This window comes from Pipistrellus kuhlii, unplaced genomic scaffold (assembly GCF_014108245.1).
Source record: "Pipistrellus kuhlii isolate mPipKuh1 unplaced genomic scaffold, mPipKuh1.p scaffold_m20_p_14, whole genome shotgun sequence".
In the NCBI taxonomy this organism is placed as follows: Eukaryota; Metazoa; Chordata; class Mammalia; order Chiroptera; family Vespertilionidae; genus Pipistrellus; species Pipistrellus kuhlii.
In genome coordinates, this window is record NW_023425449.1 from 47,170,058 (window position 1) to 47,311,940 (window position 141,883).

General features: G+C 51.9%; 2 protein-coding genes and 2 pseudogenes across 4 annotated transcripts in view; 2 read left to right on the forward strand and 2 right to left on the reverse strand.

Moving 5' to 3' along the window:
- The first annotated feature begins 30,809 nt into the window (after positions 1 to 30,809).
- On the forward strand, positions 30,810 to 83,558 carry CNGB3 (cyclic nucleotide gated channel subunit beta 3). The gene is made up of 13 exons (XM_045581599.1): positions 30,810 to 30,825; positions 31,054 to 31,373; positions 35,662 to 35,712; positions 38,205 to 38,291; positions 41,292 to 41,356; positions 42,117 to 42,239; positions 47,289 to 47,430; positions 51,063 to 51,222; positions 52,975 to 53,072; positions 65,939 to 66,022; positions 76,386 to 76,504; positions 83,111 to 83,254; positions 83,392 to 83,558. Exons 1-13 carry the CDS (start codon positions 30,810 to 30,812, stop codon positions 83,480 to 83,482), a joined length of 1,500 nt encoding a protein of 499 aa, XP_045437555.1. The 3' UTR covers positions 83,483 to 83,558.
- On the forward strand, positions 58,156 to 58,253 carry LOC118718718 (annotated as a pseudogene).
- A 29,451-nt stretch (positions 83,559 to 113,009) lies between the features above and the next one.
- Positions 113,010 to 113,886, reverse strand: LOC118718597 (annotated as a pseudogene).
- A 4,478-nt stretch (positions 113,887 to 118,364) lies between these two features.
- Positions 118,365 to 141,883, reverse strand: part of CPNE3 (copine 3) — a 47,605-nt gene continuing 24,086 nt past the window's right edge. For all 3 annotated transcript variants that reach the window (XM_045581567.1, XM_045581568.1, XM_036437343.2), the window contains 9 exons: positions 137,927 to 138,025; positions 136,083 to 136,169; positions 134,618 to 134,677; positions 132,737 to 132,870; positions 128,538 to 128,592; positions 128,413 to 128,464; positions 122,825 to 122,958; positions 121,823 to 122,059; positions 118,365 to 119,332 (listed from right to left, as the gene is read on the reverse strand). In XM_045581567.1, the coding sequence (XP_045437523.1) occupies positions 119,219 to 119,332; positions 121,823 to 122,059; positions 122,825 to 122,958; positions 128,413 to 128,464; positions 128,538 to 128,592; positions 132,737 to 132,870; positions 134,618 to 134,677; positions 136,083 to 136,169; positions 137,927 to 138,025 (972 nt within the window). In that variant the 3' untranslated portion in view covers positions 118,365 to 119,218. The remainder of the gene's footprint in view (positions 119,333 to 121,822; positions 122,060 to 122,824; positions 122,959 to 128,412; positions 128,465 to 128,537; positions 128,593 to 132,736; positions 132,871 to 134,617; positions 134,678 to 136,082; positions 136,170 to 137,926; positions 138,026 to 141,883) is intronic.

Sequence of the window (141,883 nt, forward strand, 5' to 3'; positions counted from 1 at the left end):
GTGGATGACATGTTGATGTGGGCTTATAAGGAACAGTACTGTTTCCGATGAGGGTTATAAACGGTAACACAGACGGACTGCACCTGTGTGAAGGCTGTGCTCACACCTCTTCTCTCCTGCCTGTAAATGCTCTCATCGGAAACTGCATCCACTCTCGTGTCTACATTGTGACTCCTGGTCAGTCCCAGCCAGTCCCTTTTAAAGGCCCTGCCCAGTGGTGTCCATGTGGCACTGACACACACCTGTGTCCTGCATCACAGGAAGTGTGTCTGAAGCTGGACGTGCTGCATCGCTTCAAAAATCTCCCTCTCCTGAGGGTTGCTGTTCCTGCTCCTGCCACTTCCTCAGCGTTCCAAGCTTGCACCCTCATTCCTGGTCTCCTCCTCTCCTTCGGTTACCCTGTGAAGGAGATCAGTCCCCAAACCTTTAGTCCTGGCCTCCAGCCCACTCCATTCCTGTCCTGCACCACCTGTGCTGCCTGCCAGGAGCTCAGCCGGCCTGCTCCCACTCCCTCTGCATGGTTTTTACAGGAGATTCTGTTCACCCGTCCCTCCCCTTTTCATGCAGCCCAGATGCTGAGCAGGTGCCTAACCACCACAGTGATCTCAGTCTCTGCTCAGCCCAAGGGCCTCCATGCTGCTTTGGACAAAACCTAACTGCCCTGGCCTGTCTGCAGGCCCCATGCAGTCCCTGCAGCCCTAGGATGAACACTGCTCCGTGGCCAGGAAAATGCTGAAAAGACAGAGCGTCACTGGGATAAAATCTACTGTTGTTAAATATAAAGCAGATTAGTGTCAAAAAGCCAAAGTAAATGGCTGTACATCTCACCTGTCAGACAAAATCTGCACACAATGATTTTTAAGGGCTTTCTGTTTTTATCAGTACAAACTTTCAAACTGAAGCAAACTGCGTTTTACTAGCCAAAACTTCTCTAAGAATAAAACTAAGAAATACAAGCAGCATCCTATCTAATAAAAGAGTAATTTGCAAAGTAACCATCACTCCAACACACAAGATGGCTGCCCCTATGTGGTCAAAGATGGCTGCCCCCATGTGATCAAAGATGGCTTCCCCCATGTGGACACAAGATGCCTCCACAAGATGGCCAGCAGGGGAGGGAAGTAGAGAGGGACCAGGCCTGCAAGGAAGGGCAGTTGTGGGGGACCCAGGCCTGCTGGGGAGGGCAGTTAGGGGCAAACAGGCTGGCAGGGGAGCAGTTAGGCATCAATTAGGCTGGCAGGGGAGTGGTTAGGGGGTGATCAGGCTGGCAGGCAGAAGTGGTTAGGGGCAATCAGGAAGTCAGGTAGGCGAGCAGTTGGGAGCCAACAATCCTGGATTTCAGAGGGATGTCTGACTGCCTGTTCAGGCCTGATCCTACCAGGATCATGCCAATCGGGCAGTTGGACATCCCTCAAGGTGTCCCAGATTGCAGAGGGTGAAGGCTTGGCTGAGAAACATACACCCCCTGTGCAGGAATTTCGTGCACCGGGCCTCTAGTCCTATAAAATAAAAGTGTAATGTGCAAATTGTTCCCTCCACTGGGAGTTGTCTGGGAGCTTGACCAGGGGGCAGGGCCCGTGAGGGGAAGGGAGGGAATACCTGGCTGGCAGCTAGCAGTCGAGAGGGACCCTACCAGTATGCAAATTTCATGCACTGGCCTCTAGTTATAAATAAAGAAGCAAGTCACACGAATAATTGTGAGTAAACAAATTCCTCGCAGTTCGCTCAATCACACACTGAGGAATGGCCCCCTCTCGCCATGCTTCACCCGTTTCTGCGGGAAGGAAAGGCCATGGGAGAAAACGCCTCATGAGCAGGAGGAGGTTCCACCACCCGGAGCAGCTCAGGACAGCCCTGCACCCTCCCCGCCTGCCACTGAGAGGGCAGCGTGGGAAAGACCTGCTGTCTTCCTAAATTATTTGTTTCTATTTGTTCATCTCTCTGCCCACTTCCAACAATGTTCGATTTGTGGGTTTTCTGCACTTGCTTCTTCTGAAGACCACGCCTACTCTTCCTGCGGGTGGGACACCAGCATCTGCTCTGTCTCTCACTGCTCCACCTCGCCCTGGGCCGCTCATTCTCCCCGGGCCAGCCGCGACCGGGGAGGAACAGCGCCCGCACCACGGCTGTCACAGAAAGCGTCCAGTGCCCGTCCCGCTGCTGAGCAAGGCGTGGCTGCGACTCTGATTCCGGATATTTAGGGCGACATGTCACTGAAAGAGAAAACATTTAATGATCCTAAGGCTGGTTCCTGATAGACGTTCACTCATGTAAAACTTCCCCCAACGGTGAGATTCCTACACCAAGAGGACATAACACAATGCGGCCCTGCCCTGGCTGGTTGCTCAGTGGTTAGCGCGTCGGAGGCCTGAAGGGTGGCAGGCCGGTTTAGCTGGAGCTCCGTCTTCCCACCCCTATCAAATGGCTCCATGCGAAAGGGCACTTCCACGGGAGAGGGTGTGTGGCAGCGATGGGGAACTAAGCTTCCAAAACACACTGCGAAAACAGCGTGACAAGGAGAAGAATAAACACGGCCCGCAGAGCAGGCTGTGGCTGGCGTGCCTGGGGCTCTGTGGTCTCCGCCGTGGCTCTGCCGCTTCCCGGGGCTGTGGGGTGCCCGCCGGCGCTTCCCTGCCCTCCGTGCCGCCTTCATCAGCATTTCCTGTACACAGTGCGGATCCTCACAGCGTCTCAGAAGGACCCTCTCCTTCCAAAAAACATCTGAAGATTAAATGATGTTTTTCAATTGCCGATAAAAAAAATGGCAGGATCACTTTTTTTTTAATCACCTGAGGATAATTTATTTTTTCCCATTGACTTTTAGAGAGAGTAAAGGTAGAGGAGAGAGAGAGGGAGAGAGAGAGAGAGAGAGAGAGAGAGAGAGAGAGAGAGAGAGAGAGAGAGAGAGAGAGAGGCATCGATGTGAGAGAGACACATTGATTGGTTGCCTCCTGCATGCACCCTTACTTACAGCAGAATCAGACCCATGACCCTTGGGTCTGTGAGCTGAATGGCCCCTCAAAGACATCCCGCCTCACCCCCAAAGGCAGGGGTTGGTGCGCGGGGAAATCGCTGATGCTGTTCGGGATAAACATGATGTGCTTTATAGCTTGAAGTGATGACAATAATCTGTCAACACGCTGGTTTGGCAGGGGACAGAGACCTCCGGGCACCGCCCGCGGCCAGGACTCAGCATCAGGAGCCGTGTCCCTGAGCTGAAACACTGGGGCTGCAGGCTGCTCTTCCTCTCTGCCTCTCCCTGCGTCCACAGGCTTCCTCTCAGGCTTCTGCACATCCGCTCCGACTGCTCTCCTGCCTCCGTCCAAACCCTGAGCTGCTGACTGGATGGCAGCCCTGTTCCCATAGGCAGGCCCCTCCCACCACCATAGGCACCAGTTTGGTAATCAAAAAACGAAAACAAATTATGAAGGCGCCTTGTTTTGAAGAACCACTTCATAAATGCAACAGAAGTTGAGTCTAAAGTTGTCATATTGCTTTTGAAAATCAAATTATAAAACAATGACACCATTTATGCTTATCTTATTTTTCTGAATTTTATGATGCATTGGATTCAGCCATAAAAATATGAGTACTTTAGCAGAACTGAGAATGACAATGTCTCAGCTTACTAATTTTACAAAGAAAATATGCTCTGTGGACATCTGTGACATAACCCAGCAACTTTCCCATCAGCCCAAAGGTGCTGTGTGTGTGCAGGTCGGCTCCTCCTGCGTAGGCCCCGCTTCCTTTACGGGGGCTGGGGAGGCGGTGCTGCGCAGCTGCTTCTGGGAAAACAAGCACATCTTTGTAGCGTGTGTCCTCGGACACAGCCATGACAAGGCTGGCACAGATTCCATGTCTATATTGTTTCCTTCCACAGATAACCTCTCCGGGGAGAACTGGCTCAGAGATCGGACCACAAACCCTCACTCTCCAAACGCAGCAGAATCGCCCCGAAGCACGGCAGAGCAGAAGGGCCCGGGGGCTGAGCAGGAAGGCCTGGACCGGTGAGCAGTCCTGAGGCACTAGCCCGAGTTGGGGTGGGTCAGGGTGGGGGAGCAGCAGTCAGCAAACCGCCAGGGACTGGCCAGAACCAAAAGGGGCTTCTGTCCAGCTCCTTGTCCCTCACCAGCTACTCGTGGCCACTAACCAGGGCCTGGGCAGCCAGCTGACTGTCACCAGACCTCAGCCACAAACGAGCCTGTTGTGCTCTGTGTCTGGTCACTGGGGTCACTGGTTGCTAGGCAAGCTTCTGAAAAGAAGGAACTGAAGAGGCTGCAGAAGTAGCTGTTCCAGTTCTGTAAAAGCTTTCTATAACCGAAGATCGGCCATCACTTCCTTTCACAGCCACCCAGTGTAATGACGGGAGTGGCAATCTCCATGCCCTGAGGGTACAGCTCTATGACACTTCCCCCAAATTAATGGACGGTCACAGGAGACGGCAGTTCCCACGTGAGTCACTGAGCTCACAGCACAGCGCCCAGGAGTCCGGGGTTTCCACTGCCCCTGCTCTTCCTGCTCCAGGTGTAACTGCTCAGTGGCAGCTCCTCTCTCACAGGGCAATGAAAGGATGGAACAAGGGGCGTGGCACCTCCCACCTCATGGCAGGGAGGGGGACTGTCATTTAAAAAGAAGTTGGAAGCACAGGTTCCACCCCCCCACCCACCCCTGCTCCTGCCGGCTTCTCTGTGTTGAGCCGTGCTGTGGGGTCCCCTGGAGCTGGCCTCGGGGTGCCGTTGGGAACCTGGCCGGGCTGTGCAGACTGAACAGGGTCAGAGAGCACGCATTCGCAGTGAGCACGGGCTGACCGTGTGAGAACAAGCACACACACTCTGCCACACACCACACACACACACAAGCTGCCCAGCAGAAGTTAACTCAGCAGAGAGAAAGCAGCCACGGGCCTCACAGCGGGGTGGGTACTGACTTCTATCGTTTCTGTCACTGTCGGTGTTTGCAGAATGGTTTGCAGCCCTGTTGGTGGCCATTGCTGTCTCTCAGGTCAGCAGCTGTGGCACAGAGGTCAATAGTTTGCCTGTAGGAACAGGGTCACTAGGTCAAGGTCAGATGCCAAGGACTCAAATTCCAGAGCGGGCTTATTCCTCTCCCACCAACACACGCACCTTTAATGTGTACCTGCTCTTCTGAGCCAGTTTCTCTTGCTAGGATTTGTTCACTACATTTACTTCTGTTATGGCCACTGTTTCCAAAGCCTGGAGTGGAGGCATGCCAACAGTTTGGGATGAGGCCCTCCTCGCTCGGGCCCACTCCCAGGATGGCACTTCCACTCTCCTGAAAGTGCCAACGGGAGCCTGCCCAGGAGAGCGGGTCATCAGCTCATCTCAGACCAAAGCCAGAGAGCAGTCGGCAGCTGGTCTCAGACACGCAGGACCCTAGCACGGCCGGGGAGGCCCGCCTGGTCCTGTTTACTCACCCGCCCCCAGCACCGCTCCTCTGCCCACCCCATCCTCTGCTCCACACCCGGTCTCCTCAGGCCACCCGCTCCTGAGCTGGGTCTTCACTGGAATAATGACTCTTCTGCAGGGCAGGCAGCCAAGTGGCCTGAGAGCTGTTGACGAGCTGAGTAGATCCACATTAGCTTGAAGCTCCGGCTCTCGTGAGAGAGGGCTGGCATGTCTCCTCGGGACAGGGTGCAGGCCCGCTGGGCCGAAGGAGTGACCTGACCGGCATGGCACTGGGTCCTCGGGTCCCAGTACCAGAGCCTTGCCATTTTCACTTCATGGGCATCAGGGGGCCATAGCTGGAGTCCTAGGGGCAGAGCTTAATGTGTCACTAGAAAACAGCAAAGATGAAGTAACTTCCCATCAGAAGTGTCAGCTCCTCTGCACGGAGTAAAGATCGTGTGGGATTTGTAGTCACTGCAAGTAGCACCTCCCCTTGGGCAAGGCCAGTGTTAAAATGCTCGTTCTCTGAGAAGCACATTGAGGATGTGATGGATTGCAGGCACTTGGTATAGCTGCTATGTGAGTGACTGATGCTCACCTCAATCTTGTGAATTTTGAAAGCGTTAGATTATTCATACGTAAAATTTTAAGATAGGTTTCTCATTCTCAATGCATTTACCTCATGCTCTGGCCTAAGCCCTCTGCCGAATAGGGGTTGTGTGTCAGCCTGACCAATTCGCAGGGGGAGAGTGCTTGTCCTGGGTTTTGCTGTCTGTGTGTGAAGTGCCGTGTACTATTTTTGATCACACCTTGAGTTTTTGGCACACTCAGAGGTGGTCAGAGGTATGTACCAGAAAACCAATAGGATGGATGGATCCTGGCAGATGATAGATGAGAGGTAGATGTCAGATAGAATGAGATTTAGTATAAGCACCTGGCTCCATGGTTACGGAGGCTGAGAAGTGCCAACGTCTGCAGTGGGGAGCTGAGGCGGGAGATCCCGGGGCAGCTCAGCGGAACCCGGCCCTGAGCGCGGGAGGAAGGACGGTGCAGAGGCTGGCAGGTGCAGACCCGAGAACAGCCGTGTTCCAGCTCGTGAGAGGGCGGGAGAGGCCCGTCCCAGCTCCCACAGGCGGCCCCCAGACTTGCCTCTCACTCGGGAGAGGTCGGCCTTCCTGTGCGGTCACACCTTCGGCTGGCTAGAGAGGCCACCTCCACCGGGGAGGGCAGTCTGCTTTGTTCCCTGGTAATTCACCCCAGAACCCTTCCCTGACACCAGTACTGTTCACCCGCAGCCACGAGCTGACACACACACCACGCACTCTCTCCGTGGCCCGCGCCCTCTCCGTGGCCCGCACCCTCTCCTTGGCCCTCGCCTTCTCCTTGGCCCAAGCCTTCTCAGTGGCCCGCGCCCTCTCCATAGCCCATGCCCTCTCCATGTGGCCCGCGCCCTCTCCGTGGCCCGCACAGGAGAAGTGGCACTGCCAGCGTTTTCTGACGCTGCAGCATAGTCTTCCTTATGCCCTCCCACCTCACTGAGGGGACTTATGCTCTCCCTGGGCCTCCTAGGTTGAAGCTACCCCCAATGTGATGGTGTCAGGAGGTGGGGCCGCAGGGGGGTGAGTGGTTCCGGGTAGTGGGCCCTTCCCGAATGGGATTAGTGGCTACAGTGCATGAATTTTCTAGTCTACCTATAGCAACCGGTCGTTCGGGTTGCTGGCTTTTTACATATATAAACTAGAGGCATCATGCACGAAATTCATGAAGGGAGAAGGTCCCCTCAGCCCAGCCTGCACCCTCTCTTTTCTGGGACCCCTTGGGAGATGTCCAACTGCCAATTCAAGCCCAATCCTGGGAACTACTGGCTCCTAACTATTCACATGCCTGATTGCCCCTAAATAGCCCCCATACTGGCCTGATCACCCCTTACTGCCCCCCTGCCAGCCTGGTCACCCCCAACTGCCCCCTCCTCCCCCTCTGGCCTGGTTGCCCCTAACTACCCCCCATGCTAGCCTGGTCGCCCCACACAGCATGTTTGGTCATCTGTTCAGTTGCAATGGTCACTTAGGCTTTTATATAGATACACTAGAGGTCCAGTGCGTGAAAATTCATGCACTGGAGGAAAGTCCCTCAGCCCAGCCTGCCTCCTCTCACAGTTCAGGAGCCCACAGGGACAGGAGGTGACCCAGCGATCAGGGGAAGATGATGCTCCATCACACCTCTGCTACTGCCACTGCCAACAGCACAAGCCTCAGCCAGCCCTGGTTACCTGAGCCTCGGATAGCCCTTGGAGGCTGGCAGCCTCCATCCGAGGTTTGCCTGTGCCTGGGACCAGCCCTGGGGGGCTGAGAGGACTGGGGGACTCCAGAGGCAGGCACGTGGAGCGGGGACAGGCCTGGCTGTGCCACACGTCTGCTGCCCTGGCAGAGCTGAGGGGACTGGGCACTACCATCCTGTGGCTGTGGGCATCGTCATCTTTGAGGGCATGGAATCAATTAGCATATTCCCTCCTTATTGGCTGTGGGCATCACCATCTTTGTGAGGGTGTGACAGTCAATTAGCATATTCCCTCTTTATCAGATAGGTTTTTTAGGCCTACTCTTGTCCACTCCTGTATATATATGAGTGCTATATATAACACAATATTCGTATATTATGCACCTCTCATTGATATATGTGTGCATTTGGTGTAAATTACCTGCTAGAGCCTCCACCGGTGCCTCTGTTCATACCCGCCAGAAGTTAGGGGTGCGAGCAGGATGAGCTGGGGTTGGGCACAGCCAGAGTGTCCTCCGGTGGGTGGCTGGACATGAGTCAGCAGATGAGCAGGCACATGGTCCTGAAAGGAGCCATCCTGCAGACTCCATTTGGGGTCCCCTGTAATCTCTTCGCTGTTCATCATAGAGAGAAGACAGATCCGTTGCCTGTTACCATAGAAACTGGAGCAGACACACTTGTGTCTACTTCCTTTCTTCTGGCACAGAAAGAAGAAAATTAGGCAACTTTTGTATCACTTTGCAGCACCTAAATGATGACATGCAAATCTGGGTCTTCCCATGTCCTAGAAAGCAGTGGTACCACAGGCTGCGGGTGGGTGATTGGCTGAAAGGGTATCTCTGAGGCCGCAGGTAACACTGAGCATGGAGCACACTGCGGACGGACGAGCTGGCCAGGAGAGGCGGCGCTGGGTGAGCCAGTGCACAGGAGCTTGTTCCCCATGGACAGCCCTCTGCCTGAGAGCTACCTGTGGAATTTGGGTCCAGTGATGCCAATATCATCCATTTTTTAAGAAAACCCGAAATCTAAAAGTCCATATTTTGAATACTACCAGAATACACTGAAATTCTTTTAAATAGAGGCCACATAAACAGCTCTGGACCACAAGTTTCCAATCTCTGTGAGGTCACTGTCACATGCTGAGATGCAGCCCTCAGAAAAGCCTTTGTGTGAGCTGGGCCTGGCAGCGTGTCTGCAGGGCAGACTCAGAAGTGTAAGGATAGTCTTGTGACTGTAAGTAATAATTTTGCTGCATTCCCTTAAAGTATAATTTTGTTGTTAGTATTTGTGTTTATAGTGTAGGGTGGTTTTACATATTGTATTTTCAGTGTATGAGAGATCTTCTGCTGTTATTTAATAAGCAGCTTTCCATGTTCTTGCAGCCAGTCAAGTTACAGCATTCATGAGAGTCACAGACACATCAGAAAAGAGTCTAGAAACGAGGTTGGTTGAGTCCATTTGAGTTAATTGACTGTTGGGATTGTGAAAATCTATACTAATAAAATCCTTGGGGGTGAACAAGCCAGCAGGGGAGGGTAGTTGGAGGCAATCAGGCAGGCAGAGGAGCAGTTAGGTGTCAATCAAGCCAGCAAGGGAGCAGTTAGGAGGCAATCAGGCAGGCAAGCAAGCAGTTAGGAGCCAGGAGCCAGCAGTCCCGGATTGTGAGAGGGATGTCCACCTGCCGTTGGACATCCCCTGAGGGTGCAGGCTGGGCTGAGACAACACCCTCCCCCAGTGCATGAACTTCATGCACCGAACCTCTAGTCTAGTTAATAACAGTGGTGAAAGAGGGAGTCACTGTCTTGGTCCTGTTCTTAGGGAAAATGGTTTTAGAATTGCTCATTGAGTATGATGGTGACTGTAGGTTTGTCATATATGACCTTTTTCATGTTGAGATATGTTTCCTCTATTCCCAGTTTGTGAGAGTTTTTATAAAAAATGAGTGTTGTATTTTGTTTAATGCCTTTTCTGCATCTATTGATATGATCGTGTAATTTTTGTCTTTCAATTTGTTTATGTGATGTATCATGTTTATTGATTTGCAAATATTGTATCAGCCTTGCATCCCTGGAATAAATCCCACTTGATCATGGTGTATAATCTTTTTAATATATTGCTGAATCCAATTTGCTAATACTATTGAGGATTTTAACATCTGTGTTCATCAGGTATATTGGCCTGTAATTCTCTATGTGGTGTGTGTATCTGGTTTTAGAATTGGGATAATGCCGGCCTGGTTAAAAGAGCTGGGAAGTGTTCCTTCCACTCGGATTTTTTTTTAAATTGTTTGAGTATAGGTGTTAGGTCTTCTTTGAATGTTTAGTAAAACTCACCTGTGAAGCCGTCAAGATCTTGGCTTGTGTTTGCTGGGAGTTTTTATATTACTGCTTCTATTTCATCAGTAGATATTGGCCTATTCAGGTTTTCTGACTCTTCCTGATTGAGTTTACGAAGATTGTATGTTTCTAGGAATTTGTCCATTTTGTCCAGTTGTACAGTTTGTTGGCATATAGTTGTTCATAGTATTTTTTTACAATCTTGTATTCCATTTTGTCCAGTTGTACAGTTTGTTGGCATATAGTTGTTCATAGTATTTTTTTACAATCTTGTATTTCTGTGGTTTCGGTGGTTACTTCTCTGCTTTCATTTCTGATTTTATTTATTTGTGTCCTCTCTCTTTGTTTCTTGATGAGTCTGGTTATCCCAATCTTGTTTATCCCTTCAAAGAACCAGCTCTTTGTTTCATTGATGTTTTTGTATTGTTTTCTTAGTCTCTATGTCATTTATTTCTGCTCTAATCATTTTTACTTCTTCCTCCTATTTACTCTGGCTTTTCTTGTTGTTGTTCTCTTTCTAGTTCTTTAATTTTTAGGGTTAATGGGTTTATTATTAATTTGTCTTGCTTTTTGAAGTAGACCGGTAGCCGAAACCGGTTTGGCTCAGTGGATAAAGCATCAGCCTGAGGATTGAAGTAGACCTGTAGTGCTATGAACTTCCCCCTCAGGACTTCTTTGCTGTGTCCCATAAATTTGGGGTTGTTGTATGTTTATTTTCATTTGTTCCAGAACATTTTTTATTTTTTTCTTGATCTCCTTGGTAACTTATTCATTGTTTAGTAACATGCTATTTAGCCTCCATGTGTTTAAATGTTTTGAGGTGTTTTTACTGTAGTTTATTTTTTATTTCATTCCACTGTGATCTGAGAAAATACTTGATATGATTTCAATTTTCTTAAAGTTGTAGAGAATTGTTTTGTGTCCTAACATGTGATCTATCTTTGTGAATGATCCATATGCACTTGAGAAGAATGTATATTCTACATTTCTGGGGTGAAATGTTCTATAAATGTCAATTAATCCATCTAATCCAATGTGTCCTTTAGACACATTGGTAATTTTTTGGTAATTTTTTATCTAGAAGATCTATCCAGTGAAGTCAGCATTATGTTAAAGTCCCTACTATGACTGTATTGTTGTTTATCTCTCCCTTAAAGTCCTCTAGAAGCTTTTATATATTGAGATGCTCCTATATTGGGTGAATATATGTTTACCAGGGTTATAACCTCTTATTTGTCTTACTCCTTTATTATTTCAATATTATGTAGTGACCTTTGTTATCTCTTGTAATGGCCTTCATTTTGAAGTCTATTTTTAAAATAAATCTTTATTGTTCAGATTATTACAATTATTTCTCCTCCTCTCCCCTCCCCCGATAGCTCCCCTCCACCTGGTCCCCATCTCTGCCCTTAACTCCCCACATCCCCCCCCCGGTGTCCTCATCCATAGGTATATGATTTTTGTCCAGTCTCTTCCCGTACCCCACACACAGACACTCCTTTCCCCCTGAGAATTATCAATCTCCTCCCATTCTATGCCCCTGATTCTATTATATTCACCAGTTTATTTTGTTCCTCAGATTTTTAATTCACTTGACTTTTAGATTCACTTGTTGATAGATATGTATTTGTTATTCATTTTTGTCTTTACTTTTTTCTTCTTTTTTCTCTTTTTAAAGAACACCTTTTAGCATTTCTTATAATACTGATTTGGTGTTGATGTACTCCTTTAGCTTTTTCTGATCTGTGAAGCTCTTTATCTGCCCTTCAATTCTGAATGATAACTTCGTTGGGTAGAGTAATCTTGGTTATAGGTTCTTGCTATTCATTACTTTGAATATTTATTGCCACTCCCATCTGGCCTTCATAGTTTCTGTTAAGAAATCAGCTGATTGCCAAAACCGGTTTGGCTCAGTGGTAGAGAGTCGGTCTGTGGACTGAAAGGTCCCTGGTTCAATTCCAGTCAAGGGCATGTACCTTGGTTGCGGGCACATCCCCGGTAGGGGTGTGCAAGAGGCAGCTGGTCGATGTTTCTCTCTCATCGACGTTTCTAGCTCTCTATCTCTCTCCCTTCCTCTCTGTAAAAAATCAATAAAATATTAAAAAAAAAAAAAAAAAAAAAAAAGAAATCAGCTGATAATCGTATGGGTGTTCCCTTGTAGGTAACTAACTTTTTTTCTCTTGCTGCTTGTAAGATTCTCTCTTTGTCTTTTGCCCTTGGCATTTTTAATTATAATGTATCTTGGTGTAGTCCTCTTTCGATTCCTTTTGTTTGGGGTTCTGTGCACTTCCTGGACTTGTAAGTCTATTTCTTTCACCAGGTGGAGGAAGTTTTCTGTCATTATTTCTTCAAATGTGTTTTCAATGTCTTGCTCTCTCTCTTCTTCTGGCATCCCCATCATTCTGATGATATGCCTAAAGTTGTCCCAGAGGCTTCTTACAGTATCTTCAACTTTCTAGATTCTCTTCTCTTCTTGCTTCTCTGGAAGAGTGTCCTTTGCCTATTTGTATTCCAAATCTTTGACTTGATTCTTGCATTCTTCTAGTCTGCTGTTGGGTCTCTGTATATTTTTTATTTCAGTCAGTGTATGTTTAATTTCTAATTGGTCCTTTTTCATATCCTCAAGGGTCTCATTAAATTTATAGGCCTTTTCTAGGAAATTCTTGAAAAACCTTATACCATGGTTTTGAACTCCATATCCAGTCATTTGTTCTCCTCTATTTCTTTTGTTTGAGATCTCCTTCCTTTTCTCAACATTTTTGGTGCTTCCCTGTGTTGGTAGGGTAGCTTTGTGGGCCTGGGTGTCCTATATGGTTCAATGGGTTAGCCTGCCAGTTGTCTGATGTAGACACTTTTGGTTCAACCCTTTGTGGACTGTGTGTACATCCTTGTTGTAGTTAAGTCTTGATTGTTGTTGGTGTCACTGGGAGGAATTGAGCTCCAGGACAATTAGCTGTGAGTACTTGCTGTGTCTATAACAGAAGAGTTGCTGTGCTGGAGACACGTTTATGGGGGAGGACTTGTTCCCATAGGGCCTTGGTGTCCTTTATGAGAGTAGTTGAAATCTGGTGTTGTCTCACATCGACTACTAGATACACTAGTTTCTGATCTCCAATGGGGTGCAGTTCAGCTACTGTCTGAGGCCACCCAGCGGGAGATACCACAAGAACTACAGTTTTATCCTCTTTGCTTGGGACTTGGTGGTTTTGGAGCTGGAGCTGCAGTTTAATTTGTTAAGCTGCCACAATACAGGCCATTTACATGCAAAAGCAGCTGTGTGGAGCCTAGGTGGGTTTGTAGAATGGGTGGGGCGGGGCCTCAGGGCGAGGCGGGGTCCCAGGACTTCACTAGGCTGGGGCGTGGCAAATAGCAATGGCTGCAGTCAGCCATCTCTGCCTTTCTGCATTTCCACGTCCTCGCGTTTCCAAGTTCCCACATCCCCGAGCTCCAGCACAGTAAATAATGATTGCTGCGTACACCTCTGCAAAAAAGTCATCCTCACTTTCCGACCCAATGGCCGACAGACCAGCTTCTCCCCGTAGGCGTCTGGGTCCCCCTTGTGACCCCAGAACTGGATTTCAAAGTGATCGGGAGCTTGTTTCCCTTCGGGTTGAAAAAAAGCCGTGTGCCCAGTCGCCCACCACCAGCCCGATTCACGTGCCTCCATACCTAGGCTTTTCAGCTTTTCAGTGCTTGTACTTTCTCTTTCAGCCAGCTTTCCCGTGGTTCTGGGTGATAGATGTCTTGACTTTTAGTTGTAGTTTTGAAATTGTTGTGCAAGGCCGCAGATTAGTTGCTTACCTATGCTGCCATCTTGGTTTTCTCCCAATTTTGAAGTCTATTTTATCAGATACGAGTATTGCTACTCCAGCTTCTTTTTATTTTCCTTCCCTTCATTCTCATCTTGTGTGTGTCTTTTGTTCTGAGGTATATTAAATAGCATATAATTGGGTCATGTTTTTGTATTCATTCAGCTGCCCTATATCTTTTGATTGGAGCATTTAATCCATTTACATTTAAAGTTATTAATGATAGATACTTATGTATTGCCTCTTTAATTATGTATTTCTAGGTTTCTCTCTTTCTCTTTCTTCTTATTATTACAGCAGTCCCTTTAGCATTTCTTCTAATGCTGGCTTGGTAGTGATGAACACCTTTAACCTTTTGTTGTCTGGGAAGTTCTTTATTTCACCATCTATTTTAAATGATAGCCTTGCTGGATATAGTAATCTTGGTTTCAGATCCTTGCTTTCCATCACCTTGAGTACTTCATGCCATTCCCTTCTGGCCTGTAGATTTTCTGATGAAAAATCAGGTGACAGCGTTATGGGAGCTTCTTTGTAAGAAACATTTTGTTTTTCTCTTGCTACCTTTAAGATTCTCTCTTTGTCTTTAATTTTTGCCATTTTAATTATGAAATGTCTTGGCTTGGGCCTTGTTCTTGTTTGGGGTTCTCTGTGCTTTCTGAACTTGTGTGACTTTTTCCTTTACCAGGTTAGGAAAGTTTTCTGCCATTACTTCTTTAAACACCTTCTCTAAGCCTTTCTCCCTTTCTGCCTCTTCTGGCACACCTGCTATTCTAATATTATTACCTTTCATGTTGTCCCACTCCTCCCTTAAGCTGTCCTCCTGGTTTTTAATTGGTTTTTCTTTTTTGTTCTCTGATTGAGTGATTTTTTTCAACCCTTCCTTCTAATTTGCTGATTTGATCCTCAGCTTCCCCTAATCCTTCCATTGTGTTCTTTATTTGTACTATGTCCTTCTTCATTTCTGTTTTCATAGTTACTGTATTTTTTCTCTTGCTGTTGAGCATCTTTGCCATCATTATTCTGAACTCTTTGTCAGGTAATTTTTTTATCTCCATTTCATTTATCTCTTCTTCTGGAGATTCCTTTTGTTCTTTCATTTGGGGGATTGTTTCTTTGTCTCCTCATTTTTGCATACCTGTTTGGGTTTGTGACTCTGTATTAGGTAGATCTGCTACACCTCTCAATCTCTAATGCAAGACAGTGTCAATTGCTGGTTTCTGTCTAATTAGATCAAGCAAAGACTTAAAGCCGATAGAGACTGCATCTGCTTGCAGACTGATTTGATTTAGTCTTGAATAGCCCACAGGCAACCATCCAAAGGTGTGGTGAGAGGTTTTCCTAGTAGAGTGGGACAATTGCTTTTGCCTATAGTCCAATTGTTAGTCGACTCTGCTAGCAGTTCTCAACCTGTGGGTCACAACCCACAGGTTGAGAACCACTGCTGTAAAGCCTAAGACCATTGGAAAACACAGATATTTACATTATGATTCATAACAGTAGCAAAATTACAGTTATGAAGTAGCAATGAAAATAATTTTATGGTTGGGGCTCACCACTACATGAGGAGCTGTATTAAAGGGTCGAGGCATTAGAAAGGTTGAGAACCACTGCCCTAGGAGATGTATCCACAAACATAGTCATTAGATGACTGAGTTTTTACTGCCTATCTTCTCTAAGATTTTTATGGTTTTATGCCTTACATTTAAGTATTTTATCCATCTTAAGTTTATTGCTGTATAGGGTGTAAGTTGATGGTCTAGTTTCATCTTTGTGCATGTGTCTGTCCAGTTTTCCCAGCACCATTTGTTGAAGAGACTGTCTCCATTCCATTGTATGTTCTTGCCTCCTTTGTCAAATATTGATTGACTGTAATGGTCTCCGTTATGATCTATTGGTCTATTTGCCTGTTCTTGTACCAGGCAGTTGGTTATAATGGCTTTGTAGTATAGTTTGATATCCAGTATTGTGATCCTTCCTATTTCATTCTTCTTTCTCAAGATTTCTGCCACTGTTTGGGATCTTTTATGGTTCCATATAAATTTTTGAAGTATTTGTTCTAGCTCTGTGAAGTATACCATTGGTATTTTAATATAGATTGCATTAAATTTATAGATTGCTTTGGGTAGTATAGACATGTTAATTTTTCCAATCCATGAACATGATATACACTCCCATTTGTTTACATCTTCCTCTATTTCTTTTTCCAATCTCCTATAGTTTTCCAAGTACAAATCTTTTACCTCCTTGGTTAAGTTTATTCCTAGGTATATATTTTTTTGCAATAATAAATGGAATTGTTTTTTAATTTCTCTTTTTGAGAGCTCATTATTGGTGTATAAAAAATGCCATCAATTTCTGGATGTAGATTTTGTATCTTGCTGTCTTGCCAAATTCATTTATTAAGTCTAATAGTTTTTTTGGTGGAATCTTTAGGGTTTTCTATGTACAATGTCATGTCATCTTCAAATAATGACCATTTTACTCTCTCCTTTCTAATTGGATGCCTTTTATCTCTTCTTGTTTGATTGCTGTGGCTAGTACTTCCAGTACTATGTTCAATAAGAGTGGGGAAAGTGGACGTCCTTGTTTTGATCCTGCTTCTGAGGGAAATGCTTTTAGCTGGCATTGAGTATGATGTTGGCTATAGGTTTGTCACATATGTCCTTTATCATGTTGAAGTATGATCCCTCTATTCTCACTTTACTGAGAGTTTTTATCAAAAAAGAGTGTTGGATTTTTCTGCATCTATTCATATGATCATGTGATTTTTATCTTCCAATTTGTTTATGTGATGTTATGTTTATTGATTTGTAAATATTGCACTAGCCTTGCATCCCCAAAATAAACCCACTTGATCATGGTGTATGATCTTTTTAATATATTGCTGAATCCAAATCGCTAATATTTTGTTGAGGATTTTAGCATCTGTGTTGCTAAAATTGGGGATATTGGCCTGTAATTATCTTTCTATGTAATGTCTGTATCTGGTTTTAGAATTGGGATAATGCTGGCCTGGTGAAAAGAGCTGGGAAGTGTTCCTTCCTCTTGGATTTTTTTTTAATTGTTTGAGTATAGGTGTTAGGTCTTCTTTGAATGTTTAGTAAAATTCACCTGGGAAGCCGTCTAGATCTTGGCTTGTGTTTGCTGGGAGTTTTTTGTATTACTGCTTCTATTTAATCAGAAGGTATTGGCCTATTCAGGTTTTCTGATTCTTCCTGATTCAGTTTTTGGAGATTGTATGTTTCTAGGAATTTGTCCATTTTGCCCAGTTGTCCAGTTTGTTGGCATATAGTTGTTCATGGAATTTTCTTACAATCCTTTGTATTTCTGTGGTGGTGGTGGTGGTTAGTTTTCTGCTTTTTATTTATTTGTGTTCTCTCTCTTTGTTTCTTGATAAGTCTGACTAGGGATTCATCAAGTTTTTTTTTTTTTTTTTTTTTGTTTTTTTTTAATATATTTTATTGATTTCAGAGTGGGAGAGGAAGAGAGAGATAGAAACATCAATAATGGGAGAAAATCATTGATTGGCTGCCTCTTGCATGCCCCCTATTGGGGATCAAGCCCACAACCTAGGCGTGTTCCATGACCAGGAATCAAACCATGACCTCCTGGTTCATAGGTCGATGCTCAATTACTGAACCATGCCAACTGAGCTCATCAATCTTGTTTATCTTTTCAAAGAACCAGCTCTTGGACTTATTGATCTTTTGTACTTTTTTGTTTTGTTTTGTTTTGTGTGTGTGTGTGTGTGTGTGTGTGTGTGTATCTTTGTGTCATTCTTTTCTGCTCTAATCTTTATTATTTCCTTTCTCCTACTTACTCTGGGCTTTTCTTGTTGTTCCCTTTCTAGTTCTTTAAGTCATAGGGTTAAATGGTTGATTATTAATTTTTCTTGTTTTTTGAAGTATTCCTGAAGTGCTATGAACTTCCCTCCCAGGACTACTCAATCTTCTTGAATTTGTATGGACTTGTTGTGTACCCTAACATGTAGTCTATGTTTGAAAATGTTCCATGTGCACTTGAGAAGAATGTATATTCTGTTGTTTTGGGGTGAAATGTTCTGTAAATAACAGTTAGCTCCATCAAGTGTGTCATTTAAGGCCTCTGTTTCCTTGTTAATTTTTTCTAAAAGATCTACCCAGTGATGTCGGCAGGGTATTAAAGTCCCCCACTGTGACTGTATTGCTGTCAGTCTCTTCCTTAAAATCTATCAAGAGGTTATTTATGTACTTGGGTACTCCTATATTGGGTACATATACTATATTTACAAGGGTTATATTTTCTTTTTTAATCATTTCTTTTAGTATTATGTAGTGACCTTTCTTTGTCTCTTATTATGACCTCTGTTTTGAAGTCCATTTTGTCAGGTATGAGTATTGCTACCCCAGCTTTTTTTTTTTCCTTTCCATTTGCATGGAATAAATTTTTCCATCCCTTCACTCTCATCCTGTGTGTGTCTTTTGTTCTGAGTAGTCCTGGGAGGCAAGTACATAGTTGGGTTATGGTTTCATATCCATTCATTCACCCTATGTATTTTGACTGGAGTACTTAATCCATTTACATTTAAAGTTATTATTGATAGGTATTTATTTATTGCCAATTTTAGTTTCTCAATGCCTATGATCCTCTCCCTCTCCTTTTCTTCTTCCTAAGCAGCCCTTTAACATTGCTCGCGTTGCTGGGGTGTTTTCAGCAGAGCAGCCCTTTCTCCTCCCAGTTCTCCACTGGCTTCCTGCTCATGCTGAGCCAAAGCTGAGGTCCTCCAGAGGGCACTATGGTCCTCCTTATCTGCCCCCACCTCCCCACTGCCTCTCTGTCCTCGGTTCCCTCCACACTCAGCCTCATGCTGGACAGCCCTCAGGTGTCCGCCCACCTTCCTCCCTCGCAGCTTCCAGCATCTCTGCTCAGGGGCCCTTTATTGCAGGGCCATCCCCTCCCTCCCCATCTCTTACCCTGATTTGTTTTTCTCAGTCCAGTGCGTCCTCACCTGGCACACCTGCCTTCCCTCCTGGGTACTTGAAGGTGGAACTTCATTGTTTGCTTCTAAACTTCCATATAAATGCTGAGCGGAGGAAGAGGGTCTGAGTTGTATAATTTTAGAGGAAAGGTAATGCTTTTCCCACAAATGTGAGGTTCCTTCCTTAAATTCAGCCTCTCGCCACGGTCCTTTCTCTTCATTACCTGAGTGTACATCTCCTCCCATGACTATGGGTGACCAAGCGCCATGTCTAATTTTACAATTTTTATCAAAAATACCACCCAGTCTGCCGAGTGGCTTAGAGCAGCTTCACAGTTCAATGTGGTTTTCAGCTACTTGGGGTCAAGAACAACGCTGGACCCTCCGCTCTGCCTGGTTAGCCAGTGTGGGCACAGGCTCCAAACCCCGAGAGGCACACAGTCATTGCAGCGGGTGACAGCCAGGCTGTGGGAGCCTCATCAGGAGGCGCTGCACCGCCCAGCTGCTCCCCTCCCGGCCCGGGACAGGATTTAGACTCAGAGGAAAGGAGGACAGTGCCAAGTGTGGCTGAGCAGGATGGCCTGGTAACCAGGCACTGGCTGGTACCTCAGGGAGCCTCCGCTGGGGCAGAGCTCCTGGGAGAAGAGCCGCTCCCAGGATGGGAGCTCCGGGACGGAGGATGGGCACTCAGAGGGGGAGGATGGGGACTTAGAGGGGGAGGATGGGCACTCAGAGGGAGAGAATGGGGACTCAGAGGGGAGGATGGGGACTCAGAGGGGAAGGATGGGGACCCAGAGGGGAAGGATGAGGACTCAGAGGGGGAGGATGGGGACTCAGAGGGGGAGGATGGGCACTCAGAGGGGGAGGATGAGCACTCAGAGGGGGAGGATGGGGACTCAGAGGGGAAGGATGAGGACTCAGAGGGGGAGGATGGGCACTCAGAGGGGGAGGATGGGCACTCAGAGGGGATGATGGGGACTCAGAGGGGGAGGATGGGCACTCAGAAGGGGAGGATGGGCACTCAGAGGGGATGATGGGGATTCAGAGAGGGAGGATGGGCACTCAGAGGGGGAGGATGGGCACTCAGAGGGGATGATGGGGACTCAGAGGGGGAGGATGAGCACTCAGAGGGGGAGGATGGGGACTCAGAGGGGAAGGATGAAGACTCAGAGGGGGAGGATGGGCACTCAGAGGGGGAGGATGGGCACTCAGAGGGGATGATGGGACTCAGAGGGGAGGATGGCACTCAGAGGGGAGGATGGGCACTCAGAGGGGAGATGGGGACTCAGAGGGGAGATGGGCACTCAGAGGGGAATGAGAATGGGGACTCAGAGGGGGAAGATGAGCACCTCAGAGGGGGGAGTGAGGACTCAGAGGGGGAGGATGGGGACTCAGAGGGGAAGGAATGAGACCTCAGAGGGGAGAGAATGGGGACCTCGAGGGGAGGATGAGGGCACTATAGGGGAAGTGATTGGGGTTGACCTCAGAGGGGGAAGGATGAGGACCCAGAGGGGGAGGAGGGGGACTCAGAGGGGGAGGATGGGCACTCAGAGGGAGGATGAGCACTCAGAGGGAGAGAATGGGGACTCAGAGGGGGAGGATGGGGACTCAGAGGGGATGATGAGGACTCAGAGGGGATGATGGGGACTCAGAGGAGGCCATGTGAAGAGCGCTCACACCCGGAATTCAGCCACCGGGCACCAGTGAGCCATGTGTTCAGTGACATGCTTTTAAAACTGGAATCAGGAATAAAGTAATAACTGTTTGTTAAACATGCCAGCCTGTGTTTGAAAGAAACCGGGGATGTGCCATGCGCTCACCTGGACTCAGAGAGGCCTGGTCAGACCTTCATCGGAGGGCAGAGGCTGCTGGCTGGCCGCCCCTTAAGGCAGCAAGCTGCTCAGCCTCAGTCCACCTGCCTTAGCCACAGGAACTGCAGGCACTCGCCCTGTTTGTAAGACAGTCACTGAGGAGCAGAAGCCAGTGTGACGGGCTTCAGAGTCGTTATTAGCGTTGATGCGCAGAAGCAGCTGCACTCAGCCCGGGGGGCCCGGCAGCCCCAGGAGAGTGAGAGCTGAGGCTCCTCCAGGCCGGGCTGTGACAGCAGCAGGAGCGCCTGGCCCGGCCCCACGGCCACCGCCCGCTCCCGCGCTGCGTCCGGTGTCCACCGCTGGGACCCGGCGAAGACGAGCCTGAGGCCCCGCAGCTGACCGTCCCGGCGCTGGGGACGGAGCCTTGGTGCCCCAGGCTCAGGGCACAGCCTCTGAGCCCACGCCCTGTGCTGCAGGTGTCCGGGCGCCCGGCTGGGCGTTCACGTTGGACAGCTCCTCCAGGCCCTTTCTGCCTGCGCCCAGGGTGTGCATGATGCCTCAGGCCCCCAGTCCTCTCCTCATTTTAGCTCCGTCCCTTTGCCATTGAGGGGGCACACGTGGGGAGGGGGGTCTGGGCGGCTCTCATGCAGTCACAGCTGAGGCCTTTGCACTCGGGGACCTCCTGCTCACTGACCCGAAGGTCAACTTTAGCAGCTAAATTCAATAAAAGACTGAACAGAACAACAGAAATGAAAACCCTCTCAATACCGGAGTTTCAACTGGCCTAGTAAAAAGCTCCTCCCTCTCTCTCTCTCTTTCTCATTCTCTAAAAATTAATAAAAGTATTTCTTTTGTAAAAGTAAAAATCATTCAAAATTTCAACACTTGGCTATAGCACAGCAGCTACTCACTATGTTTGAAAAGTACTGATGGATGGATGGACGGACGGACAGATAGACAGGGTCATGCTGTCCGTGGCCACATGGCCCCCTGGCGGGGCAGCAACCGCCCAGCGCGGGCCCCTGCCTGCAGCAAACGCTGAGCAGAAGCTGCTTTTCATCTGGGATTCTAGGAACCAAAAGCCCTGGAGCAGCCTGGCAAGCGCCACACATGTGCTGACACTGCCCTCTGGTGTCCACCGGGAGTAATGCGGACACCAACTAAAAAAATTACAAAGCTGGGTTGCGACCAAAAGAGAACAATGAGGAATGGAAGGAAAAGGTTGGAAAAGAATTCAAGTTGTGTGCACTCAGTGAATTCCTAGTGTGGAAAGTAAATTACCAAACTCATTTTTTTCTCCTTCCCCCCACCTCAGTCTGTCTCTACCAGCGCCATACCACACACTCGATTCTGACAGGGCCTGTGAGGAGGAGAGGTCCTGTATTAAACCTATGAACAAAGAAATAGATGCTAATTTGGGAATATGAGATGGATTAATTGGCCTTGTTTGAAATAAGAAGTTGATTAACATAGAAAGAATAATACACTAAAAGAAAATAAAGATGGCATCAAAAATCACAAGCACATCAAAGATTATTCAAATACTAGAGGCCTGGTGCATGAAAATTGTGCACAGGTGGGGGTGATCAAGCCAGGAGGGGAGCAGATAGGCATCAATCAGGCCAGCAGGGGAGCAGTCAGGGGGCAAACAGGCTGACATGCAGAAGTGGTTAGGGTAAGGTGACCAGATTTTAACATTGATAAAGCGGGACATCATTGACAGGGGGGGGGGGGGGGGGGGGGCTCCTTGATTAAAAATTTGGTCTATATGAAGCAACAAAAATTTTAATAGAACGCAAAAATAGTATTGTAATATATTTTTTTTTAATTTCAACATAAGAACAATTTACAAATTTTAAAAATTGTGTACAGTATTATTTTATTCTTTGGCATATTTCTCATTTGAGTGAATTTTTTAGTAGATTGCTGTCATTGTTTAAAAGATCATGAAATTTTTCACAAGAATTGGTTAAATTATATTTCACACATAAAATGGCTTTCAAAGTCTCAACAATTAATTGTGATTTTTCTGATGTCCACACTTTATTTACTGTAGAAAAAACGCATTCAGTCGCAGCATTAGTTCCTGGTAAGGACAGCGCATATTCCACAATTCTAACAACTAATCAACAATGCGAACTTTGATAAGCAGTTCTCGATAATCAGTTCTCAACAATTATTTGTTATTATTAAAGTTTAACATTATAAAATTAACAAAATAATATAAAACTCATATCCTGGCTAAATAGCCACATGGCCGCTGAAAACCATATATTCCCTTCCTGTTCTCCCGCTTTTCCCTAGCGTGTCATGCATTCTTTCCAAAAATCGGGACTTTTTTAAAACGCTGAGGGACAGGGGACAAATAGTTAAAAATCGGGACTGTCCTGTCAAAAGTGGGACATCTGGTCACCTTAGGCAAGGGCAGGTGGAAAGCTTGGCTTTCTCTGTTGCCTGGGAAACCCAAGCCTCCCTCCTGCTCTCTGTGGCAGTAGCCATCTTGGTTGGGTTTATTTGCATACTTGCTCTCATTGGCTGGTGGGCGTGGTCAGTGGGTGTGGCTTGTGGTTGTAGAAGAGCAATGGTTAATTTGCATATTACTCTTCTTTTAGGTAGGATGAGCTCCTAGCACATAGTTCCTCCCCTCTCCTCCTTTAGTCCCCGACAGGCCTAGGCTGCAGAAAATCCCTTTGGAGGCAGAAGGAAAGAGTATGGACTAGAACTTCAACTTTTTAAGTTTAAAATTGCAAAAGATGTCAACATTGGCAATATTACTGAGTTGAGGAGATTACATTTCTTTCCGTGTTGAAGTGGTTCCTGAAACACCTGTGGGGCTCTAACTATTGATATTAATAGCAATAACCCACGCTTCTCGTGAAAGTGGTGCCGACGGCACCTGGAGGCCTCCAGTCCCACCCCGAGCACCGCACCTCAGGCCCGGCAGGCAGCACCGGCTCCAGGCAGGTGCTGGGGGCTCCGGAGGTGTTTCACAGTGAGACAGAGAGGCCGCAGGGCAGCCACAGCCCCTGAGCACAGCTCTGTACGGACAGCCACTGCCACGCCACCTCACAGAGACTGTGCCACTACAGGCTTTACAATTATTCTTTAATTATGAAAAATGAGTAGTCACTAATGAGGACTTGGAAACTACATAAAGGTGAAGGAAGAGAACACAAACGAGTTTCAGTGATTATTCAAAACATCATTATTAACATCTGGTGCATATTATTCAAGTCTGTGTTCTCCGTATGGGTTTGAAACATATTTGATATTACACGACAGGCACAACTCTGAGTCTCCTTTATGTTGTTAACAACCTAACATGTTGTAATAGATTTCCTTGTAAACATTTTAATGTATATACTATATAATACTTCTCATCTTTTCTCAGATCATGACTATTTTTAAGGCACTCTGAGGTGAATAGAAGAAGCTGTGTGAGGCAAGAGGCAACTCTCACACCCTTATTAAAATAGAAGTTTTTTATTGATTTTAGAGAGGAAGGGAGAGGGAGAGAGTGATAGAAACATCAATGATGAGACAGAATAATTGATTGGCTGTCTCCTGCATGCCCCCTACTGGGGATCGAGCCTGCAACCCAGACATGTGCCCTTGGTTAGAATAGAACCCAGGACCCTTGAGTCTGCAGGCCAATGCTCTATCCACTGAGCCAAACCAGCTAGGGCAACTCTCACCCTTTGATCACCACTGAGGCCTGAGAGGATCAGTTTCTGGAACCTTCCATCATGGGGCAGGACCCACCTGTGGGCAATTATTCCTAAGGCTCCCATCATTGGCCATGTAAGAGGTGTGTCCATGTTTTATTAGTAAAGATGATGTTTCAGTGCCACCATTGACATAAAGTTTTTCACACAGTTAAGGATATTTCCTTAGAATTGTTGAATTAAGAAGAAACAGACAAACCAAAAATTCTCTGATGGCCTCGAACCCATGCCCTCCAGGGACCAAACAGCCCAGGCCCTCTCCCTTGGCAGCAAGCACCCCCGGCGGTGTTCCTGGCCACGGTTTTCTTCAGTGGAACAAGGCTGCGCTGCCCTAAGCCCAGCTCGGAGGGTGAGATATAAGGAGTGAGCAGGACCCATGTGTCTCTGTCTTCAAGGAACTCGCAGATGTCCTGCTGTCCAGCCAGCTATTTCCTGTTTCCCAGTACTGTGGGTTTTTTAATCATCTGTCATCTGAGAGATTTATGGCATTCGGCTTACTATCTGATCCAGTTGTTCATCGGCTTCATAAAATGGCTTTCCTGGTTTTTGCTAGGCAGGCAAGCAAAAATCCCGTCGTCGTCTGCTCAGGCGGCCAGACCACGCCTGCACGCTGGAGCTCACCCAGCAGAGCTGTTCTCACGGCTCTGAGGCCGGGCCCAGATCCCTCTCTTCGGGCTCGGTGGCCTCCCCTGGCCTTTCTCCCGCGTCTGCAGGACGCACAGCCTTTCGATAAAGAACAGAGCAGTCTGTCGGGAAGAGGCAGTAAGCGGGAAGAGATGCGAGGCCTGTGTAGGAGGGGAGAACACTGATGAAGGACCTTCAGAGCCAGCAGAGCACGGGTCCCCTTCCCGCACGGAGTCAGCGTGCGGCCAGAGTGAGTGAACGAGACGCCAGACGCCCCCAGAGCCCCAGGCACGTCTTCAGGACGTCTTTTGACGCGCGGCTGCCACTATGTGGGAAATGGCAAAAGCACAGCTGCTGCTGACTTCGCTCAGAAAATGCCTGAAATCACGAAGGAGGTTAAGCTGCTTATTGAAATGAAATGCAGGTGATGGTGACTATTTTGTGTTTATTCTTATGTCCGTCTTCAATCTCTTTACTGTCGGGTTAAGTTTGGGAAGGGCTACTATTCTTACGTGTGCTGGTATGTATGTTAATGTGTGTGCATATATGTGTACACGTGAGCCTTACAAATGTAAATTTTTAATGTTGTAATGTTTTTATGGCTTTTTTGTTACTTCAGTCTTAAAATAGCTGTTAAACTTTTAAAGTTAGGCACCGTTCCATTTATAGGCCACGAGGATGTGCTTCAGCAGCGATACAGACAGGCACTTACAGATCCGCAGGAGGCGGGCCTGAGCAGACTGGGGGGGAGAGAGGGGCGTGAGCGCTAAGGAGCTGAGTGCTCCGGACAGACCAGGGCGTTTAGGTTGGGAGCTGTGCCTGGGCATCCACGTGCACATCGCCTGTGTGCACACTGCATCCCTCCCCGTCCTGGGCATGTCCTGGCTGCGGCACATCCCTTCGGCCACGGCCTCCGCTGCCACCGGGCCTCTCCGGGTCTCTGGGTCTCCGGGTCTCCCCCTGCCTCCCTGCAGGCACCCCGTTAGATGAAGGGCCCAGCTGCTCCGTGGCGGCCCCGTCTTGCTCACCAGGAACTCAGGGCGGCCTGGAGGTCAGGGTCCGAGGTCCAGGTGAGCACGGCGGTGGCAGGACTTGGTGGGGGAGCCCGGCCCCGCCTGCCCCTCCTGTCGTGCTGTGAGCCCGAGTGCTGTCCCACTGCCTCCTCACCACGGCCCCTCATCCTCCTTCCTCCTGCAGTCACTGCCGCAGCTCGGCTCCATGCCCTCCTCTGCTGTGGGAACCCCCGCCGGGACCACCAAGGGGGGCACTGGCCTTCCTTCTGGGCGAGGGGCTCCTGCCTCAGTGTGGCGCCCAGGGCGGCCGCCCACACGACCTGGCCTCCGTTCCCTTCACGCTTCCACTCAAAGGTCCCTCCCTGTGAGCTCGCCCCGCCGCTGCCCGCTCCCCATGAGAGCCGCCACCCCCTGGCCGGGCTGGCACAGCCTGACACACCTCAGGGCATGTGAAAGTGGAGCCCGCGGTGGTGGCAGGACGCTTTCCTGACAAACGCAGAGAGGCCCGGAGAAGCACTTTCAGACCCATGTCTCACGCGGGCACTTCTTAACACGGCATTCCGAGTCTCCCCCACCCCCCAGACCAGGCGTGGCCTCCACACCGCGTTTATCTGGGGCCAGGAGCCCCCGGCCACCCAGTGCCCCGCTCCCCAGCCCTGCCCGGCACGGCCAGCCCACGGCTTCCCCGCCTTAGCCCTGAATGAATGTAAAGAAATGGGGAACGCTGCTGGAATTCCAAGCTATACCGCCTTTTTAAAAATGCGTTTTCTCTGAGCCCTTATCAGAAAAAGGAATAAGTATTATTCCAACTAGTCTTTATTTTTCCATAGGTACGTAAGCAAATACTTTTTATTTTTGTAGCAGAGATGTTTACATTTGCACTTTGTTCTGAGCACAGAGACTGTAAGTAAGGCTTAACCAGGAACAGCGGAGCCTCTTCCGTTTCCTTTTCACGGGGGGTCCCTGGTTCGCCAGATGGCGCGGCTCCCGGGGCTCAGTCCCACAGCATGCGAGAAGCAATTCCACCCCCAGCCCCCTCAGGAGGAGTACTCAGTAACTTTCCTCCTACATTTATCAAAACTGGCGAAATACGTCTATCATTTACTAGATCTTTCATCAGGAATTATGAGAATAATTGTTTTAAAATATATAACTAATAATGTGAAGAGTAAATGCTAAATGCAGCTCAAATGAAGCATATGAGGCGTGTACCCATTGGCTTCCTCTCTCACCCTCATTTGACTTATCTCATGGGATATGTTTCTTCAACTCTATTGTCTCTTTTTGTTCAACCACAACATTACCTAAAAGAAAACTACACTCCTAGCTTCTGTGTATTTGTGGACAAAGGGCAAAGATCACTCCAGAAAAGAAACTGGAGAAGGGGAAGAGATGGTAGTGACTGGTGCACCAATGCTCAGGCGCCCCAAAAAGAACGAGGTTCAGGAGTTGAGATTTAGCTGCATGGGTCTACCTCAGTTTTCAGCATTTTGGCCATGAAGCAGGTTTGCACAGTGCAACGTGGATGATTAAGGGCAATTTCACGGGCAGTGAGGGCTTCTAGATAAGTCAGCATAAAAAGCAGTCCTGGGTCTTAGGGCTTCAGTTAGACCTTTGACAGTTTGAATATCTGGCTTTATGGCTAATGATCCAACAACTCTCACCTTCCCTTTTTATAGAATTTTTCAGTGCACTGAGGCACATCAAATAAGGTCAGCAAAAGTGGAGACATGCGGTTTATTCAGTCAATAAGCATTATTCAGAACCTCGCTGCCTGAGATCTTGTGGAGGCTGAATACGCTCCGAGCTAAACCTTGAGAACTTCAGTCTGTGATGCTGTCAGCTGCATGCAGGGCTGCGCACATCCCACAGTCACCGCTGACACCAGCTCACGTCGCCAGAGCTGTTTCCAAGGCCTCGTGGGTGTCACAGGCGAGGCCCACCCAAAGGCAGACTCGCTTTTTCCATCCAACAACTCCTTTCTGAATCCGGTGTCATGTGACTGCACCTTCCGGGATCTGTCTCTCACAGCCGAAACCTGGCGTTCTTCTCAACTCCTTTGGGTTCGTCCAAAAGATCCAGAAAGTTCCAATCCTTTGATTTCTGCCTGTAAATAGCTCTTTATTCTCTTTTTCCCTCATCGACTCTAATCTCACCTCCTGCATGCTCACCGCTCCTCTTCTCCAAAGCACCCACCCGCTCTGCACCTGCACGGCTCCCATCAGCCTGCAGGCCCAAGCAGGCGACAGAGCAGCCATCAGAACCCGGACACTCCCCCCCCCCCCGTCCCCCTCCGTCCCCCCCGCCCCCCAGCCCCGTTCCCGTCACGTCCAAGGTCCTGTCCACCTTGGAGCACACGGTCCTCACACACTGTCCTCACAGCGCGGAAAGCCTCCCTCCATCTCTCCGTGGACGCCCTGCTAAGCTTCTCACCTGAGACGCCCTCTGTGCAGCCCTCACGCTCCCCGGCCGAGTCCAGTGTGTGCGTGTCTTTAAGGTTGATTGTTACATCCCTGCCTCCCGTGAAGCTGTGCGCATCCACCCGGGACTGTGGCTAACGCATCTGTGTTTCCAGTGCGTAGACTCAACAACCGTCTGACAGGGAGATCAACGTCTAGGTTTACAAGGTTCTAAGAAGGAATCTGTGAAGCGGTATCTAACAACACTCCTTACTCATAAGGAAGAAGGGTTTTTCGGGGTTTGTGGACCTAATGTCCTATTTCCATCCCCATAAGGCGTATCGGGTCTCCTCCCACCACCTCCGCCTTCGCCCTTCTGGAGAAGAATCCGAAAGGTGGACACAGTTGAAGAATCTTGATGCTTGATGCTCGCACAGGACTTGTGACAGTTGCAGAGAAATGAGTTATTCTGTGATAAGAGAAGGCAGAGAGAGGCTGCTGCCTGGGAGCCCGCAGCAGGTCGGAGGGGCTGTGTTTGGGGCCTGGCCCAGAGAGGTCAGGTGGGTCACACTAGCTTCTCTTTAAGTGGCACCCTCAGGTGCCCGGGCTCCACCTGCGCCCCAGGAGTCCCGGCTAGAAGCAGACGAGGAGGGAGTGTGGGTGTGAGGCAGTGAGAGTGAAGGAGGCTGTGTGAGCCCAGGAGGCCCAGGTCAGACCTCGGAAGGAAGGTGGAGAGTGAGACAAAGCCTGTGCGGAAAGTCAGATTCTTAGGAAATCACTCGCTTACACCTTGTGCCCTGTCCTAGCTGTTTGTACGCTTCTTTTAGGAGGAGGTTCATTACAGGACAAGTCGTCACAAACTTAGTGGCTTAAAACCGCGCCCATTTCATAGCTCACAGGTCCACAGGCCGGCGGGCTGGCGGTGGCCGGCTTCTTGACACAGGTCTCACACTGAACCCAGGCGCCAGCCAGGCGGCTGCGCTCCACCTGGAGACACACCTACTCCCAGGCTCACCCCGTGACTGGCGGAAGGCGCCTGTGGGTGTGGGACGCGGTCCTCAGCAGAGTTTACGGGGCCCTTCCTCTTCAGAGCCAGGAGCAGCCTCTCTCAAGTGAGACCCCCTGGTGCCCAGACCTCCGCCTGCCTGCTGCTGGCAGCTGGAGAACTGCGGTCAGAGGAGGCTGCCTGGTGACGGCCCTCTGGCTCCAGCGGGCTGAGCCGTGAACACGGCTAGATTCCCCTTGTGAGCCCCACCACGTGCATAGCCGGGGTTAAGCAGGTCCTCTTCACCACGCCGCCCTCGAACCCTGCCCGCAGGCCAGCCGAAGCCCCTTCTTCCAGCCGCCCGATCCAGGCGGCCTCGGGGCGGGAGGTGCAGTGTGGCCAGGAATGGCACCTGCTGTTCCTCCTTTCCCGCCGGCATCTGCTCGCACCTGCCCATCAAGCTTAGTGCGTGGGCTTTCTGGGCCTTCCAGTCAGCTAGCTGCAGATTGGCACGCAGGGAGGGGGAAAGACGCCACCCGTCCCCGTGCTCAGCTTCTCATGAGCCTTCTCTGTCGCTGTTTTCCCCTCATTTAGTCAAAAAAGCGGACCACCGGGAGCGCCGCCTGTGAGTGCGCCCGCGGCCCAGCGGCTCCGGACCGGCCTCTGCGGGCGGCGGCTGGCGGAGGGAGGCCTGTCCGCGCCCGGTAAGCACGGTCCTCCGAGCGCGGGAGGACGTGGGGCTCACACAGCGCAGGTCACTGACCACCGGTCCCTGATCCCGGGGGCGAGGACACTGTCACCGCCGAAGGAGCTCAGGCTGTGCTTCCGGAAATCAGGGAGCAATCGGGGAGGCGCCACGCCACGCCCGTGACGTCACACCCATAGGCGCCACGCCCGCCGTGCGTCACGCCTCACGCACGCCACGCCCTGTGCGTGGGGGGTCTGCGGCGGTTCAGTCAGGTGGCTGCCCGCAGCGGAGCGAGGTTCCCGGGTTCTGGGCCGGAAGGCTGCACAGAGCTTCGTTTCTTCAGGGAAGAGGCAGGCACGCAGCCGTCACGGAACCTGGCGAATGTGCTGGGAGGGCGGTTTGAACTTTGCTCGTCCGCAGCCTGCAGGACACGAGCCTGGCCCCACTGTCTGAGCCGCGCTTGGTTCTCAGCTCCCGCCTGTGACCTCCGGCCCGCGCAGGAGCTCACCTGCTGTCATTTCCAATCCCAGCGATTCCAGGACCCGATCTTCCATGAATGTCACATTTTACTGTCACCGAAAGCCTCCTCTGCCTGTACTGGGGGGGGAGGTTCTGGAATGTTCTGACTTCAAGAAAGCAGGCTCTCTGCCCCTGGAGCTAAGGGAGCCTCCTAACGCTTTCCTCTCCCCACCAGCCCAGCCCGCCGCTGTGCGGTCCGCCCCGGGGCAGCGCGGGCGTCCCACCCCGCAGGCCGGGCCTCCGGGGGCGCTCCCCGGCTGCATGGCCTCCGGCGCAGGTACGGCTCCTCCGGGCGTCCCAGCGGGGCCGGGCCGGGCGGGCGGGCAGTTCTGTCCCCTCCCTGGAAGGCGGTGTGCGGGCCCCATCAGGCCCAGGTGAGAGGCGGCGGCGGGGAGGGGCGCCCCTTTCCTGGCTCAGGGCACCGTCCTGTGGGCACGACTCGGCTCCACTTCTCCAGGCTCCTTCCCACGTGGGAAGAGCCCATGAGGTCCCTGGCCCCCGAAAGCCGGCGGCGGGGGGCGCTGTGCCGCTGGAGCACGTGCCCCCACCCCCAACCCCAGCTCTGCGGGCGCAGGGGGCGCCTGGCGCTGCGGTCACGGTCACGGCCGCTCCCCAGCCCCGCACTCCCTGCTGTGGCCGCTGCTGGTGGCCGCCGCCTGCGCCTGGAACTGCTGCCTGCTGCCCGCGCGCCTGGCCTTCCCCTGCCACACGCCCCGCAGCGCCCCCTACTGGCTGGCGGCGGACGGCCTGTGCGACCTCATCTACCTGTGCGACCTGCTGCTGGTGCAGCCCCGGCTGCCCGCCACCCGCGGAGGCGACGTCATTGTAAGTGGTTGTGTGGAGGTGACTTCAATGAAATTGGGCAGGCGGATGTGACGTCATAGAAATTGGTGCGGATGTGACGTCAGAGTAAGTGGGCAGGCGGAGGCGACGAGGGCGGGGTGTCAGCTCTAAGTGGTGGGAGTCTCAGCCTCCTGGGAGCCCATCGCCCTCGCACCACCAAAGGTTCGACTGCTGGGACCCGCAGAGCAGTGACGACAGGAACCTCTGGGCGCTGGTCTTGGGAAGGAGAGGCAGGCAGCGCCTTCGCCGTGGAGGGGGGTGCGCTGGGAAGGGGCCCTACGGACACGGGGACACGGAGGCCTCAGGGGGAGGGACTCGCTCAGGCCTCAGACCAGAGGGCCTCGGGTCGGGAGCTCCTCAGCGGGGGTCGGACGGAGGGTACGAAGCAGACCTGCTTCTGGAAAGTCCAAGCAGGACACGGCTCACCTGAATGGCAAGCATCCAGCACCGAGCGCAGGGGAGTGACTAGTACTCTGCTCCAGCCTCGGAGTGCGAGTTAGGAGGCCGTCTTCTGTCCCCTGACAGCCTGCCATCCCCTCAGCACTTTAAATCAGGCAGAAAGAATAAGATAGAATAAAACCTCATCCAGCGCAGCTCGCCTCCCGGGCCGCAGTGTGAGCTGTGTGGAGGCCTTCAGCCACAAAGCTCACAGCTCACAGAGGCCGCGTGGGGACAGCCTGGCTGGAAAGGGAAGGAGGGGCCTGGGCCCTCGGTCAGAGTGGATCCCACGCTGTCCAGTGCACTGGCTATGAGCCATGTGTCCATTCAAATGTAAATCCTAATTAAGATGAAATGACATAGCCAAAGCCGGTTTGGCTCAGTGGATAGAGTGTCGGTCTGCGGACTGAAGGGTCCCAGGTTTGATTCCAGTCAAGGGCATGTACATTGGTTGCGGGCACATCCCCCATGGGGAGTGTGCAGGAGGCAGCTGGTCGATGTTGCTAGCTTTCTATCCCTCTCCCTTTCTCTCTGTAAAAAATCAGTAAAATATATATTTTTTTAAGATGAAATGACATGGGAAATCCTGGTTTCTCAGCCACACACCATCCTTCCAGGGCCTAAAACCATGGGTGGCGGGGCCGCCTGGCAGGTAGCACAGAGCGCGGCCTTCCCTGTGAGACCCGCCGTTGGGCTGTGGGGTTGGGAGAGAGCCATGAACACCAAGGTCTGCAGGAGAGCCAGACCCACGGAGGAAGCCACGCTGCAGGCCGAGCCAAGCGCACGCAGGATCAAGCTCGGCGGAGCGCTGTTAATTAACACATCCGGGCCTGTCTCCTGTTCAGCTTCACTGCAGCTTTCTCCCCAGAGCGGCAGCGCCTGCTCTTCACCGGTGGTCTCTGAGACTAGCTCCCCCCGCGGACGGCACGCCCAGTCAGCTGAGGCTCACAAAGGACGTTCCGTGAGCACAGACCCAGCCCCGGCCCTGCCTCCCCACCTTCCTTTCCAGCCAGTGCCATGTGCCATCCTTGCCTCCCGCCCAGCGGGTGGCCAGAGCGGACCCAGCAGGGTGAGCAGAATGGCCAGGGAGTGGAACTGAGTTCTGTATTTTGGGGAGCAGACAGGTAGGTTTCTTAATCGCCTCAACGTGCTCTTCTGAGACTCCAGGTGATCTTAAATTAGCAGAAAGCTGGAAGGACTAATGTTGGTGACTTTTAAAATGTTATTTGCTATAGAGTGCTTCCTGTACTTGAAATCTCTCCTAGAAAGGAACTCTAGAGGCCAGAGCTGACGCTGTAGCAAAACTGCTCACAGCGCCACGCCTGCGGAAGGCGGCCCAGCACTCCCGCCGGCCCAGGCTCAGCCCGTGATGGACGGCGATGCTGTGGACAAATGGAAAGTAAACACACACGGAGCTCATTTCAACCTCCATTAGATGCACAAGGGGGAGAAATCAATGTCTGACAAATGGAAATGACAGAACCAGTGAGGGGAGGCTTTTATTTTCCATTTTCCAGGAGGCCTTTGCACACAATGGCCTGTAGAAACCAGGAAAAATAACCAATGAAAACACACTCAATAGGCTCTATTTGAAACGCATTATCACCAGCTACAAATGTAGAACAGAGATGAATTGCCTTGTTTGTTGAAAAGACATGTAATGGTTTTTTTTAATTTAGGGGAGGTCATTTTCGCCTTCGAGACTTGATTTCACTTTGGAAAGAAGACACACGAGTTGCCAGTCGAGCACCTGACCTGAGAGTCTCACTACCTTTAGTGGACAGGCAGGTCATTCACTCATTCATTCATGCATGCATGCAGCAAGCGTTTATCAACAACCTCTATTGCCAAGCATTCCAGGGCTGAGGATGGAAATATTAATTCCCCGGGGCCTTGAGGGGAAACAAAAAAATAGCAAACAACAGCTTGAGATGCTGAAGGTCCCAGCAGAAGGAGCTAGGGGAAAAGGGAGAGGGAAGGCCACAGGTTTTCCATCCTGTCGAGTAGTTTCCGCAATGGGCTGCCCTAACAGATAGCAGCATGCTAATGAGAGAGCAGCATGCTATGAGGGACCAGCAAGCAGCTTGCTCCTCCTTTCCTTATGGACAGCAGTGGTGGAGCGGAAGGAACAGTGGGATGGTTGGCTAGGAGCTCTCGTGCCCGCAGTACTTTGCAAAGAGCAGGGACACACTCAGTGCCCTGCGGTGACAGTGTCGGGCAGGCCTGCCAGAGAGACCGCCTCTGCGTCACTGTTTACAAACTGACCCACAGGGAGCAAAGTAACTGCTCCCTGCTAGGCATGCTGGGGCCTTCCTCAGACTTCCCTGTTAAATAACAACTCGGCTAATAGGGATGAAATAGAAGCAAACATCAGGGGCAAGCTGCATCTCTGAAACTTATGAACAGCATCACTAGAAGAAAAGAAATGCACCTTTCATTGCACACCACCATTTCCATCCATAGAACGGGAATAACGGGCCCCACTCACAACCCCTGTGAGGGTCAGAGAAGACAGCGGGCACCTGGGCCCAGGCCTGGCGTCTGGAAGACACGGGAAGTTGCTGACCGATCAGAGGGATGACGTTCGCACTTGCTCCTCCCTGTGGCCTCCTGGCTGTGCACCTCGCTCTTGCTCTCGCTCTTTCCTGAGGAGAGGTTTGGGGAGAGGCCAGTGTTCAGCCTCGTTCTCCCAGGATCGCAGAGTCTGCGCAGAAAATGATGGAGGGGTCAATGGGTGGCAACCTCGGTCCGAGGACTTCCTTTCCCTTGAGTCACCGTGTTGTCTGCACTGAAGTTGCAACAGAGAACGTTCCTATTTTGGAAGCATCTCTCTGTTCCGTGTGAAATTACGGCATTTTTACGATTGTTTACGAGAAGAGGTAAATAAGTAAATATAATAATTCCTGGACACATTCAAAGAGTTCAGACTCATTAGCATACCCTCCCAGAGTAAGCCTCCCCTGAGGAAATGTGCCTGCAGACTGCCGAGGCTGGGAAGAGAGAGAATTCACAGGGCAACATTTTAAAAGTAAGTGCCTGGGGTGACCAACTGGTAAGCTGATCCTCATAAAACTAACGGAGCCACAGCACCTAGGGCTCCAGAGGAGAGCCATTTAGAATCACTTCTGGCATTTCCGTTCAGTCTACCATGTTGCAGTTTCATTTACATTTTTCAATCATAGGAGCTTAGGCAACTCTGAAAGGAAAAGCACAAACATGCTAAATCCATTCTCCCAGTGCTGGGAGGGGGGATTCGCCTTCATTTCTTAGCACTTGCGATGAATCTGTCGGCCCCACTTAAGCTCTGAAGGTGCCCACAGGTTGGTGCTAAGCTTGGCCCAGGGTTCAGCTAGCCTTCTGTGGATGCCCACCTGTGGCTCAGTGAGCCGTTTTACACAGTAAAAACCATTAAACAGGCATGCCTGATACATTTTCGGGTATATTTCTGTGACATTTAGTGTATGTACAATTCTAGCCAAAGGGGAGGGCAGGGAAGGGGGGTCTCTCGAACATCTGCAGAGCCCTCAACGTGGACAGCCCGTGGTCGGGGGAGAAGAGGCTGCTCCCGTGTTCAGTCACGTGCTTTGTCCACTGGTTAACAGCACATGGACAAGTCCCTCCTGCCTGTAACTGAACGTAAGGATCCCAGTGCAGCGTTGGCATTAGTTCTTTTAGGTCTGAATGTTAAACACCATCCTCCTCCTCTCTCACCCACCACACATTCATTGAGAGCACCTGCTGTGTGTTAGACATTGTGTTAGAAACTGAGGAAACAGTATTTTTAAGTGAGAAAGTACTTTATTAAAACGGTTAAAATATAAATATGTTTCAGATGGATCCCCATGAGCTAGCAAGGCTCTACAGAAGTTCTACAAAATTTCAGGTAGGTGACTCACAAACGCAAAATTATCCAAGCAACCCATCGCATTTTACTTTTAAGTCCCACCATACGTTCCTGTCCGAAAACCTGCTTTCTTCCACAAATGTAGCCTTGGGAACAGTTTGCACAGGGAGGTTTGTTAGAGGCAGCCAGTGGCACACGCATGCTTCCTCGAAGTGCAGATGTGTCTGCTTTACTGCAGAACAGAAGGCTGGGCCACACGGGCCTTCTGAGTTGGACGTCAGTAAGGCGGGTGGCTGAGCCCTGTCTGGCCAGCAGGAGCGCTGGCCTCATTCCTACGATGACGTAAATGCTACACAGTTACTTCCCCTCCCCTTTCTTCTCCTTCTATGCGAGAATGAGAAATGCAAGAAAGCGAGTAGATAAGTGACACGCCATGGCCTCTGCCTTTCCTCCAATGGCAGCACAACCTTGTTTTCACCCGCAATCATTCACAGCCAAGAGCTTGTTACCTTCCGTCTGTTCCCCTAACTCTGAGACACAGGCAGGGATTTGGGGTCACCCAATCTGGAGGAGGGAACTCCAACCTCCCATTTCAAGGACAATACTTTAGTGACCTCAAGTCACTAAAGTATTGTCCTTGAAATGGGAGGTTGTTTTGTTTAAAAAACTCAAATCTGGGTTTAGGTGCCAAATTGTCCCACTTGCTGCTGCTGGTGATTAGAATGCCTTTCCGTGCGTTTGTCTCCAGCTCCTTTCCTTTGTGAGCAAGGCGCCTGCGCACTCACGTGTTAGAAAGCTGCTGACTGGGCGCATCTGCCGTGAGGACCATCTCCTTCCTAAGTGCCCAGCTCACTCAAACTGCTCACTCTCAAAGTGGTGAGGGAAGGCTGACTCCTGTGTTTAATTGGTTGATAAAGATAGATGGTTGCATTTACTAGTGTTTCGTTGTGGTTGCTCCTGCTTTCACCTGCTCTGTGCCCAAAAGCAGAGGCACCTTTGTGCTTGGCGACTGCACTCGGGCTAGATCAGCTTTTTACAGGTTAAAGAAAAGATGATATGGCCCGGCCAGTGTGCTCAGTGGCTGAGAATCAGCCTAAGAAGCAGGAGGTCCCAGTTCGATTCCAGGTCAGGTCCCATGCCTGGGTTGTGGGCTCCATCCACAGTAGGGCGTGCAGGGAGCAAGTGGTCAATGTTTCTCTCTCATCATTGATGTTTCTCTCTCTCTCCCTTTCCCTTCCTCTCTGACATCAATGAAAGCATATTTTTTAAAGATTAATATCATCTGAACCAGAAGGCACCGCAGTGGGGCAGCACCTGACTTCCTCACTCGGGAGATGCTGTTAGTAGCTGCTCCTTTCACCCTCAGCTCGTCCTGAGGCTCATCCTCCGCAGGATAAAGCCCAGGTCTGATGATGATGCAGCTCTCAAACCGGTGCTGCCAGTCAGTAATGGGTTTCTAACAGCTGGTGGGCCCATGCAACCGGAAAGTGCCTCTGCTCTTGGGGGCACAGCCGCCGAAAACGCTGGCCCAGCTCAGGCCTCCCCTTCCATCACGTGGCCCCACAGGATGCTTGTCACTGCCCTTAGTTGTCTTAATAAATGTTTTAACGTAACCCACTTTTCAGTGTCAGCTAAAAAATAATGAAGGCGAGTGATTCTCTTCTTCAAACTACGGCCCGCGGGCCACATGCGGCCCGCAGAGGAGTCTGATCCGGCCCGCCAGGTTTTTTGGGCAGTGAGCGTAGCCGAGGTGTTACAGTAGGAATTAGTAGTTCATATAGTCCGGCCCTCCAGCTCTCTGAGGGACCGTGATCTGGCCCCCACTTTAAAAAGTTTGAAGACGCCTGTCTTAGGTAAAGAGGCCCTCAGCATGATGCTGTCATTCAGAATACCAGGGTGGGAGACCAGGGTACAGACACAGGACAGACCCAAAATACTGTGTCCGGTGGAGCTGCACTGCAGTGCCCTCCCTACACCATTCCTCCTCCCACTGCACAGCCTGGGCACCACCTCCGGGAGGCGTTTGCTGCTCCCTGTGGCTAGTGGGTGGGCAGGCAGCCTGGAGGCGGCCACCTGAGCCGTGCTGTTCTCACTGTGAGGGCCCAGAACTGGCGAGTGGGAACATCACTGCAGAGAGAACAATCGGGACCGGGCTTGCTTTTCAGCCCAGAAGCCCCGTTTAAAATTGTAAAAGTGTAGTCCCGCATCAGTGATCACCGGCCTCTGCAGCACCTGCGCAGGGGTGCTGCTGAGCCGAGGCTCCCGGGAGGGCTCAGAGGGCGTCCCCCCACCCCCCACCCCTGGGCTCAGGGCGTGTCCCCTCCCATTGTCGCCGCCCAGGGCTCTGAGGGCATAGGCCTGACCGCCTTGTCTCCACGGGCTGTTGCTTCCAGTGGCACCACGTGCTTGCCTGCAGGCGGTTTTGTGTTAAGGACACAGGACGGCGATGCTGTCAGCTCTGCATACGTGGGTATAGTCCACGTCCAAGAAGCAGCGGACTCCGCATAACCGCACACGTGTTGTCCCAACAGCTGGATGTGGCCGCAGTGGTGCCATTGGATGTGCTCTGCCTCTTCTTTGGCTTTCACCCAATATTCAGGACAAACAGGATATTAAAGGTGAGATAACTCTATTGATATTCTTACTTGTTTTACTTATGGAAATCTTGAAGTGATTTAAAACATCCTAAAAGTACGATGTTCTTCCTTCACTCAAACTGTCCGTTTTTCTGTCCTCATCGTTGCTATTTTAAGACCTCAGGAAGGGAGCACATCATGACACGCACTGTGGGAGGTGACAAGGCTGTGTCACCCTGTATCTCAGGCGTTTTATCGCCGGAACAGGAATTCTTTGTCTTCTGCACACAACTACAGCTGCCAGTGGTCTCATGTTTCATTCTTTTCCACTCGTCCTTTTTGCTCAGAGCCGCTGAATGCCTGGAGTCCAGGCTGTGAAAGGAGAGAGTCCGATCCGACAGCCTCCCAGTTCCTGTACTCACCAAACTCTGCCATCCCAGCAAATGCAGACATACTTTCCAAAACAAAGTTACTTATGTCACTTGGATACAGCTCAAATGTCCATCAACAGGGAACTGGTTAAATAAATTGTGGTATATCCATATAATAGAACACACTCTGTAATGCAAAAATAAATAAATAAAGAGGAAGTTTTCCATGAACTGGTATGAAAAGACCACCAAGATGTTATAAATTGCTGAGTGAAAAGCAAGCTCGTTTTAGAACAGTGTATATAACAATGCTAACTTCTGTATAGCAGAAAATGAAAATATTCAATTTTTCTGAACACATGTAAACAGTGGAAGGCTACAAAAAAAATCTAGTGAAAAAATTAGGGGATGGAAGGCAGGGGGGGAGGGGATAGACTGAGACAACATTCGTGAAGGGATGTACTTGCTACCGTTTGAATGTGTAAGTGCATTACCTGTTCCACAGATTCTAAGACATGACTCATAGCCCATTGAGGTAACTAACACAAATGTGGGGAGAGTTGGGTCCGGATTTGCGTGTAAATCGTCAGCCATAGCAAGAGGAGCCATTTCCAAAGAGCCTCCTGAGGAAGGCCGGAGTTGTGTAAATCCCAGTGGGCTTCCCTGGATGCTGGCACCAGCGCACACAGCCGTGGCGGACGTGGGGCGGGGAGGGCTGTGCTTCGTCAACCTGGATATTCGTTACCTCGCCGGTTCTTCCAGTCCACTTCATTGTAGCGGCGAGGAAAATGAGAGCTAGCGGGTCTGTCCCCCATGCTGTGCTGTGCTGAGCGGGGACCTGGGTTCCTCTCGGACTTCCGGACCAGACTCCACCCTCCAGGCCCACGGTCTCTCCAGGGGAGAGGGAGACAGCCTCAGGCCCTCGGGATGGCGAAGGTCTGGCCAGGACTGCGGCCTGGGGGGCAGACTCCTCACGCCCAGCACGGGGGCAGGCATCCCTTTCTCTTCTCAGTGACAGTATCAGGAGCTGCTGTTCAGAGATGACCAGCTTTCAGACACTCAGGCATGTGTTTGGAGTTCACTGGCAGTGCAATAGAAGTGTGTAAAGTGCCATGCTTCCCACCCATCCCTGTGTGCCCAAGGGATCCAAAGCCCATCTTTATTCAAAGCGTTTTTAGTATAGGACATTCTGAATGTCAGCATTGGTCTTTTCTCCGTAGCCCCATGGTCCAGTCATTTCACATATAGGTGAGTCATTTTGATGCACAGTTCACTGAGAAAATATTGTTTGTATCCAGTAGAAAAACACCCAGAATATAAATGTTCACTTCAGTGATTACTGAAGCTAACATTTAAACCATGTCCTGGTACAAACTTCTGTTATGAGCACCACAAACAATTTACCACCGATTGGAATTACCTTCATCTGAATGTCTGAGGGATTTTTCCTACTCAGCAATTCTGGGCAAATGAACCATTTGTGTATATTTCTGGCTAAAGAGTCATTACTATTATGTCTGTTTTTTAATTCCAAATGTTCTACTATAGTCAGATATAGATTGGATGAAATTCTGAACTACATAATCTTGGAACAAAATAATCTCTAATAGTCCCTCCTCGCTATAGGATCCTGTGATTCTCAGCACAGTAAATAATTACATGCATTAACTGGGTGTGCATCCAACCCCTCCAAGAGACATGTTATTTTATTGTCCCCATTTTACAGATGAGAAAACTGAGGCACAGAAATGTTAAGTGACTTTTCCAAGGCCACACAGTTAGCAAAGGGCAGGGGTGCAGTCTCACTCCTGCTTTCCTCTACCTCGGCTGGTAAAGGAGGAGGTGGGCAGGCGAGTGTGGGGAGGTGAGTGGAGGTAGAAGTAGATGTAAGCAGGAAAGAACCTCAAAGGAAATGGCCACTCTGTTTGGATTCAACCTGTGTAAGCTCCCTGTCTCTTTAAGCAATGTCACGAATTATAACTGATACTCATATTTACTGGACTTGAAATGTTGTTGAAATTAAACACATTTAATGGAACTTGCTTAGGAACAGTGCTAGCCCTGAGCCTCAGGATCAGCATCTACTTGTGACTTCAATGTGTTATCATCTTCCTCTTTCACGGACGTTCTGGGGAGTGTGATTTTAATTCTTGTAAAATAGAGTTCTACTCTGTGCTTTATAAAGAAACAGGAAAAATGCTTTTCAGCTTGGTTTTCAGCTTGGTTTTCATTAGCATTAGGAACAAGATTAACTAGAGCACATGTGTCAAACACAAGGCCCTCGGGCCAAATCCGTCCCGCCAGGCCTTGCAATGTGGCCCGCACCGCGCTGTCATCACTGCACTCCGCTGCGTTTCCATCACAATGACAGTTTATGACTGTTCAGTAAACCATTCGGCCCGCGATTTAGGCTGGACTTTAGATTTTGGCCCCTTCTCTGATTGAGTTCGACACCCCTAAACTAGAGGGTGGAAGTCTAATAAGCAGGAGCTGTGGAAGTTGGTTAGGCACTATGCTAAGTGACCCTAGAGGAAAATCCACTCAACAGACACTAGTTTGTCTTTTTTTAAGATGTGTAGATGGGATTATTTTGAACGACAACAAAATATGTGTCGTATAGCTTTATTTAAATGGATGTCTTTGGGATTTCTTCTGCTTGTTTTATATATAGTACAGGTCATTCTTTGAATTTAATCATCGCCTGGAATCGATCATGGACAAAGCATATATCTACAGGTAAGATGGAGTCAACAGCAGACAGGGTGTATATCCACAGGTAAGATGGAGTCTATCATGGACGGGGCATATATCTACAGGTAAGGGAGCTCAGTGTTTGTTGGCTGGAAGGGGTACATTTGCAGGGGTACATTTCAGATGGACAAATGTGACCTCCTGCAAAGAGGAGGGATCATCTCGGATTTGGGACACATAATGAGGTTATATTCCTAAAGCAAACTTGAATATATTTTGAGGTGAGATGAGAGTATGGAAATCATACTGCCTAAAAGTGAAGGTGTAACATACACCAGACTCTGATAACTTTTTCTTGGATATGACTAAAAAATAGGCCGAATTCCGGCTTCCATGAGAACAGGTACAAACAATTGTGCTGGGTCACAGGCTCGGTCTCCCGCAGACAGTTCATTCCCAGCCGAGTTTCCTCTGTGCTCCACTGACACTCCCGTGCAGGACACCTCCAGCCAGTTAACCACAGCAGGAGGCCGGAGAGCCTTCCCCAGGTTAAGTCAGCGCAGCTATTTCATGGACTCAGGGTGGACAGGTGACCCTGGGAGCAGATCCATAGCATCTGCGGAAAGAGGGGGCGGGGGAGAGTTACTCTCAGTGCCTGTCCAGACACTGCAGTCAGAGAGCGTGCCCTGGCTCCATCCTGTCACTGCTGCGTGGGAGGTAACGCCCAGATTTGGAGTGAGGAGACTGGGCAGCCAGGTCAGAGGAAGGAGCCGCCAGCGCGAGGCCTGCTCTGCGTCCTCCGCAGGGTGGCTCGGACGGCGGGCTGCTTGCTGTTCGCTCTGCACGTGAACGCCTGCATCTACTACTGGGCCTCCGACCGCCAGGGCATCGGGACCACCCGGTGGGTGTACAACGGCCAAGGAAACATGTGAGTTTTCATTCCGAGGGAATTTCTATTGCCCTCTTAACTTTCTGTGTCAGTGTGAGAGTTTTGTAAAGCCAATATTTTTGAAACTTGTCATAACCCATCAGTGGGCGGCGAAAACTCTTTAATGGGATATTTTCAGTGAAAGAAGATCAAGTAGAGGAGGACAGAATAGGAAACATCAGACTCTGTCATATCTAGTATGGGTGCATATGTGTGTGCATGTGTGTATGCATGTGTGTGTCTGTGTGCACACACATGTGAATATGTGTGCATGCGCATCCTTTGCTGACCCAGGAAATGGCATTTCTTACACTGCATCATGACCAAACAAGTTTGGAAGCCTCTGCCTTAGACAGCTGGACATCCCCTCCGACGGGTCCCAGTTTGGAGAGGGTGCAGGCTAGGCTGACGGGACTCCCCCACACACACCTGTGCACAAATTTTATGCACTGGGCCTCTAGTTATAAATAACTTATTTATATAGGAAACTGAGTAAGGTACCAACTCTAGTAAATATTGCCTAAAAGTGAGTGTGTAATTCATGCCAGAGCCTGGTAACTGGTTTTCGCAAATCAGCAAGTTACTACAGAGCTGCACCAGAATTCCTTCTGTGGGCGACAGTACGCTAAAATCACATCTCTGATCCCAGGCGTAGTGCAGGCCAGGTGTCCACAAGGGCCATCTCTAAAATCCAACAAGACTGTAATCTTTGTTGTTTGTGATTACTTGTTATGTTTCTAGACAATTTATGATCACAACTGCTTTCAGTTATTGCAAAACTGTAAGGATCGCAAAGTCTACCTAACAGCTGTGTGTGTGCTGAGGCCTGGGCAGGTGACGAGACGCCACCGGGGAACAGAAACAAGGACAGTGTCCTCATCCAGAGACGGGACAATGGATCAGAAAACTAAAAAAACAGAATCAGTCAAAAAAAGAATGGACCAAATTCGTCAACCAAAAGAGATTGTCAATATCAGTCCAATAAGCTTTAAAACAAAAATAATTTTAGGAAAATGAATGTCACCATACAACAGTAAAAGTTTTTATTCCCCATTAATATATCCCAATCTAAATGACATGCACTTAATAAAATAGTTACGATAAAACAGAGAAACTCATCTAGCAAAAATGAATACAAGGAAGAGAAATTAGCAAATACACCATCAAAGTGTGGACGGCTGCACATGACTGCTGATTGGTCTAGAACAAGAACAGTTGTTAATGAAGTCAGAAAATGTGAGAACCCAGCTGACAGGCTGGATTTAGTGGGTGTAAACAGAACCTTGCACCGAATAATTAGCAACCACCTGTTCCTCTCAATCACTCACAGAAAAGTTACAAAAGTGATCCCTTCCCAGGGCAGGAGCAGGCTCCCCACACTTCCCAGCAGTGTTCCTCCAGCCCCTCTGCTGCAGTAAGCATGCCTTCCCCCAGGTGCCCACGCTGCTCTGCAGCCAGGAGACTCCCCCTCAGAACCAAAGCCCCTCGCCCAGGCGCCAGCGGGGACATGCCTGCAGCAGCAGCGTGTTCACGTGTCCTGGACGATCTGCAGGGGCCCTGACCAGCACAGCCTGCCCCTCGTGTTGCTCTGTGCACTTGGGCCGTGTAAGCCTGTGTGGTTTCTGATGGCCATAAAGGCCGACGCTCCTGAGGCCACTGGACTTGGAAACGTTGCCCGGCGAGGACCCGGCGGCAGACTGCGGGACCTAAGTCGGTCGCTGGGAACATTTAAAATTGAATCAAGTTTACTGCCGTCCCGTGAATCCTCACCAGACTGACACTGTGTGCTTCAAGGGAGACAAGCCCTTCCACTTGTAGGTTAGTGGAGGGCAAGGCCCGGGCTTAGCCAGGGAGAGCATAACCAGGTCAGTTACCTGGTTCCCGTGAATACTCCCTGTCCATCTTTGACCATATGTTTCTCTCTCTTCTGACATAAACTCCCGATATGCCCAAACCTCTGTGAACCCCGAGCCCCGGTGCTAGCACACGGTCTTCACAGGAAGGGGGAGCGCCGGGCTGCCCTGGGGACCCCGGCAGAGGCCCTGAGGAAGGGTAACCCCCCATCTCCCACAGAGATGCAGGCCCAGGTCCAGAGGGTGTCTCCTCCGAGTCCCTAGATCCTCAGCTCAGACCCGGGTCCAAGCGCAGGGGGAACAGCCTTTCCCAGACACGCGGCCCCGTCAGTAACCAGACCTCCATGCGCAGAGTTCTGCAGCAGAGGGAGTCGGAGTCGCTGGGTCATTACGCTGATCCTAGAAAATCCTTAAGATGCCACCTAATTAAATCACGACTCTCACCGTTGGGTGTGCATGTCTGGGTATAAGACGTGACAGGAAAGAATCCCCAACAAACCTCGGAGCGTCAGGCAGGAAACCTCCGATTAGCATGCAGACTATTCACACACACGCAACAGTGTGAGCTAGGCCTGAGCGCCACGGGCGTGATAGTGAGCATGGAAAACAAGAAATGAGAGCGGAATCCACATGCCTGTCCCTGCTCGCACAGGGTGACAGAGGCGGGCACGGAGTCCCAACCCCTGTGGGAGCGGGTCCCACGCAGCAGCGCCGGCTGCCCTCTGCGGAGCAATACTGCTTCAGTGAGGAGGGCCTGGGGTAGGGGCGGGGGGGCTAGAAGAGGTCAGGGTGGGGGAGAGGGGACATAAGTAATACTTTCAACAATAAAGATTTAAAAGTAAAAATAAGGTTCCTTATTTTAAAAAGACACATAGGTGCAGGTAACAGGAAATGATAAATTTGGAAGTTAAAATGCATTCCATACTTCTTCAAAGTGATCCTCTTTAACACCCAAGTTCACTGTGATAGCACGAAGGCCAAGGAAGCTGCTGGAAGAAAGTGCATTGTCATCCCCTTGGCAGAGTGGTTTCCAACCTACCAATGCCTACATCTGCCAAGTTACAAAAAAAAAAAAAAAAAAAAAAAAAAAAAAAAAGCGCAACTCATGTCCTTCAAAAGTGAATTTCAAAATGAGTGATTTCTTTCTAGATCTGATGAAAATTCCAAGCTTTGCCCTGGCCAGGTAGCTCAGTAAGAGCATCGTCCTGATATGCCAAGGACGCAGGCTCAATCCCGAGTCAGGACACATACAAGAAGCAACCAATGAATGCATAAATCAAAAGAATAAATTGATCTTTGTTTCTCCCTTCCCCCCTCTCTCTCTAAAAATCAATCAATAAAAGCCAAAACCGGATTGGCTCAGTGGTAGAGCGTCGGTCTGCAGACTGAAAGGTCCCAGGTACGATTCCGGTCAGGGGCATGTACATTAGTTGAGGGCACATCCCCGGTAGGGGTGTGCAAGAGGCAGCTGGTCGATGTTTCTCTCTCATCGACGTTTTTAGCTCTCTGTCTCTCTCCCTTCCTCTCTATAAAAATCAATAAAATATATTTTTTTAAATTCAATCAATAAAAATGAAATTAAATGTAAAGCCTTCAAAAAAATTTAAAAGAACATTCCAAGCTTAATCATGGTGTGGTCCTCCCAGTGACCAGCCTCATCCAGGAGCCAGCCCAGAGCTACCTCCTTAGGACAAAGAAATATCCCTGTCACCCAGGAATCCACAGGTGTCAGGAGCTCTGAACCAGGAGCCGGGCAGAGACCAGTCTGTCTGCTGGTACCTCCCAGCGCTCCAAGCAGACTGCAGAACAGAGGACTGCGCAAGGCACAGGATCCAGGCCCATACACCTGGGCTCAGTCAAGTCTTTCCAGCTTTCCCAGCCACCCCTCCCCTCCTGAGGGCCCACTCTTCACGGGCACAGAGGACCCATCTCTGCTGGGCCTGGCATGAGTTCCTGAGCCACAGAGTATGAGCCTAAAGAAATAGTTATTGATTTATAGCATCAAATTTTAGAGTGTATTGATTTATAGCATCAAATTTTAGAGTGATTTGTTTTGCAGCAAGAGTAGACACCCTCCTTTGGTTTGTTGAGTCATTTCACAAGGTTTATCAATAGGTGACATTAGCCCCAGCTGGGGTGGCTCAGTTGGTTGGGTGTCCTTTGTGCACTAAAAGGTCACTGGTTCAATTCCTGCTCAGGGCACTTGTCCAAATTTCAGGCTAGATCCCTGGAAGGGGGCATGCAGGAGGCAGCTGATCCATGTCTCTCTCTCTCTCACTCTCAATTTTTTTTAATTTCTGTTAATCCTCACCCAAATATATTTTTCCTATTGATTTTTTGAGAGAGTACAAGGGAGGGAGGAGAGAGAGAGAGAGAGAGAGAGAGAGAGAGAGAGAGAGAGAGATTGAGATTGATTGGTTGCTTCCCACAGGTGCCTGGGCCAGGGATCAAACCTGCAACCAAAGTACATGCCCTTGACCAAGAATCTAACCCAAGACCATGAGCTGATGACACTCTAGCCACTAAGTAAAATTGGCCAGGGCAAAATATCTACATATATAAAAAGCTAAGTGACCATCTGACCATCCAACCAGTAGTTATGACATGCATTGACCACAAGGAGACAGACATTCAATGCAAGAGCTGCCAAGCTGTGGTGACTTGGCAGCAGTGGTTCTCAAGTGATTTTTGCATCTCAAAACCAAAGAGGAGGGAGCCTGATCCCAGGTTGTGTCACCTGAGAACCATCCTCTCTCAATCAGGACCCCTAGGGGGATGTCAGAGAGCCGGTTTTGGCCTGATCCCCGCAGGCCAAGCTGAGGGACCCCACCTGCTGGAGAGACCCACTCCACAAGAGGCCCTTTGAGCTACACTGCCACCCCAAATGCGGCCAGCTGGTCAGGGAGGGACTGACTATGAGAGGTTGGCTTCATGGTGTGTCTGGCCCATCTCACCCAGTCCCGCCCCACCAACCACCTTCTAATTAATTTCCTTTCAATGTGCATGAGTTTGTGCACTGGGGCACTCATTTAAAATAATAAGAAGTTGACATTAGAACACGTGGTGCTTCCCAATGCTGCCATAGAAAGAAATCTTGATCAGGAGGATGTGTGTTATAATGTGGTGGTGATATATGTTCCCAAGCTCAGTGATATTTTAGAGTAGAAAGCAAAATGTGTATTTTCTCTTTTCTCAGGTATCTGAGATGTTATTACTGGGCAGTCCGAAGTTTGATTACCATTGGGGGTCTTCCAGAACCACAGACTTTATTCGAAATTGTGTTTCAGCTGCTGAACTTTTTCTTGGGAGTTTTCGTGTTCTCCAGCTTGATTGGTCAGGTCAGTCAAGATGAGAAAACTAGGTGCATGATGCTGTCACTGTGGGAAAGCGAGTGTGCCTCTGTCAACTTCTCAGGAAAAATCCCAATCTGTGTGGTGCTCTTTTCAAACTAACTCATCTACGTTGGTGAATTAGAAGAGGATGTGACAGGCCTTTCTGTTTTCAAAGTGTCCAGTCTACTGGGGACCTGTGCGCACAGAACGTTGGGTTAGACTCACAGAGAAAGGCACGTTTCTAACGTAACTTCCTACCTGGAGCTTCTCCAAAACCTTTTACTTAAACATCATGTATTGCCATAGACCCCAGACTAGCCTGGCCAGTGTGGCTTGGTGTTTAGGGTTGACCTATGAACCAGGAGGTCACAGTGCGATTCCAGGTCAAGGCACATGCTCTGGTTACAGGCTAGATCCCCAGTAGAAGGCATGCAGGAGGCAATCAATGATTCTCTCTCATCATTGATGCTTGTCTCTTTCCCTCTCCCTTCCTTTCTCCCTCAAATCAATAAAATTATGTTTTGAGGTTTTTTTTTAAAGGGGGGGGGGGTGTAAAATCCACTTCAGAGATCAGCAAATGCCACCCAAATTAACGTAAGAAACTATCAGTTCATCAGTGTTCATTGTGGCAGCTCCTGTCTTCCTTCTCAAGGAGCCACAGTCTCAAAAGAAAGCAAAGCAGATGCATAAGTAACTATTGCAAGGTGGTTGGCATTTGCAAGAGACAGAGCCCAGTATCTTCGCGGAGTCTCAGATTCACAAGAAACAAAAAGCTCAACAGCAGAGCATCTGCAGAAGTTGTACCTCTCCGAAGGTACTTTACATTGCACACTTGAGAGTAAAAAGCCATGTTGAGATTTGTGTGCTGAGTCAAGTCAGAGAAAGTCAGTGATATTCCTGCTAGATAAACAATTGTTCCCACTCACCACACTCACCACACTTACTGTGGTGTGAATAAAACCTGTGCTGTAACAAAACTTAGCAGTAAGCACTACTCTTTCTAACACCTGAAGCTGACACCCACAGTCAACACTAACTCCTACCTCCATGAGTGGCGAGGACTTGCCCTCCCGAAGACCAGAGGGGAGTTGGAAAACTGTGTTCGCTCAGAAAGGGTGCTTCCCAGGAGGTTCTTGGAGGATTCTTGAAACATCTGTAAAAGCAGGTAAGATTAGGCTTTTACGGGCGGGTGGCTTCATTTCTCTGATGGGCAGTGGTGAGCACAGGTTGTGTTCAGGGAAGTAGAACAGGTACCAGAAGGATGGAGGGAGGGACACTTGTAACTAAGGTTACAGGTGTGTGTCGGGATGAGCTGGTTTAGGGGCTCTGAATGTTCAGTCAGAGATGTTGAGTTTATCCTAAAAGCAATGGGAAGTCGGCCGGAAGAGGACTTTGAAGAAGAGATTCAAGAAAGATTAACCAAAATATAATATAAATAGGAGGGGTGGTGCTTTTTAAAATGTTGGTTTTATTATTACTTGGGAATAGTGAGGCCAACAGACCAGGAAGCAATTGGCATCAAAACATAGTTTGTTTACAAACAGATCCAAGAGGAGGCTCACACAGGGGCCACAGGAGGCCCCCAGGGCGGGAGCAGGTCAGCGGGTTAGGACTCAGGTGATGCTGTGCCCCTGGGGGTGGAGCTGTCTCTGGTGTCTGGCCCCACCCTGGGGCGAGGAAGGCAGGCAAGGAGTGACAGGGATGCCAGCGCCCAGGAAGGCAGGCTCCACCCCGGATAGTGTGCCTTCCAGATGCAGACTCCGGGAATTAGCTAGCTCTGGGTGGGGGTGGCCCCATATATCAAAGCATCAAAATACAGAAAATAAAATGCATGGTTAATGCAATTACACAGAAATAGGCCAACTGCAGCCTGACCCTGGTAACATAGGGGAGAGAGGCTGCAAAGCAACTCTACTAAGAAAACACTTGGGTTTGAGAAGGTGAATACCGAGCAGTTAACAACTTTGAGTATAAAACAGAATCTCAGTGGCTGGCAGACTGCATTAACGATGATTGGAACACTTCAAGAGAAGTACAATTCAAATTCACACGAGTAATGTTACAGTCTAAGCTGCAGCCCTGTGACCTACTATTGGAACTAATAGCAGAGCCCAGCATGAACTCAGCACTGCCTATGTCCAAGGCAATGTTTACAAGATTCAACACCGTCTGCTCCAGATCAGTATTCTTGCTACTCAGATGTGGTCCTCAACCAGCAGCAGAGTCTCCTGGGAAAGTCAGATTCAGGCCGGACGCAGGCCAACACCTAAGGAGCTGAGGTCTTCACTGACAAGATCTTCAGGTGGTTCTTGTGCGCTGGAGGCTGGAGAAGCGGTGCTTACACCACCGGCCTGCCTTTTGTTGGCTGGGATTCAAAAACGGGGAGAAATGCCACACGACTAGAAATGCAGAACCAGAGCCCAAGGGCAAGATGGGGTGGGAGGTGAAGGCTGTGCCTTGAACTCTAACCGTGAGCAATGGAGGTGAGGAGAAAGGCTGGAAACACACCTCAGAGGGCCTGTACAAAGCACGGCTGGTCCCAGACCCCACCCAGACCCAAAGACTGCACGGGGACCTGCACCTCATGGTCTACTGCCAGACTCTATCCTTCAACCCGCCCGGAGACCCACCCTCACCCCCTTCCGCCTCACACCCTCCCTAACCCAGACACACACGGATCCCGGCTACCTCGCCTCCTGCACCAACAAGCCCAGTGCAGGAACCACTCAGATGCTTGTCGCTGCCAGTGCTGGGCCTCAGCACGCTCAATTGGTTTGCAACTTAAAACTATTAAATTTCCCAATCCAGCCTCGATGACTCGGCCATGTTCCCCTTTGTCAAGAGCAGCTTGGAGAGCAGAGAGGTGGGACTGAGGATGTTTGGAAGAGCCCCTTGGTACGTCAGAGGCTGCGGCCAGGTGTCCAGTTGACCTCCTGCAGCTACTCAGACTCTGACAAGTACAAGGGCCTAAGAATTCCTTTTTTAAAATATATTTTTATTGATTTCAGAGAGAAAGGAAGAGGAAGAGAGAGCTAGAAACATCAATTATGAGAGGGAATCATTGATCAGCTGCCTCCTGCACAGGAGCTCGCAACCCTAAATGTGCCCTTGACCGGTAGTGAATCTGGGACCCTTCAATCCGCAGGCCGATGCTTATCCACTGAGCCACACTGGCTAGGGCGGGCCTATAAATTCTGAAATGGAATCCGAGGAAGGCATCCCAGGGACAGCCTTTGAGCTGGACTTCAGGGAGCGAGCCATCTCTCCTTAAGCAGGAAAGGCTCAGCGCCAGAAGGAATGAGCCCAGCCAGCGAGGGTGGAAGTGGGGCCCCTCTCCCGCTTGGCCAAGCCCACCATCAGAGCAAGTTCACGACTCTTGCTTCCCTGTGAGAGAAGCCAGTGGCAGGTCTCTGTGCTGAGCCCTGAAGGAGCCGCGGTCTCTCCTGTCAGCGGCGGAGGCCGGACAGCCCGGGGGGAAGGCCCAGCGGCCAGAGGAGAGGAGGGTGCGGGCAGGCTGAGCGGACAGCCCGGGGGAAGGCCCAGCGGCCAGAGGAGAGGAGGGTGCGGGCAGGCTGAGCGGACAGCCCGGGGGAAGGCCCAGGGCGGGTGCGGGCAGGCTGAGCGGGCTCTGCTTTCAGATGCGCGACATCATCGGAGCCGCCACGGCCGCTCAGAGCAACTTCCGGGCCAGCCTGGACCGCACCGTCACCTTCATGAACGCCTCCTCCATACCCAGGCCCGTGCAGGCCCGGGTCCGCACCTGGTATGCCTACACGTGGGATGCTCAGAGGATGCTGGGTGAGTGGGCCCTCCCAGAGGATGCTGGGTAAGCGAGCCCTCCAAGAGGATGCTGGGTAAGCAGGGCCCTCCGAGAGGATGCTGGGTAAGCAGGGCAAGTTCCTACATCCCCCACCGTGTCCTGTGACCCTTGACGACATTCAGGGGGCCCAGGGGAAACCCACCGGCTTGAGCAGGAGGTTGGAAACAGCTAAGATCTCTAGGGGATCGCTGATAGACCAGGGCGTTTGTTTGTTTGTTTGTTTGTTTGTTTGTTTTTTCTTATCTGCCCAGCTTACTGGTTCTGCAAATCCCGGGAGAGAAACCCTGGTTTTATTCCGCAGCTGCCGGGGACAGGTGCCACCCGCATTGCCTCATAGAATTTGGGAAAGTGGGTGTCTCCAACCCCTCTTAGGACACAAGGGAATGGGGGCCCAGCTGAAAGCTTTGGCCCAGGGAGATCCCTCCGTGGTCTCCGAGGACCTGGGCCATCACCGCCTCCACCCAGCACAGCACTCAGACCAGCTCCGGGCAGCGCAGGGCACCGCCCCTCAGCCACCCTCGGGAGGTCCTGGGAGTGGAGCCGCCTGCTGCGGTCACAGTTATTAGACGACATAAAGCAAAGAGGATGTGCTCGTTCACAATAACCAGATTCAACCCCTAGTTTGTCCCTTCCCATATAGAAAGGGGAATAGTGCCACTGAGAAGCGAAACAAGCATTCAAGCACAACTCACACTGCGGTTCTCCTCGCAGAGGTTCTGGAGAGCAGCGGGGAAACCGCTAGTTCAGAGTAAGACAGTCTCTCCTTTCCACCTCTCTGCCCTCAGAGCCTCTTCCTGAAGCTCAAGGCCAAGGCCACACCCTCTCCCTGGAGGAAGTAGGGGTTGCGGGCAGCTCCCCCCTCTTCTTGGGGACTCCGCTCCCGCCTAGGCTAGGGGAACGGGACACAGCCCTCCCCAAACAGGAGACTATGCTTTATAGAAGGGCCTCCATATTGGAAACAATATAAGAATATAATATAGTGATTGTTCTAAATGGTTATAAGAAAACATCAAAAATGATAACTCTCAAACTGGTAGCATACTAGACACCAAGACTGGGTGGTTTTGTTTATGGAACATTCGATCAGCCCATCATTTCATTCACAGGTAGGAACAGTCCGTACACCCACATTCTTCACCGAGTGGATAGGCCAGGGAACAGCAGTAACTGGAATTCACTGCCACATTCTTCTCAGGTCCCGTTCCCCCGGGCCGCCCCATGCATGGCCGAGCTCAGCTCTGAGTGTAGTTCTGTCCTGTTTCCTCTTTCTGCGAAGCAGGGATGAGAGCTTACCCTTAGGGTTGCACAGGGTCACATAAGGAGGTCAGAGCCCTGAGCCCTCAGATGCGCGTAGAGGTTGCCATCACCTGCCCGCCCTTGTGCTGCCCGAGATCCTCAGGTTCAGACGACAGGAACTAGACTGTCCCACCTGCCTGTCTGCTCACTAGCCCTGGTCCCGTGGCCACTAAGCTGCATTTACAGTTTCAGCAAACATGGGTTCTGGTTTATTCAGAACTGTACGTTGTCCACAGTTAAAGTCATGCTGCCGCTGGGGGGGGGGGGGGGGGGGGGGGGAAGCAGTGTGGCCAGTAGGTGTCATGAGCATAGAATTTGACGACACTCTCTGCTTAGGGAAAGAGTTGGCATTTTGTTCAGTTTTGTTTCCCCTCACACTTGAGTGATGTTTTCCATTAACTACTCCGCCCTGAGTGGATGTGTTTACCTTTAAGACGAGGCGGACCTGCTGGAGGCCCTGCCCGCCGCCATGCAGGCAGCCCTCGCCGTGGACATGAACTTCAGCATCCTCAGCAATATCGACCTGTTCAAGGCAAGTGCTTCGCGATGGGTAGAAAGACACCATCACTGTTTCACTGTCAAGTCTAAGCCCTTGCTGCACACAGTATTTATGGTTTTCTCCCTGCGACGTTTTAACAAAATCAAAATGACCTGGAGAACTTATGTGGAACTAGAGTCAAATAAACGCTGGGTCTCCCCTCAGCAGACGCCTTATTCTTTGGAAGCCTCTCTCTCCAGAGAAGCCTCTCTCTCTCCTGAGGGGTCAAAGAGAAAGACTTCCTCAGGCTCTTCCTGTTTACATATCTCAGACCCTGCCACCATCTGCTGCTCCCTCCTCCCTCCTTCCCTTGTGTTGTTGGATGTGTGTGACGTCACCGGACAGGTGGCCCAGTGGTCCTCTGGAGGCCTGACAATCAGCCCTGCCTACCCTTGTCTCCTGTTGTAGATACTCTGGAGTGAAACTTTTTAGATGCCCAATTCTAATTTAGAGGATATAAAAAATGTGTAACAAAGTTTTATCTTTTGAATGTTTTCCATTTTAGTGCCCTCTTTTTTACCTTGATATATTTTATTTTAAAAATTATTTTATTGTTGAGAGAATTACAAATGTTCCCCATTTTCTGCCCTTTTCCCCCCTCCACCCAGCTCCCACCCCATCCCAGGCCTTCACCTGTCTATTGTCTGTGTCCATGGGCTATGACTGATTTGTATTTCTAAATCCCTTCACCTTTTCACCCATCCACCCCACATCCCTCCCATTTGCCAGCTGTCAAAAATGTTGCCTATTTCTGTTCTGCTTGTTCATTTATTTTGAATTTTAGATTCAATTGTTGATAGATATGTATTTACTGCCATTTTATTATTCCTATTCGTGATTTTTTTTCCTCTTCTTATTCTTAAAGAAGATCCTTTAATGGTTTGGTGGTGATGAACTCCTTTAGCTTATTCTTTTCTGGTTTGATGAATGCTGTTTTGGTGGTGATGAACTCCTTTAGCTTATTCTTTTCTGGGAAGCTCTTTATCTGATCCTCAATTCTAAATGATAGCTTTGCTGAGTAGAGTGATCTTGATTGTAGGTTCTTGCTTTTCATCACTTTGAATATTTCCTTGCCATTCCCTTCTGGCATACAAAGTTTCTGTTGAAAAATCAGATAACAGTTATATGGGTGCTCCCTTGTAGGTAACTGCTTTTTTCTTGCTGCTTTTAAGTTTCACTCTTTGTCTTTATCTTTTGACATTTTAATTATCATGTGTCTTGTAGGCCTCTTTGGATTTATCTTATTTGGGACTCTGTGCTTCCTGGACTTGTCTGTCTATTTCTTCCACTCTGTAAGGGAAGTTTTCTGTCATTATTTTTTCAAATAGGTTTTCAGTTTCTTGCTCCAACTCTTCTCCTTCCAACACACCCATGATGCAAATGTTGGTAAGCTTCAAGTTGTCCCTGAGGCTCCTTACACTATCTTCATATTTTTTCTTTTTTCATTTTGCTCTTCTAATGGGTGTTTTTTGCTTCTTCATATTCCAAATTCTTTATTTGATTCTTGGAATCCTATATTCTACTGTTGATTCCCTATAAATTATTCTTTATTTCACTTAGCATATTCTTTACTTCTGACTGGTCCTCATTTATTTATTCTCACTAAGTTCCTAGAATTTCTCACTAAGATCCTTAAAATTCTCACTAAGTATCTTAAATTCTCAGTGACTTCCTTGAGCAAATTTGTAACCATTGTTTTGATCTCTGTATCTGGTAGTTTTCTTGCTTCCATTTCATTTAATTATTTTTCTGGAGATTCTCCAGAAAACATGTCATTTCTGACCTGTTTCTTTGTCTCCACATTGTGGCTGCTTTCCTGTGTTTGTTTCTATATAGTAGGTCGATCTACTAAGTCTCCAAAACTAGGTGGAGTGGCCTAATGTAGTAGGTGTCCTGGAAGGCCCAGTGGTTCAGCCTCCCAAGTCACCTGAGCAGGCACTCCAGGTGCACCCCAGTGTGAGCTGTGTGCAGTCTTATTGTAGTTGAGCCTTGATTTATGTTGGTGTCATTGGGAAGAATTGACCCCTAGGCCAATCAGTAGCAAGGATCAGCTACACTACAACAAAAGAGCTGCTGGGTAGCCAACCCTATAGATCAGGCCTTGTTACAGTGGCGACTTTGGTGCTCACTGAGTCCACCCCTTGTTCGTGTCACTTGTGGGGGTGGTACAGTTGTAATCTGGTGCACTGGCTCTGGGGCCTACTGGGAGGTACAGAGTCAACCACTGTCTGTGCCCTGCCTGAGCCCTTCAGATAGCTGTGACTTTTGTTGGGCAAGGAGGTGCCCAGGAGAGGCCATGCCATGAACCAGGGCAGGCTGCCACTAGAGTTTGGCCTGGGCCCACTTATTGAGAGGTACAGGGCATGCTGAGGCCAGCTGCTGTTTATTTGAGGGATTTTAGGAAAGTGTGAGGCATGAGGCAAGAGTGGCCAGTTGTATGGAAAAGCCACTGGATATGGCTTGGATGAGCCTCAAGCAGGGAGGGATAGGGCCTCAAGGAATTGCCAGGGCAGGGTAAAATGTGAGCTAGGTGGATGGAGATTCCGATATGGAGCCTTGACAGAGCAGGCTCAGCAAAGGAACATGGCCTCTTCCAGGCCTTCGCCTGGAAGAAAGCTGCCCTCCAGCTCTTCTCCTGGTTCCTGGCAAGTTAGTCCTCCCTGAATATCCCAGTTCCCTGCTGCTGCTGCCAGTGCTGGAGTGCCCAGGGAGTGAGTCCAGGTAGGTCCGTGTGCAGGCCCTTTAAGGGGAACTGCCTGGGGCTCCAGCAGCCTTCGTGTCACTAAGTCACTCCCCGCTGGTTTTTACAGCCAGAAGCTGTGGAATCGAGCTGGGGGTGCTGGTTTGGAGCAGGGACCCCTCATTCCTCAGGGAAACCTCCACAGCCAAGATTTCCCTCCTGATTTTAAAACTGCCACAGGGTTGTCAGGCCCATGGTTCAGCAGTTTCCCCCACGTCTCCACTCCTCCTGCCAGTCTCGATGTGCTTCTTTGTTAATTCCCCAGGTGCAGAAATTCTGTTCCATTAGATTGCAAGTTCTGAGTGACAATTGTTCTGTATTTTGGTGTGGTGTGGGAAGAATGGGAGTACTGCGTTCACCTATGCTGCCACCTTGATGGGAACCTAGCATGCTCTTCTTAAAAGTACACTGGTTTAAGTTTTTTAACCTAACGTTGGTTCTGTGTGGGATCCATCCACTTAATTCATTCATTCAGTTATTTATAAAGTTCCTATTGTGTTTTGTACCTCCTGGGACCATTTCAGCCACTGAGAATACAGTGTTTTACTGCAAATACCAGCACACACAGAGCTTAGATTCCAAAGGAGGGAAATGAAAAATAAACACGCAACATATGAAAGGCATAGTGCCATGAACAAAGGAAGCAGGTTCAGAAGAAGGAAGGTGGAGCTGTCTGATGCAGTGCTGACTGGAGAGGGTGGGCAGGGGGCCCTGCAGACTGGAGGGAGGAGGGAGAGTGAGCTCTGCAGATTGGAGGGAGGAGGGGGAGTGAGCTCTGCAGACTGGAGGGAGGAGGGGGGAGTGAGCTCTGCAGACTGGGAGGCGGGAGGGAGAGGGGGGAGTGAGCTCTGCAGACTGGAGGGAGGAGGAGGAGTGAGCTCTGCAGAATGGGAGGGGGGAGGGAGAGGGGGGAGTGAGCTCTGCAGACTGGAGGGAGGAGGGGGAGTGAGCTCTGCAGACTGGAGGGAGGAGGGGGAGTGAGTTCTGCAGACTGGAGGGAGGAGGGGGAGTAGCCCTGCAGACTGGAGGGAGGAGGGGGAGGGAGCTCTGCAGACTGGAGGGAGGAGGGGGAGGGAGCTCTGCAGACTGGAGGGAGGAGGGGGAGGGGGGAGTAGCTCTGCAGACTGGAGGGAGGAGGGGGAGGGGGGAGTAGCTCTGCAGACTGGAGGGAGGAGGGGGAGTGAGCTCTGCAGACTGGAGGGAGGAGGGTGAGGGGGAGTGAGCCCTGCAGACTGGAGGGAGGAGGGTGAGGGGGGGAGTGAGCTCTGCAGACTGGAGGGAGGAGGGTGAGGGGGAGTGAGCCCTGCAGACTGGAGGGAGGAGGGGGGTAAGCTCTGCATACTGGAGGGAGGAGGGGGAGTGAGCCCTTCAGACTGGAGGGAGGAGGGGGAGTGAGCTCTGCAGACTGGAGGGAGGAGGGGGGAGTGAGCCCTGCAGACTGGAGGGAGGAGGGGGGAGTGAGCCCTGCAGACTGGAGGGAGGAGGGGGGTGAGCTCTGCAGACTGGAGGGAGGAGGGGGAGTGAGCCCTTCAGACTGGAGGGGGAAAGGGGGAGTGAGCTCTGCAGACTGGAGGGAGGAGGGGGAGTGAGCCCTGCAGACTGGAGGGGGAAAGGGGGAGTGAGCTCTGCAGACTGGAGGGAGGAGGGGGAGTGAGCCCTGCAGACTGGAGGGAGGAGGGGAAAGTGAGCTCTGCAGACTGGAGGGAGGAGGGGGAGTGAGCCCTGCAGACTGGAGGGAGGAGGGGGAAGTGAGCTCTGCAGACTGGAGGTAGGAGGGGGAGTGAGCCCTGCAGACTGGAGGGAGGAGGGGGAGTGATTTCTGCAGACTGGAGGGAGGAGGGTGAGGGGGGAGTGAGCTCTGCAGACTGAAGGGAGGAGGGGGAGTGAGCTCTGCAGACTGGGAGGGAGGAGGGAGGAGGGGGAGTGAGCCCTGCAGACTGGAGGGAGGAGGGGGGAGTGAGCTCTGCAGACTGGGAGGGGGGAGGGAGGAGGGGAGAGTGAGCTCTGCAGACTGGAGGGAGGAGGGGGAGTGAGCTCTGCAGACTGGAGCGGGGCAGGAAGGGGGAGAGGTGGCAGGAGGAGGGCCCGAAGCCTGGTGCTGGGGGCTGGAGCCAGGCAGATGATGAGAAGAGGTTGGCTGGCGCAGACTGGGCGGTACTGTGAAGTGGAGACCACCTCAGACCATGAGCAAAAGGGACCATTTGAGAGCAGAGGGAAAACTCCATCCTTCCTGCTGGGTGAGGAAGGTCCAGAGGAGCTACCGTGACCATGTGTGCTCGAGGCTACAGAGACCTGACCCAGGCGTGGGAGCCGGACTGAAATGGCCACACAGTGCTCGCTGCGGCAGCACACACTGAAACTGGAACATACAGAGCAGATTGGCACGGCCCCTGAGCAAGGATGACATGCAGCTTCGTGAAGTGTTCCATGTTGAAGAGAGCAGGCCAAATGCTGCGGGGTCTGGAGGGGGAGCCCGCACTGTTGGTGGGCTGGGTGCAGGGCAGGCAGAGTCCAGGTGTCACCTCACCTGAGCCTGAAGAGCAGGGAGAGCAGGGGTGGCATTTGCAAACCAGGAAGCTGCAAGGAAAGCCGGTGAAGAGAGACTGAGTGGGATGAGGTCCTGTGAGGTGACAGAGCAGGGGAGGGGCCACCTGAGCGCAGGGGAGGGGCCACCTGAGCACAGGGGAGAGGAACACCTGAGCAGTGAAGTGGACGCATCCACATGTTGTGTGTTTCTGCTCTCGAATGGGTGTGGTCACCTCGGGTGGAGGCGTGGACAGAGCAGAGGTGATCAAACAGAAAGATGCGGAACCAGGGGACAGCAGTGGGAGGTGGGCAGGCCTGCAGAGCCCCACCTCAGGGCAGTGGAGACACCGCAGGTCCCAGGCATGGGGTCGGCTCCCAGGACTCTAGTTTCCCAAGAAACTTTTGATGAAGATATAAACTATGTGATTTAAAATTGGCGAGTGACACAAAGCAAGGAGGAATGGTTTAAAATATACATTAGGTTACAAAACTTGAAATTAACTGAATATTTTGAACATCAAGCAAAGCCAAGATTAATTTCAGTGAGCACAAAAGTGAAAGTCTGGACTGTGCTAAAGTTAAAACGGTGCAACTGTAAGGAAAGCAATGGTCAGTCTTACAGTAATGTGTTTAGACCTGGGAGTTTCGGTTGATATTGCCCTAAATTTTAACATAATATTGATTTTTCTTGATTGTTTCAACTACATCTAGATTAATGTATCACATTGCAAATAATTTTTAAGAAGGACTTTGACAAATTGGAGAATCTTCCAGCAAGGGGATCGGAAGCAGGCTGGGACCAAGGTCGGAGAAGGCCAGAGGGTGGTTCTGATGGCTGAGGTCAGAGAAGTGACTTCTTGTGGGGGCAGGAGACGACCAACTAGGGAGAGGCCCGAGGCCCTCTGTGGGTGATGGGGTTTTTGGCTTGCTAGGAACGCTATACAGTGCCTGCATTTGTCAACCCTGAGCCAACTGTCCCTTAAAACTTGCATATTCCACTGCACATAAATTATTATTCAACTTTTTAAAAAGAATGGCCTGAAGAAAATGTGGAGATACGGGGGATCTCCCCGGAGCTCTGGTGACAGCACAGAGCTCTCTCTGTCAGGGGCAGCCTGCAGGTTCTGGGGGCATGGCTTCCAGGAAGAGGGTCCCAAACAACATATCAAGCAAAAGAAAATGCAAGGGCACCTCTCACATCAGTGTTTGCTTCTGTTATTTGTTTTTAAATACACTCATAAATATGGCACAATACATCTGTGTTACTGTAGGTTATCTATATATATAAAAGCCTAAGTGACCAAATGACAGGTTGACCAGTCGTTATAACATGCACCGATCACCAGGGGGCAGATGCTCAATGCAGGTGTTGCCCCTGGTGGTCAGTGCGCTCCCACAGCCAACCTTTCACACTGGCCAACCTCCCACAGTTCTTCTCCCCCTCCCCTCCGCCGGCCGGCCCTGATTGGCCCTGATAGGGCCCGTTGGCCAACCTTTCATGGACCCTCCCCCCCCAGCCAGCCAACTTCCCACAGCCCCTCCCTCTGGCCCCAATGGCTGGCCAGGCCTAGGAACTCCACCCATACACAAATTCATGCACCAGGCCTCAGTGGTAAAATAAAAAGGTATGAAAGCATCAAGGTTAAATTATTTTAACAGTATTTTTATTTTATTTTATTTTATTTTATTTCATTGAACTTCTTGGGGTGGCATCTATAATAATAAAAGCGTAATATGCTCATTAGACTGGACGTCCTTCTGGAATACCTTCCAGATGAAGCCCTGGGCCCCGGGTGCCAGAGGGAAGATGGTGCTGGCAGCTGGGGGAAGGAAGGCCTGCTCTTGCACAAATTTCATGCATCGGGCCTCTGGTTGGTTCATAAAATTATATAGGTTTCAGGTGTGCAATTCTAACACATCATCTGTGTATTGTACTGTGCTCACCACCCCAAGTCACTCTCTTTCCATCACCATTTATCTCCCCTTACCTCCTCCACCTCCCCCACCCTCTTCTGGCAATCACCATCCTTTAACAGTATTTTTAAATTATATAAATGTCTTTATACCTTAATTACTATCTTAATTGAGAATAATGACTATAATTGGCCCTTTTTGTTTTTTTAAATACATTTTTATTGCTTTCAGAGAGGAAAGAAGAGGGAGAGAGAGATAGAAGCATCAATGATGAGAGAGAATCACTGATCAGCTGCCTCCTGGATGCCCTACACTGGGGATGGAGCCCACAACCAGGGCATGTGTCCTGACTGGGAAGCAAACCATGACCTCCTGGTTCACAGGTTGACGCTCAACCACTGATCCACGCCAGCCATGCTTGGCTCTTTTTAAAGGAAAAACACCTTTCAATGTTATACCAAAGAGTTTTAGGATTATCTCTGATTTGGAAAGTTACCAACTTTCAGCCTCTGAGTTTTCCTTTGGTTTTATTTTATTTTTTTGGAACTCCATAAAGTCAGCAACATTTGACTGAGAGAAAAAGTTAAATGGTCACATCTTGCGAATGCTGCACATACGTTAAATCCGTTCTTTCCTGACATTTCCATTGGAGATGCAGTTCCACCCCGAAGGGCCTATCCATTTACACTTCTGTTAAATGTAAGGTGTGTTTTCTTGTAAAGCCACGCGAGGTAGAACTACGCAGGCACGCCATCTTTCCATTCTGGTGCAGACTATCTTAGTAGTTTATACAACTGTGTTACTTATTTAGGAAGGAATAGGCTGAGTAGTGATCCTTCTGCTTATCAGTTATATGACTTACTAGAGGCTCGGTGCACAAAATATGCAGAGGGGAGATCCCCTCAGCCCAGCCTGCGCCCTCTCTAACCCGGGACTCCTTGGGAGATGTCCAACTGCCGATATAGGCCCGATTCTGTAGATTGGGCCTAAACCAGCCGTCGGACATCCCTCTCAAAATCCTGACCACTGGCTCCTAGCTGCTCACCTGCCTGCCTGTTCACCCCCAACTGCCTCCCTCCCCAGCTGGCCTTGTCACCCCTTACTGCCCCTCACCCGCCAGCCTGGTCACCCCAACTGCCTTCAATGTGGAATTGGTCACCCCGTGCAGCCTACTGTTTAATCGCCCCTCACTAACCCTTCTGCCAGCCTAGCACCCCACGAAGCCTGTTCGGTGGTCCATTTGGTCGCTTAGGCTTTTAGATAGATAGATAGATAGATAGATAGATAGATAGATAGATAATTGATAGATAGATAGATAGATAGATAGATAATAGATAGACAGATGATTGATAGAGATAGATAGATAGATGATAGATAGGTGATTGATAGAGATAGATAGATGATTGATAGAGATAGATAGATGATAGATAGGTGGTTGATAGATAGATAGATAATTGATAGATAATAGATAGATAATTGATAGATAGATAGATAATAGATAGATGATTGATAGATAGATAGATAATAGATAGATGATTGATAGAGATAGATAGATGATAGATCAGTGTTTTTCAACCTTTTTTGGGCAAAGGCACACTTGTTTCATGAAAAAAATCACGAGGCACACCACCATTAGAAAATGTTAAAAAATTTAACTCTGTGCCTATATTGACTATATATAAAGTAATTCTCTTGAATAGGAATCAAATAAACACAAAGAAAGTATTTTATAATTACTTTATTATGAAATATTAAGTAAACAAAATAGTGAAAAATTATAAAATTCTTGTCTTGTCTGCACCTACGGCACACCTGGCAACATCTCGCGGCACACAAGTGTGCCACGGAACAGCGGTTGAAAAACGCTGTGATAGATGATTGATAGAGATAGATAGATAGATAGATAGATGATAGACGATTGATAGACATAGATAGATAGATAGATAGATAGATAGATGATAGATAGATAGATAGATAGGTAGACACCCCATTGTATTGCCTCTGAGTGAGTCACATGTTGCCTGAGGCCCATGCCCAGTGCAGGGCGGCCATGCGGGTGTGTGTGGGAGGCTGTGTGCCTGTGCAGGGGAGGCTCCAACAGAGACGCACAATGGGGGTAACCTGTTCGCAGACGGAGAAGTTCTCTGAGTCACCAGCCGTGAATGGGGACAGTGGTGGGGCAGGCTGCGGGTGTGGCCATGCTGTAGCTGGGTCAGGGGTGAAGGGGGCAGGGAGCATGCATTCATTCCTGCTCACAGAGACCGGGAGTGGCCGGTTCTCCAGGGGCAGCAGAGGGGGCCTCTCCCGGGTGAAAGCCTCACGTCTTGCATTCTCCCTGAAAAGGAATCTGTGTCTGGAAAGGGCTGGAGAGAGGCCAGGCCGAGGCCGGCTCCCTGCTCCGTGTCGCCTCTTCAGGTGCAGGCAAGTCCAGGTGCTCGGACCACGGACCGCATGCCTGAGGGGTGACCAGGAACAGTGGGTCTAGAGCGTGGCTCCGTCTGCAGTCTCAGCAGGGTCCCGCTTTGTAACTGCGGCCGGAGGCAGGTGCAGGGACCTGGCCGGCCCGCAGCACAGAGACTGAGTGTGCACTGACTTGCCTCCCTTTCTCCAAACACAGGGCTCTGCTTCCGTTTTGTGTTGTGTTCACATTAAAAAGCGCCAAAAGCTTTAAGGTGTGCGCGGGCCTCTCCCGCCTCCGGGGAAATGCATCTCTCCGCCCCGAGTGGGTGATGCCGGCAAAGGCCACCTCGCCCGGCCGCAGGGCCAGCGCCGCCGGTCCGGCAGGCCGCTGAGGGGTCCGCAGCCCGGCCTCCCCGGCACGCATGCGGGCGCCCGGGGCCTGGGTCCGGGAGGCTCCTGGGGAGGCAGCCAGCACGCGGGAGGAGGCCTCCGGCAGGGCCCGGGGAGCGGGGGTGGGGTGGGGGGGTGTGGGGGGGAGCACATCCCTCTTGGCAGGAGGGCAGTCTGCTTTCCCGCCAGGCTTCTTCTGATTGGGTGAGGGCCGCCACGTCATGGAGGGGCTCTGCTTTACGTCATCAGAGTCTAATGATCTGTTCGCCTGCCTGAAGCTGGCCACCGTGACGTGACTGGAGCCGCAGAGAGCGAGTCCCGGCCGCCGGGAGGACAGACCTCTCCGGCCTCCGGGGCCAGAGCAGCGGGACCGGCCGCTGGCAGAGGCCCAGCTGGCGCTGCTGCCCCACGGGCTGAGCCGGAGGGCGCGCCCTCTGACCCTCCGCTCCGCACCTCCTCCAGGACCCTCAGGCAGGACTCGCCCCCCCACCCCCCCCCCCCCCCCCCCCCCCCCCCCCGCGGGTGCATGGGCTGGCCGGTGGGTCTCTGCTCCCCTTGCGGCCTGTTACCCTCACCCGCACCATAACGCACTCAGCCCGCCTTTCTACCGCGGTCAGACCTTGAGCTCATGGGGGTTTCCTCTTCACCAAAGAAGGAAGGATTAGAGTCATATTTTTACTAAGATTTTGCTTCGATCAGCTGTGACTAATCAGTAAGACTCGCTGCTTGTGCATGGGTGATCAGTTTCTAAAGCGCAGAAATGAATAGTCAAATCAAAATAGTTTCCTTTTCTTTTTCTTAAAAATAACTCTCTTCCTTGCAGACTGCGTGTAGTTCCAGCAAGCCCAAGTATGAAGCTAACAAGGGGCGATTCGGTCCTCTGAGGCTGGCAACTTCCCCTCCTCCATGATAACTTATTTTAATTTCTATTTTTAAGTGTTTTATGGATCAGCTGTGTTTATGCCAGGAGACAGCCTTATTCGACTAGACTTGCAAATTTGCAAAAGCCTCTGTGCTCAGCTTAGATGGGGTGGAGTTTCAGGGTGGAGTCTACAGCCTTGGCTTCCTATCAGCCCCACCCTATCGCTGCAAGCACCTTTTAGAGTAGGGGTGTCGAACTCAATCAGAGAAGGGGCCAAAATCTAAAATCCAGCCTAAATCGCGGGCCGAATGGTTTACTGAACAGTCATAAACTGTCATTGTGATGGAAACGCAGCGGAGTGCAGTGATGACAGCGCGGTGCGGGCCACATTGCAAGGCCTGGCGGGACGGATTTGGCCCGCGGGCCTTGTGTTTGACACATGTGCTCTAGGGCAATCCAGTGGCACAGTCAACAGTCCGTTCTCTGCGTGCATTCACGTGCACGCCTCCGTAGCTCTGCCTTTCGTCACTCCCCTGAGTTTCTGCCTTATAGCCCAGATTCTCCCTGTATGAGCCTGGGTCCCCAGGGTCTCGTCTGGTACTGGGGTTCAGTGCAGTAGGAACTAGAGTTCAGTGCAGTCTGGAGCTTTTATCTCCTTCCCACTAGAGAACGCCAGCCAGGCTCTGAGCTGCCTCATCCTCTCCAGCTATGTCCTCTCTGCATGCGCACACACCCATGTCTCTGTACTTCAGGCTTTTACAGCTCCTCTGATTTTCCTTGTGGTTTTCTCTTTCCTTCTACCATGTTTCCCTGAAAATAAGATATCCTCCGAAAATAAGACCTAGCGCATGGAAAGATAAGACATCCCCTGAAAATAAGACCTAGCACAACTTTGGGAGAAAAAATTAATATAAGACACTGTCTTATTTTCGGGGAAACAGGGTAGTTGTAGAATTTCCAGTCAGTCAGCTTTCCTAAGGTTCTGGATGATGTCCGCTTTGTCTTTATTTGTATTTTTGAAATTGTGTGAGGCTGCAGTTTAGGTGTTTACCTATGCCGCCATCTTGGTTTCTCTCATAAATTATTAACTTTCCTTATCCGTCAAGCAACCCTGAGGCCTAAACTTCCTATGGATCTAGGCCCGCTGGTTGCCACTGACGTCATTACTGAGAACTGCCTGCCAAGAGAATGAGAACCATCACAACTGGCACAAACCCTGCTTCTCAGTCCCTGCGGGAGGGCAGGACCACCGCAAGCAGGAAGCCGCTGTCCGCAGGCGGCTCCAGGGGGAGAGAGGAAAGGGCCTGGGGAAAGCCCGAGCTTCCAGGCACCACGGAAAGGGAAGCTTTATTTAGCCTTCCACGTCGATAAACTAAAATTATGTGGGCAGATATCAAACACAAGCATGTATTCTAACAAAGCTAGCCTGTGTCACACTATTAAGGTCCAAGTGAACAGTCATTACCCCAGAGATCATTGATTTTGAGTCTATCATCCTACCTGTGAGGTGATGATAACTGAGTCAGGAAGGGGAGACATCAGACCTTAGATAATGTCTGACAACAGTATGAAATGTTACAAGAAAAAAATTCAGCCAAGATTTTGATATATGAAAGTCTTAATACACTACTAATAATTATTATCACAATCATGAACAGCTAGCTATCACCAATTAAGCATTAGGTTTTGCAGGAGTAAAATTTTGCCATTATGAGGTGAGTGTTATTTCCACCTCATTTAACAGATCGGGAAATGGAGAGCATGCACGGTCAGGCAGCCATAGAGGCTGGAGACAGGATTGACACCCACGTCCAGCACCCAGCACCCAAGCTCTTGCTGTACTGTAGGCTCGGGTTTGTTTCCTATATCCTGGGTCAAGAAGAGCCCACTCCCACTGGAACTAGCATGTCAGTGTTAACACGAGTCGTCTGCTGCTCTCCACCTCCACTGCATTCTGACGTCCTTTGGAATATTGGCCTGTTAGCTGCAACGACAAGAACTGCTTCTCTCCCTTGCTCTTCCCTGCAGGGCTGTGACACACAGATGCTCCATGACCTGCTGCTCAGGTTGAGATCCACCATCTACTTACCTGGTGACTTTGTCTGCAGAAAGGTGAGTGTGCTGTTTGTCACACGCACGACAGATAACGCGGTACATGGAGGGTGCAGACGTAAGTCAGGAGCTGGTGTGAATTTGCCCAGGGCGAGGCCATGACACAGCAATAGCTAAGGCGGACACTCTGTGAAAACAGCCGTGCTGTCCGAGTTCAATGTGGAACAAGACGACCCGATTTCAGTACCTGCAGGACATAAATGGGTCATCTGAAAAGCTGCCTTTTACAAACGTAAACCTTCAAGCATCACACCCATCGATTCCAAACCTTAAAATGGAGGGAAAGTTAGAGATAAAGGCTGGTCCTGCCCTTTCCTATCATTTACTTCCATCTAGCTCCTCCAGTTAGTGATAGTTAATCTACACTAATAAAAGGGTAATATGCTAATTAGACTGAACAACTTCTGGACAACTTTGCGGACATCCTTTCAGACAAAGCCATTGTGGCGGGGTCAAGGCAGAAGTGGTTAGGGGCGATCAGGCCAGTAAGGGAGAGCAGTTAGGGAGATCAGGCTGGCAGGCAGGTGAGCAGTTAGGAACCAGCAGTCCCAGATTGCAAGAGGGATGTCCGATTTGAGAGGGTGCAGGCTGGGCTGAGGGACACAACCCCCCCCCCCCCCCCCCTGCACAAATTTCATGCATCAGACCATTAACCTTAAAATAAATCTTTTAAAAATATTGCTGTGCTTTTTATGAAAAATGCTCCATGTTCATTATTTTTTAAAAAGGAAAACATATCAAAGCACAGACAAAAATCCCACCACCCAGAAACAACCACTCTCACGTGGGTTGGTCTATCTTGTTATCCTGCTGGATGGGTAGTTTCAGACACGGCATCACACGGTACTGATGTTGTAAAGCTGGTCCCGTCATGTGGCACATTCCACACACACGTCACACATTGTACAGTGATCTTTACAGCCTTGCTTTAGAGCTGCATCATCCTTCAGTCCCGAACATCGTGGTCCGTTTTTGAACATTTGCTAGTGTTTCCTGTAAGCGAACATTTCCCCACATCTCTGAGACTAACGTGCGGGAGGGAAGGTGAGGATTTTGGGTCTTATGTTTTAAGAGACTAAACCCATAGTCAGGACAATAACAAAATGGAAAGCAGAGGAAATGCGCGGTTCAAAGGCAGGAGGGCAGGGAGCAGGGAGCAGGGAGCAGGGAGCAGGGAGCTGGGAGCAGGGAGCAGGGAGCTGGGAGCAGGGAGCTGGGAGCAGGGAGCAGGGAGCTGGGAGCAGGGAGCTGGGAGCAGGGAGCAGGGAGCTGGGAGCAGGGAGCAGGGAGCAGGGAGCTGGGAGCAGGGAGCAGGGAGCAGGGAGCTGGGAGCAGGGAGCAGGGAGCAGGGAGCAGGGAGCAGGGAGAAGGGAGCTGGGAGCAGGGAGCAGGGAGCTGGGAGCAGGGAGCAGGGAGCAGGGAGCAGGGAGCAGGGAGCTGGGAGCTGGGAGCAGGGAGCAGGGAGCTGGGAGCAGGGAGCAGGGAGCAGGGAGCAGGGAGCTGGGAGCAGGGAGCAGGGAGCTGGGAGCAGGGAGCAGGGAGCAGGGAGCTGGGAGCAGGGAGCAGGGAGCAGGGAGCTGGGAGCAGGGAGCTGGGAGCAGGGAGCAGGGAGCTGGGAGCAGGGAGCAGGGAGCTGGGAGCTGGGAGCTGGGAGCAGGGAGCGGACCCGCAGAGCACAGGAAAGACAGCTCGAAGGCCTCAGTACTGTTCAATCAATGAAACTCCTGGAATGTCTGGAACACGACGGGCCAGGCACCGTGCTGGGCTCTGGGGACAATCGCAGGGAAAACATAAAATAAAAAGGCGTTCTTGTCCTCCGGGGACTCGGTCCATGCCAGGCTATTCATCGGTGTCATCAGACTGGCCTGCGGTTCGAGGTCTGGCTCCAGCCTGCACCCTGCTGGTCTGGTGGGGCCCACACAGCAGATGAGTCTTCCCCAGTCGGTGTGGCTCAGCGGTGGAGCATCCACTCAGGAAGCACGAGGTCCCTGCTCGATCCCCAGCAGGGAGTGTGCAGGAGGCAGCCCATTGGTGAAGTTTCTCATTGGTGTTTCTATCTCTCTCTCTTCCTTCCTCTCTCTCTAAAGAGCAAATTAAAAAACAAGTATATTTTAAAAGCTCCCAGGCAATTCTAAAATACAGCCCAAGTTGAGAATCACCGCCTGATGGAAGAGACAAGCAATAAACCAATGAAATAAACAATAAATGACAAGACATAAACGCGTAACTCCAAAACGTGCCACCTCTCGGAAGGGGGGCGAAGGCCGGGAGGTGGCAATGGAGAAGGCGGGCTGGCAGGCGGGCGGGATGACCTTCAGAAAGCCTGATGGCACATGGGGCGGAGGCAGGACAGAGCGTGGCATTCCGGCGGCTGCCGGGCAAACGGCGAGGCCCTGTCCAGCCGAGTGTGGGGCTCCCAGGGCGGCCGGGCGGCGGTGGGACCAGCCTGGTACGGGAGAGGGGGGACTGGAGGCCCGTCTGTGGGAGCCGCGCGTCACAGAAGCTGGCTTCATGGAAGCTCACGGAAGGTCAGGAAAGAGGGCACGGTCACCGGGTCCGGGGAGACCGGGAGGAGCGCGGGGAGCTGTCAGAGGCGGTGCTGGGATGGAAAGCGAACATGCAATCCCACAGCCAGGCCCGGAAGCAGGTGGCTTGGTGACATGAAACCACAGGCGTGTTAGAATGGAAATGCACACAGGACCCTGCGCGAGAGGCACCTGCAGTGACTGCCCGCAGTGCCCTGGCAGTGGGCCTGCCGGCCTCAGAGGGGCCCTCGTGCCTCTTTGGCTGGTGTCTCCCCCATGTCGCACCCGCACCCGTCACTGGGCAGAAGGGGGCACAGCTGCGGGAGAGCAGGACAGGCGGAGCAGAAAGGAGAAGGCAGAGGCCACGGGCTTTTTTGCTCGGCTTTGAAGAGGGGGTTGGAGTCCTAGTTGACAATGACAGAGATGGATGCTGTCACTGACCAGATCTTAGAAATCTGAAATTCGCCTGGTTTTTGCTTGTTGTTTCCACAAACCACTGCAGTCCCCGGAAAGAAACAGGACTGCTCTGTGGAGGTTGCCTGAGTAAGAAGAAACGCCAGGGCTCGGAGTTTGCGACCTGCCTAGTCCTCGTGGGGGGTTAGGGGACTGCCTCCTCTAGGGGGAGCGGGGATGCTTCACAGATCATCCAGGAGTTTTCCCAGAACAAATGGCAGTTACTTTGGGTGTCGCAGTGCTCCCAGCAGCCCTGCAAACAGCTCCCCCACCCCCCCGCCACCCTGAAAACGGGAGGGTTGCCACCCTCCCCTCGGAGCTCTGGCCTCCTGCACGTCCTCCTCATTAGCACACAGCCAGCCTCTGCGGGTTTGATCCCGCTTTGCACATTCCCACCCTGTGCTCGAGACTGTCTACTTCACTCGAAAGCTAATTACACTCGCAGGAAAGGCTGACATTAGCCTAGAAATATGCAAGCAACCGTGCAAGTTTTGGTTCGTTGATTATGCTAAATCTCCTTGGAAATTGTTGAAATGATCGTTAAAAATAATTAAAAGTGCTGAACTATATTTAAGCACCCATTACGCACTTCTGCCTCCTGGCAGCTGTAATAACTGCCTTTGAAAAATCACTCCAGCAACTCAAGCCTCACTCCATGCGGAGAATCAGGGACTGGCCCTGTTCTAATCACTGCTTTCCGAGTGTCTCCTGGAAAACTAATTTCCGGGGACTTGTGAAAAACAGTTCAGAGCCATTCTGTCGGTTCCTAAGAGGTTGGTCTCGGTATTGCAGGTGTGGGTGTGGTCTAGCTGTGTGGGTTAGAGTCGGTGACATGATGCTCTCCATCAGCCTCCAGCCTGTGAGGTTGCTCAGACACCAGTGTTGGAGCCTCCACCACCAGTTTTTAAATAGCAGTGACTCTCTCTCCTCTTTGGCCTCACTGGGATTACTGCCAGAGTTAATGAGCTGAGGAGGGGAGGGGAATACATGGTGATGGGCCGGGACTTGGTTGGGGTGGAACAGTGCACAGTGACGTGTTGTGGAATTGTGTGATTTTGAAACGTGTAATTTTGTTAATCAGTGTCGCCCTGACAAATCCAGCAAAAAGGGGAATAAAGAAAGAAATGAGTTAGTATCTATGAAAGTGCTTTGTAATTATAAAGTAGGATGTTTGATAGAACAAATATAGGAATTAAAATAAGGAGCAATATAACTACCAGATATTGTGATTTTTAAAATACTGTGCAAATGCAAGATAGAGTTATTCGCGTAGAGATCATGGAAATAACCCCACAAGACCCATCTGTAGGGGAAATGTGCTTTGATGTGTACACGAGAATAAATGCGTGCTTAGCATCCTGCCCGGGAACCCAGAGCATCGTCCTGCCTCGCTCGGTCAGGGAGGGATTTTCCGGGCGGTTTCTGCTGCCAGTGCCTGTCCTGCACTTTGCATGGGGGCCTTTCCTTCCTGTAAAATGGAAGTGATACCTCCTCTCCCCTCCTCATAAAGCTAATGGGGAGAGGAGATGAGGGTTTCCCTTCAGAGTTCCCCAAGAGGTAGCGTGTGCCAGGAATTATAGCACAACAGAATCCGTGTTTAGGATAACAGCCCTGGTGCTGAAAGACTCAAAACTTCCCAGAGAGGCTGAGCTGTATCTCCTCCTGATGAGTGAGCGGCTGTCTCTCCTCCTGCTGAGTGAGCGGCTGTCTCTCCTTCCTGAGTGAGCGGCTGTCTCTCCTCCTGCTGAGTGAGCGGCTGTCTCTCCTTCCTGAGTGAGCGGCTGTCTCTCCTCCTTCCTGAGTGAGTGGCTGTCTCTCCTTCCTGAGTGAGCGGCTGTCTCTCCTCCTGCTTGAGTGAGCGGCTGTCTCTCCGCCTTCTGAGTGAGCGGCTGTCTCTCCTTCCTGAGTGAGCGGCTGTCTCTCCTTCCTGAGTGAGCGGCTGTCTCTCCTTCCTGAGTGAGCGGCTGTCTCTCCTCCTTCCTGAGTGAGCGGCTGTCTCTCCTCCTTCCTGAGTGAGCAGCTGTCTCTCCTCCTGCTGAGTGAGCGGCTGTCTCTCCTTCCTGAGTGAGCGGCTGTCTCTCCTTCCTGAGTGAGCGGCTGTCTCTCCTCCTTCCTGAGTGAGCGGCTGTCTCTCCTCCTTCCTGAGTGAGCGGCTGTCTCTCCTCCTTCCTGAGTGAGCGGCTGTCTCTCCTTCCTGAGTGAGCGGCTGTCTCTCCTTCCTGAGTGAGCGGCTGTCTCTCCTTCCTGAGTGAGCGGCTGTCTCTCCTTCCTGAGTGAGCGGCTGTCTCTCCTCCTGCTGAGTGGAGCAGCTGTCTCTCCTCCTGCTGAGTGAGCGGCTGTCTCTCCTCCTTCCTGAGTGAGCGGCTGTCTCTCCTCCTGCTGAGTGAGCGGCTGTCTCTCCTCCTTCCTGAGTGAGCGGCTGTCTCTCCTTCCTGAGTGAGCGGCTGTCTCTCCTTCCTGAGTGAGCGGCTGTCTCTCCTCCCTCCTGAGTGAGCGGCTGTCTCTCCTCCCTCCTGCTGAGTGAGCGGCTGTCTCTCCTCCTGCTGAGTGAGCGGCTGTCTCTCCTTCCTGAGTGAGCGGCTGTCTCTCCTTCCTGAGTGAGCGGCTGTCTCTCCTCCTGCTGAGTGAGCGGCTGTCTCTCCTCCTTCCTGAGTGAGCGGCTGTCTCTCCTCCTTCCTGAGTGAGCGGCTGTCTCTCCTCCTTCCTGAGTGAGCAGCTGTTTCTCCTCCTGCTGAGTGAGCGGCTGTCTCTCCTTCCTGAGTGAGCGGCTGTCTCTCCTTCCTGAGTGAGCGGCTGTCTCTCCTCCTGCTGAGTGAGCGGCTGTCTCTCCTTCCTGAGTGAGCGGCTGTCTCTCCTCCTGCTGAGTGAGCGGCTGTCTCTCCTCCTTCCTGAGTGAGCGGCTGTCTCTCCTCCTTCCTGAGTGAGTGGCTGTCTCTCCTTCCTGAGTGAGCGGCTGTCTCTCCTCCTGCTGAGTGAGCGGCTGTCTCTCCTCCTTCCTGAGTGAGCGGCTGTCTCTCCTTCCTGAGTGAGCGGCTGTCTCTCCTCCTTCCTGAGTGAGCGGCTGTCTCTCCTTCCTGAGTGAGCGGCTGTCTCTCCTCCTTCCTGAGTGAGCAGCTGTCTCTCCTCCTGCTGAGTGAGCGGCTGTCTCTCCTTCCTGAGTGAGCGGCTGTCTCTCCTTCCTGAGTGAGCGGCTGTCTCTCCTCCTTCCTGATTGAGCGGCTCTCTCTCCTCCTTCCTGAGTGAGCGGCTGTCTCTCCTTCCTGAGTGAGCGGCTGTCTCTCCTTCCTGAGTGAGCGGCTGTCTCTCCTCCTTCCTGAGTGAGCGGCTGTCTCTCCTCCTTCCTGAGTGAGCGGCTGTCTCTCCTCCTGCTGAGTGAGCGGCTGTCTCTCCTTCCTGAGTGAGCGGCTGTCTCTCCTCCTGCTGAGTGAGCGGCTGTCTCTCCTCCTTCCTGAGTGAGCGGCTGTCTCTCCTTCCTGAGTGAGCGGCTGTCTCTCCTTCCTGAGTGAGCGGCTGTCTCTCCTCCTGCTGAGTGAGCGGCTGTCTCTCCTCCTGCTGAGTGAGCGGCTGTCTCTCCTTCCTGCTGAGTGAGCGGCTGTCTCTCCTCCTGCCTGAGTGAGCGGCTGTCTCTCCTCCTTCCTGAGTGAGCGGCTGTCTCTCCTCCTCTGAGTGAGCGGCTGTCTCTCCTCCTGCTGAGTGAGCGGCTTGTCTCTCCTCCTTCTGAGTGAGCGGCTGTCTCTCCTTCCTGAGTGAGCGGCTGTTCTCCTCCTTCCTGAGTGAGCGGCTGTCTCTCCTCTCCTGAGTGAGCGGCTGTCTCTCCTCTCCTGAGTGAGCGGCTGTCTCTCCTCCTGCTGAGTGAGCGGCTGTCTCTCCTCCTGCTGAGTGAGCGGCTGTCTCTCCTCCTGCTGAGTGAGCGGCTGTCTCTCCTCCTTCCTGAGTGAGCGGCTGTCTCTCCTTCCTGAGTGAGCGGCTGTCTCTCCTTCCTGAGTGAGCGGCTGTCTCTCCTCCTGCTGAGTGAGCGGCTGTCTCTCCTCCTTCCTGAGTGAGCGGCTGTCTCTCCTCCTTCCTGAGTGAGCGGCTGTCTCTCCTTCCTGAGTGAGCGGCTGTCTCTCCTCCTTCCTGAGTGAGCGGCTGTCTCTCCTTCCTGAGTGAGCGGCTGTCTCTCCTCCTGCTGAGTGAGCGGCTGTCTCTCCTCCTTCCTGAGTGAGCGGCTGTCTCTCCTCCTTCCTGAGTGAGCGGCTGTCTCTCCTTCCTGAGTGAGCGGCTGTCTCTCCTCCTGCTGAGTGAGCGGCTGTCTCTCCTCCTGCTGAGTGAGCGGCTGTCTCTCCTTCCTGAGTGAGCGGCTGTCTCTCCTCCTGCTGAGTGAGCGGCTGTCTCTCCTTCCTGAGTGAGCGGCTGTCTCTCCTCCTGCTGAGTGAGCGGCTGTCTCTCCTCCTGCTGAGTGAGCGGCTGTCTCTCCTCCTTCCTGAGTGAGCGGCTGTCTCTCCTCCTGCTGAGTGAGCGGCTGTCTCTCCTTCCTGAGTGAGCGGCTGTCTCTCCTCCTTCCTGAGTGAGCGGCTGTCTCTCCTTCCTGAGTGAGCGGCTGTCTCTCCTCCTTCCTGAGTGAGCGGCTGTCTCTCCTTCCTGAGTGAGCGGCTGTCTCTCCTCCTTCCTGAGTGAGCGGCTGTCTCTCCTTCCTGAGTGAGCGGCTGTCTCTCCTCCTGCTGAGTGAGCGGCTGTCTGTCTCTCCTCCTTCCTGAGTGAGCGGCTGTCTCTCCTCCTTCCTGAGTGAGCGGCTGTCTCTCCTCCTTCCTGAGTGAGCAGCTGTCTCTCCTCCTGCTGAGTGAGCGGCTGTCTCTCCTTCCTGAGTGAGCGGCTGTCTCTCCTTCCTGAGTGAGCGGCTGTCTCTCCTCCTTCCTGAGTGAGCGGCTGTCTCTCCTCCTTCCTGAGTGAGCGGCTGTCTCTCCTCCTGCTGAGTGAGCGGCTGTCTCTCCTTCCTGAGTGAGCGGCTTGTCTATCCTCCTGCTGAGTGAGCGGCTGTCTCTCCTCCTTCCTGAGTGAGCGGCTGTCTCTCCTTCCTGAGTGAGCGGCTGTCTCTCCTTCCTGAGTGAGCGGCTGTCTCTCCTCCTGCTGAGTGAGCGGCTGTCTCTCCTCCTTCCTGAGTGAGCGGCTGTCTCTCCTCCTTCCTGAGTGAGCGGCTGTCTCTCCTCCTGCTGAGTGAGCGGCTGTCTCTCCTCCTTCCTGAGTGAGCGGCTGTCTCTCCTTCCTGAGTGAGCGGCTGTCTCTCCTCCTGCTGAGTGAGCGGCTGTCTCTCCTCCTGCTGAGTGAGCGGCTGTCTCTCCTCCTTCCTGAGTGAGCGGCTGTCTCTCCTCCTGCTGAGTGAGCGGCTGTCTCTCCTCCTTCCTGAGTGAGCGGCTGTCTCTCCTCCTTCCTGAGTGAGCGGCTGTCTCTCCTCCTGAGTGTCTCTCCTTCCTGAGTGAGCGGCTGTCTCTCCTCCTTCCTGAGTGAGCGGCTGTCTCTCCTTCCTGAGTGAGCGGCTGTCTCTCCTCCTTCCTGAGTGAGCGGCTGTCTCTCCTCCTTCCTGAGTGAGCGGCTGTCTCTCCTTCCTGAGTGAGCGGCTGTCTCTCCTCCTTCCTGAGTGAGCGGCTGTCTCTCCTCCTGCTGAGTGAGCGGCTGTCTCTCCTCCTGCTGAGTGAGCGGCTGTCTCTCCTCCTTCCTGAGTGAGCGGCTGTCTCTCCTCCTTCCTGAGTGAGCGGCTGTCTCGCAGGCCCTCTCTTCCGGGGAACAAAGGGCACATCATCGCCGCCATTGCAGAGCATAAACTCGAGTCCCCGCTGTTCCATCCTGAGTTCAGGTTGTGCTTTGGACCTTTTGACAATATCGAGGCACTGTCATCAGAGAGTTGCTAGGATTGTGCAACTGGCTCGTTCAGAGTTGAACAGCTGTTCGTGGCCCAGATGCTACCTAGGTCTCCAGTGAGGCACAGTCATCTGCCTCTCGGAGGGAGGAGGAGTCCCGAGGGTCCCACCACCCACTGGCGTGGTGGCTCCTATGAGTCCCCACGAAGCTGTCACTGTGGCTGAGGCGCTGCGGCAGCAGCCATGCAGGGCCGGCGGGGAAGGACATCAGGCAGCAGCTGGAGGCAGGAGCGGGCCTCCGGGCCTCCTCCCGGGGGAGCCGCGGCCTCTCCAGCGGGCGGGCAGAGGCTGGGGCAGGAGCGGGCCTCCGGGCCTCCTCCCCGGGGGAGCCGCGGCCTCTCCAGCGGGCGGGCAGAGGCTGGGGCAGGAGCGGGCCTCCGGGCCTCCTCCCGGGGGAGCCGCGGCCTCTCCAGCGGGCGGGCAGAGGCTGGGGCAGGAGCGGGCCTCCGGGCCTCCTCCTCGGGGGAGCCGCGGCCTCTCCAGCGGGCGGGCAGAGGCTGGGGCAGGAGCGGGCCTCCGGGCCTCCTCCCCGGGGGAGCCGCGGCCTCTCCAGCGGGGCGGTGGGCACAGAGCTGACGTCTGCCCAGCGGGAAGCCTGGCTGCCTGTGGGATCTGTGGCAGGGTTTTCACTCAGTTGTATGTTCAGTTCCAGTGGACACACACGTTGTGTTGGTTTCGGGTGGACAGCACAGTGGTCAGACTGTGTCACTCACAGAGCCGTCACCCTCTATGTCTAGCATCCACGAGGCCCCATACATGGCTTTTGTTCTGCTGGTTCTTTGATTTTTAGATTCAGTTGTTGAGACTGTGTATTTATTGCCCTTTTATGGTTCTTACCTGAGGCTGGTCACACAGCTGCAGGACCAACCATGGATTAGACTCGAGAGTAGACACCAGGGACCCTCACAGCCTTCCTTCCGCTGAGCGGTGCTGACAGCTGTGTGTCCTGCCCGGGGCCTCGGGCACCCACAATAACGGCATCCTGGGGCCAGGGGAGAACACAGGCTGCCCGGGTCCTTGCCCTGCCCCCAGGGCCCCAGGATAAGCAGGAACCGCCACATCCCATCTCCCTCCACACGGAGAGGGAGGACAGCGCACACAGCCTGTGCCCAGCTGCTAAAGCCAGCCTGGTGCTGAGGAGCCATGGCTGTAGCCCAGTGCTCTGGGCAGACGGGCGCCTTCTCCAAAGCAAAGCAGCTCCCGGCAGCACGGACACCAGGACACCAGTTCTCCCTCCCACGTCCGCCCGGGCAGTGCTGGCTGAGCTGTCACCATGTGCCCACAGACACCCCTGCTCACAGGCCCACACACACCCCTGCTCACAGGCCCACACACACCCCTGCTCACAGGCCCACACACACCCCTGCTCACAGGCCCACACACACCCCTGCTCATAGGCCCTAATAGCTTCCTTCCATGCATGACATCTGGGAGGTGAATGTGCTCCTGTGGAGTGACAGCTGTAGTAAAGTCCCTCTCTCTTGGCCGCAGGGAGAGGTCGGCAGGGAAATGTACATCGTGAAGCAGGGGCAGCTGTGGGTTCTCGGAGGCGCCGATGCTGCTCAAGTCCTGGCCACTCTGACAGCGGGGACGGTGTTCGGAGAGCTTAGGTACGGGAAGGCCCCCACGCCTCAAAGCCTGCGTTTGTCACAGAAGAGAGATCTTAGCTCCTAACACATGGACGGTCCCTCTTCATGGTATTAAAGGTCTGACTGTGAGCGTTGGGAAGGCGAGGACTCGGCGCACTCCCAGGTGCCCTGGCCTTCCCCAGAGACCTCTCCGGTGGCCCTGTCCGGAGACCCTGTCCGGAGGCCCTGTCCTGTGGCCATGTCCGGAGGCCCTGTCCTGTGGCCCTGTCCGGAGGCCCTGTCCGGAGGCCCTGTCCGGAGGCCCTGTCCGGTGACCAGGTCCGATGGCCCTGTCCGATGGCCCTGTCCGGAGGCCCTGTCCGATGGCCCTGTCCGGAGGCCCTGTCTGATGGCCATGTCCAATGGCCCTGTCCGGTGGTTCTGTCCGGAGGCCCTGTCCGGAGGCCCTGTCCGGTGGCCATGTCCGGAGGCCCTGTCCGATGGCCCTGTCCGGAGGCCCTGTCCGGAGGCCCTGTCCGGAGGCCCTGTCCGATGGCCCTGTCCGGAGGCCCTGTCCGGTGGCCCTGTCCGGTGGCCCTGTCCGGAGGCCCTGTCCGGTGGCCCTGTCCGGTGGCCCTGTCCGATGGCCCTGTCCGGTGGCCCTGTCCGGTGACCATGTCCAGTGACCATGTCCGGACGCCCTGTCCGATGGCCCTGTCCGGTGGCCCTGTCCGGTGGCCCTGTCCGATGGCCCTGTCCGGTGGCCCTGTCCGGAGGCCCTGTCTGATGGCCCTGTCCGGTGGCCCTGTCCGGTGACCATGTCCGATGGCCCTGTCCGGTGGCCCTGTCGTGCTGAGGCCCCAGTCTGTTCGCAGTGGGGAGGCTGAGCAGGTGCTGGAAGGAGGGATGGATGGATGAACAGCGGAGGGAGGGAGAGCACCCTGGTGTGGAGGCAGCGAGTGATGAGAGCACAGCTGTGGGGCCAGAGTCCACAGCTTTGCCCAGCACTTCTGGTTCTGTCCGTGCTCCTTCCTTCTCTCGTCCTGTTTCTGCATCTTAAAAACTACAATAGTTGAACTTACCTCAGAGAGCTGACAGATGGGTTAATTATTATTATGCTATCCGACATCTATTAAGAGCTCAATAAATATTAACTATTGTAATTATTATTTACTATTGACCAGGACAAGTTTATCCCCAAGAATAAGAAGATCTAGGCATTTTGTGGGTTAGACACTTCCACACATGTTATTGTATTTAAACGTTCTCACTTATTCATCCAGCATATATCCACTGCATGCTTAGTGCCTGCTAGATTACAAGCACTGCCCCAGACTTGGAGACAGACTGTAAACACGGGAATCCAGTGCTGCCCTCACAGGTTATTTTCCGGAAAAAGGGACCGATGTGTAATGCAGGCTGCGCACAGAGTGGTGCTCCGTGGCGCCTGGAGAGACTTCCTTATTTCACTGGGTTTGCAGCAACAGGCTGTTCCTCTGCATGGCTCTAAGCAGTCCCAGAAAACGACAGTCCTCCTTCAGTGTCTGCTAATGAAACCATTTTCTCTGGGCCTGTTTATTTGCTCACCGCTCACCACTCATCGCCCCTCCCCCCAGCCAGGCTGGCCTCCTCTCCTCCTCACTTTCCCAACATCCAGGAAATAAAGGAAAGATGCTTTTATTTATTTATTTTTTTTATTTTATTGATATTTTACAGAGCGGAAGGGAGAGAGATAGAGAGCTAGGAACGACGATGAGAGAGAAGCATCGGCCAGCTGCCTCTTGCACACCCCCTACTGGGGATATGCCCACAACCAAGGTACATGCCCTCGACCGGAATCGAACCTGGGACCTTTCAGTCCCCAAGCCGAAGCTCTATCCACTGAGCCAAACCGGTTTCGGCAGGAAAGATGCTTTGACTTAAAGTCAGGTCTGGTCTTGGATTTTAATTTCAACAAGACTCATAGGCATTGCTCTTGAATGAGCCCCTTTCCTTATGCTGGACCTCAGTGTCCATGGCGGGGAGGACAGGTAAGAGAGAACCTGCCTGTCCAGGGGTCCTGGTCACTGATGTAGGACATTGCTAGCTGTCTGACTCCAGACAAACAGTTACGCTGCTTATTTGTTGGTTGGACAGAGTGTTTTCCAGCCAGAGTATCCCAGCAGAGTCCTCCCCGGGGCACCTGGAGGGTGGAAATGAACAGGGATGGAAACGATTCAATGACATGTTACTCTTCTGTCCTTTCTCATACTTTTCACCTGACAACAGTATCATTGTCCTCCCTCGTGAAGAATTCCTTCATTCTTTCTCATACTTTTCACCTGGCTTCTTCTTTGTTCATCCCCTTGCTCTCAGGCCAGTTCACGTCTGAAACCAGGACCTGCTGTGGGGAAAGGGCTGTGTGCTTTGTGCCTGTGCAGTCGAAGCTCTAAGGCGACAGGAATCCAGGCATGGGGTTTTCCTCCAACAAACAGGAGGTGGCCCCGGCGAACATGTGTTTGCCTTGCAATAGTTCCATTTACACACACACACACAGCTTTCATGTTGCCCTACTCCCGATACATACCTGGCTTTTGGACACGCAGGTCCTCTCACACTGAATGTACCTCACCCCGCCATCGCACCTGTGAACACCATGCTGGGATGTTCAGCTCAGGTCAGCTCAGCGCAGGGGCCTCCCTGGCTGAGGAAACGTGACATCTGGGGGTGGCTGTGAGGGTTTGGGGACAGATGGGCATTCGGATCAGTGAGTGCAGATGGCCCTCAGAGAGGTTGGGACCTGCGTCTGCTGAGGCTGAAAGACCAGGAAAGGCGGAGTGAGGAGAGTGGAGTGCACGCTCACTGCCCGAGCTGAGACGTCCCCCTTCTCTGCCCTTGGACATGAGCCATGAGCACTCTTGGGTCCTGGGCTCTTGACCCCAGACCTGACTTAGCCCACCAGCTCCGTTCTCTCCGCAGCTTCCTGGTCCCCAGCCTGCTTACGGCAGAGTACACGCTCCGGCTTCTGGGAGCAGTTACCTTCCTCCTGCACAAAGTTAGCACATTTGTTGCGAGTTAGTTACATAACACAAATTCAGGTTCAAAAGTTCTCAGCCAGAAATTTACCTGGTAGCACCATTTTCACAATTGAATATCAGGAGTCCATAAGCACTGTCTGCCTAAAGATGATCAGACACTTACAGCAGATGCTCCCAGTGGCCTGCCTCCTAACAGGGAGACAAGGAGCTGCTCCGAGGCGCACTGAATAAATGACTAGTGGCATCTCCTCCCCAAGCCTGTGTCCTTTCCAGAAACTGCACTGTGCTCTCGGAACTCTCCTCTCCCCAGCCTCACTGTGCTGACAACACCCAGCCCTCAGTGGCTGCATGATGGCCGTGAGAACCAAAAAGGTCCTTAGGTTTGTGTCTGAGGTCCCGGCACACAGAGGAGGCTCTAGAATTGGAGCCAGTCCTTGTTTCCTGGACACTAATCACTATTCCTGGGTGTCCCCAGCAATGCTCCTTCCGAAACTGTGTGGGATCCTCTCACTCTGGTGCTTAATGAGTGAAGCTTTCTATCGTGGAATGCTAGAGAAGTGCTTGCGGAGGGGAGTGCTATTTTAAACAGTGCAGAGAGAGTTTGGGCAACATGCATTTGGCAATTACTTTGTTCAAATACTCATCAAGCACTGCAAATGTGTAACCTGTAATCAAGGTTAATTAAAGCTGGAGAAATCTAAAAATAACCTGTCATTTAAACATGTAATTTCCATTCTGTTGTCATAGTCTGACAGCACAGAGACACTCTCGGGCCCAAATTAAGCTCCCGTGGCCACCTAGCTCTGGCTGACCTCTGCACCCTGTGTCCAAGGAGACAGGTGGGAATGGAATAGGCTCATCCAAGCATCGAGTCTTCAAATATTAACATCCATTCCATGGAGAGAAAGGCAGGGAGATAGATATATAGGTAGATACATGACTGAAGAGATGATTATGGTGATAGATGATAGATAGGTAGGTGAATAATAGATAATGATAGATAATAGAAAGATTGATTAACGGATGATATGTAGGTAAGTAAATAGATAGGTAAATAACTAATAGATTGGTGAATGATATATAGAGATTGAGTAATGGATAATAAATAGGTAAGTAAATAGGAAAATAGATAAATAGCTAATATATTGATTAATGAATGTTATATAGATGATAGGTGATAGATAGATAGATAGATAGATTATAGATAGATAGATAGATAGATAGATAGATAGATAGATATAGATATAGATAGATAGATAGATAGATAGATAGATAGATAAAAATGTATTTTGCTTAAAGAAAAGGTGAAGGCAGAGAGTGTCTTGGGAGAACCTCAGGAAAGGACGGAAATGTCCATGTTTTTGCCATGGAGCAATACGTTTAAAATGTGGAACAAAGAGGTAAGTGTTGACATGGCCCACGTGTGTAGTTCCAAGTGCACACTTTCTGTGTTGGAGGAGTAACTTCACTCTCAGCGGCCTGGCGGGGCCTGCGCCACATTCAGTGTGCAGTGCAGGTAGAAGCCCTGTCTGGGCCTCACGGGGGCCTAGCACTAGGTTCTCCCCTTTTCTGCCTTTAATGGCGCATTCCATATGATCCCATCTTCTCTCCTCCCTTAGCACAGCAATTGTACTCCTTTCAAAAGCTTTGGTGGTGGCCCTAGAGTTTGCAGTCCACCTTTTAAATGGAGTCAAGCTCCCTTCACATAACACTGGACTGCTTACACGTGTGTGCAGCCTCGTAACGGTTCCCCATTCTTCCCTCCAGCCTCAGGACACGGGCAGTCCTTGCCCTTACCCACGTGCTGGAGTTACCTTTTAGATCAGTTAAGATTAAGAGAAATGAAATATTTTAGTGTCGTTTTACCTCCATTTGCTCCTTCTCCGTGTCTTCCATTCTCTACGAAGACCCACGTTTCTAACAGTATCATTGTCCTCCCTCGTGAAGAATTCCTTCAACATTTCTTGCAGAGTGGTTCTGCTAATGTCATTCCTAATTTTTGTTTTTCCTGACAATCTTTGTGTCTCCTTCACTTTCAAAGGACAATTTCATGCACAAAGAATTGTGGGTGATCATCCCACTCTCTTCTCACTTGCACAGTTTGGGATAAAAAGTCTGCTGTTGTAGTTATTATCTTTGTTCCTCCAGCTCTTTTCAAGGTTTTCTTTATTTTTGATTTATTACCATTTAATTATGATATGTCTAGGGATAGAGTTTCTTGGGTAGTAGTATTTTATGCTCAGAAATGCCTGAGTTTTCTGGATCTGTTGTCTGGTGTCTGTCATTAATTTTGGAAACTTCTTTGCCATCATTACTTCATGTATTTCTATAGTATTAGAGAATGGTGTTTGCTTATCTGCAGACCACAGGAACATTCTGAAGGTCCCCAGTGCCTGACTAGTTTGTTCACAATTAGCAGCCAGTGGGAAGCTCACTTTCGGCAGCAGCAGCTGGAGGAGGGCACATTGTCTACAGTCAGCCCTCAGGCTAAGCGTCCTGCAGCTACACACACACACACACACACACACACACACACACACACACACACGACTGTGCTTATTCGTGTGGCCTTCTTTCTCCGGGTCTGACTAGTTGACTCTGAGACATTCAGTCTGTGTTATCATAGCCAAAAGTGGTGTTCATTTTTGAACATTTGAGATATGTTTTTTCTTTACTTGGTTTCAAAGATCAAACCTTATTTTCCAAGTTACTGGTGAATGATAGTATTTTTGTTCACTTGGTGTGTGTTTTTGTTGTATTGGTGTGTTTTTTTGTTTGTTTGTTTGTTTGTTCGTTTGTTTGTTTGGGGGGGTTACTGGTGAATGATAGTATTTTTGTTCACTTGATGTGTGTTTTTGTTGTATTGGTGTGTTTTTTTGTTTGTTCGTTTGTTTGTTTGTTTGTTTGTTTTATTCATTTTATTCACTCTGTTGGTTACTCCCCAAATGCAAAACTCTCAGCTATGTCTCTGAGGAACATAAATCCCAGAATCCAGTGACATTCAGGACGTTGTATGCGAGTGACTTAGCTACAGAGCAGTTGGGATACTGAGAAATGAGGTGGTCTGGGAGGTAAGGATGGGGAGACATGGGAGTCACCTTTGTAAGCAGGCATCACTGAGATTTGAGCATTTCCAGGCTGGGGTGGGACAGGGGCAGGCAGTCACCAGAACCCTGCGGGCCTATTAGGCCAGGAGGCTTGGGAGCTCGGAATTGTGGGAACAGCCTTCTCACCTAGTCCTGGCGAAGGCGAGAGGAATGCTGCAGCCCCACTGCCTGCGCCCCCACTTATTCTGGTGGTCCTCCCCGGGGGGCCCCAGAGTGGAGGCCCGCCGCAGGAGTCAGCCTCCTGTGCAAACGGGCAGCAGTGGGTCCAGAAAAACAAAGAGGGGACACAGTCCAGACTGCGCTCCTGGGACCTGGCGGAGTCCCACAGGCGCTGAGGGGCCCCGTGCCTGATGGGAGGCTGAGCGGGGCAACCTTCGGAGGCTCGGGGCTCAGTGGGCTGAGCTCTCTGCAGCAGAGGATGGTTAGGGTTTGATTTATTTTTAAGATTTTGGTGGGGATAGAGGAAGACTGCCCCCAATATCTCTCTGTGTCTCTGTGTCTCTTTCTCTCTTTCTCTCTCTCAGCCTCCTGGCAGCTACAGGAAGCCGCCGGACTGCCAGCGTGATGGCCCAAGGCTTCGCCCACCTTCTCGCCCTGGACAGGAAGGCCCTCCGAGAAACCCTGGCACATTACCCGGACTCGGAAAAGCTCCTCTTGGAGAAAGCCAGGTGTGCCCGGCCCTCCTAGAGGCTTGGCTCTCCATCCCCAAGGGGGGGCCGGGAGCCTAGTCCGCAGGTACACGGAGCAGTGCCGTGGGCCATGCGGGTGCCCCCCAACCCTACCCCCCTCACACGCCTCCCCACAGGGCTCTGCTCCGGGAGACGGCTCCAGCCTCAGCAGCGACCTCTCCTACGCAAGGACTTGCCTCCCTCTTCCCACCAAGACCAGACACCTGAGACTTGCAGACTCTACCTGGAGCAGCAGAGCCACCCCACGCGGCTGCTCAGACTGCAGAGAGCGAACCGCGCAGATGAGCAGAGGATGCAGCCCAGGGAGGCCTGGCCCAGAGCACCCCCACCTACCCAGCCCCCAACCATCCAGCTCCCACTTACTGGCTCAGAGGAGTTGGTTGGAGAAGAGAGTCTCCAGTTTCTCCCTGAGGCTCCCCCACGAGCTTTTGAGGGAAAACCACACTTTCTATAGTATTTTTATGGTGTTCAGTTAATACTTTTTATTTAAAAACTAGAGACCGGTGCACAAAATTTGTGTACTGGGTTGGGGTGGGGGGGCGGTCCTTCAGCCCGGCCTGCAACCTCTTGCAATCCGGGAGCCCTGGGGGGATGTCCAACTGCTGGCTTGGGCCTGTTTCAGTGGGAAGTGGGCTATGCCACCCTTAGCACTGCTGCAAAGGTGGGAGAGGCTCCCACCACCGCTGTACTCACCAGCTGTGAGCCCAGCTTCTGGCTGAGCAGTGCTCTCCCTGTAGGAGCACACTCACCACCAGGGGGCAGCTCCTATGTTGAGTGGGATTGGGATAAAACTGGCTCTCCGATTGCAAGGGTCCCAGATTGCAAGAGGGCACAGGCAAGGCTGAGGGACCCCACTGGGCTGGAAAGCAATGTGGGAGGTTGTCCAGCTGGGGAGAGACTTCGGGAGGGCTTCAGGGCATGTCCAGCCCAACTTGCTCAGTCCTGATCAGCCGGACCCCAGCAGCAAGCTAACCTACCAGTCATAGCATCTGCCTCCTGGTGGTCAGTGCACATCATAGCAAGTGGTTGCACAACCTTAGCATATCATTAGCATATTATGCTTTGATTGGTTGAATGGACGACCAGATTATTGGACACTTAGTATATTAGGCTTTTATTATAAAAGATATTTAAAATGCTATTGTCATAAAGTAACTAAGTAAATATTTTTTTTTTTTTGTCTGTGTCTAGATTTATTTTTTATTTTGCAAATGGACATCCAATTATTTCAGCACCATCCATTGAAAAGACTGTTCTTTATACATTAAATTGTTGGTGCTGCTTTGTCAAAGATCAATTATCTATATTTATCTGGATCTATTTCTGGACTTTCTATTCTGTTTCATTGACCTATGTGTCCATTATTTTGTGTGCCAGTCCCATGTCCTCTTGATTACTGTACATTTATAGGAAGTCTTGACATTGGGTAGTGTCTGTCCCGCAATTTTGTTCTTTTTCAGTATTGTGTTCGCTCTTCTAGGTCATTGCCTTTCTGTTAAACTTCAGAATCAATTCGTTGATATCTACAACCTCTGATTCTATTATATTCAACAGTTAATATTGTTCATCAGATTTTTTTTTAATTTCCTTGGTTTTTAGATTCACTTGTTGATAGTTACGTATTTGTTGTTCATAATTTTTATCTTTGTTTACCTTCTCTTCTGAAAGAACCCCCTTCAGCAATTCATATAATTCTGTTTTGGCAGTGATGAACTCCATTAGCTTTTTTTTATTAGTGAAGCTCTTTATCTGGCCTTCGATTCTGAGTGATAGCTTTGCTGGGTAGATTATTTTTGGCTGTAGGTTCTCGCTATTCATCACCTTGAATATTTCTTGCCATTCCCTTCTGGCCTGCATGGTTTCTGTTGAGAAGTCAGCTGACAATCGTATAGGTGCTCCTTTATAGATTACTACCTTCTTTGCTCTTGCTTCTTTTAATATTCTCTCTTTGTCTTTTGCTCTTGGAATTTTAATAATGATGTGTCTCGGTGTGGTCCTCTTTGGATTCCTTTTGTTTGGAGTTCTGTGTGCTTCCTGGACTTGTAAGTCTAATTCTTTCACCAGATGGGGGAAGTTTTCTATCACTATTTCTTTCAGTATGTTTTCGATATCTTGCTCTCTCTCATCTTCTGGGACCCCCATAATTCTGATGTTGGTTCGCTTGAAGTTGTCCCAGAGGTTTCTTACATTATCTTCAATTTTCTGGATTCTCTTGCCTTCTAGCTTCTGTGGAGGAGTGTCTTCTGGCTCTTTATGTTCCAAATCTTTGACTTGATTCTTGCGATCTTCCCTTCTGTTTTTAGGACTCTGTAAAATATTTTTTATTTCAGACAATGTATTCTTTATTTCTTGTTGATCCCTTATCATTTCTTGTTGACTCCTTATTAATTCTAGTTGATCTCTTTTCATATCCTCATAGGCCTTATCCATCTTTTCTAGGAAATTCTTGAAAAACCTTGTAAGCGTAGATTTGAACTCTATATCCAGACGCTTTTTGTCCTCCATTTCTTTCGTTTGTGATCTATTTTGTTGTCGCATTTCGCAGTTACAGATGGGGCGGGATTTCAGGGTGGAGCCTACAGCCTTGGCTTCTGTCAGCCCCGCCCTATGCGGGTCCTTCAGTGCTCGCTGCCGGCGCCTCTGAGAGAAAGGTGCCCTCGATTTTCGCCTGCTGCCAAACAGTCTATGCTCTCCCCCAATGAGCCCGGTGTTACGAAGCGAGTCCCCAAGAGATGGACCACCGGAGCCAATTTGATTAAGCATGCTAGAGTTTATTACAGATTCGAATCCGGGCTCAAACCTTGGCTGACGCAGCAGCCGGCAAACACCCAGGTGAGAGCCCTGATGGAGGGGCAGTCCCTCCTCTTATACCTCCCTTCCCATTCCACTGCTGGTAAGTCACTCCTGATTGATCCCTCAGAACAAGGAACTGGCCCTATCTCTTGGGCCCGCTAGATTGACTGTCACATGGTTTGTCACACCCTGGTTAGCCCCTCAGGACAAAGAACTGGCCTTATCTCTTAGGCTAGGCCTGCTGTCACAGTCACATTCCCTACTGGTCTTACTGGAGAATCAAATCTTTGATTCATCCTCTTCCCTGTCTTCCGTAGCAAGGTTATGGTAGTGAGTTCGGAGAACCATGATCTTAAGGTCCTGGACTCTGGATTGTATTAAACTTACCAGAGATCTGAACAAACAAGGTCCCACAGTTAGAGCTAGCAATAGAATGAGGAGGGGGCCGGCTAAGGCACTAATAAGAGTTGTTAGCCAAGGGGACCACGTAAAGAGGTTTTCATACCAGTTCCCCTGGCTGGCCCTGGCTTCCTCCCTTTCCTTTAATCTTTTTCTTAGTTGGCTAAGGCTCTCCTTTATGACTCCAGAGTGGTTGGTATAAAAACAACAAGCTTCACCCAGGGCTAGGCAAAGCCCTCCCTGTTTGAGAAAAAGTAGGTCTAAACCTCGTCTATTCTGGAGGACAACTTCAGCTAGGGAGCTCAGTGACCCTTCTAGCTTGCTGACTGTACTCTCAAGAGTGCTAAGGTCAGTATCTATCTGTTGGCTCAATTCTTTGTAGTCCTGGTTCCCCTTAACAAGGGCTGATGTTCCCACAGCCGCTGATCCTGCAATTCCAATTCCCAGTAAAAGGGGAACAAGGACTGGGGCCCTCTTAACCCGGTTTGGGGCGAGACCTAAGTGTTCTCGGCCCCCTTCCCCAGAGAAGTAATAGACCTGAGGAAGTATGTGTGCTAAGATGCAAAGGCCTGGCGATTCCTTGTCTATGAGAAACGGGGGAAAGGCACAAGGAGTTATCCCATTGGTACAAGCCCACCAAGTCCCTTCAGGGGCAGCCAGCAGGGCTGCTCCTCCCCGAGATGGCTCCTCCGGTAGCAGGATGGTGGAGGCGCAGGATGAGGCGTAGAAAGAGTCCTTCAGAGGGTAATTAGCAGGCATCAAGCATGTCCCTTGTCCTTGTAGATCCCCGAGGGTGAGTTTCGGGTTACGACCCCACTGGCAGTGATCCTCCGCAGCATCCATGGAGATGTTCTTTATGTCCTGTGGGGTATCTCCAAGAGAGATGTTAACAGCAATCCCTGAATAATAAGGGGGTTCAGGGTTGAGACATAACCAACAGTCATCCGTGAGGTTGGGGGAGGATTTGTTTAGGAACCTGAACATGGCTTCTAAAGTTCTTAATACATTCGTGGGGAAGTAGAGAGGTGCGTCCAGTTGGCCAGGCTTCAGTTTATTTGCTACTCTAATTGCTACTCTAGGGGAAAAGTTCAATGGGGGATGATAGGTGGGAGTTGGTGGCCCTAGAATGGGTCTCAGGGGGCCTATAGGACTTCCCTGATGTGGTAAGGATTTTCTTTGTATTGTAAAGAGAATCCCAGGGTCCTTTCCAGAAACGTAGAGTCTGAGGCCCCATGTCTTCCCTCCCATCCAATAACTTGCTCTCCACGTGATGATTTCGAGCTTCACTGGGTTGCAGTTACCTACACGGCAAGTTCCAGCTTGGTCTGGAGCCCCTGGGCGTATCTCTCTGGTGAATCTGATATCCCTATCTCTAGTTGTCCAGAGGGCAAGAGTCTCACATCCCCATGCAGCGCAATAATAACTATCTTTACCCCCGCACTCACTAGGACCTTCCCGAGGGCAGATGTAATGTTCACTGTGCCATAGTCCTTTTTCTAGGCTACGATCCCCGCAGCCGTAGCCTTGGACTGCTGCCCCTCCTCCTCCCCGGTATCCAAATCTTAGAGAGTTCCCCTTCCTCGATCTTCCCCAATCTTCTCCAAACATTTTACATAGGTCAAAATGAAGGGTAGGGTACCCGGCTGTTGTAGTATTTGCTATTACAGATCCATCTAGAGTTCGAGTAACTTCCCAGCGATAGAGGGTAGGCCGAGAGGGGGTAGAGGAACTTGCCCCTGTAGGGCTCAAGATGAGGACGACTAGGAAAGGGAAAATTTGACCTTTAGAGGGTCGGACGTGGGTTGGATTCTCCATTCTCCCTTCTGGTCACCCTCTGCCTTTTTCAGTCGGGTGTGGTGGATCCAATGTTGCTTCCCTGCAACCTTTACCGCTGTGGGGGTGCTGAGGACAACAGTGAATGGGCCGTCCCACCGAGGCTCAAGTTGACCGGGGTTGAGCTTCTTAACCCAGACCAGCTCCCCAGGTTCGACGACTGGGTTTCTGGAAGTTTGGCTTCTCCCTGTCTCTTCTCCTCTGACTGTCTTCTGGATTGCTCTCCGAGTAAGCTGGAGTGCCTGCAATGACTTAAGAAGATGTTGGTTGTGAATGGCCCCGAGATGTTCCTCCCCAAGCCTGGGAAGGATTGGGGGTGGCCTTCCAAAAATGATCTCATAAGGGGTAAAACCCTGTGAATAAGGGGTACATCTGGCCCGAAGGAGGGCGAAAGGGAGGAGACTTACCCAATCACCGCCAGTTTCGAGTCTCAGTTTTGTTAAAAACTCCTTGAGGGTCCGATTCATCCTTTCTACCTGTCCTGAACTCTGAGGTCTGTATATGCAATGAAGTTTCCAGTTAATTTTTAGAGAGGATGCCAATTGTTTGGTGACCTGGGCGGTGAACGCCGGACCATTGTCAGACCCCAGATATAGTGGTAGGCCAAACCGGGGGAGAATTTCAGAGACTAATTGTTTAACCACTACCTGCGCTGTCTCTTTTCTGGTGGCAAATGCCTCTGGCCAACCCGAGAAGGTGTCCACTAATACAAGGAGGTACCTGTAGCCTCCTCTCACCGCAGGTAGCTCCGTAAAGTCCAGCTCCCAGTGCTCTCCCGGGGTGCTTCCCCTGAACCGAACTCCAGGTTCCCTAACTTGAATAGGGTTAGGATTCACCCTGGCACACGTGTGGCATCTTCGAGCAATGTCCTGAGTGAGTTTATACAGTCCCTTTAGAAAATAGCTCTTCCGGAGGAGCTCGGCCAGTTTAGTTCCTCCCAGGTGGGTGTTCCGATGTGTTTGCTCAACTATTTTCCTTCCCAAGGCCTGGGGAAGGAAGATCCTCCCATCGGGCAGGCGGACCCATCCTCCTTCGTTCTTTGTCCCTTGGAGCTTCTGACCTAGTTCCTCCTCCTCTGAGGTGTAATGAGGGCTCGGAGGAGTGACATCCCTCTGGAGGATCAGGACCTCCAGGGGCCCTACTGGTCTTTTGGCAATGTCCCTAGCTGTTTGGTCGGCTAGACGGTTTCCCCTGGATATCTCAGAGTTGTCTTTCTGGTGTCCCCTGCAATGGATGACTGCCACCTCCTTGGGTCCCCAAACTGAGGACAGTAAGTTCAGGATTTCTTGAGAGTTTTTAATGTCCTTCCCTCCTGCCGTGAGGAGGCCCCTTTCCCTGTATAGGGCTCCATGTACATGAACAGTGGCAAAGGCATACCTACTGTCCGTGTAGATATTGACTCTCTTTCCCTTTCCCCATCGGAGCGCCTGGGTTAGGGCAATCAATTCAGCCCTTTGAGCAGAAGTCCCATGTCCTAGGGCTTGCGCCCAGATGACAGTTTCCAGAGTGACTACGGCCGCTCCTGCATATCGGGTGCCCTCTTCCACAAAACTGCTCCCATCTGTAAAGAGGGTCTCATCGGCCTCGGGTAGAGGGATGTCAGTGAGATCCGCCCTTAGAGAAGTCAGGGATGTGAGTATCTCGCCGCAATCATGGAGTGGGGCATCCTCTCTAGGCTCTGGCAGCAACGTGGCAGGGTTTAAGGCAGCAGTTTGGAGGAAACTTATTCTTGGAGGATCAAGAAGGAGGACTTGATACTGGGTTATTCGAGCATTTGAAAGCCACCTTTCTGGGGGGGCCCGTAATAGCTGTTCCACATTGTGGGGAGCCGTAACTTGAAGGTTCTGGCCAAAAGTCAACTTTGATGCCTCCTTTACCAGGGTGGCTGTGGCCGCAATGGCGCGTAAGCACCCGGGCCACCCAGCAGCCACAGGGTCCAGTCTTTTTGACAAGTAGGCAACTGGCCGTCTCCAGGGACCTAGTGTCTGGGTTAGCACCCCCTTCGCTACTCCCCGGGACTCAGCTACAAACAAGTGAAATGGTTTTTCAAGGTCTGGCAGGGCCAAAGCAGGGGCACTCACCAATGCTGTCTTGAGTGCATTGAATGCTTCTTCTTCTGCTGTAGTCCAGGTAAGGGCTGGATCCTTTCCCCCAGTGGCGGTGTACAGTGGCTTAGCAATCTCTGCAAAGCCTAAGATCCACAGTCTACAGTACCCGACAGCCCCGAGGAACTCCCGTACTTGCCTTTTGGTGGTTGGAGTGGGGATCTGCAGGATGGCTTGAATCCGGCTCTGAGAGAGGGTGCGCTCTCCTCGGCGAAGATGGTACCCCAAATACGTAACCTCAGTCTTGCAGAGTTGGGCCTTTTTAGCTGAGACTCGGTAGCCGAGGCTCCCTAGAGTTTTTAGTAAGTCCCGGGTGACTTCTTGACACTCCGATAAAGATGAGGCAGCCAGGAGGAGGTCATCCACATACTGGAGTAATGTGGCCTCCGGATGCCTGGCTCTGAAGTCCTGGAGATCCTGACTTAGAGCCTCATCGAAGAGAGTGGGAGAGTTCTTGAACCCCTGGGGCAAGCGTGTCCAAGTCAGTTGTCCTGAGTCCCCTCTCTCTGGGTCTACCCACTCAAATGCGAAAATGGGCTGACTCTGGGATGCTAAGGGGAGGCAGAAGTATGCATCCTTTAAATCCAGCACTGAATAAAATTGTTGGTCTGGTTTAAGGAGGCTGAGCAGGGTGTAGGGGTTTGGAACAGTTGGGTGTATTGTCTCTACCCGCTTATTGACTTCCCTTAAGTCCTGGACTGGCCTGAAGTCCTCTGTGCCTGGTTTTTGCACAGGTAGGAGTGGAGTGTTCCAGGCCGATTGGCACGGAACTAAGATCCCTGCTTCTTTAAGCCTCTTGATATGTTTGGAGATCCCCACCCTGGCTTTTCCACTGATTTGATACTGGCGGACACGGACTGGCAGAGCAGTGCTCAGGAGTTGGACGACTATTGGGGGCCGGTGCCCTGCGAAGCCTGGCGGATTCGTTTCAGCCCATACCTCCGGGATCTCCTGGTGCCACTTTGCTAGGAGGTCAGATTCCATCCCCGGGGAAGGCTCATCGAGTAACCTGTACTCTTCTTCAAGCGGGAACGTAACAAGAATTTTTCCTTCCCCCGTTTTGACTTGGGGGCCCTCCTCTGTGAAGGAGATAGTGGCCTTTAACTTTTGGAGGAGGTCCCTTCCCAGGAGTGGCTCGGGGCATTCAGGGATGACAAGGAAGGAATGAGTGACTGTTTTCTCTCCTATGTTGGTGATGCGGGCCTGGGACCAAGGGTAAGATTTCAGTTTCCCAGTTGCCCCCACAATAGCTGTTCTTCGGGAGGACAATGGGCCTTCAGGCTCTAGGAGGACAGAGTGGGTGGCCCCAGTATCTACCAAGAAGTCAACAGGCTTGCCCCCCACGGTTAGTGTTACCCGGGGCTCCCGGGGGGTGGAGGAGCCCTGACGTCCTCAGTCTACTTCTTCCACCAAGACTGGACTGGGCTCCGACCTCTTTTCCCTTGGTCTCTCAGGGCACTCATTCTTCCAATGACCTGTCTTCTTGCAATACGCACACTGATTCCGCCCGAGCAATTGTCTCTGACCTTGCCTGTGCCATCTTCCTTTTCCTTTTCCTTTTCCTTGCCCATTTCCCCCTTTTCCTCTGTCCCTCTCTTCTATGGCTATGAGGACCTTGGCCATCTTCTGGGTCAGGGCCTGTGATGGGTCCTCTCGGTTTTCAAAAACCCTCTGGGCTATAGCCAGCAGCTCAGAAAGAGACTTCCCTTCAAAGCCTTCTAGTTTCTGTAATTTTTTCCTGATGTCTGGGGCTGACTGAGCTACAAATTGGACCACAAGGGCTGCCTGATTTGCCGGGGCATCAGGATCTATAGGTGTATACGTCCTATAGGCCTCACATAGTCGCTCGAGGAAAGCCGCCGGACTCTCATTTGGCCCTTGTTTGGTCTCGGTCACCTTAGAGAGATTGGTAGGCTTTCGAGCGGCAGCCCGAATGCCTCTCAGGAGAACCTGGCGGTAATGGTCAAGAGCCTCCCTTCCTGACATCGAATTGTGGTTCCAATTAGGGCGGGCCAAGGGGAAGACGGTGTCAATCAGGGCTGAATCTGTAACCGGCTCCCCATGGCCGTCAAGAACTTGCTTTCTCCCTTCAGTCTTTATTCTCTCTCTCTCCTCTCTGGTAAACAGGGTATTTAGTAGTTGTTGGCAGTCATCCCAGGTGGGCTGGTGAGTGTAGAATACAGACTCCAGTAAAGTTATCAGCCCCTGGGGGTTCTGCGAAAAGGGGGGATTCTGATTCTTCCAATTGTATAAATCCGAGGTGGTAAAAGGAACATAAGTCCTTAGGCTCAGCCCATGGGAGTCCGTTTCTCCCACCTCCCTAAGCGGTAACAGGGCAGCCAGTCGGCTTTCACTAAACTGAGCTCCCGAACGAGTGTGGGGAGGGCTGAGGGGGAGCTCATCAAGGGTGGTCCCTTTCCTATCCCCCTCACCAGACCTGGAAGAGTCAGGTGACACAGGGGGTTCCTTCTCGGCGGCTCCTTCTCGGGGCAGGGGGGGATACTCCACTCTCATCTGGGATCTCACTGGGCGGTCAGGCCCCTTCCCCTCGCCTGGCGAGGTAGTGGAGGCAGCTGCGGCCACATAAGGGGGTGGGCAAGGGAATTTCAGGCCCAACATCGGGTCTTCCTCAGGAGCCTCTAAAACAGGGGGTGCTGAAGGGGCCTGACTCGGCTTCTCTCTGCTCGCCTGTGGCCGGGCGAGTAAGACGGACCTGGGAGGTCTCTTTCCCAATTTTCCTTTGTCAGGGAGACAACCACACTTCTTCAGCCATTTGGGGTTATCAAAAAGAACATCAATCCAGATATCAATGTATGGAATTTGGTCCGGATGCCCGGGGCTTCCATAAACTATCCGCCGGACTCCCGTACAGGGCCCCATGTCTACGGTCCCTGTTGAAGGCCAATCAACACCAAATCTCGGCCACTCCAACTCACAGAGTCTCCGGAGAGTGAAGGCATCTACAGAAACACCATAGCCTTCACCCCGTTTTCTGAAGTCAGAAAAATTTTTAATCATACATTCAAGGGGACTTAGGTGACTCTCCTTCGAGTTTCCTTGCCCCATTTCTCTCTTTCTTCCCAATCTATAAACAGTTAGGCAACAAATAAGTCCAAAACAAATCCAAAAGAGAAAAAACGAAAACACTTTTACCAATTCTCACACACTTGATTGCGGCCGCACTCTCTCAACACTCACAACACTCACTCAGACCAGAACAACACTCACTCAGACCAGAACCATGGAATCTCCACATTCCAAAACCAACCAGAACCAGGGAGTCTCCAGACTCCAAAACCAGGCCTCGGTGGTCGTCACCACCTCGGTTGCGAACCGGGAGTTTAGCGGCGTCCCGCCTCCCGAGTTCACGATAACAGGGTACGTACCAAACCAGGACAAGAAGCTTCAAGAAATTTAAAAGAAAAACCAGGCCTGACTTACCGGCGCCGAGCAGGCAGATCCGGGCGTGGTCCGATGTTCCAGAGGACGTGAAATTTCTTAAATTTTTTTAGAGGGGCTTACTGAGAAGCCCCCCTGGTGGGATCTCACTGGAGCCTCCAAATGTTACGAAGCGAGTCCCCAAGAGATGGACCACCGGAGCCAATTTGATTAAGCATGCTAGAGTTTATTACAGATTCGAATCCGGGCTCAAACCTTGGCTGACGCAGCAGCCGGCAAACACCCAGGTGAGAGCCCTGATGGAGGGGCAGTCCCTCCTCTTATACCTCCCTTCCCATTCCACTGCTGGTAAGTCACTCCTGATTGATCCCTCAGAACAAGGAACTGGCCCTATCTCTTGGGCCCGCTAGATTGACTGTCACATGGTTTGTCACACCCTGGTTAGCCCCTCAGGACAAAGAACTGGCCTTATCTCTTAGGCTAGGCCTGCTGTCACAGTCACACCCGGAACTGGGGTTCAGTTCAGTTGGAAGTGGAGTTGGAGGTGGCGTTCAGAGCAGTCTGGAGCCCCAGTCTCCTTCCCGTCAGGGAGATCCCGCGGCACAGCCGACCGTCCCTTCTCTGCGCGCAGTGTGCGCGCCGCCACCGGGACCTCCTTTCGCCACTTCCCCGGGGTTCTGCCTTACAGCCCAGCTCCCTATGGCTGAGCCTGAGTCCCCGGGGTCTGGCTTAAAACTGGGGATCAGAGCAGTCGGGGGCCCAGCACAGTCGGAGTTTTATCTCCTTTCCGCTAGGGAACGCCCGCCAGGCACTCGGCCTCCCTCCTCTCCGGCTCTGTCCTCTCTGCGCGCCGCGTCTCCGCGTCTCCGTACCTTGGCTTTTCCAGCTCCTCCGCACCTCCTTCTGGTTTTCTCCTTGCTTCTCGCTGTAGAATTTCCAGTCAGTCAACCTTCCTGTAGTTCTGGGCAATATCCGTTTTATATTTTAGTTGTATTTTATTGAAATTGTTGTGTGCGGCTGCGGCTAGGTGTTCACCTGGGCGCAGCCATCTTGGATCTCTAAGTAAATATTTTAAAAGTGAAGCAAGGAGGCCTTTGGCACCTAACTTAAAGAGTGGGGAAGAGGATGCTGGGGGACGGAAACCTGGCTCAGCCTGCGCTGCCTGCTCCCTGTGCCTGCAGCTCAGCCATGCACCCTGGGCCAGCGCGGCGCCCCATCAGCCGCATCCAGATCAGCCCTGCCCCGTGGCCACCCATGGGCACTCCCACTGCAGTGTCCTTGGTTATGATTTCAGTACCAGCTCTTTACAACTGCTTCTTACAGGAAAGCAGTGAGTCCCCTGCAGGAGGAGAGGGCAGAGGATGAGGGTGTGAAGATGAGGAAGAGCTGACACCAGGCAGGTCTAGACGCAGAGCAGACACTCCCACAGAGGACAGGCTCCTATCAGTCAGAAGGGCAGCGTCCCCAGCGTAGCTGCCCGCCTCTCCTGCACCACCCCTGGCCCCTGTGGGTGAAGAAGAGGTGCTGACCATGCAGTCGGGGGAAGGGCTCTGAACGAGCATCCAAGAACCTCAGAGCACCCTCGCTGGTTCCCAAAGACACTGTCCCAGGATGTGGCTTCCACTCATGAAGGGCCCTGAGAAGCCACAGGCCAATCAGAGCTTCATTTCTCTGTTATTAAACTAGTGGCCCAGTGCACAAAATTCATACACATTAAAAGGGAATTAATTAGAGGAAATATTTTAATATTGCTATTTGCCCTTTCTCTATAATAGAAGTGTCAGAGATGAAAGAAAATTAGTAAAATGTATATGAAAATCTCCCTCCTGTCAGAGTCTGGGGCTCACCGTGGGACCCAGAATCAAGTCGCTGCTCACCCATGCATGCCTCGAAATTGTGCAAGACCCATACCTGGCCAGCCCCACCCCCATCAAGCTCTGCAAGGCAGGGGGCACAGCCTCAGGTCCCCAGTGAAGCCCTGCCAGGTGGGGGGCATGGCATCAGGTTCCATGGCCCCAGTGTGAGGGCATGAGGATGTGAGGGTGTGATGACCATTTGCATATTAGCTCTTTATTGTATAGGATTTGGGGGGCTTTGTTGCTAGGACCTCCTGAGCGTGTGACTTTACTCATGGCAACAAGATTAGTAAGAAACAAGTGCTGTTCTCTGCTGTCTGGGGCTGTGTTCAGCTAATTGAATGTGGCAAGGTTTTCTCCTTCCAGTTTTCTTGCTGTTTCTTCCCTTCATTTGATTGGCTTGGTCTTGGCTCTGACTCTCACCAACCTTTTCCCTTAAAAGCACGTTCTGTGTTAAGGCCTGTGTGGCTCTGCTCACCTCCCTTACACATCATGCAACAGCCCATTGCAGGGAGTCCCGGGGGGCGGGGGGGCTGTGATGCTTTCACTCAAAGGAGGTGAAGGGTCACCAGATGTCAGCTCCACTGGCTGCTGGGTCTGAGGGACAGCAGTGGGGGAGCTGCAAGTCGGATAGGACGGGGTCCTATGGATGTGAGCTGCCCTGAGAGCAGGGGGTCAGCACGACTCACGGCCCCAAGGACATCGCCAAAGCAACGTGTTAGGTGCTCGTGCCCTTTGCTGAAGAAGCAGATGACATTGTTTTCCCTCAAACCTTCTGATTGACTGATCTGGCTCCACACACTCACAAGAGGAGCAACCAGATCACTCTGACTTCACAGAGGCAGAATTACACCTCTCAGGACATGCCTCAAGCATCTGCTTCAGGAGGTGCGGATCTGAGCTCATCTTTGAAGCGTTAGCAAGAAGTGACAAGGGCAGGAAGGCAGACAGCACGCATGTCAGACGGACACAGCCTACAGTTTGTGGGACCCACATGCCCAGCTGTTTACAATGTCTCCCAGCGAATCCAGTGCACTTTGGGAAGCTGTCCCTTGAGTCAGTTCACATTAGCATCACTACCCGCCTCATGCTGTGAGGAGGCTAGAGCACCAGGCTGATGGAGTTAGAAACACATCCAGACTTCATTCTAATGAATGTCATGTGTGTCCAAGGTTCGCTTCTGTATAAGCCCAGAGGATGGTCATTGCAGCAGCACTGTGCTGAGAGGCTGTGACAGTGCCATCAGCCAAACACCCACCACCCAGATGCACCCAGCTAACCACGGATAAGTCAATCACGGATACAGTGTACAATTTGGTAGTCACTGATTTTTAATCCAATGTTAAGAGTACCCTAAAACCATGATAGCTATTACAAAAGGTTGGTTGGTATTTTCAAGTTTTAAGGGAATGCATAAAAATTGTGAAGTAATACCTGTTAAAAGGGAATTTGCATGTAGAAAAGATGAAGATAGGAGAACCAACATAGAGGTGTAAGTAAACATCAGTACTTGCAACCACAAAATAAATAACTAAAATACAGAACAACCGTCATTCAGAACCACCTGAACTCTAGCTCTGTGGTCCGCAAACTGCAGCTCAAGAGTCTCACGCGGCTCTTTGGCCTCTTGAGTGTGGCTCTCCCACAAAATACCAATGCCTGGGAGAGTCTATTTTGAAGAAGTGGTGTTAGAAGTTTAATTTTTAAAAAATTTGGCCTCAAAAGAAATTTCAATCGTTGTACTGTTGATATTTGGCTTTGTTGACTAATGAGTTTGCCAACCACTGCTCCAGCTGAATGGAAGTCCTACAACTAGATGAGTAAAGAAGGAAGTACATTGAAACTGGTAGAAGGAGCAGAGGTGCAGAATAGGCTATTCCGACACCCATGTGTGGCATTTTTGTAATTGAGAGGGATATCTTGGCTGCTGAGGCCTCCCATGAGAAGCAAGGAGTCCAAACCCCACATCAGAACCCAAACGCAGGGTTCCAGAGCTGGGAAGAGAAGTCCCCATAACTTCAGCTATAAAAGCCAGCAAAGATTGTGGCTGAGTGACATGGAGTCAGCCAGAGACCTAGGCAGTTCCTCTTAAAGGGCTGGTGCATAAACTTACATGGTTTCCCTTCCGCTGAACTCCAGCACCAGGTGGCAGCTTTGGAGGATCCATGGATATATGGGGAACATGGGGCAGCTTCCTCCCAGACAAGGGTGCTCCAAGGGGTTATTGTTGTGCTGGGACCTCCCCCTGTCACAGAGCTGACTAGGAGTCATATCTGAGTTTCCATCAACTTGGTCCACATTGTTTGTTCCACCCTAGTGATTCTCTGAGACCCCATCCTATCCAATTTGCAGCCCCACCCAAGCTGTTTGCAGCTGCTTTTCCATATGAATGGTCTGTCTTGACTTTCCTAAATTTTCTCAAATAGCAGCTGGCATCAGCATGCCCCAAACCTATCAATAAGAGACCCAAGACCTGGCCCAAGCACCAGCCTGCCTTGCTTCACAGTTGGGCCTCACCTGGCCAATTCCAAGACCAATACAAGTAGCAGCCATCTGCATATCTCTCTGTAGCTCCTGCTGGATAACCCCGGGAGGCCCCAGAACCTGTACACCCAGTGGACAGCTTCAGACCATAACAGATTACAACTATACACATCCACAAGCAATTCGCTCTAGGGACAGATTCAGCATCAAAGCCCCACTAAAGCAAGTCCTGCTCCATAGAGATGCCTCCTGCACAGCAGCTCTCCCACTGTAGTTTGCGGCTAGTCCTCAGAGCCAATTGGCCTGGAGGTCAGTTCCTCCCAGTGATGCCAACAGCAATCAAGGCTCAACTACAAAAGACAGTGTACACAGCACACACAGGGGTGCTCCTAGAGAGACCAGCTCAGGTGACTGGGGCTGGAGGGGCTGAACCACTGGGCTCTACAGGACACCTACTACACAAGGCCACTCTACTAATTCCAGGAGACATAACAGCTCTACCTACCATATTTTCTGGTGTATAAGACATCGCCCTAATTTTATAGTTAAAACATAGGTTTAGGCCTATATTCGCTGTATAAGACTACCCCCCACTTCTGAGGCAACACCAGTTCTTTTTTTAATAGCCTCTCTGACTCTGGCCAATCTGAGCAGGCTTTTTTTCGTTTCAAACTCGTCTTATACACTGGAAAATACGGTAACACATAGAAACAAACACAGGGAAGTAGTCCAAATGTCACAAATGAAAAAAATGGAAGCAAGCAAACTTCTGGATACAGAGTTCAAAACAATGGTTACAAAGTTGCTCAAGGATCTTAATGAGGGCTTCAGAGAACTTGATTTTCAAGGATCTTAATGAGAATTTCAAAGACATGAAAAAGACCAGTCAAAAATTAAGCATACACTAACTGAAATAAAGAATAATTTATAGAGATCCAACAGTAGAGCAGAGGATTCTGAGAATCAAATCAAGAATTTGGAATATGAGGAATCAAAAAACACCCAATCATAAGAGCAAAAAGAAAAAATCCAAAAATATGAAGCAAGTGTAAGGATCCTCTGGGACAACTTCAAGCATACTAACATCCACATTATGGGAGTGCCATAAGAGAGAGAGCAAGATATTAAAAACCTATTGACAGAAAACTTCCCCTACCAGGTCAAAGAAATAGACTTACAAGTCCAGGAAGCACAAAGAGTCTCAAACAATAGGAACTCAAAGAGGCCCACACCAAGACACATCATAATTAAAATGCCAAGTGTTAAAGAGAGAATCTTAAAAGCAACAGGAAAACAGTTACCTACAGGGGAGCACCAATATGACTATCAGCTGATTTCTCAACAGAAACTTTGCAGGCCAGAAGGAAATTGCAAGAAATATTCAAAAAATAAATGAATAGCAAGGACCTACAACCAAGATTACTCTACCCAGCAAAACTATCATTCAAAATTGAAGGTCAGATAAAGAGCTTTATAGACAAGAAAAAGATAAAGGAGTTCATCACCACCAAACCAGTATTACATAAAATGTTGAAGGGTATTCTTTTTTTTTCTTTTTTTTAATATTTTACTGATTTTTTACAGAGAGGAAGGGAGAGGGATAGAGAGCTAAAAACATCGAAGAGAGAGAGACATCGATCAGCCGCCTCTTGCACACCCCCTACTGGGGATGTGCCCGCAACCAATGTACATGTCCTTGACCAGAATCGAACCTGAGACCCTTCAGTCTGCAGGCCGACGCTCTATCCACTGAGCCAAACCCGTTTCAGCTGAAGGGTATTCTTGAAGAAGGAGAAGGAGTAGGAGGGAGAGGAGGAGGAGGAGGAAAAGGGAGGAAAAAAAATATGAACAATAAAATGGCAATAAATATATACATATCAACAATTGAATCTAAAAATTAAAATAAATGAACAAGAAATCTAATGAACAAGACAAACTGATGAATAAAATAGAACCAGAAGTATGGAAACATGGAACAGACTGACAAATCTCAGAAGAAGGGTGGTGGGGGGGGTGGGAAGAGATTAACCAAAGAATTTATATGCATATATGCATTAATTACGGTCTCAGACAATAGGGAGGTGAAGGCCTGGGGCAGGTCAGGAACCAGATGGAAGGGGCAATGGGTGGGGAGTGGGACTTCTGTAATACTCTCAGCAATAAAGATTTTTTTAAAAAAAGAAAATGTGAAAAAGGGCTTGAAAAGAGTCTGATAATAGGAAAAAACAAAGGAAAGAATCCTTCACCCTGTGAAGAAATTAATATAGAATACTGTTGCAACTTTATGCTCTTTCCGTTGCTTATTTCTCCTCTAAATACCTTATTTCAGATACTATCATCTTCATTCCCAATCGCTCAGTCTCAGATCTAAGAGTAATCAGCACCCCTTCCTTTGTTTACAACTTTACAGTGTCCTCAAGTCCTTTTTCCTTCTTATATCTTTCTATTTATCCATTACTTCTCAGTTCCAATGCTAACACCTCACTGTATATTTTCTGTTCAAGTATACATTTGCTTTCACCTACAGTCTGTGCTAATCAGTATTCTAGCATCTCAACTGCGTAACCTTGGGAAAATCTGATCTTCCTAACACACCGCTGTCCATCCATTCGGGCAGCTGGATCAGTACCACCAGCGGGTGGCGGGCAGCTGGATCAGTACCACCAGTAGGTGGCTTAGAACCAGAGGCTGGCTTCTCGCAGTTCTGGGGCTGGTCCGGGTGCTGGCCCACAGGGAGGGCGGGAGGGCAGGCCCTCTCCCTGGTTCCCGGCAGCTCCTGCTCACTGAGCCTCACTCGCTGGAAGCGGCTTCCCTGAGGGCTGACGCCCACAGGGCCGAGCGCTGCCCACGGCCATCCTCTCTGGGGGCTGGGATCTCAGTGCTGAATCGGGGAGGAGGCACCAGCATTCCAACCAGGGCCAGCCCTGGACCTGGGACTTCCCTGCTCGGGCCTTGAGCATCCCTCCAACTGATTAAATCTTTTTTTTTTTTTTTTACCTTTTTTAAAATTAAATTATTATCTGTGTACATATCTTACCATTGCCCCCCCCATACATACCCTTGATTAAATCTTACTTATCCACATTAACTACCACGCCCCAACCAGACCCCCCACGGAAGCGGGTCTTCTTACTCCTTCCAGAGCGACCACCTACCTTCTCCCCGGCACTCGTCCCGGGGCCTGGCGCGTTGGGGTGTCGTCTCCCCTCCCTCACTTGTCTCTTCCCTGTTTTCCACAGACAACCACACACGATGGGTTCTAGCTCAGGGGCTGTCTTTGCACTTCAGGAGGTGCCACCGCACAGCTCCTCTGTCCCGGATTTCTGCGTAATTGTAAAGAATACCAAGGCAGAGGCCAGCTTATCTGCATGGAAATGAGAGCCCAGATGTTTGTAAAGGGAGCGAGCATATTGATAGGAATTCGTGGATGCAAATGAACAGGCAATCCACACAGAAGAGGCTCACTTCCTTGCTCAACAAGCACCTCAGGACACGAGAACAGAACTGCCTCTGTCCACCACGTGGGCGGAGGTCTGAACCAGGTCATAGAAGCAGGTGCGTGCTGGGCACCCATCCTGGCCGACACCTTAGGGTTCAGTGCTGCCTGGGACCCAGCCCAGAGAAGTCCCCGCCGCAGGAGAGAGGGCAAGCGGGAGGCCGGCCCTCTGCCTGCACGAGAGGGACACAGCTGTGCACACAGGGGAGAGCCTGTGAGGGCGGAGAGGACCGCTGCAGCCCAGCTCAGAGGTCAGCCCTTCAGCGCCCTGATCTGCCCACCAGCCTCCAGGAGTACTGTATTTTCCGGCGTATAAGACGACACTGTGTTCTAGTAAAAAGCCTGCTCAGATTGCCCAGAGTCAGAGTGGCGGTCTATTAAAAAAAGAACTGGTGTTGCCTCAGAAGTGGGGAGTAGTCTTATACAGTGAATATAGGCCTAAACCTAAGTTTTAACTGTAAAATTAGGGGGTCGTCTTATACGCCGGAAAATACGGGTAAGAAAATCAATTGCTGCTGCTGCACCTGGATAGGCCACGCTGCTGTTGACAGCCCGATAGGCAGCGCTGGCAGGCCAGGGCGCTCAGCTCCGTGAATTTGCTGGGATCAGTGCTGGTGGGAGAGAAAGGACAGAGGGGCAGGAAGGGGCCAGGGGACGTGGCGGGAGCCAAGGGGCCGCAGTAGGACCGGGGAGCAGCCGTGAGGGACAGTGAGCCCAGCCCGAGGCCCAGGGCGCTCCGGTGCGCCGGCCTGCCAGAGGACAGCTGCTGTCCTGTCCCACATGTAGCCCCGGAGCGCTGACCAGCTGCTCCCACCAAATCCCATAAACACACTCTCCTCTCGGGGCCTGGTCTGACCTCTGGCTCCCAATCAGCAGGCCGAGCCCACGCTGATGTGAGCCCCAAGGCAGGGCACAGACGGGAGGCCTGCAGGGCTAGGGGCATGGTAAAACGGGGTGGGAGACATGTTCCTACTAATTAAAGCCATGTTCTTATTGAAACACGTTCTAAAGGTGGATTTGTGCTTTTCCCCCGGGCAGCATCGCTCGCGGCTGTGCTCAGTAAAAGCTGAGCGAGGGGACCCCCAGCTGCAACGTGTGGGGAGCGGAACCACTCCGTCCACCTCCAGATCCGCCCGGCCCCTCCTGCTGAGAATCTGCTTCCCGTGCAGGCCCAGGCTCATCCTCCATCCCTCCTCACTCCTCTCACCAAGGAGCGGCAGCCCCCACCCAGGCGCCCACCTGCAGCCTCTGCAGAGAACAGAGGTGCGGGGGAGGGGGGGGCTGTACCCCTGGAGGCCACACCCAGTGAGGACGCTGGGAACCTTCTGGGGGTCACCGGAGTTCAGCGCTTTAATTATGGTTGTTTTTTACGGATTTCAGAGAGAGGGAGAGGGAGCGACGAAGCATCAGTGAGAGAATCATTGATGGGCTGCCTCCTACACGCCCCCTACTGGCGATCAAGCCCACAACCCAAGACCAGGAATGGAAGGGTGACCTGGTTCATAGATGGGCACTCAACCATTGCACCACACCAGCTGGGCGGGAGTTTAGCACTTGAAGCACCACATCCTAAGTCCCATCACCCTTATCTTGGCCAAGACTCAAAACCCAGAGGTCCAGGGTCCCTGGAGACAGAGGCTTAGCGTCCTTCCCCCTCCTTCCCCACCACCAACCTGCCCTCTCTTCTCTGGACCCCACAGTCCATAGTCATCAGCCACATGCCTTGCCAACAGGTTTCTGACGGTGCAGGTCTCTCTGGCTGCTCTTCCTGCCCCCAGGACCTGAGCCAGGAGTTGGTCCAGAGCAGTGCTGCCGTGGGCTGGCTGAAAGGGAGGTGCCCTGAGAAGATGGCCAGAGGAAGAGGAAAGCAAAGTGTCTCTCAGCCGAGGCTCTACACTTCATAACAAATGAAGTAAAGCAACGTCTCTTCATAGAAGTGAATATCCTTCTGTGGACCCAAGTGTTTATCCACCAGCAATTTCCTCTGACTCTGAAGCCACCCCCAAGTGCTAGGTGCTCAGAAATTATTACAAAATGACCTCTTCTGTTCCTTTCATTGAAGCCTTCAAAACTCAGTCCAACTTTTAAGCTGCTCTCGGTGCCAGCCAGCCCTGCTTCCATCCCCACACTACATCCACCAGCCTTTGCACACTAGAACTCAGGGACTCAGAATCACAACTATGCGGTTGCCAGTGGGGCTGGGTTCATCTGGCGGTTCTTCTGGTCTTAGCTAATTCTGTTCCAGACTCAGCAGCTGGCTGGGGCCTGGGGTTGAGGAAGTCTCAGTGGGACAGCTTGTCTCCAATCCATGTGGTCTCCCTCCTCCAAATGCTAGCCGGGCATGGCAGCTGCACAGGGCTCCCACAGAGATAAAGAGGAGTGAGTGAGGCCTCAGGTTCAGGCTCAGAGTCTGTGCATCATCATTACTATGCCTCGTTCTGTTAGCAAAGTCAGTGCCAGGACCAGCCCAGGTTCAGGGGTGGAGAAGTGAGAGCCACCTCCTGACAGAAGGACTGCAAAGTCCCCGTACAGCAGACAGGATTGCCCAGAGAAGCACAGGCACCAGGCGGTAGGTGACTGTTTATTATGAGTATGTCCCAGGCCATATTTAGCACAAGCATGTGCTAAACTTTATTTTGTTTATATAAATTCAATTTTAATTTGATGTCCTGGGCTTTTGTTTGTTAAATCTGGCAACCCCACACAAAGACCATGTAAAAAAGAAATGCAAAACCTTTATCTAAAGAGGTAACTTTGAACTTGAAATTACTTTTAAAGTGTCAGCTACACCAAGTGTGATATTAAAAAGCGCTCGAGCCCTAGCTGGTTTGGCTCAGTGGACAGAGTGTCAGTCCGCAGACTGAAGGGGTCCCGGCTTCAATTCTGGTCAAGGGCACATGCCCAGGTTGCAGGCTCCATCCCCAATAGGGGGCCTGCAGGAAGCAACCAATCAATAATTCTCTCATCGTTGATTTTCCTATCTCCTTTTCCCTTTCTCTCTGAAATCAATAAAAATATATTATAAATAAATAAATAGCACTCAGCACCCTGAGAAGGGAGGGACTGGCCATGCTCCGGATTCTGGGGACAGTCTTTGGCGGACGCCATGTAAGATGCTGTGCAGTGACCACAGCAGACAGCTCTGCCCAGCGCCATCCTCGGGTGACACACTCCACGTGGAGCAGACGAATCAAAGCCAGAGTTCAGGGTTCAACCCCAGGCACCTCTGCAGGCCCCTCCATACTGTCACAAAGGGTAAGAGATTCTTTTTTTTTTATAGCTGCATAGTATTCCATGGTATAAATATAGCACAGTTTTTATCCACTCATCTACTGATGGGCACTTGGGCTGTTTCCAGATCTTAGCTATTGTAAATTTGCTGCTATGAACATAAGGAAGCATACATTCTTTCTGATTGGTATTTTGGTTTTCTTATGATATATTCCTAGAAGTGGGAACAGTGGGTCAAATGGCACTTTGCTGTTGGTATTTTAATGAGATTGCATTGAATCTGTAGATTCCCTTGGACATTTTTATGATGTGCATTCTACCAATCCATGAACATGGTATATTCTTCCACTTGTTCATTTCTTCTTCTTCTTCTTCTTCTTCTTCTTCTTCTTCTTCTTCTTCTTCTTCTTCTTCTCTCTCTCTCTCTCTCTCTCTCTCTCTCTCTCTCTCTCTCTCTCTCTCTCTTTTAATGTCCTGTAGTTTTCAGAGTACAGTATTTTACATCCATGGTTAAGTTTATTCCTAAGTATCTTAATGTTTTTTGTTAGAATGGTAAATGGTATTGTTTTTTTAGTTTCTCTTTCTGAGAATTCATTATTGGTGTATAAAAAATCCATGGAGCCAAAACTGATTTGGCTCAGTGGATAGAGCATCAGCCTTCAGACTGAAGGGTCTCAGATTTGATTCTGGTCAGGGGCATGTACCTTGGTTGTGGGCATATCCCTGGTGGGGAGGGGTGCAGGAGGCAGCTGATTGATGTTTCTCTCTCATTGATGTTTCTAGCTCCCTATTCCTCTCTGTAAAAAATCAATAAAATATACTTTTTAAATAAATAAATAATCCATCAATTTTTGGGTGTTGATTTTGTATCCTGCTACATTGCCAAATTCATTTATCAAATATAGTAGCTTTTTTGGTAGAGTCTTTAGGTTGTTCTATGTACAATATCATGTCATCTATGAATAATGACAGTTTTATTTACTCCTTTCCAATTTGGGTGTCTTTATATGTTCTTGTCTGAATGCTGTGCCTATGAGTTCCATATTATCTGTATACCTATAATAATAAAAGTGTAATATGCTAGTTAGACTGGACATTCTTCCGGATGTCCTTCCAGATGACCATCCTGACGAAAGCAGGGGCTGTGAGGGAAGCCCAGATCCAGGGTACCTGCCGGTGGCAGAGGGAAGCCCGGGTCCTGGGTGCCAGAGGGAAGACAGTGCTGGCAGCTGGGGGAAGGAAGGCCTACTCTTGAACAAGTTTCCTGCATCAGGCCTCTAGTCCTATCTAATAAAAGAGTAATATGCAAATTAACCAGCACTCTGCTATACCAACAAGCCACACCTACCAGCTAATCATGAGCAAGTATGCGAATTAACCCAACCAAGATGGCTGTGGCTGTGGAGTGAGAAGGAGGCTTGGGTTTCCCAGCAATGGAGGAAGCCAAGCTTTCCACACACCTTGGTGAGCCCAGGCCTCCACTCAAGGTTATAGAAGATAAATAAATCCCAACAAAAATGGCTGCAATCACAGAGCTGGAGAGAGCAGAAGGCTTGGGTTTCCCCAGCAACAGAGGAAGCCAAGCTTCTGCAGCCCTGGCCTGCCTTGGCTCCACTCAAGGCTACAGAGGTTCAATTAGAGAAGATAAATAAATCCCAGGGCCTCCGTTTGGGTCACCGAGGGGTGTGGCCAGCCTGCAAACCACCACAGGCCCCTTGTCCAGGCCGCCCCACCCAGATATGGGACCCTCTTCGGAACAAACCAGCTGGCCCCTACCTCTGCACCAGGTTTCTATCCTATCTACAATAATAAAAGAGTAATATGCAGGTTGACCATCACTCCAACACACAATATGGCTGCCCCCATGGGATCAAAGATCCTGCCCCAATGTGGACACAAGATGGCTACCACAAGATGGCCAGCAGGAGAGGGCATTTGGGAGGGACCAGGTCTGCAGGGAGGGCAGTTGGAAGCAATTAAGCCTGCAGGGGAGGGCAGTTAGGGGTGACCAGGCTGGCAGAGGAGGGAAGTTGGGGGCGACCAGGCCTGCAGGGAAGGGCAGTTGGGGGGAACTCAGGCCTGCAGGTGAGAGCAGTTAGGGGTGACCAGGCCTGCAGGGGAAAAACAGGTTGTCAGGGGAGCAGTTAGGCATCAATCAGGCTGATTATTATGAGTATCAATCATACTCATAATAATCAGGGAGTAGTTAGGGGGTTATCAGACTGGCAGGCAGAAGCGGTTAGGGGCAATCAGGAAGGAAGGCAGGTGAGCAGTTGGGAGCCAGCAGTCCTGAATTGTGAGAGCATTGTCCCAGATTGGAGAGGGTGCAGGCTGGGCTGTGGGACATACACCCCGTGCATGAATTTTGTGCACTGGGCCCCTAATGTATATATCCTTTATAAGCAAATAAACTGAATGCACTGGGCCTCTATATATATATCCCTTATAAGCAAATAGACTGAATGGCAAAACAACTGAACAATCAAACAAATGGTCACTATGACATGTGCTGACCACCAGGGAGTGCATGTGGAACATGGTGGTTGGCAGCGGCAGGCAGCAGAGCATGGAACATGGCATGTGTTGGCTATGGCAGGATGGTGGAGTAGGTGAGCAGGGGTGCCATTGGGGCGAGCCTCTAGTGGTTACTGAAAATTCTTGCTCCCACATACTGCAATCCTGCCCAGCACTTGTACCCGCTGCTGGTGCTGGCCCTGCTCACCCCCACTGCCAGCACCAGAGCTGCTGGCAGTACGCACTGCCAGTGCCCAGCGCTGGCCCCTATCACTCAGCGTAGTTAGCAGGTGCGAGCAGTGGCTGCCAGCCCCAATCACTCCTGAGGGCTTCTCTACCTCCCCCTGCTCCTGAGGGGAGATCTGGGCTGGCAGCCACCTCTTGCACCTGCTGCTCACCCACACCTGGCACTAGAGCTGCTTGCTCACACCCACTTCCCACACCTGGGACTGATCTCTCAGTGCTGTCAGCAGGTGCGAGTGGCAGCTGCTGGCCCCGATAACCCCTGAGGGCTTCTTCATCTCTGCCTGCTCCTGAGGGGCAATCAGAGCAGCAGCCGTCACTCGTACCTGCTGACAGTGCCAGCCCCACTCACAACAGCTGCTGGTGCCAGCCACAGTCATCCCATGCTGTCAGCAGATGCGAGTGGAGCCAATGCTGTCAGTGTGTAGAAGCAGTGGTGGTGGGAGTGGGGTTGCCTGCAGACAGGGAACCGAGGGTTTAGGCACGAGAGGTAGGGCAGGAGCACAGAGGATGGGCTGTAACCCATTCCTGTGCCCACTGCAGCCTCGAGGGCCACAATTCCTTTCAAGTTGCACAAATTCATGCACTTGGCCCCTAGCGTTGGATAAGAGTGGTGAAAATGGAATTCCCTGTCTTGTGTTCCTGTTTTTATGGGAAATGGTTTTAGTTTTTTCCAATTGAGTATGATGTTCACTCTATGTTTGTCATGTGACCTGTATCATGTTGAGATGTGTTCCCTCTATTCCCACTTTGTTAAGAGTTTTTAACAAAAATGGGTGTTGGAATTTGTTGAATGCTTTTTCTGCATCTATTGACATGATCATGTGGTTTTTATCTTTCAATTTGTTTATGTAATGTATCACATTTATTGATTTGCAAATATTTTTTTTGCTTATTTATTTAAATAAATTTTTATTGTTCATATTACAGTATTACAAATGTTCCTTCCCCCCCCACCCCAATTGCTCTCCTCCATCAGGTTCCCACCCCACCCTCTGGCCTTTCCCCACCCCCCATTGTCCTCATCCATAGGTGCACAGTTTATGTTCAGTCTCTTCCCACATCCCCCGCTCCCCTTTTCCCAGAGAATCGTCAGTTCACTCCCCTTCCATACCTCTGATTCTATTATATTCAACAGTTAATATTGTTCATCAGATTTTTTTTTTAATTTCCTTGGTTTTTAGATTCACTTGTTGATAGTTACATATTTGTTATTCATAATTTTTATCTTTATTTACCTTCTCTTCCGAAAGATCCCCCTTTCAGCAATTCATATAATTCTGGTTTGGTGGTGATGAACTCCTTTAGTTTTTTTTTTTTATTAGTGAAGCTCTTTATCTGGCCTTTGATTCTGAGTGATAGCTTTGCAAGGTAGATTATCTTTGGCTGTAGGTTCTTACTATTCATCACCTTGAATATTTCTTGCCATTCCCATCTGGCCTGCATGGTTTCTGTTGAGAAATCAGCTGACAATCATATAGGTGCTCCTTTATAGGTAACTACCTGCTTTGCTCTTGCTGCTTTTAATATTCTCTCTTTGTCTTTTGCTCTTGGAATTTTAATAATGATGTGTCTCGGTGTGGTCCTCTTTAGATTCCTTTTGTTTGGAGTTCTGTGTGCTTCCTGGACTTGTAAGTCTAATTCTTTCACCAGGTGGGGGAAGTTTTCTGTCACTATTTCTTTCAGTATGTTTTTGATATCTTGCTCTCTCTCATCTTCTGGGACCCCCATAATTCTGATGTTGGTTTGCTTGAAGTTGTCCCAGAGGTTTCTTACATTATCTTCAATTTTCTGGATTCTCTTGCCTCCTTGCTTCTGCGGAGGAGTATCTTCTGGCTCTTTATGTTCCAAATCTTTGACTTGATTCTTGCGATCTTCCATTTTGTTTTTAGGACTCTGTATAATATTTTTTATTTCAGACAGTGTATTCTTTATTTCTTGTTGATCCCTTATCATTTCTTGTTGATTCCTTATTAATTCTAGTTGATCCCTTTTCATATCCTCATAGGTCTTATCGACCTATTCTAGGAAATTTTTGAAAAACCTTATAAGCGTAGATTTGAACTCTATATCCAGTCGCTTTTTGTCCTCCATTTCTTTTGTTTGAGATCTATTTCGTTGTCTTGGCATTTTCGCAGCTTCCCTGATGGGGCGGGGTTTCAGGGTGGAACCTACAGCCTTGGCTTCCGTCAGCCCTGCCCTATGTGGTTCCTGAGTCTCAGTAATCCCCAGGGTCCTTCAGTATTCGCTGCAAGCACCTCTGAGAGAAAGGTGCCCTCGATTTTCGCCTGCTACCAAACAGTCTAGGCTCTCCCCCAATGAGCCTGGAACTGGGGTTCAGTTCAGTTGGAAGTGGAGTTGGAGGTGGCATTCAGAGCAGTCCGGAGCTTTTGTCTCCTTCCAGCCAGCACAATCCCACAGCACAGCCAACCGTCCCTTCTCTGCGCACAATGTGCGCGCCTCTGGGACCTCCTTTCACTGCTCCCCCGGTTTCCGCCTTACAGCCCAGCTCCCTATGGATGAGCCTGGGTCCCTGGGGTCTGGCCTAGAACTGGGGTTCAGTGCAATTGGAACTGGGGCCCAGCTCAGCCAGAGCTTTTATCTCCTTCCCACTAGGGAACACCAGCCAGGCACTCAGCTGCCCCTCCTCTCCGGCTCCGTCCTCTCCGCGTGCCGCTTGTCTCCGTACCTCAGGCTTTTACAGCTCCTCTGCTCTTCCTTCTGGTTTTCTCCTTGCTTCTCATTGTAGAATTTCCAGTCAGTCGACTTTCCTGTAATTCTGGGTAATGTCCATTTTATATTTTAGTTGTATTTTATTGAAATTGTTGTGTGCAGCTGTGGCTAGGTGTTTACCTGGGCAGCCATCTTGGATTCTCTCTGATTTGCAAATATTATACAAGCTTTGTATCCCTGGAATAAATCCCACTTGGTCAGGGTATATGAAATTTTTAATATATTGCTGGGTCTGATTTGCTAATATTTTGTTGAGGATTTCAGCATCTATGTTCATCAGGGATATTGGCTGTAATTCTCTTGGTAGTGTCTTTATCTGGTTTTAGAATTGGAATAATGCTGGCCTGGTAAAAAGAGCTTGGAAGTGTTCCTTCCTCTTGGAGTTTTTGGAATAGTTTGAGGAGTATAAGTATTAGTTCTTCTTTAATGTTTTATAAAACTCACCTGTGAAACTGTCAAGATCTGGGCTTTTGTTTGTTGGGAGTTTATTATTATTATTATTATTATTATTATTTATTATTGATGATGATTCTATTTCATCAGTTGTTATTGGCCTATTCAGGTTTTCTGATTCAGTTTTGGAAGACTGTATTTTTCTAGGAATTTGTCCATTTTTCCTAGGTTGTCCAGTTTGTTGGCATAAAGTTAATAATAGTATTTCCTTAAGATCATTTGTATTTCTGTAGTGTCAGTGGTTACTTCTCTGCTTTCATTCTGATTTTATTTATTTGTGTCCTCTCTGTTTCTTGATGATTTTGGCTAATGGTTTATCAATCTTATTTATCGGTTCAAAGAATCAGCTCTTGGTTTCGTTGAATTTTTTGTATTTTTTTTTAGACTCTATAACATTTATTTCTGCTCTAATCTTTATTATTCCTTCCTGCTACTTACTCTGGGCTTTTCTTGTTATCTTTCTAGTTCTTTAAGTTGTAGGGTTAAATAATTTTATTGTTGAGTGAGGTAGGCCAGTAGTACAATGAACAGTTCCCTCTCAGGACTGTTTTTGGTGTGTCCAGAAATTTTGGGTTGTTGTGTATTTATTTTTGTTTCCAGGAAGCTTTTTATTTATTTCTTGATCTTACTGGAAATAACATACTATTTTACCTCCATGTATTTGAATGTTGTGGGGTATTTTTACTGTAGTTGATTTCTAATGTCATTCTCCTGTGATCTGAGAAGATGCTTAATATGATTTCAATCTTCTTGAACTTGTAGAAATTTGTTTTGTGTATTAACATGTAGTCTATCTTTGCTAATTCTCCATGTGTACTTGAAAATAATGTATATTCTGCATTTCTGGGGTGAAATGCTCTATAAATGTCAATTAAACACATCTGATCCAGTATGTGCTTTAGAGTAACTGTTTCCTTGTTAATTTTTGGTCTGAAAGTCAGGAGGTATAAAAGTTCCCAACTATGATTATTATTGTCTCTCTCTCCCTTAAAGTCCTGCAGAAGTTTACACACACACACACACTCACACACACACACAGACACACAGACACACACACACTCACACTCACACACACACACACACACTCACACACACACACAGACACACACACACAGACACACACACTCACACAGACACACACACACAGAGACACAGACACAGACACACACACACAGACACACACACACAGACACACACACACACACACACACACACACACACACACTCACACACACACAGACACAGACACACACTCACACACTCACACTCACACACACACAGACACACACACACTCACACACAGACACACACACACACACAGACACACACACAGACACACACACAGACACACACACAGACACACACACACTCACACTCTCACACACAGACACACACACACACTCACACTCACACACACACACACACAGACACACACACACACACAGACACACACACACACACACACACACAGGCGATCCTCTATTGGGAGCGCACATGTTTACCAGGGTCCTATCTTCTTGTTGGATCCATCAGATGGATCCAACAAGAAGATATTGTATTATTGTAAGGTCCCAGCTGAGAGGTTTGCAATGCAGAAGCAAGACATGGAATCCAGGCGATTAAAAGGGAGGAGGTTTTAATCTGTGCTCCCAGGGCTGCCCGCTGGTCCAAGGGTGGGCCAGGGCAGTTCTCGCCAAAAGGCGGCATAGGTACTTCTTCCATTCAGCTGTTTAGGGAGGGGAGGGCGGAGGGCATGAGAGGCGTGGAATTCTGCCTCGGGCCAGGGGGCTAGGAAGGCGCCAGCTATCTCTGTCACCATCCACCCTGCAGATGCATGGGCTCTGGGCTTCCCCCTGCCTAGACCTAACCATTATGTGGTGATCTTTGTTATCTCTTGTGTATAGCAATACTCATATTTGAATATTGCTATTCCAGCTTATTTTTCTTTTTCATTTGCATGGAAATTTTTTTCCAGCTCTTCATTCTCATGCTGTCTTTTGTTCTGAGGTGGGTCTCTTATTGATAGCATATAGTTGGGTCATGGTTTTGAATCCATTCAGCTACCTTATCTCTTTTGATTGGAGCACATTTACATTTAAGATTATTATTGATAGGTACTTATTTATTGCCATTTTAATTCTTTATGCCTAGGTTTCTCTCTATTTCTTCTTCTCATTACAGCAGTCCCTTTACCATTTTTTAAACTTAAACAAAATTTATTGGTTTTCTTTGATTGCCTCTGGTTCAGCTTTGAAAGAGCTTATTGGGTTCAACTAGTTTTGTTTCTGGGCTACTGCTGCTTTTAAGGCCCTTTTTTGCTTCTTTAACTTTTGAGCCTCCTGGTAAACCGAAATGCACAAAACCTTCTTGGTCACCTAGCAGTAGTGGACTTTTTAGTATTATAGGTGGAGAAAGATGGACTCAATCTCCAAGTCCTTGCATGTCCTCTCAGTAACATTGTAGTTGGTTTTATGGAAGTTTTTGAACATGTTTTGCCTCTGGTCAATGCTAATCAAATAGCACTTGATAGCTTTGTCCTTTCAATGTTTCTGCCTGTGTCCTTCATAATTGCTGATCTTGACAGTCAAGGCAACAATTCAAGCCTTGAGGGAGTTGGTGTCCTCAGGGTTTGCCACAAGCTTGTTCATCAATTGTTCTTTTTTGATTTTTAGCTTCTCCTTCTGAGTCCCCACTTCCAATCGCAAGAGTCTGCCAAAACCAGTTTGGCTCAGTGGATAGAGCGTTGGCCTGTGGACTGAAAGGTCCTGGGTTCAATCCTGGTCAAGGGCATGTACCTTGGTTGCGGGCACATCCCCGGTGGGGGGGGGGGGGGTGCAAGAGGCAGCTGATCAGTGCTCATCGATGTTTCTAACTCTCTATCCCTCTCTCTTCTTCTCTGTAAAAAATCAATAATATATATATATATATATATATATATATATATATATATATATATATATATTTATATATTTATTTATTTTTTTTTTTTTTAAGAGTCTTTCTTTGAGGAGCATGGATGGTGCAGGTCATCTTCTTGGCTGGGCCGGACTGGTTTCTGGACAGCATATCCATGATGGCCAGGAGACCCTCCTCCAGTGTCCTCCACCTCTCCTGAACCCTTTCCCTACTCCCTTTACCATTTCTGTAATGCTGGCTTGGTGGTGATTAACTCTTTAGACTTTTTTTTTCTTTTTCTTTTTTTCTGGGAAGTTCTTTATTTCACCATTTTAAGTTATAGCCTTGCTGGATATATTATAGTAATCATGGTTTCAGATCCTTGCTTTCCATTACTATAGAATTTCTGATGAGAAATCAGGTGTCAGCCTTATGGGAGTTCCATTGTAGGAAACAGTTTACTTTTCTCTTGATGCCTTTAAGATTTTGTCTTTAATTTTTGGCATTTTAATTATGATGTGTCTGTGCATGTGCCTGTTTGGGTTCTTCTTGCTTGGTACTATCTGTGCCTCCTGAACTTGTCTTTTTTCCCTCACTAGATTAGAGAAGTTTTCTGCCATTTCTTCAAATACATTCTCCATCCCTTTCTCCCTTTCTGCCTCTTCTGGTTCACCTACTATTCAAACATTTTTACATTTAATGTTGTCACACAGCTCCCTTAAGCTGTCCTCCTGGTTTTAATTGTTTTTTTCTTTTTGGTTCTCTGATTTTTTTCTACCCTGTCTTCTAATTCACTGATTCAATCCTCAACTTCCCCCAATCTGCTGTGTATTCCTTCCAATGTGTTATTTGTGCTGTCATTCTTTATTTCTCTTTTCTTAGTTACTGTATATCTTCTCATGCTGTTGAACATCTTTACCATCATTATTCTCAACTCTAAGTCAGGTGAATTTCTAATCTCTATTTCAGTCATCTCTTTCTGTAGAATTCTCTTGTTTTCATTTGGGGTTCCCCCCCCCCCCATTTGGGTTTTTGACTATGTATCAGGTAGATCTGCTATGCCCCTCAATCTCTAGTGTTAAACACTTTCTAGATAGATCAGGCAAAGACTCAAAGCCTCCAGAGACCACCTCTATCTGAAGTCTGATTGGATTCAGTCTAGAATAGCCCTCATGCAATTGTCCACAGTGTCGTGAGTTTTTCCAATAGGGTGGGTCAACTGTCTTAGTTAGCAAATGCCTACATGAGGAAAAATGACCTTTGCAGTATAAGGAAATGACTCAGCACAGGAAATTGAAGGTGTCTGCCTTCTTTGTTCTAACCCCAGCACCCCCAATCTTGGCTTCTGCTCACACAGCTCCAGTCCACTTTGCCTCTCCCTCCCAGAGCACAGGTGGGTTGCTGCACAGGAAATTTTGTGCACTGGCTCTTTAAGAGTGTGCCTGCATTTCTAGCCCTCTTTCCCTGGCAGACAGCAATCTTGCCACTTTTCACAGCCTGTTCTGGTACTCTCTACTGGGGGTCCCAGGTTTGGGCTTAGACCTGAGTTCTCAGTTGGCACCCCCACAGCTGAGATCTCTCTCCAGAACTTCAATTGCTGTCTGTGGGAGCCGGGTCAGTCCTTTCATGCCTCCAACCCTACCAGTCTCTGTGCAATCTCCACTTTCAGTCGTTGGTTATCAGGGTTTTCTCTAGCAAGTCTTCAGTTGATTTTTCAGGTTTTTCTGTATTTTAGTTGTAATTCCAGTTTGGTCCTGTGAGTATGTCCATGAAGCATCCACTTAGTCTGCCACCATGTTTTAATCTCCCTGGGTGTTCTGAACTGGACATACAAGGTAGCACCTCTGAGCTCAAGCACCAGGGTGAGGCCCTTGGGTACCCAGACACATATAAGGAACTGGATGGTGTCCCATCGGGGCAGGAACTTGGGGGAGGCTTTCTTCCAGACAAATCACAGGGATCATTGTTTCTGGGCTGGGATCTCCTGAGGCACAATTTTAAATATGGGGCTGTGACACTCATGAAGACCTGCAGGAGGGACTGGGGCTGCCAAATGGCCCAAGCAATCTGCAGGAGGGGCCAGGAGTATGCCAGGCACATCAAAGAAGCCACGTAGCTGGAGCTGCAGGACCAGGCCGAGATAGCAGAGGTCTGGAGGAGGAGCAAGAGCACATGGGAAAGATGGCAGCATTTGTGGATTGAAGGTGCTGGTAGAGAATGATTGGCGACTGGCGGAAGCTGTTGAGGACTAGAGGGAGTAAGCTGGAATATGGAATATGAGTTGTTAGTGGGAGACTGGGAACTTGAAGTTGAGATTCAGGGGGCGCGTTAGGGATAATGTGAAGGTCCAGGGCATGACCTTGGGGTGGGCTGAGGAGAGTGAGGAACAGGAGGAATCGAGCGTGCGTGATCTGATGATAGAGTCAAAGCTGGAGGTTCTCAGAGGCAAATGCTACCTGGAAGAGAAGGGGGCACTTATTACTTCCATGCCCAGTGGAGGTAGTAAATGCATTCAGTGGCATCCATGACCCTTCGTCTTGGCTCCCTTTTGAGTCCCAGAGGGCCCAAGATGTGACCCCTCCACCCTAATAAGACGTGAGCAGTGCCTGGCTAGTGTGGCTCAGTGGTTGATCATTGACCTATGAACCAGAAGGTCACTGGTACAATTTGGGTCCAGGCACATGCGAGCTTGATCTCTAGTAGGGGTGTGTAGGAGGCAGCCAATTGATGACTCTTCTCTCATCAATATTTCTCTCTCTCCCTTCCTCTCTGAAATCAATAAATATATATTTTAAAAAAAGAAAAGAAAAAGGACATGAGCCGTAAACTGATAACCATTCCCTTACTGCACCAATATGAATGCAGTCAATTTCTTTTAAATTAACCCCACAAAATAACATTCCCCAAACTCTTTTATTCCACAAAATATGGAGCACAGACTATTTTATATACATTTACTTTATTTCAAACTTTTCTACTGGCTTTGATAACATTTAGAGAATAAGAATGAAAACAAGGCACTATTGTAGCACATCGAGAAATAACTTTATCCAAAGGGCATTCATGTGGAAAATATATTCAACATCAGTTCATATATTCCGAACTTACACATTCATTGTAAGGATGACACTCAAAAGGCACAAGAGTTCTTGCAGTCACAGCCAGGCATCCTGACTGTCAGCTGCTTGCAGGAGAGACGGATGAAGATGGGTTTCCAGGAAACACAGCGGGTGAAGGGGAATGACCATCAACTCAGTTACAGTATCTCTAAATGCACTTTGAGAACTAGTGGCACTGGAATGAATGGTGGCACAATGGGCAAAGGGAGCATCCTATATAATAAAAGCCTAATATGTAAATCAACTGAATGGCAGAACAACCAGTCGCTTTGATGTCACTGACCACCATGGGGCAGACACTCGACGCAGGAGCTGCCCCCCAGCCCGCAGACCCCTGGCCAGCCAAGGCAGGTGCCAGTGGGGGCCCCCAGATCGCCCTGCTGGTTGCCCCATAGATAGACTCTGATCGCCAGCCAGGCCTAGGTACTCTACCCATACATGAATTTTGTCATAAGGCCTCTAGTTTAATATAAAACAAGCCACATCCGATGAGGTGGCATGTAGGAATTGTAAGGACTTTATAAAGTAATTTAGAAATTATAACAGCTTTTATTCAAAATTGCAATAAGGTATCCATTACCCTAATTTCCTGGAATCACAGTTCTTATCAGAAACAGCATCTAGTGATGAACCTGGTCAAGAATGAATAATAAAAATCTAATTTTAAAAGGAAACATTCTATTGAAAACTAGAATATGAAAGGTGTGAGGACTGTAATCAGCGTGGAACCAATGAGCCCTTCACGCTGATGACCCCAGCGCCCCCTGCAGGTGGTGTTGGTGCTGCAGGAGAAACTTAAGGGTCCAGGATTTAAGAGGGGCCATGTGGGTTTAAAAGGAAACAAAGGCAGCAACATCTCTGCCGCTTCCAAGCACACAGAGCTGCAGCCAGAACACAGACAGGGCTGCTCTCTGCTGGGGTTGCATCCTCCAACATGTCTGAGAACCGGGAACATGCACTGACCTGTTAACACAGCGGCCTCCCAAGGACTGTGATCTACACAGTTTTAACGTTGAAGTTGAAGATGATTGCAGCCGAGATCGGTTTGGCTTAATGGATAGAGCGTCGGCTTGGGAACTGAAGGGTCCTGGGTTCGATTCCGGTCAAGGGCATGTACCTTGGTTGCGAGCATATCCCCAGTAGGGGGTGTGCAAGAGGCAGCTGATCGATGACTCTCTCTCATTGATGTTTCTAACTCTCTATCTCTCTCTCCCTTACTCTCTGTACAAAATCAATAAAATATATATTTAAAGATGATTGCAATATAAGGGCACGTGCGACCCTGGGCACACAGATGCTTGGACTGCTGCCAAACCATTCTGATGGGACCAGGTTTGCTAAGCAATGTGTTCTAAAGGGTAAAAATCAGGGGAAATTCTACTCTTAAAAAAGCATATTTGCAATACCTTAATCAATAAAAAAATTAAAGATTGAAAAAAAACCAAAAAAAACGGGATGGGATGAGGACCAATGAGAAAACAAAACAAAAGCATGTAAAGTCCGCTATATTCAAAGGCAGGAGCTAGATTTTTTTAAAAGTTACAATAGGTTTTATGCTTAATACAGTACATCCTGGGCTTAGTACATGGCACATTATTAATGAGAAGTGTGATTTTGATTATCATGTGTTTAAAAATCAACTAAAAATGTTACTAAAAAAAGGAACAATGTCTAAGTGAATGCATCCAGCGTAAGGGGCCTCAGCAAGCAGGTCTGACACGCCCTCCCGATGGCGCCGTGGCCCACCCGCACCAGGAATGGTTTGTGGTTTGGTCCCACTGCTCCCCACAGAGCAGCGCAGCACTGCCCCTTCCGGGAAAACGCTCCCGCAGCAGGGATTCCAGGACAAGCCGTGGCGCACACACGCAGACCCGGGCTCACGGACAGCAGTGACACGCACGGCCGCTGGCGCAAGGCTCAGGCCGCCGGCTGTGCCAGGGGCGGTGTGTGGCCCGTCACTCGGTGCCTGCAGCAGGCGCGGCCGGAACGTGCCGACATCAGCCCTGGAGAGCACGGAGCTGTTACAGGAACAGCTCCAGTGTCATCTACTCTGAGCAGCTTGTCACTGAGGTGGGGCTTGTTGCACAGAAACCTGGAATCACACAGCCCAACAGGCTCCATTCTTCCTACTGGGAACCATTGGAAACGCAGCCCCTCCTAGGAAAGCAGTCACAACAACAAACCAGTTCCTCGGGAGTGTCTCCTCCAGACAGCCTCACTGCAGCCCCCGCGTCAGAAGCCACCACTGAACTGATTGGTAGAGATTAACTTAGCACTTTTCCTCCAGAAAGTATAAAACGCTTTATGTAGAAAGAACCCGTAGAGAGCTAGGTTACAGCATGAATGCCGGTGACAGGGAGCGGGGCTGGGCACGGTCGGGAGGCAGACCTTCACTTGGCGGGCGCGGGGTTCTTGGGTGGCAGCAGCTTGTAGGTGTTGAAGTAGCCCACCACCTGCTGGGGGATCTCGGCCAGGACACACTGGGCCAGCGCCTCCTTGGGAGCCTGGAGAACACAACCAGTGACTTCATGAGCAATCACATTTTCACTGCCCCCCTCACCTTTTTAGTTAATCCTCATCCAAGGATATCTTTCCCATTGATTTTTAGAGTGGAAAGCAAAGAAAGAGGGGGAAAGAGAGAGAAACATCGCTATGAGAGAGACACATCAATTGGTTGCCTCCTGCATGCACCCAATCAGGGCCAGGGATCAAACCTGCAATCCAAGTAGGTGCCCTTGACAGGGAATTGAACCCAAGACTCTTTGGTGCAAGGGCAACACTCTAGCCTATCTAATAAAAGAGTAATATGAAAATTGGCTGTCACTTCAAGACACAAGATGGCCGCCCTCATGTGGTCAAAGATGGCCTCCACAAGATGGCCTGCAGGGGAGGGCAGCTGGGGAAGACCAGACCAGCAGAGGAGGACTGTTGGGGTTGACCAGGCTGACAGATGAGAGCTGTTGGGGGGGACCAAGCTAGCAAGGGAGGGCAGTTGGGATGGACCAGGCCTTCAGGGGAGGGCAGGTGTGTGTTTGTGTGTGTGTGGGGGGGGGGGGGGGGGGGGGGGGAAATCAGGGCTGCAAGGAGGGCAATTAGGGGTGACCAGACCAGCAGGGAGGGCAGTTGGGGATGATGAGGCCAGCAGGGGAGGGCAGTTAGGGGTGACTGGGCCATCAGGGGAGGGTAGTTGGGGGTAACCAGGCCTGCAGGGGAGGACAGTTAGGGGTAACCAGGCTGGCAGGGGAGGGCAATTAAGGGCAATTGGGCCAGCCAGGGAGCAGTTAGGCATCTGGCAGGGGAGTGGTTAGGGGGTGATCAGGCTGGCAGGGGAGTGGTTAGGGGGTGATCAGGCTGGCAGGCAGAAGTGGTTAGGGGCAACCAGGCAGAGGCAGGCGAGCAGCTGGGTGCCAGAAGTCCTGGATTGTGAGAAGGATGTCCAACATTCTGGTGGGACCTGGCCTAAATGGGCAGTCATACATTACTCAAGGTGTCCCAGACTGGAGAGGGTGCAGGCTGGGCTGAGGGACAACCCCCACCCCTGTGCCCAAATTTCATGCACCAGGCCTCTAGCCCTTTGATTTTTTTGTTTTAAAAATATATATATTTTATTGATTTTTAACAGAGAGGAAGAAGGGAGAGAGATAGAGAGCTAGAAATGTCGATAAGAGAGAAACATTGGCCAACTGCCTCTTGCACACCCCCTACTGGAGATGTGCCCGCAACCAATGTACATGCCCTTGACTGGAATCGAACCTGGGACCTTTGAGTCCGCAGACCGATGCTCTACCACTGAGCCAAACTGGCTTCGGCAGCCTCTAGCCCTTTGATAAAAACCAGGATTCCGCAGTCCCACCTCTGTGCCTGCATCCAGTCTCAGGGTCAGTCTGACAGCAGGGAACGAGCTGAGGGTGCTGACCTCCACCTGGCATGCAATGACTCTTGTCCTTAACTTTCAATGCTGGTCTTATTCACTCACTATTTATTTTTTTGGCTTCTTATTTAGAATAATTATAGATTCATAGGAAGTTGCAAAAATAATAGACGTCGAATGTTCACTTCACCCAGTTTCCTCCAAAGGTAACAGCGGGACAATATCAAACCCAGGACAGCGACACCATCCAGGGCACAGCCCTTACTGAATCTCGTGTCACGTGTGTGTGTGCGCGCGCATGCACATAGCTCTGTGTGATCACAATCAAGATACACAGCTGTCTCAACACCACAAAGACCCCCATGGCTGCTCCTTAACCACACATGGGCCAGGTCCTGCCCCCGTCGCTGGGCGGGGATGGCGCAGCCACTTGGGAAGTTCACAGGCTTTTGCTAACTGAACACGCAGCTGCACTTCTGCGTACTTCCCCCAAGCGGCATTCAGACGCGCCTGTGCGTGATGTTAACAGTGGCTGGTGTGTACGAGCTGCAGGTGCCCTCAAACCACGTGCCCACAGCGGCTCTGAGCCTGCTCGCAGCCTGTGAGGAATCACGGAGAAAAGGCCAGCCCCAAAGGCTCCTGCTGTGAGACTCTATTTATGTAAGTTTCAAAATGATAAAATCAATGATAAAAGGCCAGCCCCAAAGGCTCCTGCTGTGAGACTCTATTTATGTAAGTTTCAAAATGATAAAACCAAACTAATGGCTGCCAGGAATGAGGGATTCAGGTGGGAGGGGACGGGGTAGCTGTGAAGGGTGCCACTTGGTGGGCCCGTGGGAGGGACCAGGCTGGTAGCAGTGTGCCACTTTATGAGATGCTACTACCATTGGAGGAAACTGGTAGACAGTCTCCGAGAGACTCGGCAAACCAGCCTGTAGGCAGTCCGTTCCTCACACACGTGTGCAAGACTGGCTGCCAGGAGGGGAAGATGAGCTATCCTGACAGTCTCACTGGTTTAACTGGCCACACTCTGTGGGAGGCACGCAGGTCAAAGCCCGAAGCAACCCCACCACGGCCAGCACCCGCCCGCCACCGGGGCAAACGGGGAGGCGCAGGCACTCACGTTCTGGAACTGTCTGAAAGGCACGAACTGCACGATGTCCCTCGTGGCCACCTCCCCCGATGGGGCGCGCAGGGCGCCGCTGTCGCTGTCCAGGAACTCCATGGCGCTGAAGTCGGCGCCGCCCACTCCGACGATGATGATGGACATGGGCAGCTTGGAGGCATTGACGATGGCCTGCCTGGTCTCGTCCAGGTCAGTGATCACGCCGTCGGTGATGATCAGGAGCACAAAATATTGCTGCCAAAGAGAAAGCGCGGCCCGTGAGCAGCTCGGAGTGCCGACACCTGCAGCTCGAGGACCACCTGCTACAAGAGCTGACGTCTGGGTGGCAGGGAGTTCACCGGAAACGTGCGCGCCCACTGAAGGGTGACAGGGCAGGAGACAGGCCGGCGAAGTCCACTGGGGCAAGGTGTGGAGACGCCACGGGTAAGTGCCCAGCAGGCGCAGGCGGACACACTTCCTTTAGCTGAAGTGGTGAAGCCGTCCCCGCAGGAGCATCGGCCAAGGGAGCGAGAGCCAACTCCGGCGGAAGAGGGAGGACTGTTTATAAACTAAAGGACACGTCGGTGTGGACGTGTGTGGGGGGTTCCCTCTGTCAGTTATCTAATAAATCACCAGCGTGCGGCGATGTCACATAAAGCATCGTCTGGGACCTTCACGGGAGTCCGATTTGTAACAGCGCCTCAGGTGCTGAGTGTGCACACGGCCCAGGCCCGGGCACGTGACTAAATCCCCGTTCACTCTTCCCTCCCCGTGTGCGTCCTCGCCCTGCCTCACCCCGAGAAGCAGCGAGGGGTCTGCCACAGCACCCAGTGGCAGGTCTGAGACAAGACATGTGGTGGGCAGCCTGTCCCTGCCTGTTTCTAAGGATCACTCGATGCCGTCCCCACCGAGGGAGACGGTGCCCGCACTTCAAGCTCTGCCTTGGCCCCTCGATGGTCACGGCAGACAGGGGCCCGAACAGGGCGGGCCCGCACCTCACTTCCGGGGAGGGACACTTACAGAAGCCGTCTGCTGCTGTGTGGCTGCAGCAGCAAACCTGGCCACGTGGTTGATGATCGGGGAGAAATTCGTCGGTCCGTAGAGCTTTATCTGAGGCAGGCAGGCCCGATAGGCCTCCACGATGCCCTGGATCCCTGGGCAGAAAGAGCAGCGTGAGTTCTCAGGTGCACTCCCCGCCAGTGTGATCGCACAGGACACAGCACTCAGCCCGCCAGGCCCACAGCCACTGCGCTGAGCGATGAGGGTGGGCACGTCCCATCACGTGCACGTGGAAGAGTCTATTCCTGTATCAGTACTTATTCACGTATCACTTTCCGTAGGAGCCACTGTAAACCCACTCCCGCCCACCCTGTGCAGCACACACCTCCACGGCAAGCCCTGTCAACCTCCCGGCCCAGGACACGAGTCTCCCGCTGAGCTCCAGAGTTACTCACTGTCCACAGGACTGACTGTCAGGGCGCTTAGCTTTGCTGCTAGGGATGAGACTCGGGGGAAAGGACTGACAGAGGCCGACAGCCACTGGACATTTCGAGGAGAGGAGGCGGCGCTGGGAGTTCTCTGGCGGGTCAGACAGAAAGCGCCCGCACACGTGGCTTCAGGCACACAGACAGGCCCGTGGCTTGGCGCCCCGGGGCTCCTATCCTGGGTCTCCTCGCTGACTCACAGCGGGTCTCAACCAGGCGCTGCAGGAACTGCTAACACGTGCAGAACCGATTCAGTCAGGTTCTGACCCTTTTCGCTCGGTTGTCAAATAAAAACAGGACAAGAGCTGTTCTGTGTAAATGACTCAAAATATAGTTTTGGAAAAAGAGTATTTTCTGGTGTGCTGCAGAACCTTCGGAATTAGTTTACAGGTGCCCTGAGGAAGGCTGGACACGGGTGATATAGAGGTTAAACACGCAGGGCGGCTGCAGAGTGAGTCCACAGCCACTCCCAGGCCAGGGTCGTGCTGCGCGAGGGTCCTGGGCGCTGGGACTGGCAGGCCTGTTCCCCCCCCTCCTTCCCCCGCTCCGGCCTCGGGCAGCACAGCTGGGCAGCTGCACCCCTGCCGAGCCCCAGCTGGAGAAACAGCAGGCTGAGCCCGGGGACCAGGGCGCATCACTGAGATCTGAGACCTGAGGGCGGCGGCAGCCTGGGACAGCCGCAAGGCCCGGCCACAGCGCGCTGAGGCCCCCCAGGGCCCCGCACTCCTGCTCCACCTGCCGGGCACCGAGGCAGATGCTCGGAAGAGACAGGGATTCTCTAGAAACTCCAACACTTGCTGCAGTCATCAGGAACCAGCCTCAGAAGGTGGTCAGGCTTTGGCTTTAAAACGCCCAGCAGAACAGCGAGCCCCGGAAGAGAAGTGGGACGTGGTCTAAAGCCTCAGAACCTGGCCGCCCGGGACAGCAGGTCCCGTGAACGCCTGAGGCCCTCGGCACTCGGGAAGGCACAGCCCCATCAGCACGCGAGAGCAAACGCTCACCGAAGTGTGTTTCACGTGCGAAGGTGAGGCTTCACCAGCGGCCAGCCGCCCCCCAACGAAGCTCACAGACCCCGGCGGCAGCAGGGCTGTGCACATGGGAGTGCACCCCGCAGCACCGCCTTCCCTCTCTCCCTCCCGCTGCCGCAGCCAGTCCGCTTCACCAACACTGCTGCAGGCTCTCCGCGCACACGGAGCCATGAGCCTTCTGGGACTGAGGCTTGTGATTTCTGGGCAAGTGCACCAGGGGCTGGGCAGGAGCGCTGGACAGGCTGTCTCCCGCACAGCGCCTGCTTCGTCTGAAACCCGTGGACTGTCTGCTCTGCGTGGACGGAGACCTGACGCAAAGCAGCTGCACCGACGGCAGCCCAGAGGGCTCCAGGTGCTGGAGGGAGAAACGGAACGAGTGCTCACATGAGCCGTCGCCCTCAGCTCCCGAAGTCCTTCAGTTCCACATCCTCACAAGCACGAAACACGTGGTCCCGGGCGAGAGGGCCCGCCCGGCCCTGCCGTGCACAGGCCCCGCCGTGCACACAGGCCCCGCCGTGCACACAGGCCCTCCGTGCACACAGGCCCCGCCATGCACACAGGCCCCGCCGAGCACACAGGCCCCGCCGTGCACACAGGCCCCGCCGTGCACACAGGCCCTCCGTGCACACAGGCCCTCCGTGCACACAGGCCCCGCCGAGCACACAGGCCCCGCCGAGCACACAGGCCCCGCCGTGCACACAGGCCCTCCGTGCACACAGGCCCCGCCATGCACACAGGCCCCGCCGAGCACACAGGCCCCGCCGTGCACACAGGCCCTCCGTGCACACAGGCCCCGCCATGCACAGGCCCTCCGTGCACACAGGCCCTCCGTGCACACAGGCCCCGCCGTGCACACAGGCCCTCCGTGCACACAGGCCCCGCCATGCACACAGGCCCCGCCGAGCACACAGGCCCCGCCGTGCACACAGGCCCCGCCGTGCACACAGGCCCCGCCGAGCACACAGGCCCTCCGTGCACACAGGCCCCGCCGAGCACACAGGCCCTCCGTGCACACAGGCCCCGCCGTGCACACAGGCCCTCCGTGCACACAGGCCCTCCGTGCACACAGGCCCCGCCGTGCACACAGGCCCCGCCGTGCACACAGGCCCCGCCGAGCACACAGGCCTGGGTCGGTGGGAAACGTGTTGGGAGGAGGCGCCTGGCAGCGCCCCCGTGGGAACCGGAGGACGGGCCTTTCTGCTCGGACCCACACATCTGTCGCTGCAGAAAGTCAGCTGGCTGTCCACAGTCTACGCCTCTGCCCCACCCCTTTCCCCTCCAAACTTACACCGTTTTCTGGGGGCCTGGCCTGGGCATGTGTGGAGAGTTCTCAGGGGTGGGGGAAGCACCTGGATACGGGACGTCCCAGGGAAGCGCGAACCACACGGGGGCTGCCCACGGAGGGAAGCTGCCCGCACCCGCCCGCACCGCGGGGACCACCTGCACCCACCCTCCGGGTGGCCACCTCCCTGCACAGCGCCTGCTCCTCCGAGGGCCTCAGAGGAGGACTCACTGCTCCTTTCAGAGGGTTTATTCTAAAATCAACTTACGCGTGGAAGGATATGACCCTATTTACTGACCGAGTCTCACACAGGGTTCTTCCATTCCGCTAGTCCTTTAAGGCAGGAGAGCGGGGCGGGCGCTCCTCCCCCGCAGGGAACCCCCCACCCCCCTCCCCGCAGGGCGGCTCCTGCCTCGGGAGACAGGGCTGCTCAGAGGCCAGGCTGAGGGGAGGAGTCACAGGGAGGCCAGGCCGAGGGGAGGAGGCACAGGGAGGCCGAGGGGAGGAGGCACAGGGAGGCCCAGGGGAGAAGGCACAGGGAGGCCGAGGGGAGGAGGCACAGGGAGGCCGAGGGGAGGAGGCACAGGGAGGCCAGGCCGAGGGGAGGAGGCACAGGGAGGCCGAGGGGAGAAGGCACAGGGAGGCTGAGGCCGAGGGGAAAAGGCACAGGGAGGCCAGGACGAGGGGAGGAGGCACAGGGAGGCTGAGGGGAGAAGGCACAGGGAGGCTGAGGGGAGGAGTCACAGGGAGGCCAGGCCGAGGGGAGGAGGCACAGGGAGGCCAGGCCGAGGGGAGGAGGCACAGGGAGGCCGAGGGGAGAAGGCACAGGGAGGCCGAGGGGAGGAGGCCCAGGGAGGCCCAGGGGAGAAGGCACAGGGAGGCCGAGGGGAGAAGGCACAGGGAGGCCAGGCCAGGGGAGAAGGCACAGGGAGGCCGAGGGGAGGAGGCACAGTGAGGCCGAGGGGAGGAGGCACAGTGAGGCCGAGGGGAGAAGGCACAGGGAGGCCAGGCCGAGGGGAGGAGGCACAGGGAGGCCAGGCCGAGGGGAGGAGGCACAGGGAGACCAGGCAGAGGGGAGGAGGCACAGGGAGGCCGAGGGGAGGAGGCACAGGGAGGCCGAGGGGAGAAGGCACAGGGAGGCCGAGAGGAGAAGGCACAGGGAGGCCAGGCCAAGGGGAGGAGGCACAGGGAGGCCAGGCCGAGGGGAGGAGGCACAGGGAGGCCAGGCCAAGGGGAGGAGGCACAGGGAGGCTAGGCAGAGGGGAGGAGGCACAGGGAGGCCAGGCCGAGGGGAGGAGGCACAGGGAGGCCGAGGGGAGGAGGCACAGGGAGGCCAGGCCGAGGGGAGAAGGCACAGGGAGGCCAGGCCGAGGGTGGAGGCACAGGGAGGCCAGGCCGAGGGGAGGAGGCACAGGGAGGCCAGGCCGAGGGGAGGAGGCACAGGGAGGCCAGGCCGAGGGTGGAGGCACAGGGAGGCCAGGCCGAGGGTGGAGGCACAGGGAGGCCAGGCCGAAGGGAGGAGGCACAGGGAGGCCAGGACGAGGGGAGGAGGCACAGGGAGGCCGAGGGGAGGCGGCACAGGGAGGCCAGGCAGAGGGGAGACTGCACAGGGAGGCCAGGCCGAGGGGAGAAGGCACCGGGAGGCCGAGGGGAGGAGGCACAGGGAGGCCGAGGGGAGGAGGCACAGGGAGGCCAGGCCGAGGGGAGGAGGCACAGGGAGGCTGAGGGGAGGAGGCACAGGGAGGTCGAGGGGAGGAGGCACAGGGAGGCCGAGGGGAGGCGGCACAGGGAGGCCAGGCAGAGGGGAGACTGCACAGGGAGGCCAGGCCGAGGGGAGAAGGCACCGGGAGGCCGAGGGGAGGAGGCACAGGGAGGCCGAGGGGAGGCGGCACAGGGAGGCCAGGCAGAGGGGAGACTGCACAGGGAGGCCAGGCCGAGGGGAGGAGGCACAGGGAGGCCAGGCCGAGGGGAGGAGGCACAGGGAGGTCGAGGGGAGGAGGCACAGGGAGGCCCAGGGGAGAAGGCACAGGGAGGCCAGGCTGAGGGGAGAAGGCACAGGGAGGCCGAGGGGAGAAGGCACAGGGAGGCCAGGCTGAGGGGAGAAGGCACAGGGAGGCCGAGGGGAGGAGGCACAGGGAGGCCCAGGGGAGAAGGCACAGGGAGGCCAGGCAGAGGGAAGAGGGCACAGGAAGGCCAGGCCGAGGGGAGAAGGCACCGGGAGGCCGAGGGGAGGGGGCACAGGGAGGCTGAGGCCGAGGGGAAAAGGCACAGGGAGGCCAGGACGAGGGGAGAAGGCACAGGGAGGCCAGGCCGAGGGGAGAAGGCACCGGGAGGCCGAGGGGAGGGGGCACAGGGAGGCCAGGCCGAGGGGAGGAGGCACAGGGAGGCCAGGCCGAGGGGAGGAGGCACAGGGAGGTCGAGGGGAGGAGGCACAGGGAGGCCCAGGGGAGAAGGCACAGGGAGGCCAGGCTGAGGGGAGAAGGCACAGGGTGGCCGAGGGGAGAAGGCACAGGGAGGCCAGGCTGAGGGGAGAAGGCACAGGGAGGCCGAGGGGAGGAGGCACAGGGAGGCCCAGGGGAGAAGGCACAGGGAGGCCAGGCAGAGGGAAGAGGGCACAGGAAGGCCAGGCCGAGGGGAGAAGGCACCGGGAGGCCGAGGGGAGGGGGCACAGGGAGGCTGAGGCCGAGGGGAAAAGGCACAGGGAGGCCAGGACGAGGGGAGAAGGCACAGGGAGGCCAGGCCGAGGGGAGAAGGCACCGGGAGGCCGAGGGGAGGGGGCACAGGGAGGCCGCAGCAGCGTGAGCATCCACTCACCTTTGCAGTAGGGGTTGGCCGGGCTGAAGTTCAAGGGGAACTCGTGCGACACCTGCAGGGGGAAGGGGGCTGGTGAGCTGGGCTCGCTCCCCCCAGGGGTGGAGCCGGAGGACGGTCCCTCTCACCTGCCACTGAGGCGGAATCTGAGCTCCAAACCCAAACGCAGGGAACATCTTATCCCTAAAAGGAAATGTGAAAAGAGAAGATCGTTTTTTCCAACATGGTTTATCTTTACTCATAATAAAACCAGTATAAGCTTAGTTTTCAAACTGTTCAAATCTTAAAAAGAAAAAAAGAAAAAAAAGATTACTCCTAATTCCAGAGGAAAACAATGTTAATGTGCCAATTCAACTAAATATTTTTATGTGCTTTGAAGGAGAAAGATATCCCTCCATGTATATTTAAAAAATGGAATTTATATTCCTAATTCTAACATTCTTTCCTACTTACATACTGTACATTCCACTGAGCAAATACGATAGCTAGACCCACAAAGCCCTAAAACCACAACTCTTTTCATTGTTTATGGCAAACTCGTTTGGCAGTCAAACTTGCTCAACTGAAATGAAGTATTAATACATGAAGTTACTTACCGCCACAGAATATGAATATTCATACACTGGCCACAGAAACGTGGTACAAATGCCACATAAAACTCTCATTTCCCATCAGGCCATTCTCCATGAACCCCCAAATGAACATGCTAATTTCCCATCAGGACATCCTCCTCCATGGCCACTCATAGCGGCTCTGGCACTGAGGACAGAACCTGTGTCACACATGCCAAACCCTTCTCCCTGCTTACCATCCCTCTTTAACTTTGTCTACCGTATCTTTTACAGTTTTCAATATTAATTAATGTGAATAAACGCTATTTCACAATTTCTGCTTCCTCGCTGTCAGACTGTCAACAATCCACGCATATTTCTGCGGAACGTTCAGGGGGGTGTGACCAAAACACCCAGTGCATCCGGAAATGTTCTGGAGCCGCTGGAGGAAGCCGCTGTCCCCACAGGGTGCCCTCAGCCCGAGCCCACAGCTCCACCTGCTCCTCAGCCAGGCGGGGGAACAGAAGCCACCTGCACTGCGCGGGCCCCACACCCCGGTGCCCTCCGGTCCGCTGCCAACACTGCCCGGCCCAGGGGGGACGCTGCCCGGCCCAGGGGGGACGCTGCCCGGCCCAGGGGGAGATGCTGCCCGGCCCAGGGGGGGACGCTGCCCGGCCCAGGGGTAACGCTGCCCGGCGCAGGGGGACGCTGCCCAGCCCAGGGGTGACGCTGCCCAGCCCAGGGGGGACGCTGCCTGGCCCAGGGGGGGGGAAGCTGCCCGGCCTGGGGGTAACTCTGCCCGGCCTGGGGGTAACTCTGCCCAGCCTGGGGGTAACGCTGCCCGGCCCAGAAGGACGCTGCCCGGCCCAGGGGGGACGCTGCCCGGCCTGGGGGTAACGCTGCCCGGCCCAGAAGGACGCTGCCCGGCCCAGAGGGACGCTGCCCGGCCTGGGGGTAACGCTGCCCGGCCCAGAAGGACGCTGCCCGGCCCAGAGGGACGCTGCCCGGCCCAGGGGTAACGCTGCCCGGCCCAGAGGGACGCTGCCCGGCCCAGAGGGACGCTGCCCGGCCCGGGGGAGCGCTGTGGGTTGAGGTGCCTGTCTGTCTGAGACACGTGCCCCCCACGAGCACCACAGGGCGCAGACCTGTACTTGGCCCAAACCCCTTTGTGTGGGGTCCGTTTCTCGGCTTGTCTGTGATTAACACAGAACGGGCCTCCCTGAACGCAGGCCGCCTGAGCGCACTCGCCGGCTGCCCTCCCGCCCCGCTGTCTGAGCGCCTGTGACTCTCCTCCGTCCGCGAGGACCGCTCCCGCTGCTCCCTCTGAAAACCCGGCTGCTCGCACCTCCCTCTGGGACATGGTAAGTTACTGTCAGGATTGTTGGATTTCTTTCTAAAATGAACGAATTTAGAAAGACATTTTTATGTCTTACATCATTATGACACCTGCATATTTCTCCATTTAAGTAAATCTCCCTCTTTGTCCCTCAGTACAATTTTGTAGTTTTTCCCTCAGTGCCGATCCTGGACTTTCATCCTCGCTTTTTATTACATTCTGAATTGTGGTCTTGTATCCACAACCTCTTGAGTGAGTCATTGCTGGTGAGAGAGAGATCGCTGATTTCTATGCTGCATCTCACCACTTCCTGAAGCCTCCCTCCGTCCGTGGACTCGCAGGTGTGAACGTGTCCCCCAGGTCTGCGGGAGGGGCCAGAAGGGACGGGGGCTGGAGGGCCAGAGAGGACAGAGGGGACGGAGAGGACAGAGAAGACGGGCCAGAAGGGGCAGGAGACGGAGGGGCCAGGAGACAAAGGGGACGGGGGACGGAGGGGACAGAGGACGGAGGGGACAGGGGACGGAGGGGACAGGGGACAGAGGGTATAGGGGACCGGGGGGACAGGGACGGGGGACGGAGGGGACGGAGGGGATGAAGGGGACAGGGGACAGGGGATGGAGGGGACGGAGGGGATGGGAACGGAGGGGAGAGTGGACAGAGGGGACAGGGGACGGAGGGGACGGAGGGGACGGGGGACGAAGGGGACGGGGGACAGAGGGGACAGGGGATAGAGGGGACAGGGGACGGAGGGGACGGGGGACGGAGGGGACGGGGGACAGAGGGGACGGGGGACGGAGGGGACGGGGACGGAGGGGACGGGGGACGGAGGGGACGGGGGACGGAGGGGACGGGGGACAGAGGGGACAGGGGACGGAGGGGATGGGGGACGGATGGGACAGGGGACAGAGGGGACGGGGGACGGAGGGGATGGGGGACGGATGGGACAGGGGACAGAGGGGACAGGGGACGGAGGGGACGGGGACGGAGGGGACGGGGGACGGAGGGGACGGGGGACGGAGGGGACAGGGGACAGAGGGTATAGGGGACCGGGGGAACAGGGACGGGGGACGGAGGGGACGGAGGGGACGAAGGGGACAGGGGACGGGGGACGGAGGGGACGGAGGGGACGAAGGGGACAGGGGACGGAGGGGATGGGAACGGAGGGGAGAGTGGACAGAGGGGACGGGGGACAGAGGGGACAGGGGACAGAGGGGACGGGGGACGGAGGGGATGGGGGACGGATGGGACAGGGGACAGAGGGGACAGGGGACGGAGGGGACGGGGACGGAGGGGACGGGGGACGGAGGGGACGGGGGACGGAGGGGACAGGGGACAGAGGGTATAGGGGACCGGGGGAACAGGGACGGGGGACGGAGGGGACGGAGGGGACGAAGGGGACAGGGGACGGGGGACGGAGGGGACGGAGGGGACGAAGGGGACAGGGGACGGAGGGGATGGGAACGGAGGGGAGAGTGGACAGAGGGGACGGTGGACAGAGGGGACAGGAGACGGAGGGGAGAGTGGACGGAGGGGACGGCGGACAGAGGGGACAGGGGACGGAGGGGACGGAGGGGACGGGGGACGAAGGGGACGGGGGACAGAGGGGACGGGGGACAGAGGGGACGGGGGACGGAGGGGACGGGGGACGGAGGGGACGGGGGACGGAGGGGACGGGGGACGGAGGGGACGGGGGACGGAGGGGACGGGGGACGGAGGGGACGGGGGACGGAGGGGACGGGGGACGGAGGGGACGGAGGGGACAGGGGACGGGGGACGGAGGGGACGGAGGGGATGGGAACGGAGGGGAGAGTGGACAGAGGGGACAGGGGACGGAGGGGACGGGGGACGGAGGGGACGGGGGACGGAGGGGACGGGGGACGGAGGGGACAGAGGGGACGGGGGACGAAGGGGACAGGGGACGGGGGACGGAGGGGACGGGGGACGGAGGGGACGGGGGACGGAGGGGACGGGGGACAGAGGGGACAGAAGACGGAGGGGACGGGCTGGAGGGACTGACTGAGGTGCCGAGCGGACCCGCTATCACTACGTCTGTTTCCCCTCCCGTCTTTTAGTCTTATTCTAATTGCATACCGCTCCTTACATGCAGTCCTTGTTGGAAAATAAAAGCAGGTAAACCAGAAATTCTCCTGCCTGCAGCCACGTGCCCCACACAACTCAGTCCCCTCTCCCTCCCCTCTCCCTGAGCTCCACTGTCCAGCTCAGTCCCCTCTCCCTCCGAGCCCCATGGCCCAGCTCAGTCCCCTCTCCCTGAGCCCCACAGCCCAGCTCAGTCCCCTCTCTTTCTGAGCAAAGGTCAAAGTTAACAATGAGCCTGCCCCAAGGAGAAAGACAGATAGACATTTCGCAGCCTGTCCCGCGCGGTCAGAGTACACGCAGGAGACAGACACGCCTCCCGGGTGAGGACACAGGCGATACTCACGCGTCGTAGTCTTGAACGACCACCCCCACGGACCAGATGGCGGTCAGGTACTCGTTCACACCGTTGGGGCTGATGTAATGAAGGGAGTCGGGGGAATGCGGGTCCCCATTGGAGCCGGTGAAGTCCACCCCCACCTGCAGGTGACAATGCAGCCCTTACTCGAGAAGCAGGGCGTCCTCACAGGTGCGGGGAGAGCGGCAGGAGACGAGTCCGCCCGCAGCCCACCCCCGTGTCCTCACGAGTGTCTGCCAGTCACCCGAGCACAGCCCAGACGGCCTGCGCCCTGTCTGCCAGATGCCTAAATGTGCATCACGGCCAAACATGCCACATGAGGCACTAGGACTGCACCGGGACTACACTGTACCAGGGCTACACCAGGATTACACTGCACCGAGACTACACTGCACCGGGACTACACTGCACCGAGACTACACTGCACTGGGGATACACTGCACCGGGACTACACTGCACCGGGGATACACTGCACGGGGGATACACTGCACCGGGGATACACTGCACCGGGGATACACTGCACCGGGGATACACTGCACCGAGACTACACTGCACCGGGGCTGCACTGCACCGAGACTACACTGCACCGGGACTACACTGCACCGGGACTACACTGCACCGGGACTACACTGCACCGGGACTATACTGCACTGGGGCTGCACTGCACCGGGACTACACTGCACCGGGACTACACTGCACCGGGGATACACTGCACCGGGACTACACTGCACCGAGACTACACTGCACTGGGGCTGCACTGCACCGAGACTACACTGCACCAGGACTACACTGCACCGAGACTACACTGCACCGAGACTACACTGCACCAGGACTATACTGCACCAAGGCTGCACCTGGATTACACTGCACCGGGGCTGCACCGGGACTACACTGCACCAAGGCTGCACCTGGGTTACACTGCACCGGGACTACACTGCACCGGGGCTGCACCGGGGGCTACACTGCACCGGGACTACACTGCACCGGGGCTGCACCGGGACTACACTGCACCGGGACTACACTGCACCGGGGCTGCACTGCACCGGGGCTGCCCCGGGACTACACTGCACTGGGACTACATTGAACGGGGGCTGCACTGGGACTACACTGCACTGGGGCTACCCCGGGACTACACTGCACCGGGACTACACTGCACTGGGGCTACCCCGGGACTACACTGCACCGGGACTACACTGCACCGGGGCTACACTGCACCGGGGCTACACTGCACCGGGGCTACCCCGGGGCTACACTGCACCAGGGCTACTCCGGGACTACACTGCACCGGGACTACACTGCACCGGGGCTACTCCGGGACTACACTGCACCGGGACTACACTGCACCGGGGCTACTCTGGGACTACACTGCACCGGGACTACACTGCACCGGGGCTGCCCCGGGACTACACTGCACTGGGACTACATTGAACGGGGGCTGCACTGGGACTACACTGCACCAGGGCTGCATGGTTCTACACCGGCACTGCACTGGGACTACACCACACTGGGGCTACACTGGGACTACACTGAACCAGGACTGCACTGGGACTATCCTGCACTGGGACTGCACCAGCACTTCACCAGGACTACATTGCACCAGCACTGCACTGGTACTGCACTGCACTGGCCCTGCACCAGGACTACACATACAGGCCTTGCTTTCCACATTGGCTTGCTGGATGCTTTCTCCTGCTGAAGTTGCTGTGGGGTAACCCGCATTGGGCCCTTCTGCTCTCTGGGAGAAGGGACAGGACAGCTCCGTCTACCCAGAGTGCTGGGTCAGGCCATACACAGGCGTGCCCTCTGCCACGTCAGCTCTGCAGAGGAGCAAGGCACTGCCAAGGGGAAGGGGAGCTCCCAGGTACTCACGGTGAAGTTCAGCTGGCATCCGCCCATGATATAGTCCAGGAAGGTGCACTCCACCATGACCTGAAAGGGAGGCAGCAGACGCTCAGACTCGCCGAGCCCCCTCAGACGCGCTAACACTTCGCACTGACAGACACGGGAACACAGGGCGTCATCTGCGCCTGCGTCTGGGAGAGTCTACCTCTAGGCAATTCCAGCCCTATTCAGATTAGAATAATGGCCAGACATACCCTCACTTTACGTCTTAAGAAACTAATGATGAATCGAATATGTTGAGAGCTTTAATAGGCATAATTGTCAAGATTTTAAAAATCACGTTTGTTGTAAGAAATCTCTTGGATTTTTCCCTCACAACATCCTACCCCAACACATTGGGATGCCTCGACCCCCACTTCCTAAGGACAAAGAGCCCACAACTGGAGCTCTTCGGAGGCGCTGCCGAGCCTGGAAGCAAGTCACTGAAAGACCTCTGCTCTTCTCTACTCTGTCCTCTTCCCTGAGGAGCCCAGACGCTCATGTGACAGGGAACAGGGGATTCCAGCTGTCCCCATGCACGTGTGTGACCCCACGCCGACAGGGAACAGGGGATTCCAGCTGACCCCGCATGTGTGTGACCCCACACCGACAGGGAACAGGGGATTCCAGCTGTCCCCGTGCACATGTGTGACCCCACACCGACAGGGAACAGGGGATTCCAGCTGTCCCCGTGCACATGTGTGACCCCACACCGACAGGGAACAGGGGATTCCAGCTGTCCCCGTGCATGTGTGTGACCCCACACCGACAGGGAGAGGGAGACTCCAGCTGTCCCCGTGCACACGTGTGACCGCACACCGACAGGGAGAGGGAGACTCCAGCTGTCCCCGTGCACACGTGTGACCGCACACCGACAGGGAGAGGGAGACTCCAGCTGGCCCCGTGCACACGTGTGACCGCACACCGACAGGGAGAGGGAGACTCCAGCTGTCCCCGTGCACACGTGTGACCGCACACTGACAGGGAGAGGGAGACTCCAGCTGTCCCCGTGCACACGTGTGACCGCACACTGACAGGGAGAGGGAGACTCCAGCTGTCCCCGTGCACACGTGTGACCGCACACTGACAGGGAGAGGGAGACTCCAGCTGTCCCCGTGCACACGTGTGACCGCACACCGACAGGGAGAGGGAGACTCCAGCTGTCCCCGTGCACACGTGTGACCGCACACCGACAGGGAGAGGGAGACTCCAGCTGTCCCCGGGCACACGTGTGACCGCACACCGACAGGGAGAGGGAGACTCCAGCTGTCCCCGTGCACACGTGTGACCGCACACCGACAGGGAGAGGGAGACTCCAGCTGTCCCCGTGCACACGTGTGACCGCACACCGACAGGGAGAGGGAGACTCCAGCTGTCCCCGTGCACACGTGTGACCGCACACTGACAGGGAGCAGGGGTGTGAGCACTGCCCAGGAGGCGTCAGGTCACGGACCTCACACTGCTTCACGCTGACGATGCCAGAGTTCTTGTAACTTTTCTTCTTCTGCCTCTTTTTCTCATTGATGCACTCAAACTCCACCTGTGGGGGACAGAGCGTGTCACCGCGCGTCAGACAGGCCAGTGGGATGTAAGTGGTGACGGCCTCCTGGAATGAAACCCCCTGACTGAGTCTACTGCAGCGCCTGAGGCAATACCACGACGACTAGCAACTCAGCCATCACTGACGTCCCAACGCTCACCTGGAAGGTGCCTTTTAATACAAATCTCCTGGAAAACTCTAAGCATAACCTTTCTTCTTCACAAAGAAGAAGTAACTGTAACTCCCAGCCTTTCCCTCAGAGAGAAAACATGCTGCTCAGGAAAGAAAAGACCTGCCATGGGAACACAGAGGTGAAGCCAAGTCCTGTGTGAAATGCAGTGCCCCTCCCACTGGGCCCTGCCTCCTCCTCCCCGCCTGTCCCCTCCACCCCCTCGCCCTGGTGTCAGTCACCGCCTGGCCCTCTCCAATCTGCACCCACCGCCTGGAACATCTGCAGCCACACAAAACTGACCTACATACTTCATCGTGTTCTCACTTGTTTCCTTCACTCCTTTTTTCACAGCGAGGGGGTAACACTCCGAGTGACCCTTCGGTTCTCACTGCTGCTCCTCACACTACAGCACAGGGACTCGGTGCACATGATGAGCCCGCTCTCCCGGTTCTTAGAAAGCACCCCCTGCCCACCCGTGGTTACTGGTCTAAGAACCAAGCGTGAAGAGGTACATTTGGCAAATGATGTGAAAGAGAATCCTGCGAACCTTCTGAGGGCTCAGGTCCGAGTCTCCGTCACCACCATGAGCGCTCAGGACTGCGCGTTTCCAGTGAGGAGGCGCCCACTGGCACAGCAAAGGCCGCATCGCTTGTGCCCTTGCTCTCATCGAGCCGCCAGGGCACCGAGAGCGGACGACCAGACAGCCCTGCCTTTGCCGAGCAGCACTGAGCAAGCTGCCTGGGCACAGGGAAGCCCAGCCCGTCCCCAGTCAGTGCAGGGAACCTGCAGGATGCACACAGGGCGTCCAGTCGCCGTCACTCATCCTCGTCTGAAGGTAGGCCATTCACTGCTCCGGACACAGGCGCTGAAACCCCGAAACCACCAGCAGCCCTCCGGCTGAGCCGGGACGGTACTGCCCGTGGTCAGGTGCCCACTGCGTCCAGTTTGCTCTGCCTCAGAAAACCACCACGACGCGGAATATCTGCCTCTGCCACTGGGTTTTGCTGCTGTTTTAATCCAGTCTGTCAGCTCAGCGCCAGTCACCGCTGGCATGTAAGCCGCAGAGGGTTGGAAAGCCTCCTCCATCCCACCAGGCCTGTCAGCTGTGGGAGGGGCTGTGACCAGGAGTGGGGCCCCCGGGCCCCCTGGAAAGCCCAGCCCCTCTTGTTTGTTTACAACCCAATAAGCTAAACCAAAGGGCCCATTGGTTTCATGTATTCGTTTAGCTACGATTCCCTAACTTGAAGTCCTATCACCACGCTTCGTCCCTCCTGGGGTAAGGCCACAGCAAGGGCGGAGGTGGGCGGCCAGAGTGCACAGGTCAACCAGGCGTCTGCCCTGCTGCGGGCCCTGATTACCGTGACCCAGCACGTGCCACACGCTTCAAAACAAAGGTTTCCCATCAAACCTCGGATGCTGTCTGTAGCCAAACCAAACCAAGGCTCTGTGTGTTCCTGTAAACTCACACCGCAGCCTGGGTTCCGGGTCCTCTATTACCAACCCCTGGTCCCCGAGCACCCCGCAGCCCGGAGCGAGCCCTGGTCTGTGCTGTGCCGAGGGCGGAACCGGACAAGACGCGACTCACGGGCGAGTTCCGGGAGGCCGCCTTCAGCTGCGTCATGGTGGTCTGGAACGCCCCGATGAGGTCGTGGGAGCCGTCGTTGTCATAGTCGTAGCACTCCACCTGGAAGCAGCACAGAGAGGTCAGGCTGCGGGCCTGTTCGGCCCAGGGCTGCGGCAACGTGGGCTGACCAGCAAGTGCCTGAGCGCTCAAGTGCCCCCAAACCCTCGCCACTTGCAGATGCTCCTGGTCGGCACGCAGCAGACAGATGAACACAGACCACTCGACCTCCTCTGAGCAGCTTGTTCCCCACCCCGACCCTGGCTGGCACCTCGCCCACTTTAGTAGAATCACGCGGTGGCTGAAGCTGTCAGGAGGAAGGAGGGCTGGTGTCTGTGCAATGATTTAGATGATTTCGTTATGGACACAGTGAGTCTCCTGCCACCAGGGAGGCCTGCGCCAGTGCCAGACAGGAAGCCAGAGGGCAGTGCGCTGAGGGCAGCAGCTCCTACGAGGAAAAGCCCTCTGGGGGAAGCACTGGACCCATGAAGTCCCTGCTGCCACGCGGGGCAGGCGAGGTCCGGCTCAGGCAGGCTCTCGTTCCGTGCTTGCTGTCTCCAAGCCGAGGGCAGAGCTGAGCTGGTTTGCCTGCAGCTCAGTGCCAGGACGGAGGAGCGGAAAATAGTCACAGATCGCCTGGCCACTCGCTGCAGCAAGACTGCGGTGTGCGCTTTCCGAGAGCGAGCAGAGGGCCTCTGATGGAGCACCGTCTTCTCCGGCTGTCACTTCACAGCAGCATCGCATTCTGCAAACGCTCTCGGGCTGCACCCTGTGGCCACCCAGGCTGCTGAGGAGGCAGCGGGTTCCAGGGCTTTGGACGATGGTTTCCTGTGTGGCTCTGGAGCCATGACTGAGGCCCTGGCTCGCCACCCATCACCACATGAACGCCACGTCACCAGCTCATCACTGCAGGGAACATCTCCCCAGAGGGCTGCGCCTGCTCAGCCCCAGGAGGGAGTCGGGCAATGGCAACAGGAAGGGCTGCATTCCTTACTTTATTCCCTTTTATCCAGGAAGACAAAACGGCCATCAATTAATGAACACAAACAAGGTCCAGAGACACCGCAATCCGAGGGCTGTCGGGAGTGTCCACTTGTTGGGGGTCTTTGCTCACGGACGAGCCAGACAGCTCGACTCCCGGCGCCCTCCGTGGCCCTCCCAAGTGTCAGGGAAGAAAATGAATGATCTTAATAACTGCTTTCTAGTTGGACTAAAATTAAAATGCAGTTAAAAACAATCTTAACGCCGAGACCGGTTTGGCTCAATGGATAGAGCGTCGGTTTGGGGACTGAAGGGTCCCGGGTTCGATTCCGGTCAAGGGCCATGTACCTTGGTTGTGGGCATATCCCCAGTAGGGGGTGTGCAAGAGGCAGCTGATCGATGACTCTCTCTCATCGATGTTTCTAACTCTCTATTTCTCTCCCTTCCTCTCTGTACAAAATCAATAAAATATATTTTTTTTAAAAATCTTAACATTTTAGTAATTTCATTTAAATAGTTTTTCTTAATTATGGACAAAAGAATTCTATTTGCATTCAGGAAACTACAATTTGTACGTAAGGCAAAATCAAGCTTTGATAATGTCAAGATTTTATTTAAGCAGAGCTTATGAAGAGCAAATGTCAGCCTGCCTGAAACTTCAGGGGATGTAAAAATAGCTTCCAACGGTAATTTCTGATAACTCGCTCCACTGCCCCACGGCAGGCACATGTTTGGTGCTAAAGAAAAACAGTACATTTATAATGCTGACACGGCTTCAGGTACAGTTTGGGGGGACATTATATAATGACTGTGTCCTTTAATTTCTCAAGGATTCAAAAACTAGGACTATGGTCTACTCTAAACAACAGTACACACACCTGTACACATATACACAAGTGAGTGCACATGCCACACACACATGCACATGTATGTGATAACGCGCACGTGCATGTGTATGAACACACATGCGTACATGTGTGCGTATGAGAACACACACCACACCACAGCACATCCACTCGGCATTCCCGGTGAGGCAGGGCAGCATGCACAGCTGTTTTCCATTCGCTGGATGTTGTGGCAAGGATAGTCCATGCCGGAAGAACCACACTGCACACCCACACCGCGGCAGAGAAGCCGCCAGCCTCACACCTCCAAGCAACGCCAAACCCAGGAGGAGCACAGATGCATGGCTTTCTGATGTCACAGAGAAGCACAGACATGACGATGTGGCAGAGCACGTCTGTGTCATTAAAACACACGTTTAAGAATGGAGGCATTCATCAGGTGAGCTCGGAAACAGTTTACTTACTACAATCAGAGAGCCCTGTGCGTAAGCCACTGCGTGCAGGAGGTTTAAAAACATTGTTTCCTTGTTAACATGTTAGTACACACAATTAAGTAGTTTTGACTTAGGCAAGTTTTTTTTACAGCCTCTCTTGCTTTTCAGATAGATTGAAGCTTCAACTTACTACTGTTAATGTGAAAAGCAAAAGCTCTACATTTAGTGTGACACTGAAAAGTAACATTTTTTGAATTGTTATAGGAGTTTGTATGTGCTTTCCGGAAGGATCTATGCCAGGGAGCAAGGTCTTACCTGCTCTCAAGTTATTTTTCAAGCATCTTTTCTACTGTTTACTTTGTTCGTACTTGCCTCAGGAGTATGCGATTGCTGTGAGCTAAAGACCCGAGACCTGGGCTCCAGAGACTTCCGCTCCCCCTTAACCGTCAGAGGCGTTGTAACGAGGAGTCTGGCCTACGACAGGAGTCCTCACTCACCAGAGCGAGTGCACCCGCCCATCTCGCAGGGCGCCTAACACCCTCTCCCACGCGCTCTCCTGCAGTGCCTCCTGAGCCCCAGCGGCGCACGCTCGCTGTCCCTCTCCGAGTGTCTTCTAGTCCCCGTTTCCCTGTGGCTCTGACTCTGCTGCGGGGGCACTCCCCTACGTAGGCACAGTTCCTCTTGCTGATCTGCCTTGTGTCTCTCTGAGTGTTAGACCAGGAGGAAGACCCTGAGAGGGAGGAAAGCTTGTTCCCAACCCCCATCCCTAACCTGCATTTCACTGCTGCTGGGTGGCACACACACTCCTTGGTATTAATCTTAAATTCTCCCTGCTGAAGACAAACAGATGGACCTAGGAAATGAGGCTTCCAGCCATAACAGCCCCTGCGCTGCCTTTAAAAGCAAGACTTCCCTTTCCACCAATTTAGCCCTTATTTTCTCTGCTGTACAAGTGGATATGGCAGCTGACCTGCCCAAGATCCCTTCGCTGTTTAAAGAGCGGAATCGGGACTCGGGCTGTGGTCTGACTCTACATCCGACCTTGTTCCAGGCCACCCGCCCTCCCCTCCGCCCTCATCACATCCCTTACAAAACCAGCAAGACCCATCAGCTTGCTGGCACAGGGCACAGGCAAAGGCTTCTCTCTGGGATCTATGTCAAATGGCTCTAGTATAAAAGTGTCTTTAAAGATAGGTTTTTGATGAGACGTGATAAATAAGAACGATCAAAGATTCTTAGACACCTGCTGTGGCTCCCTGCTGCCGCTCTGCCCTTGGACCTGACAATAAGCCACCACTGTCTTCAGGGCTGCACTTTGCTCTGGAAACAAGAGGGAAAACCACTGGTCCTCTCCGTGCTGAGGCGGCAGATGGTGCTGGCTCTGGTTAAAGGAACGCCTGCTTTTATCCACAAGGACACGCCAATGGCACAGAGGGAGCGAAAGGCTCCTATTCACAGAGCAAAGGGATCCTTTTAAAAGGAAGAAACGTTTAAACTGGACATTTTATTTTAAAAATGAAGTGTAAAATAAAAATCACAATGTTGGATTCAGCATTGGGTGGACTATCAGTCAAACATGTTGATTCTTCAAACTCTTTACCTACCACACACCCCAATTCAGGGTTCCCAGGCCCAGACAAAGGGAGTCCCACAGGCTTGTC

What these genes read in the sequence shown, in the direction of transcription:
- CNGB3 (XM_045581599.1), top strand. An exon ending in GACAAAGCATATATCTACAG is followed by an intron (nt 41,357 to 42,116) that starts GTAAGATGGAGT and finishes CGTCCTCCGCAG; the next exon opens with GGTGGCTCGGACGGCGGGCT. An exon ending in GTGACTTTGTCTGCAGAAAG is followed by an intron (nt 66,023 to 76,385) that starts GTGAGTGTGCTG and finishes TCTTGGCCGCAG; the next exon opens with GGAGAGGTCGGCAGGGAAAT.